Here is a 128,719-nt window from a genome sequence, read left to right on the forward strand (position 1 = left end):
GGTTGATTCCTTCCTAACCAGTAATACAGCACTAAAAAATCATTCCTTATTTTGCTATATAGTTGCTATCAATACTCATAGTGTGGCCACTGGACACTACCCTACATACCCAGAAAAAAAAAAAGGTGGAAAATATGTATATTGTTGCTTCACATGCAAAGCAAAATCAGGAAAAATTGAATTTTATGGGTATAAAATAGACAAATGCTGATTCATTGATAAGGTAATTAATAATAATTATTTATTATGTAGCAGTAAACTTGATAATTAAATTAAATATATTAATTAAGTGTGTCATATAAAGTGCCAACAGATGGAAAAAAACACAAGATTTAGGAAACTATTTATGAAGGCTACAATATATTACTTTAATCAAACCATTCTTGTTACCTATGTCATATGATTAGTCATACACAGAAACAAAAATTGTGGAAATATATGGAGAGATGACATCCCAACTACCACCTCTGTAGCTACCCATTCCACAAATTGGATTTTTTATTTTTTATTTTTACCCATTTTTATTTTTCATTTTTGCCATGCAGTAAATATTTAATTGGGTGTAGAGGAAGTATCATCATGATGCATTAAAGGGTTTGATGAGTGAAAAAATTATAAGGAACCATTCATTTTATCAGAAACATGTTCAAATGCAATGATTTATCATAGTATTTAACTAATCCTTAATTTTATATATCCAAAAAATAATAATTTTTGTTCTTTTTAATATAGTATAATATTGTAATAAAATTTATCATATCATAATAAAAATTAGGTAAAATCGTGTATTGCGTGGATTTACCAACTAGTTGAAATGTGCACACACAGCCATCAAATTTGAGAGGTTAAGTAACAAATGCAAGAAATTCTCAATCTCTGATCCACTTGAGTTGACTAGTCCTCTCTTGGTAATTACGACTTTAATATAAATAATAATTATTATTTACCATATCCTGCTTTGTGTTTCACGTAATTGACTTTCACTTTTTTGTAAAGGGTCAATTTATCTGGTACGATCAGTTGTTGATTAATTTCTCTACTTGTAGCAATGTATCTCAATTTTGCCGTCGTAATCTATTTGGCATATGTTACGTACATATAATTGCATTATATGCCTTTATATAGTCAACTACAACTATTTTTTCTCCAATAGATAATGTCTAATGAGTATAAGCAACGCAAACCTTTATAAAATAATAAAGGGTGTTTTGAAAAAATAAAATTTCAAAAAAATTGAATATGCATTTTTAGATAATCAATCCATTACGAAATGTTCTCCTTCCAAAATAAAACTTAGAAAATTTTTTTTCTGGAGAAATATTCTCGTTCTAAAATATTTTTCAAATGCAAGTCATTTTCTGAAAATAACGTAATCTTATTATAAATTTATAGTTCAAGAAATAAATTGTTTTATTATAAATTTAAATTATTTAAATATAAAAGCTTCTAAAATTTTTTCTTTTGTTAATTACCACGAAAAAAAAAAAGATTAAATGTATTGTCTCGACTTAATTTTGGATATATGAAACATAGCCAAATTCAATATTTTAACCTTGAAATCAAATGTATTTGATAATTATTACTTCTCCGCATAGCTATATTAGGCAAGAAGCGATTTCGTACTCATAAAAATCAAAGGTGGTCCTGAAGACTGAAGAGTTAGGCAGATATAGAGGAAACTGACATTAGTACTTGCTTTACAATGTTTTTCCCATTTTGTTATTTAAGTCCCACAAGTTTTGTCAGTCTCTGCATATAGAGAGCTCTTAAAGCTGCAACTTCTTTAAGATGATCTTGGAGATGACTGGGTCAAAGAAACATCCATCGCTCTTTGTGGGTCATACACGATCACCAACTTGTTATATCCGACAGCTGAATTAAGCACTCCCTACGGATAAATTTTTCCACGGAAATCATTTCCTTGTCACCCTTTCTTGCTGGGTGCTGCTAAGGCAATTTGGCCTCTTCTGTTCTTGGTGAAATGTAGGGTATGCTGCCATGCATATTAGTCGGTCATTTTTAACCCTAGCTAGCAGTACTAAATATATATATTATTCGATTTTAATCAAGTGAATAATACGAATATCGTTATGTTGAAATTATATGTTTTGTGAATTCTAATGAAATACAATCTAATGTAATATTCAAAAGCATTTCTAATATATTCAATTTTATTTTCCATTTTTTGAGGAGATCACTCTGTTTCTCATATTCTTAGAGAAATTAATTTTAGTGGAGATTGACTTACAAGTTTTGCTCATTTTTCTAGATTGTAGGTATAGCTTACTTTAGATGGTATGATTCTTAGTGTTTTTCCTCTTTTTTTATATATAAAAAAAAAAGACATTTTTAATATAATATTTAGAATAAAAATGCATTTATTACATTATATAACATTTAATTACAGCCACTTATAAGACCAAAGGAAAAAGGAAAAAGAAGAGAAGTGGTAAAAGTTATGGTTTTCAATTCCGTGACATTATCAAATACTTTGGTGTATACATATAATATATATAAACCACAGAAAAATCTCATTAGTCATACTATCCTCTGATCAAATTGTCTTATTACACCCACGAGGAAGTAAAATACAATATTTCTTCCATTAAAGCGTGTGGTCCAATACCATTTCTCCAACTTCTTCTTCTTCTTCTTCTTCTCCTTCTTCTTAAGTTGAACGTAGACAATGACCTTTACATTTTGTCTAAGTATCATAAAACAGGCATGCGCAATTATTTAGGCAAGTTTCAAACTAAGACATATAAATACACACGCTACTTATATATATATATATATATATATATATATATATATATATATATATATTAAAGTTATTCTTGAGTCAATTTACACGCATTAAAATTATATTTTTTTTGTCAAACAATTTTAGAATTTCAATACTCAGCTACTCGCAAAATCATATATATGGATTATATTTTTATCAACAACTTAAATATATTCATGATTGTTATTTCTCCAATAAAAGATTAATTAGTTGTTGATTGTTGAGTAATTAGGAACATAATCTATATTTCACATATTGTAAGTTTGAAAAAAAAAAAAAAAAAACGTACGTACAATGACATACAATTAACCATTAACTGTATGTATGATGTATCCGATACAATGTATTTGTGTTTACATTTGTTTTCTATCCTTAATTAACTGGCACGACATTGGATCTTGTCTTGGCTTAGGCATGCAACAATAGAGCCAAGATTGTAACAATCAAACATCATGTTTTGTTCTATTTATTACCAAATATAATCAAGCATATGTCTTTCCATAATCTTGAGCTACATCTATAAAAATGTTACCCTGTCTCTATGAATTAATCGAAAACTAAACACGATTAGTTCATTTTCAAAACGCAATTAAATTCATTAAATTTTATTATAGGACTAAGTACACAATTAGTTTCATTTTCAAAATGCAATTAAATTCATTAAATTGTATTACACGACTAAGTACAATTCATGTTAAGTTATTGGCAACAGTCATATTAGCATAATTTGTCATGAAATTTATTAAAATTTTATTTTCCGTGTTTTTGTTATTTGATATGATAATTAAATTGGGTTGGCATTCAAATTTGCAACGTCAACTTTCTGGCCGACAGTATGATTTCAGAATAAATCATGAAAATGTAGAATTATGTTATCTATATTGTTGACATATTAATAAATTGAGATCATAAAAAAAAAAAATTATGTTTCTTCCCCCTCTAAATCACATGGTCTATAATTTTGGTCTTGAGCTTCATGATTGGTCCAAGAAAATTTGGTAAGAATGATAATATTTTCCTGTATTTTTTCAAGATACAAATAGCTGAAACTAACCCTAATTTCTAAAATCTTATTTAAGTTCACATGCATACGTATGAGCTAGCTGCCAATATCATTAGCTTTTGAAATACGTAAACTTAGAATTGATCCTTTTTAGATAATCTATATTATGGGTTGTACATGAAGCCATGTGTATCCTCTCCAAAATTTTCTTGCAACCTATTTCTAGCCCTACCTAAAATGTATATTAACGACGAACAGGAAGAAAAAAATTTATAGGGAAAATAGAAATTAGCTAAAGGTGTAAGGCATGGACAGGCCAAAAAAAAAAAAAAATAATAAAGAGTTAAAAGAATGGTTCATGAACTTGTCAAACACGTTACACAGACAATGTAGTGTATGTGTACAATGGATCGCACAAAGTTGATAGAGACAAAATTGAGAATAACATTTAGGTATTTTCCTTGTTACCCTAAAAAAGGTAATATGGTGAATTGATCTTTAAAAAAAGAAAAACAATGAATTTTTTTGGCTCTTTCTTCTTTCACTAGAATTAGCATATGATGCTTGCAGTTGATCTCAATGAAATTTTCAAGATAAAAATTAATTATTAACTAATCATTAAGGATTTATTATCCATTTTACTGCAGGTCTGGTTCTAGTGATCATATCATAACTGATGATTTTTCCTTATTTACGAGTTTCCTACCTTCAAAATGAATGATCTATTCTTCATTAAGTTAGAGAGATAAATTAAGTATAATGCTCCAAAGTTAACTTGTAATGTCATCTCTTTGCTAAATTTGAAAATAATACACACATTTACGTAGTCTACAACAAACTTTTACTTGTATTGCTTCAAAATTGGATTTACGTGCTCTTTTATGGTACTGAAATGATTTGTCAATCTACACCATAACCATTTTTCTTTTGTTCACATTGGTTCTTCAAATATATTAATTACAATTTCTGCCTAGTTTATAAATATATTCTTTTTTTTTTTTTTTAACACGAGACTGATGCCAAACATCACATGGTTACGTGTTATATCTATATATATATATGTGTGTGTGTCTATGCATTTAGATTCTAAAATAGGTATATGAATTTGCTGTTTAGGCCGACCAATTACTATCTCCCCCATGTGTATACCCTAAAAGAATATCAGTAAAGCATCCTCTTTCTCTCTGTGCACCGTGTCTAGTGCACCTATACTAATTCTACAAGAAAAATGTGCATGGCTTATACTAATTATAGTTTATAACGTAATTAACTTTCTATAACCTAATAAACTAAACTAGAAGGGAAGATTAATTACATGGACTTCACAAATATAGCAGTGTTTGCAATTGTGTTACATCCTAGTTGCAAGATAAGGCACAAGACTTGTCTTGAATCGCATATGTAATTTCAATATGCGGTTTATATGAGTTTGGATTCTCTAATTTCAACAATTAGCTTTTGAGATGTGGTTCTCTAAATATCATAATAATTGGTATCAAAGCCAACTGCAATTTTTTTTATTTTTCATATTAAAAGTTGGGGGTTTATATAAATTTGGGCTTTCCAATCTTAATGGTCACCTTTTGAGGCGTAGTGTTTTGGTTAATAATTTTCAAATTGTTAATAGCTGAATTTTAAAACTTTGTTTTAACTATTTGATTTCCAATTAACAGATTTATACCTTTTCTATTGGGCTTCAATTGATTGGGCCTAAACGTTTGGGCCACGCTTAGAGAAGTTTAAGCCCTTATGATATTTTAGGCAATAGGTAGTTGCTTAGGTTGTAAAGTGATTGCGTTTGGCAACAAAAACAATCACAAAAAGGTTAGGTTAGGGGATGACATGACCACATCGTTTGGGGAAATTAGCTGTCTTCTCTTTCCATTCTTATTCATTTGAATTTTAAAATATAGAATAAAACAAGAAATCCCTAAGTGGGTACGAGCCTAATTCTTTTGGATTTTTCATAAATATCTTTATATTCTTTTCGTCTACAAAATTAATTTTGTTTCGAGATTTAGGACTATCTCTTTTTATAAGTGTTTTTTTTTTTACAAATTAAACCATTAACCTTATAAAAATCATCCACTAAACTATCACCGCTCGATTATGTTATGGGTTATTGAATTGTGAGTTTAATTACATAATTTTACTTTTTTCTATGGCCCAAGAAGGCCCATTAAAGAAATCTTATGTTTTGGGCTCTACTTATCCAGTGACTAACGAGAGAACCAAACCTGACCCTTGGAATTTCTTAAACCGCTTGCTTCCTCAGCCTTCAAATTTAATGGAGAAAAAAAAAAATTATATAAGAGTTTTCTGTTTCTTTATTCTGATTATTTGTACTGGACTTTTCAGATATCTACTATCTATAGGAATTTATTGATTTCTTAATTGCAATTAAAGATAGATGCAATTATTACCTTTATTTCATGAATGTGCACATAATAATATAAAATATTACATAAACAATTAAAAAAAAAAAAAAAAGAAAAAAAAGCAGCAGCTAAGGTGCTATGAATATTGATCACAACCTAAGATTTAAATCAAGTTTATGCAAATCAGAACTTTTTTCTCTATCCACACGAAAGCTTCCTGGCCAAACCAAATCCGTTGCTTCTTCAAGCATAAATGGTGTCCAAGCCAAGCCATACCCTGAATTTGCATCACTAAATCTTGCAACCAAACAAGAACCTTCTCTACTAGGCTTATGTACAAGTGAATGAGCTTGTACACCAAGTGATCTAACAGAAACAGGATTAAAAGGGTACCCTAATGTTGTTGTATTACTTGCCATAAGCATTTTATGAGACTGAAACCTCTTTGCAGCTCCTCTCTCTCTTTTATGTGCATTTTGGTGACCCCCTAAAGCTTGTGAGCTATAAAATTTTCTCATGCAAAAATTGCATGAAAAAACCTTATTAGTACTAACAGGTTTTGATGATGATGATGATGTTTCAATATTACAATTTTCAACTGTGAGAGATTTATTTCTGCTGAGGCCTAGACTCAACCATTCTTTGATATTATCTTCGCGAGCTTTTGAAGATATCCCAGTTGTTGCTTCTTCTTCTTCTTCTCCTTCTTCCAAGTTTTGAAAATTCATGGTAGATGAATTTTCAATTTAGAGGAAATTAAGTTTATGATTTATGGAGGTACAGGGTGTTTGCTAGTATTGTATAAATAAAGTGCTATAAAGATAGAGGAAGGTATTATATTTATACAAGTAAGAGGAAGTGGAGAAGGATATTATTAAATTTATCTTTTATGCCTTTAACATTTTCTTTAATAAGCAAGAGTGGGGACGAGAAATGCTTATGTCAAGTAATAGAGTTGGTTTGTGTCAAAGCTTAGGATTCCTGACTCATCGTTTTCAACTTTTTATTTTCTGTACATCAGAAGAAACATAACCCTCGTGGGACTGCTATAAAACAGAAGCTTAATTGTCTATAATATTATCACTCGTCAAATCAGGATTTAGGTTTCATGTCTATTTGTTCTGTTTTTGATTGAACTTGTTGGTTGATTGAGTTGTTAAGGAAAAAGAAAGATTACAAAAAAAAAAAAAAAAAAAAAAAAAACAACCACCAGTTGAATCGAGGGAAGTGAAATGTATTTCCAGGCAAATTTTACAGATTTGAACTTATATTTTCATAGTTTAAAGACATTTTTGATATTAATGAATATGAACTCACTGTTATAACGAGTTTCAATCTACATATCCAAAAAAGTTTCAGAGTTTTTAATTAGAAATGTTTCAGAACATGGTCCTGAGCAATTTGCCTCATCCGGCAGATTTCAGCCGCCCAAGCAGGACCCTCAAAACTTGGACCACAACTTTAGAAATAATCTTATTGGTCTTGAAAAAGAAAAGGGGAAATTATATTTAATAAAGAGACAGTAGTCAATCAAATACAATGGTAAGTACAGAAAGAAGAAGAATTGGACAATTTTTTGACAGAGAAATGGGTAGGCATAACTCTCATATCCTGTACTTTCCATCCACATTCTATGTTACTGGAAGTTGTAAGGGCATTATCAGTTTTCTATGAATCATATAATATAATATAATATAATAATATTATAAAAGGGAAACAGCAACTATTAGAAAAGAGAGAATTTTACATTAATTTTTTATTTTTGAAGAGAAAGCATCGAACAAGTTAGTGAATGTTAAGCTTCCATGGAAGATTCTTAAGTGGAGATGCCATTAATTTTTGTTTAACGTTTTATGAAATTATAAGACAATGCCATTTTAAGGGATGGAGGGACCCAGTTAAGTAATGATCATGGTTATTAATCATAAACAATAAAAAAAAGTAAAGAGAGAGAAATGTGGATTGTCCATTTCCAATTGGGTTTAGATCCTAAAATCAGAGAGGATCTATGTGGGTGTCTCCATGTAATGGGCAATGTATATGTACAGTAGGAGAAAAGCATTGGGAACCACTTGTGCTTATTCTCAGAATCATTGCTGTTCTAATAATAATATACGATAAATTATAAAAATCTCATCTTGGCCACAGTGTCTGTGTGTGTGTGTAATGAAAGCAGCTTTGGTGCTGAAGGTTCTTTAAGATAAAATAATTGTGGTGTTGGAATGCTGAGTCAGATCTTGAACACTAGACCTGTCTTATCAATCAAGTAGTTTCAAATATAAGCCAAATTTAGCAGGGACGCAAGTTAAAAAATTAAAAAAAAAAAATATTTCATTCAATAACCAATGATCAATAATCTGCAGAGATTATAAAATAACAAATTGGTGATTCACAGGATATTATAATTTTATGTTTCTTTTCATTTGCTGTTATCTTTTCTGGCCAAATGCAGATAAATCTTCAATTCTTTAGTTAAGTAGGTCGGAGATAAAGTTGTTCTCTTCTGCTAAGAGCTTTTAATCAATCAATGAATAATACAAGGAAGTAGAAACATCAGAAGCCAATCATCTTATTAAAGTATCAAAGTTATAGCATCTGTTGATAAAGATCAAAAAAAGAAGAGATTACGGATGTCATTAAAGTGCTAAGTCTAGCATGGCAAAGGGGTTATATGCCTTTACCCATCAAAAAGAGGCAAGAAAAGGATGAAAAGGGAATATGATAAGCTTCTCAACTTGCTATTTCATTATTCAATGAGCTAAGATGATGCAAACATATCATATACTGAACACTAATAATGGATCGCTTTTGAAAAAGCAGCTTAGCCTAAAAGTAGTTTTTAAGTTATATGCCTCTTGTTATGGCATTCGACCGCAAGAATTGGCTAATACAACCTCTGTAGAATTACTCTGATATATTCTTCAGGATGTTTCTGCTCTATGATGAATTGATTGTTAGTGTAAGAGAATATTGAGAGTTGCAAACAACTCCATCCTTATGAAAATGACTGAACACTAGATAGCCATTCATTCTTGTTTGTCCTCGTGGCCATGAATCTGGTTCCTTATACACACACAGAGAAAGAGAGAGAGCTAGACTTCCATACTATACTCTCCGTTTGCTGGTTTTCTGAAAACAATTAGCAAGCAATATGCAACATCGACGATGACAGACATCATTTAAAGAAAAATATCTCCCATCGAATTTTACTGACTCAAGAATGTAGAAGAGTCATTTATCAATTATTCTATAATTATATGTATATCTTTTGTTATTAAAATGCACATCTCAGATACAACTAAATAATAGAAGGCTGTATTTTCTATATGTACTTGAAGAGCACAACCCTTTTTATGTTAAAGCTAAGAACCTTAACCTAATAAGAATGATGTTAAGATTAATGAATCTCGAGAAGCAAAAACAGAATATGAAATTCTATACTTAACTCCCGACAACCATGCAGAACCGGATTCAGGGAGGGAAGACCACGTTTTCTTGCATTACGGGTACCTGTGGAGACAAGAAATTATCAACTAATCAAGGGTCAAGTAAGTGTGGGACATAGTGCCTGAAATAGTAACGGCACCAGCATGTGCTCAAGAATATAGAACATTTATATGCATTAGCATAAAGTTTGGAACCCATATTTGGCTCTTTCCACAATTTAATGCCACGTTTTACGATTGACTTGGCTGCACTGTATCCAGAAACAAAGTTCAGTCTGACTCTGACTCAAATTAGTTAGAATAATATTAAAAAAAAAAAATGCAACATGGAACTCTAACCAAGTAGCTGCAGCATAACCTAGAGAAACGAGCATAATTATGGACATAACAAGCAGTTTTAAAAAATACAAGACACCTTCATTTTAGATGAAGGTATGGTCAGAATATGGTTGGTTGGGAGTTAATATAGCTAGTCCTATAGAATCAAGGTCAAGCATCTTGCATTTTCAAGTGCTAGAATACAGATTCCATTAAGCAAATGAATTTCTTGTATGTAATGATGCCTTCCCAAAGACACTGTTTAACCATTAATTAAGGAGTTTTAGCCTAGAGAAGGGAAAACTATTAACAGGTTTCAATTCAATCCAACCCAAAGGTTAATGCCTATGTACATATATATTCTTTTTCAAATGTTGATTCCCATCAACAATCTGCATTACTAAAACTGAAGTCTGAAGTTCATAAATGGTAAATAGAAGGAAGAGTTACCCACATTTGTAACAGAGATCATATAAATTTATGCCAGTCAAATGCCTTGTAAAAGGGCCAGTAAAACCAGTTGTGAAATGTTCAATCTACATGAATTCAGTTCTTAGCTGCTAAGAAGAGAAGAATGAAGTAAACAACAAAATGTGATCGACAACAGAGACATGCCTCCTACATCAAAAGTAATCCTCACTGATATACTTAAACCAAACAAAGCATAACAGTTGGAGCACCAATCCAAAAGTTACTTCAGGTACCTATAGTACAAATAAATAACTACTCATTTCATCATAAAAACTCCTTACTCCATCCATGGCACATTTACAAAGAACAATCTAGTAAATGTTAAAAATTAGGGTCAATGAGCTCAAAGAAATAGTAAGAGAATAAAACATATGGAAAAAATGAGCAGAATTAAATATTTAAGAGCTCACTTCCAAGTGAGTTTCAGTGGTAACTGACAAAGGAAACAGGAAATCTTAACAAATTCTTACGCCGTGAAAACTAGTTCTAATATGGCACGAAGTTTGAGCTTGATTATCCCAGGATTAATTGAGTAGGACAAGTTTATTTTTCATGTCTATTCCGGGTAAGTTTTATGATTTTCTTGGCATTCATCTTGTAATTCACATTAAAGCATCCATTTGATTTGTTAACTAAGAGCACGTCCTTCTTAAATACATTTTTCGTAACTGCTTAGCCGGGGATTCACAACCATGTTGTCCATCAGTTTCCAACTCATGACTTGTTATACACACAAGACAAATTTCAATTTTTTTTTTCTTGAATTGAACAAGTTGACAGAAAGTCCAGTTTCTATGCTTAAGTGATTGTGCTGATACTATACATATGCCGCAGGCATATGATACAAGTGATTCCGAGGAAATTGTTGAAATTTCTCTATGTCTTATGCTCTATTTGTCAGTAATTGGTTCCTTAATACATTTGTCCTGCGACAGACAACAGCTGCAAAACAGTTTGTTTTATTTAGAATTCTAATTCATCCTGCCTAAAATGCTATTAGATGCTTTGGGTACAGGTTAAGTGGTGAAATGTTACTCTTCTCCCCCTTAAATGCGTAGATTACAGGAGGAGATTTGTTTCACCTCCTCTAAAGGGGCTTACAAGCTGGAGTGGAGAGGACAGAACCGCACAATATTCCATTCCCAAACTCCTTGGAAAGGAATGCAAGACAACAGCATGCTCTATATTCATCCATGCTCTTTCGATCTGTAAAATCCAGCTAATCTTGTGCTTGAGGGTCGCTTTAGCGTAATGGTAGAGTTACCATTAAGGTCATCATTCGAGCACATAAACAGCGGCCATTCTATAAAAGTAGAAGAAGACAGCACACATGTGGTATGCACTTGGTCCCCTAAGTTACTGTTGTGATTGGCCCTTCTCCTAGATCGCAAGTGCAATCAATAATACACAGGCCTTTTTGGTACCAAATTTGTTTTCTGTTTATGGTTGTTGTCCAACAGTAAAAAGATGTATTGTCATTAAAAAAATGAAGAAAAAACGCAAAATCCCATTTTTGTGGCTCTCAAATTGTCAGTAATAATGGAAGTAAACACAGAGTAGTGATAATTTTTTCTTTTGAACAAAAACCAAAACGTGGGTACAAAGCGGCTTGTCAAGCTGAAACATTTTATTGGTTAAAAAAAAAATCAAAGAAGAAAACTTTAAAATTTTGAATATTTAAATAGACTGTTAAAACTAAAATCTAGTTGTTCTAACAAAATTGACAGAAAGAGTGGGAAAAAATTCCTATTTCGAACGTAGCGAGTAATGATAGAAAGACAAATTGAGATAGAGAGAAAAGAAAAGGAGATAAAGTACTAGCGAGCTTGACAAGTCCGATTGAAGAAGAAGGTGGTCTCAGACAATTCGCAGCACGCGCGCGCATCAACTGAGATATTTTGCTGGTTATCACTCGGCAACCTTAGTAGTCATTTTTTGATAAAAAAAAAAAATCAATGAGATTGAATAACCTATACACACACACACACACACACACACACACACACTATATGCGTGAGCTGTGTCTTACCAGGAAATGTGAAGAGAGGACGCGAGAAGCTAAAAGAGATGTAGAAGGGCGTAGAGGAGGGAGAGTTGATGATCTAGCAGAAGATGTCAGTGAGCTCGATACAGATCCGCAAGCGCCGAGTTTCTTTTTTCCAAATCTGAAAGCGATGGCAATTGATTTTAGACAGAGGTTATACGACGCCGTTATAAGTTTTATTCCAATTTGCCTAAAGCAAGAAGTTTTTAAAATGAAAATTTGATCCAATTTACCTGGAACTAAAATTATAGTCTTAATTTGATCCAAAATTTACCATTTTATCTAATTAAAAAATATTAAAATAATTGGAAATCAATTGAGAGTAAAATTGTTTCAGATTTTGTTTTAAATATAATTAATCTCAAATCTGAAGACACAGGCATTTCCATTTCTGCCATTTTCAAGCGAAATTATCCTTATGTTAACCAATCGAAATCAAGTGACCAAAGACGATATCTAGAAAGCGAACTATTTATGTAACCAAATTTATCAGCAAAAGGCGTCCGCTACCATGTCCTCCGCCACCATCTTCACTGCTCCACCACCGCTGTTAGACGCCAACATAAGCCGCTCCTCCGCCAATTTCTCCCATCTACGGTCAGAAAAACTTGCAATACTAATAGACAAATCCAAATCCCTAAGTCATCTTCACCAAATCCATGCCTTTCTGTACCGCCACAATCTCCATAACCACCCAATTCTCACCTTCAAGCTTCAACGCTCCTATTCCTCTTTGGGTCACCTCAACCACTCGCTTACTCTTTTTAACCAAATCCAAAATCCTAATGTCTTCTTTTACACCTCAATTATACATGCCCATGTTTTGCTTAGCCTCCATGACCGAGCTCTTCTGTTCTATGTACAAATGCTAACGCAAGAAGTTATCCCAAATGCATTTACCTTTTCGACAATTTTAAAGTCCTGTCCTTTAGAACCCTCCAAATCAATTCATGCTCAAGCGATAAAATTTGGGTTTGATGCAGAATTGTATGTGAGAACTTGTCTTCTAGATGTTTATGCGAGAGGCGGCGATATTGAATCTGCATGTAAGTTATTTGATAAAATGCCGGAGAAGAGTTTGGTTTCGATGACCGCAATGATTACTTGCTATGCGAAGTACGGAATGGTAAAGGAAGCGAGAAAATTGTTTGATGGATTGCAGGAAAGGGATTTAGTTTGCTGGAATGTGATGATTGATGCTTATGTGCAACATGAACAGCCTAATAAAGGTTTAGTGCTATTTAGACAAATGATGAAGGCTAAAGTAAGACCTAATGAAGTGACTGTGTTAGCTGTTCTCTCTGCTTGTGGGCAAATTGGTGCTTTAGAATCGGGAAGGTGGGTTCATTCTTATATTCAGAATAATGGCATTGAGATTAATGCTCATGTGGGTACTGCCTTGATTGATATGTATAGCAAATGCGGGAATTTGGAGGATGCAAGGTTAGTCTTTGAAAGAATGAGATACAAGGATGTTGTTGTTTGGAATTCAATGATTGTTGGATATGCCACGCATGGATTCAGTGAAGATGCTTTGCAGTTGTTTGATGAAATGTGTAGGCTTGGATACCGACCTACAGATATAACCTTCATTGGCATTTTGAGTGCTTGTGGTCATGCTGGTTTGGTTAGTGAAGGATGGAGGTTTTTCCGTTCAATGAGAGATGAATATGGGATTAAACCAAAACTTGAGCATCATGGGTGTATGGTTAATCTTCTCGGTCGTGCCGGTCATTTGAAAGAAGCATATGAGCTTGTTAAGAAAATGGAGATTGAACCAGATCCCGTCTTATGGGGAACTTTGCTTGGGGCTTGTAGGCTCCATGGAAACCTAGTTTTAGGAGAGGAAATTGCAGAGTTTCTTATTAGTCGGAATCTTGCAAATTCAGGAACATACATTCTCCTTTCTAATTTATATGCAGCAGCTGGCAATTGGGAAGGTGTGGCAAGGATGAGGACTTTGCTAAAAGGAAGTGGGATAGAGAAGGAACCTGGTTGTAGTTCAATAGAATTGAGTAACAAGGTACATGAATTTCTTGCTGGAGATTCGAGACATCCAAAGACCAAAGAAATATATATGATGTTAGAGGAGATGGACAGTTGGCTCAAAGCTCATGGTTATACCCCGCAGATAGATATTGTTTTACATGATATTGGGGATGCACAAAAGGAGCAGCACCTGAAAGTTCATAGTGAGAAACTTGCCATTGCTTTTGGACTAATCAGTACTAAACCAGGAACTAGTATAAAAATTGTGAAGAACCTTAGAGTGTGTTCAGATTGCCATGCAGTGACTAAATTGATCTCAAAGATTACCGGCCGTAAAATTGTAATGAGAGATCGGAACCGATTCCATCATTTTGTTAATGGTTCATGCTCTTGTGGGGATTACTGGTGAACTGTAAGTTTATTGCTTCTCCATAATGCAATTTGTTCTCAAAAAACTTTGCTGCTGTTAAAGCATGCTCTGACACTTCAAGTATTGTTAAGATAATATTTCCTCGACTTGATTCTTTATGAGATAAGATTTAAAATAAATTATTGGTAATCAAGTTCCTGACAATCCAAGAGAACGATGTCATGTTGATAATTTTATCTAATACTATATGCTTGTATAAAAGTGTAAGCTCCGACACTGAATTAAAAGATCATAAGTAACGAATTCAATGAGAATAATTATGTACATAATTTGTCACTGATCCATATAATACAAAGCAGATTCCTGGCTGATGATTGAGTGAGCATTTCGTTTTCAATTTAAATGCAGATATTAGAATTAGTAACAACGCCTACACCTACGTAATGCTAACAAAAACTATCAAATCTACGGTACACTTGCCCTCTGCATCAAAGAAAAACGGTGACAGAAACTATGACCAACAAAACAGAATGCCCGCAATCTTTGAGGACAATCCTCAGATAATTGATGCCCTCCTGAGTACCCTACATTCTCAAGTCTAAAACGCACACTGTGTTGTTGGCAAAACAGGCTGCAATTTTATCACCTTCCTTGTTCCAACAAACCTCAAATATTCCCCCATTGCCACTGTATGTTTTCACAATTTTAACTTCCTTCAAAGACCATATGTTGATACATCTATCAAGAGATCCACTTGCCAGATACTCTCCATTTGGGCTAAATGCAACCGAGTACACAGGATCCCTGGAGATTCAGTCACATCAATGAAAAGATAATTTTTAATAAAAAGTATAAATCAGTTGCAGCAATTCAAGAATGGTCACTGCAAATGGGATCCTGGAAGAACATTGATAATTAAAACAAGCACTTTGACCATGCAAGGGAACAGTCATTCCCAATTTTGCCAGGCGGAAATGCCTCCTCAAAATTGCCTTGTTTAAGCCTTCCTGCTTCGATTCAAGAAAAAAATAAATGAGAAAGGAGATCAAGGGGTTACCTGTGTCCATTCAAACTGCAGATAAGTTTCCCATGTTCCACATCCCACAACTTCACAGTTGAGTCAAATGATGCACTGTGTAGAATAGCAGTCAAAGATCAGAAACAAACCCAGGAATAAAGGGGGAAAAAAAAAGGTTCCTCTGATCCTAATAAAACTTTAATTTAGGAACTACATGGACTTTAGTATTAGCAACTAATAACACTGAATGACGATGGCTAGACTCAGCCACTCAGGCAACTAGTTTTAACTTGTAACACATGCATATAACCAAGCAACACATACAAATTAAAATCTAAGTTCACTTAGGCATCACACCTTGCCAGCACTAATTGCTGGTTAGGATTGTTTGTACCAGGTCCAGTGGGGCTCCATCTAATGGTGTAAATCTCCTGCAAGAAGCAATGTCCAATTTTGTCATCGCAATCCAATGAACCTAAATATGTGCATAAAAGCCAAAACAAAGCCATGGCAAAGAAAAACCAAAATCCATCAGCACCTTAGAATGTTCCCTTAAATCATGGACATACTTGTCCTGCTTCATATTCCATATCTGCAGCAAGATATTCCAGGAGTTGTTAACCATTTAAATAACAAATGAACAAGTATTAACAGAAGAAACATATCAAATCATTTTTTTTGACTTTGAGTTTGAAAGGCCTCATGAAAAACTTAGAGACTAAGAATGTTAGGAATGAAGCAGGCCCAAGACCATTTATGGTTTATTCTAGAAGGGGGAAAAGTGCAATGATGCAAGGGAATAATCTGTTAGCAGGAAAAGACAAACAAGGGGTGCAGCCGAGAGAAGGGAACGTGGCATGAGTTAGTTAGAGGATCTGTATCCACCAACTGTATATAATGAGTAGTGAGATAGCGGGCGGGTATGCTATTTTGTTAGTTGTGTTTTTGGGGCAGACTTGCTCTGCACGGGATATTTATCCTGGGGACTATTCTTAGTCATTTTTGCTATTTCTGTTCTTGAGTTTGTGAAACAGATATCAGGTTGTTTGGAATCTAAATCCTCCTTGATTTCATTGCTGATTAATTCCAGTTTTGCTAAATTCACTTATTATTTGCTGTTCTTTCCTTACTCTACCAAAGACAGAGTACTAACAAGTAAAACACATATAGATGGAATAAAAGTGCAACATAAGTACATAAATGAAGAAAAGGCAATGTAAAACAACCTTGGCACTGATATCGTCAGAGCATGAAGCCAGTAATGAGCCTGTTGGATCCCACTTGACACAATTAACCTCACCCTGAAATTTTAAGCAAAAAATGATAACCACAAAAACGAAGTTTCATTTGTGACAGTTTTGCCTACAGAACTTATCAAAACTTGGACATCAAATAGAAATCATGTGCACTCATTAATTCACGGTTTTCTAATTTACACCGACACCACACAAGTATAATCTCATTGCACATGAGACCAGGCACGACCACGATTCATTTTCAAACCAAAACCAAACCAATCAAAACCAGCACCAGATCGAAGTCAAATGGTTCTCCGTTTCAATATTGTTTTTTGTTTTATTATAATTGTCCAAAATAAGTTTTTAACACTTTTTATAACATTAGTTTACTCTCTTTTAATAGTACTATTTATTGTTACTATTGTTATTATTATTATTATTCAATCTATAAAACCAAAAAAAAAATAAAAATAAAAAGCTTGAAAAGGATTGTCTAATTTCGGTTTGAAACCAGAACAGAAATGAAATCGGCAATTCCAAAACCGTCTTAAAAACCACCTAAAAACGGTATCCACCCTATAACCGGAACCTGCGATTCTGGAACCATGATCATGCCTCCATGAGAATATGTTCCATGCCCATCAATCTGAGATCAACCTGACTGGTGCTATCTCGATTCAATATTTAAAATCATAAAATTGTTTTGAGTATTTATTTTACCCGTTTGGATGCCTGTTGGGCTGACCAATCATACTAGAGGTCAGATTGCAGTATTTAGAATATCAAACACAGGCCAAGTTCAACTAGGCATTTACAACCCAGATACTACCTGACACATCACAAATTGCCACTTCTAAACGGTCATACTAAACCACTTCAAAAAAGACTTCAACTTCAAACATTATGACAAGGGGAAGAAGTAGTTCAACACGGTCACAAACCTGATGCCCAGCAAAAGTTTTAACAGGGCGGGGATCTCCAACTTTGCAAACATATATCATATTGTCTGTGGAGCTTGTTGCAAATGAAATATTATTACGCCAGTCAACATCAAGTATAGGACCTAAAAAAGATTGAAAAGTAGAAATACAACAATTGTGTGAATATTTCTCCTGTGAAGAAAAGACAAACAATTCCAAAGAGGTTTAGTTTAATTTTCAACCTGAATGAAATTCAAACTGTTGTCTCCACTCCTCAGTTTTCACATCCCATACTATTGCAGCTTTGTCACAGCTTCCAGTAAGAAGAAAATCCCCCTTTTTGTTCCACTTCAGAGAAAATATGGGCCCTTTGTGCTTACTCAGTGTAGTCTTTAGTTCACCTAGACAGGGGAAAAATGCAGTGAAATGCTGAAATAAAGCATCGCAAACAATAGATATTCAAACAAATTCCTTTAAAGTTCTGAAATAACTAAAACATTATATTGAAATGAGATGCCTAAACTAACTTTATGCTCCTTGAAAAGGCCAATCTTGAAACACATGGTTTACCAACCAGCTAGGCCTCAATACCAAACTGCCTTAGTTAACAGATTCATTCCGGTTGATGCGAGCATGCCAATATGGCTGAATAGTGTAGAAAACAAGAAAACAGACTCCAAAAAATTATGAAGCAACATGGTAGCATTCTACATATTATCTATTTTCATAAATTAAAATTACAGCAGGTATTTGAACAGGAAATAGAGGGCAATGAACCAAGCACTGATGACAATATCTTACCATTTGTGTTCCAGATTCTTGCTTGCCCATCATATGAGCCTGTTGCAAGTAAGGTCCCCTCACCCTGCACATTGAGTCAAATAAATGACATCAAGTATGAAAGGAACTAACAGAATTTAGTATCATAAAAAATTTTCCCTTCTGCCAGAATTTGAAATTCAATGTATGGAAAAAGAGACAGTAAAGCAACTGTATAGGTTTGAAGGACAGAAACCACAGAATTGTGTAGGGTTAGGAAACTCATTGTGTGCATAACCCCAAGGAAAAATTATGACGTATAAAAAGAACATATTGGATTCATAAAGATGATCATATGAACAGACATTAACATCTACTATCAACAACAATGGAGACCTGTAAGAAAACTCACATTCCAATCTAGTGTTGTAACATCTTTGCTCTTCTCATTTGTTCTTCCCTTTACGTGTTTCAGTACCAATACATTTAATGGACCATTCTGCATGCCTGATTTAGACGTCCCCTCCGCTATGGACCAAATACGTGCTGTGGAATCTCCAGACCTAGAAACCAAAGCACAAAGGGAAAATGTAAGAAATAATTAAAACAAAGAAGTCTACAGCATTGATGTGCTAGACACTGAGCATCTTACAGAAAATCTAGTCTTGAGGACATGCACATTTTATAAGCATGAAAATGCTATCATTGTTGACAATCCTTTATCACCAAATCCATAAAAATTAATTACAAAGAATAAAATTACCCAGTTTTAATCTAGTTAATGTAGAGTCACGGAACAGATAATCTATACATGGTCATAGCTTTAGCAGTGAAGTACTAATAATAATCTTAAATGGTGATACATGTAGCAAAATTGCAAATCAAAAAGGGATTAAGCAAGACAGAAAAGAAACCAAATACATCAGCCATAGAACTTACACACTCACTAAGGAGATGAGATTAAATTCAGCTCTTTATTCTCTAATTTCCATATCATACTACACTCAGAAGTAGAGGAATGGACTAACCATCTCATTAGGCCACCAAATTGTCTCAATCAACTTCAGTCCATTTCCTTCAGAAAATTGATTTAGGATATTATGTAAAAAAATACTAGCTTTGAGCTCACTTTAATATAGTTTAAATTTCCAGCAAGAAAAACAATCAGCTCCATTTTTGTAAAATAAAATTTCATTTTTTATTCAATGCTAGTAAAATGAACATAGTTGGCAAATACTTTAGACCAATAACTACAAAATATAAGGAAAATTGAAGATAAAAAGGCAAAGGGGATTAATCTATAATCATTAAATGCAAATAGACAAGACTAAGTGCTCATCAAGTTAGCTTATCTCAATCAAAAAAAGCACTCACCCAGATGCAAGAAGTGATCCTGTTGGACTCCATGCACAGGCACAAACCTGAAGGAAGAAAGAGAAGAAAATTGCTACATTATAGTATATGCATCTTGCTAAAAATTGCAGGAGGAAAGAACGACAGAGAACATTTTAAAACAAAGTGCATGAGGACATGAAAATGCTTGAACCTCAGATGTATGTCCCTCCAAAATCATCACATCTGAACCGGGGATCTCGCATGCCTGAGATGTTGATGTTGTAGAGACATCCATTGGTTCTGGTCCTATAAAGCAAAACACTTATTTTGTTATCACCAGATATTGAATTTGATGTGTCTTTTTACAGATTTTATCACAAGGACATTGAAAGACAACCGAAACAGGAAATTTATGTATCATTCTCCACAGCTTTATAGTGATAATTCAAAGTAAGACAGCCAAAATGTCAGCAGAAATGCAATATATTGCTTACTAGCATATCGGATGCACTAGAAACTTGCCAATGAAAACCTGAGATAACTCCTCGTTTTCTATTTCTTAACATGAACATGCCACCTGTGAATAATCTATAAACAACATATCACTACAAAATACGGAGAACCATAAACATCCCAATTACAACCAGCTGCCAAGTACCTCTAGGTCAACTATCTGACATAACTTCATTTCTGAGTAGGAATGCCTTCGACTCATTTCCATGCAAAACCATAGAGACCAGTCCATTCTGATTACATTACATGTTAAACCATTTAACATTACCATTTGATTCTTTGTTTAGTTTTTCCTCCCCAAAGCTATATTTACCAAATCTAAGTGTTATAATACAAGCAACGGAGCAAATAGTTGGGAAAATGTAACATTAGAAATGTTGCAGGCAATTTGCTCTTCCAGAGACATAATTCAACATTAAAATTATTTGACAATAAAAAGGATATTACTTCAGCAAAGTGGCGAACTGCCATTTATACAAGTTTCCATCTTCTAAAACAGCATGTAATTTTGAAACAATAATGTTCTGGAGTAATGAGTTGCATCTATCATTTGGCCTAATTATTGTGAAGCAACTATCAGGTTCCAGCAAATACAGGGCCCCTTTCCCTAGCTATTACTTGATTTTGACCACTTATATTTTGGCGACTGCAGTCATCTCACCATCCCAATATTACAAACACATATAACTCTAGATTACTGGAAAGCAGTAATGAAATCAGACTACCTATCTATATATGAAATAAGACAATAATGTTATAAATTTACACAACAACTGTAATCTAATTGAAATACTTAGGTTAATGTGAAGGCATTAGCAATATAAAAAAAAAAAACAAAATGAATAAACTACAAGAAATCAATTTTACCTCCAAAATTTCCATTTTCTTCATGCTTGGCATTATTCTTATCTACTTGATCAGCAACCATTTCTCTATCAGTATTATCCTCATGCTGCTTTTCTCGCTCTTTTTCCTTTTCCACCCTCTCTCTATCCTTTTCACTTTCCTTCTCCCTTTCATGCCTTTCCTTCTCTCTTACTCGAGCACGTTCTCTTTCATGCTCCTTGTCACACTCCTTGTCACACTCCTTATCTTTATCTTTATCTTTATCTTTATCTTTATCTTTATCTCTGTCTTTGTGCAGATTTTTTTTCTTATCTTTTATCATCTGCCGCAATTCATATACATCTTTTGTTATAAGATCCAAAGGTTGCAAGAATGAGAAATCTTCATCAACATCTGCATCACTCTGGCAAGCTTAAAACAAATCTTGATCAGCACAAACTCCATGAAATGCAAATTGGTAAAATATTTAAGAGGTAATATTTGAACATGAGAAATCAAAAAGGGAAACGTTTATGCATGCTAACATTACTCAAATTTGCTTCCATCTCCAAATACTGAATTCCCTTTTGCACAAATGTAATAAGAGCACCAGGTGGAACCATATTGCCATCAATGGTACATTTGTTAATACCTGCTTCATATCCTAAAGCGAAAGCTGAATGTGTAAAACCTGAAAGAATCCAATTGGCAACACATCAGAATCTCCTTGTCATGATTTACAAAGTCATTTAAGACCAGCCACCGAATGAAGATCTAAAGATTAGAACTTTCAGAGACTACTTTAAACTCAAATGACACGAGGAAAAAAAAAAGAACTTTCTCAGGAAATAGTTCATTGTTGGTGGATGGAGTGATTTGAACCATGTACCTACCACAAAAGAACGAGAGAAAAAAAAGTACACATTGAAAATTTCGTACCAAGTTTATCATTTTATGGTGACAAGTATAAGCCTATATTCCTTGAAAACCTAAATTCAAAGCCATATTATTTCCTGGTATGCCTACACTCAAAAATTGGACATTTCCGTCTTCTCATTCACAGGGAACATTTAGTAGAAAACAATTCAATGCCCTATAGCAATTCACAACTGTAAAATAAACTTAACTCTCACTACAAAAGAATGCCTAACAAGAAAAGAAGAATTCAAAGGTCCGCAGATCTACAAGCCCTAGCTCCTTTATGCGGCAACAACAACAAAGCTAGCTCATAAATTGCACTTAACAACATGTAAAACCAGAATATAAGATAAAACCCTAAACTTGTTTTTGGATAGAAAAAATAAATTGAGCAGCTCCAACAAAAAAAAAAAAAAATGAAAAGACAAATTTTAATGGTCTGACTACGAAAAAGAAAAATGAGAAGAAAGATATAAAATTAAAAGAACAGAAGTTTAGCTGACCTGACTCTTGAAGGTATCGGAAAACGAGGTAATTCAACTCGGCGGAAGTAATAGAGGTCATTCTCCCAAATTCGTGGACCGGAATTCGAATCTGTAGACAATATCACGGTCCAGCTACAGAAAGAGAGATAAAGAGGGGGGGAGAGAGAAATTATGTGAAGCAACCGGAGAAAGTGGAGGTTTTATGGTAGAGAAACGGGGTGGGCAGGCTCTGCAACTGAAAACCGTATCGGTAAGAGAGAGCATTTGGGTTTGTTCGATAATTTTATTGAGACAATACGAAACGTTTTTTGTCGGGGGAAACGTACGTTTTATCACCCTTTGAGAGAGGCTCTTCACTTGGCCAGGTGGTGGCCACAGAGATTGTGACATGTGGCAGATTCGTATCTCTATAGGTATAGATCCCGTTTAGTCAGTATCCCAGCGGAATGAATAGTGTAGGCCTGATTAAAAGTTGAATCAGGCCGGGCCGTCTTGGGCTGGAAGTTTAGACCTCAATTATAATATTATTTGAGCTGTTGAGAAAAAAATATATTTAAAAAAAAAATACTATTGTATATATTACCTAGAAATATTTAATTTCATTTTTTATGTTTGATTTTTACATGTTTAGATACAAAAATTTTAAAATAATTAAATAGTAATTACAAACTATTATTTCCTTTAAAATTGATTGAAAGTGTAAGTGAATTATAAAGTTGCGTAAATTTTCTTAAGATAAAAAATGCGTAAACTAGCGGGAGAGAGAATTATAAAGTTGCACATAAAACTTTAGAAAAAAATCCAACAATTTTCATTATGAGTTTTAATGTAAGCAATAAGGTAATCATATTTCCCATGTATATGTTGTTACAATTATAGGCAGATAAATTAAATTTGTTAAATTTCAGTTATTAAATAAAATTGTAATATTAATATAATTCTTCAAATAGTTTGTTTTTATGATTAGAATTATTCTTGAATATTAATTAATAATGGAATGGGCTTTTAGTGAAATTGCTCATGCTTTGATTTGTTAGTTTTTGATTTAAATAAATAATTAGACAATTTCAGCTAATTTTAAAAGGAAAAAAGAATAAAAAGTTGGTTTCTTGGCAAAAATATTTAATTCAAGTTTAGGGAATAAAATGAGCCTTTCTTTTTCTTTTTAAAAAAAAAATATAGAATTCAAATTTCAAAAACCCTACCCCATGTGTTAGAGTGAGGGGAGACATAGCTGCTAATTTTGGGGTTTCCACTGGATAATACCAAAGATTTTGTGTTTCTTGCAAATGGCATTTCCAGTTAGTTGCCCTGCCTTCTGCAATATGTATTTCAATTAGTTATTGCGCGATTTGTTTAGTTTTTCTGGGCCTAATGACCACTTCAGCCTAAAAAAAGCCCATTTCGATGCTGTCATGAGATTCAATTCCGACTTTCCGAGTCCAAATGCATGTGAAAGGTGCCATATAATATGACCAATAATAACTAAAACGTTTATTTTAAATATACTTTAATTTTGTATATGCTGAAATTCAAAAAATAATTAATTTATAATTTAAAATTTAATCATTCACTTATCTAATAAATTTAATAAAAATAATACAAAATCATGTTTTAATTCTAAAGTACCTAAAATATATTATATTATAATAAAAAGTAAATTGTATTCTTATTTAAATTTAATCAAGAAGTTTTGACTTTAAAATTTTAAGACATTACATCTTAATTAAGAAATTTATTTTTAATACATAATTTATGAGTATTAGTATATATTTATTAGTGTTAGTATAGTTAGTATTAAAATTACATGTGCACTGAATTCTCAATACACTAGCTCAAAAATATGGCCTCATTATGTTCTTTTTTATTTGCATGATTTGATAAAACACATAAATTTAGTCAATAAAAATTATTTTACTATTTTTTAACTCATTAAAATATTAATAAAAGTCATTCATTTAATGTACAATAGTAAAAGTTATTATAGGAAAAATAATTGTTACATATCTAAATTTAAAAACCTTACAAACGAACAACAAATAAATAAAATTGGACGAAATGAGTATTCTAAAACAATTAATGTAACTCCATCCATACAATTTTCTTACACTACTATAAATTATTGTAATAAAATTCAGCCACGATAATTAATTAAGAGGTTTCAAATAAAACAAATCCATTATCGCATCTAAATCCGGAAAATTTTATTACATTAATATAAATTTATTAACTAAGAAGTTTCAATTAGAACCTTATTCATTATATCACGAGATTTGCACATGACCTTCAATGGCTCTGCTTTGGGCATTGAAATCCCTATACCTTCAGTCATATCAACTAATTTCTCATCAATTCTTCTCCATTCAAAGCATTGAATCAAAGACCCCAATGTCAAGCCCACCACTCGTTGAGCCATGGTTGCACCAGGACAAGCTCTCCTTCCCAATCCAAATGGCAAATATTTGTACGCCTCAGTTTGTCCTTGCTCAAACCTCTCTGGTTTAAAACTTATCGGATCATCCCAAACTGACGAGTCCCTGTGAATAGCCCAAGCATTAACCAATACTATTGTTCCACGTGGCACATTGTAGCCACCAATAGTGCAATCATCAGAGGTGAAATGTGGGACCAAGAGTGGAGCTGAAGGGTATAATCGAAGAGTTTCTGATATGATATTATGGAGATAGGGTAATTTTGAAAGATCTGATTCTTCAAGCAAGTGTTCTTGTCCAATTATTGCATCCAATTCGATTTTAGCTTTATTTAAGGTATCTGGATGATTAACTAAATTGGACATTGCCCATTCTAAGGTCACGGACGAGGTGTCAGTCCCTGCTAATAACATGATCTGCAAGATGAGATCAGATAATCAAGATATAGATCCACATAGAAAATAAATAAAACAGGATTAGACGCCGTTATAACACTATTTGGATTTCATTAGTTTAAGTGGAAGGATAAAATTTATCTACATCCAACGTATAATGACCACTAAACCACGATTTAAAAAAAAATTACTATTTTATTGTTAGAAATATCTGTTCTGATAAAAAAAATTATTTTTAATTAATTTGGTATATAGCCAAACCGAGGTAAATATACTTTTAATTCTAAATCTAATAAAAAAAGTTAAAATGGATATTTTTTATAATATTTTTACCAAAAAAGGAAAAAAAAAGTCACTCATTTTATAAAAAAAAAGAAAACTAAAAAAAAAAAAACAAATTATGTAGTAAAAAAAATCATGGATCTTTACTTACCATGATAAGTCCCTTTATGACGTCATCTGTGTAAACATTTGGCTCAGACCCCTGCAACGAAAGTAAATGATCGATCATTGTATCTGTAATTTCTGATCCTTCCTTTCTATGTCGATGCTCATCGATTAGACCTTGCAGAAATTTATTCGATCTTTTAGCGAGTCCTTTGGCGGTCTTCTCAAGCTTACCGCCGTTGATCCAGCTCAAAATAGGCAAAAAATCCTCTGGATGTGATGCTCCGCCATTTCTAAAGATCTCTCCTATCAGTTCCCTAAATTCCTTTGCCTCCTCTTTATTATTCGCATCATCACCATAATATCGCTTCCCTGCAACCATTCTCAAAATAACGTTGAAAGTTAAATTTGAAAACCGTGATTTCAACTCTACCTCAGCAAAATCTTGTTTCGAATGGCGGGATAATTCGATTAATAACCGCTTAATTTCATCTTTTCGCGTACTAGTAAACTCATTAAGCCGATTCGTTGAGAAGATCTCAAGAGTTCCGATACGGCGGAGGTTGCGCCAATGATCGCCGTAAGGGACTGAGATTATGTCGTTGCAGTTGTAGTTAATGTGTTTGCTTAAGGTGAACTGGGGACGGTTTGCTAAGACGATGTCGTTTTTCGTAAAGCATTCCTCAACCGCCGATGGTGATGAGACTACGACGACAATGCGGTGACCGAATTTGAGGGAAATGATTGGGCCGTACTTTTGAGACAAGCTTTGAAGAAAGCGGTGAATGGGTGGTTTTAAGAGGTGGAGATGGCCGAGAATTGGAAGAGAAGACGGTGGGCTTGGAGGGAGGTTTTTGTAGGTTGTTTTTGAGAGGTAGAATTTATATGAGAGAAAAAGGAGGAGGAGAAGAGAAAGGGATGTGTAAAGGTAAGAGATAATGACTTCCATTTCCTTAATTGCTTGCTCGAGATTTTATTTGAGTTCTTTGTCAGAGGAAATTTAGTTATGCTATGGATGTAGTAATGAGAAGCCTGTAGAATGCTGTGAAGTGATATTAAGGATTTGGAGGAGTTTTCATTTGAATTCTTATCTCAAACATGGCCCTAAAAAAAGACATTGAATGGACTATCCTTTTCCTTAACTGTAACGACTGAAATTTCTTATATTTAAATAAAGAGGCTATCTTATAACCAAGAAAGTATTGGTGTTTTGCAATAGGCCCCTCACACACAATAAAGAGGCTATCTTGTAACCGACAGAGTGTTGGTTAGAACGACGCTGACTCATCTTAATTTTTGTAAAATTGTGAGGTTAAAATGGTCAAAATTTAAATATATCTTAATGGTAAAAAATTATTACGCTTTAGACCAAGAAAAGTTATTTTGAAAGAAATGATTAATATATTAATAAAATTTTTATATTATTAATTTGAGTGTAACAAATTTTTTCCCTGAAACTAAACCATAAAAATATAAGACAATGTAGAGAGCCACGTAGCCATGGCCACGGTTCTGGTTCCAGAAAAATTGGAATCGGAACCGAACCAAAAAGGTCCAATTTCGGTTCTAGTTTGGAACCGTCCGATTTCGGTTTCGGTCTGATTATAAAACCAACGGTTTCGATAGGGTTTTCCAACGAATTGCATAATTTTAAATTTTAAATTTTGAAGACCGGTTTAAAAAAAATTATTTGAACATAAAAAATTAAAAAATACACCTAAAAAATTAAAAAATACTTCAATTAAATTTATTTTTTTAAAGACTTGAACATAATTATTTTTTAAAAAAAGATTTTCAACTGAATTTATTTTTTGTTTAAAAAAGTTTGAACATAATTTTTAAAAAAAATGGGCTTGAACTTAATTTTTTTTTTGTTTTTCAAAAAAATTAAGTTGCATACGTATCCTCTTAAGGTTTAGAGGAATCAAAGCCCACGTAGTTCTTACTTACCTTATACCGATTTCACTCCTTTTACCTTAATCGCTATTTGCACCACCGGTTGATATTCCCGTTGAGGACCCATCGTATAAATCATATAAATCTTCATTTTCTTTTGAATTTTCTTGGGCTCTTAGTTCGGCCTTGCTCCAATCATTCACGCATGATTGTGCTTCTAATGAATCGGGTGTCATATGAGATCGTGTTTCATCAAGTATGTTTCCTTCTTGACTAAAAGCTTGTTCAATCGCAACAGTGGAGACCGGAGCTGCTAAAATTTATTTTGCAAGTAAAAAAAGAATTGGAAAAGTATTCTCGTGACGACTCCACCAATTTAAAATTGAAAAATCAGTATCTGCATAATCATCACCAAACTCAAAAGAAGTGGTTAGATAATTAATAAATTCAGAAAAAGAACTGGATTCCCTTGTTCTTTTTTGTCTTTGTAGTAAAACTTGTTGAGCAACACCAACACCACTTACCCTTTGCGTTGAAAATTGTTGAATATTAGATTGAGAAGAAATAGAAGTAGAAGTAGATGAACTAGAAACTTGAACAAATTCATTATATAATTGCATAATATTTTGTTTAACTTCATGCATTACTACATTTATATTAACATTATCTTCTACATCAAGAGTTAATACTTCATAATAAATAGTCAAATAATCACATAAAACATCCATTTTACAGCTAGGATAAAATACAATAGCAACAAGATAAAGGGGTGGTATATTTTTAAAATAAGATAACCATTTTTTTTCATTGAAAAAATACAATCTTTTAATAAATCACCATAAAAAATACAATCTTTTAATAAATCACCATTTTGAAATTCTTAGAGTGCAGTAACAATATTAATACACATAGGTAAAAATAAATGAGATGTGGGATAATAAACCCCACTAAATTTATAGGTAGCATCATTAAAAATTTTTAAAATATCTAAAATTTTTGCACAAATCTCTCAATTTTGTGGATATAAATTAATATCTTCAATATTATTAGTAACAAAAAAGCATAATAATTCTTTATAAGAAAAATACTCGTTTAGTAATTCATATGTTGAATTCCAACGAGTTGGGACATCCCTTGGAAAACGTTTTGGTCTTTTATTATTTTTTTTACAAAATTTAGCCCAACTTTTCATCACTTGGGGATGTCCCCGTAAATATGAAATAGCTTTTTTAATTGGAGAAATAAAAGATTCAAGAATTTTTAAATCATCTTGTACACATAAATTTAAAACATGGCATGCACATCTTATATGAAAAAATTTTCCACCAATATTTGGTTCACAAATTTTTTTAAGTTCAATAATTGATTTAGTATTTGCAGAAGCATTATCAAATGAAATTGAAAATTTTTTTTTTGTCAACTTATATTCATCTAAAATTGAAACAATTATTCTATAAATATTATTTGCATTATGTTTATCATCAAAAACACGAAAAACAATAATTTTTTTTGAATTTTCCAATCATCATCAATCCAATGACATGTAATACCCATATAAGAATGCATTTGCCAATGATCACTCCAAATATCACAACAAATTGAAACATGAATTTTCATTTGAGAAAATAAAAGCTCTAACTTTTTTTTCCTTTATTATATAAAGAAATAATAGTTCGTTTTACAGTATTTCTTGGTACTCTTTTAGCAGAAGGATTTAAAGCTTTTTGACAATAATTATTAAAACCTACTTTTTCACCAAAACTAAAAGATAAATGTTCCATAGAAATCATTTTTGCTAATTCTTCGTTTTGTATTTTTTCAGAATACTTAAATAAAGAAGGTTAGAAGCGTACCCGAAAATTTGTGTTTGAGACCGATCAACTCCTATTTTTGTTGGATATTTTGTCTCCAAATGCTTCCAAAATGATCCATAGCCGCCCGCTTGTTTAAATTTATAAGATTTTCCACAATAATTGTAAATTACATCGTACATTTTCTCACCTTTGAATTTTTTCGTGAAATGAATGGCGAATACGTCGGAACTTTTGTCTTGCTCTTGCAACAATTTGTGCTCGTTGCTCTTGGTCTTGCTCTTCATCTTCTTGTAATTGCTCATTAAATTCAGATTCTTGAGTTGGAATTTCCAAATTTTCATTTGGATAAACCTCAAAATTAAATTGGTTGGGAGTGATATCATAGATGTCGTTTGTAGGGATAGATGAATATTGTGTTTCTCCAATCTTTCCCTTGCTCTTATCCGAATTTGAGTTTCCCCCACTTGCCATTATATGATAATAAGATATAATTTGGAAAATTGAATAAAAAAAAATTAGAGAGAATAATAACTTAATAAGAGAGATTGTAGAGTAGACACTACAAAAAAATCGCCAAATTGCGACCGATTTTTGCGACCGACTCAAATCGGTCGCAAAATTGCGACCGACTTGCGACTTATGGACAAACAATCGGTAATTATAGCGCTAAAAATTCCCGCGAGTTTCTTTTTCAGTTTGCGACCGCCTTGCGACGGATTTGCGACTGATTTTGCGACCGATGTGCGACTACGTGTTATTCAGTCGCAACATTGCGCGCTTCAAAATTAGGAATAAGTTCTACGATCGATTTGCGACCGAAAGTTTGAGTCGCAAATCGGTCGCAATTTTATTGCAAAGTAAAACGACGTCGCAGACTTAAAATTTGCGACCGATATTAATGAAAGTTGCGACCGACAGATATTAGGGCTTTAAACGCCAGACGCCCTCCTTCTTTTTTCTTCTTCTTTCTTCTCCTCCTCCTCTCCTCTCCTCCGTTCGCAGCGCCGCTCCAGCCCTTCCTGACGCTGCTCCAGCTCGCCTGACGCCGCCAGCTCCGCTCTGTTGTAACTCCGGTCACTCCATTGCTGTTTGGACACAATTAAGTTGAGGTAAGTTTTGCGATTTTTTTTTCAAAATTTTTTTTTGCGATTTTATGTGTTTTTATTATAATAATTTTTGGTTAGTTTTGTGTTGCGATTACGAATTAGGTACTGTTATTATTATTATTAATTATTATTATTATTATTATTATTATTAAAATACAATATTGTTACTGTTATTATTATTATTATTATTATTATTATTATAAAAAGAATTGGAGAAATCTCCATTTCAGTAGTAGCTGCTTGAAACTGTAGTTGCAGAAACATAAGTGAAGAACAAATTCAAATTTCTTGGAAAAATTATTTTTTTTTTGCAGAAATGAGGTGCTTTTTTTGCATTAGTTCATCCCGTAAAGATACTAAGATCGACGTTGAAAATGGCCTTCGATCTACCTCACGCCATTCTTCTGATTCTTCTGGTTTGTCTCTGTTTCTCAATCTGGTTTGTTCTTATCACAACAGATTTTATACTGTTGAATTTCTTTTTCTTTTAGTTTATTTAGTTTATTTTGGTGAATGCTTGTTGATGTTTTGTTAAACAACATGTGGAATTGTAGGTAGCGGGAAGAGAAAGCCTTACTCTATTGATAATTCGACATTTTTGAATATAATTCCAGTTCCAGGTCAGTATTTTTTTTAGTTTAAAAATAATAAAGAAATATCATATATATACTTTGGTGCAGATAATGGTAATAAGGCTGCGGACACCAGTGGAGCTCGCAGTTTCACTTTTCGAGAGCTTGCATCGGCCACCAGCAATTTTAGAGAGATAAATTTGGTCGGAGAAGGAGGTTTTGGGAGGGTCTATAAAGGCCATCTAGAATGAGGGGAGGCAAGTGAATCGAATTATACAATTTGGCCTTCTTATGTTATGAAAAAGATATGTATGGTTTAGTTTGTTTCACAGTTCTAATAATTGCTTCTTTTTCTTTGATGATCAGATTGTTGCAGTGAAACAACTTAATCATGATGGTGTTCAAGGGTTTCAGGAATTTATTGTTGAGGTTCTGATGTTAAGCCTGTTACATCATCCCACTCTTGTCACCTTGATTGGCTATTGCACTGCTGGTGATCAAAGACTACTGGTTTATGAGTACATGCCAATTAATGGGTAGATTGGAAGATCATCTTTTTGGTAAATTTTTTGAACAAAGCAATCAATGCTGATATATGGTATTTAATTTCTTGGTAAACTATTTTCTTGGTTTGTATGCATTGTACAGGTATGACTAATTTTACTCTTAAATGCTTTGATTTGTTTGGCTTCTTTTCAAATATAATCAGTCAGAACTAGTTGCTCTGTTACGATTTTGTTATTTAGCAGATGAGGTAGTTTCTCTTCAACTTTGTTATTGCTTTTGCCTGTGTATAAATGAATTTAACTTATAAGCACTCCTCTAGGACGTATGATAAGAATATTGTACCTCACTTTTGATCCGAACATCATAATGCCTAGAATAATTCTTTATTTTGGAACAAATTCAATTTTCACAGGTGTGAAAAAATTATGGTTTTATAATAATATTTATTTTTTTTATTTTTCTAATTTTGCGATCGATTAGCGACCAAAAATGAAAATTTTAAATTTACAATTTGCGACCGACTTGCGACAGAATTTTCTGCGACCAATTTGCGACCGATTTATCGGTCGCTAATGTGCGACTAACAAAAAAATCGGTCGCAAAATATTTTGCGACGAGAATTTTTGCGACCGATAAATATCGGTCGCAAATCCGTTGCTAATTGAATTTAGCGACCGATTTTTTGGCATTTTGCGACCGATTGGTCGGTCGCAAAATGCCGTTTTTTTTGTAGTGAGAGAAGAATAAATGAATAATATAGAGTAGAGTGTAGTATATTGTAGAGAGAGTAAGTAGAGAGTGTAGTATATTGTAGAGAGAGTAAGTAGAGAGAGTTGAGATTTTTTTGTAATGAATTTATAAATAAAATGAGGTATTTATAATAAATTCAAAAATTCATTTTTCTAAAAATAGCCTTGAAACTAGCTGTTATGTAGCCGTTTATGGCTGTTGGGAAGGGTAATTAAGAGATTTCACAACAAAATTTTTTTTAAAAAAACAGGTCTGACAGTTTACAACTGCTAGAACCGCCGGTTCGAACAGACGGTTCCAGTCCGGTTCCGACCGGTTCTCTTGAACCGCTGATTTCGGTTTCAAAAAATTTGGAACTGGAACGGAACCAGAATTCTCCGATTTCGGTTCCGATTCTCACCGGTTCTGGTTACGGTTCCGGACCGATTCGAACTGACGGTTCTGGTTCTAAAACCGTAATATAGCCATGCCTAGAGCCACTACTGTGAGCGATAGGATTAGGATATGTCTTTGTCTTGTGCAAGAGAGACCCGTGCTAATGTGTGCGTATTCAATGACGTAACTAGACTAAAAACAAATAATTTGTCGAAGAGTGATTCATAAAAACACAGGTAAAACTGGTAGTTCACCTTTTTCCTTTCTGTAGATTTGTATATTGGAAGAAGGATTAAGAATTATTGTTGATCAAGGATTAAGGATTATAAATTTATGGTAGTCCAGCGACTTGAATGTTTGGGGAATTTGTTGTTAAATATTTTTTTAGGGATAAATTTCTACTGTCAGTTCAGTAGTATAAAAGATTTCTTGCTTTGGTATTAACAGCACTTAACAGAACCTGCTCTCAAAGTAACGGTATCCTATTATTATTAGAAAGAATATTTAAAGAATAAATACATTAAATAAATATAAGAAACGAGATTTAATTATTTAAAAGATTTAACTTTAGTACATATAAATTGTTCAATGAAACATATAATTATAAGCCAAAGCGTGCACACGCAAAAAAAAAAAAAAAAAAAAAAAAAAGTCAACTCATTTAAAGTTTGAATAGTATATTACTGAGTCATGTCAGCAGCGGCGCCCAGATATATAGTATAAACAGAAACAAATGAGCACAGTATACACCTGTACTTATAAAAATGATGACAATTTTGATAACTTCATTCAGAAGTTAATTAAAAAAACCGTTGAATTGTTGAACCGGAATCAACCCGATATCAGTTGATTCGAACCTTGTTCGTAATTGTAAATTTATGATTTGAGGTAAAATTAATTTCCATACGGTTTGATTTGTATCTCATGCATGGTTATCCTGAACTGGTATGTGGCCCGCCTTCAAATGCCATCAAATTCATTTGACAGTGACTTCATCAATTATTATCATTTTGGTTATAAATTGCCATCATTATCCGATGGACCGTAAAATAAAGGTTTGCTCGTCATCTTTACATCAAATGTCTCTTCAGCCACACAAATGGACACCTGGTGCATTCGATCTCGAGTTGAGTAAGAAGAAAGAATGACCAACCGCTCATTCAAGCACTATTAAAGTCCATATAACCCAATTGCGTTCTAGACATTTTCGCAGAAAATATCACTCCAAGCAAAACCAGAAACATGGAACACTACACAACCCTCTACTTCTTCTCCTCCTTTCTTCTCCTCTTTCTTACTTTAAAACTCTACCAATCAAAAAAACATGGTAAAAATCTTCCTCCTAGTCCACCTTCCTTTCCAATTATCGGCCATTTCCATCTTCTAAAAAACCCTGCACACCGCACTCTCCTCACTCTAGCTAAAAAATACGGGCCCGTCTTCTTGCTCCGATTCGGTTCCCGCCCTGTAATCATCGTCACTTCATTGTCCGCTGCCGAAGAATGCTTCACCAAAAACGACATCATTTTTGCTAACCGTCCAAGATTACTCGTGGGCAAACATTTTGGTTATGACAGCACTACCATGGTTCTAGCACCGTATGGTGACCACTGGCGTAACCTCCGCCGCATCGGCGCTATCGAAATTTTCTCAAATCATCGACTAAATATTCTTCTGAGCATTAGAAAAGACGAAATCAAGAGACTAATTATTAATTTATCTCATAATTGCATGCAGGATTTCTCTAAAGTGGAATTAAGATCGAGGTTTCTAGAACTAACGTTTAATATTATGATAAGAATGATTGCAGGGAAGAGATATTATGGCGATGATGTGAGTGACGAAGAAGAGGCGAGGGAGTTTAGGAAGATAATGAAGGAGGCATTTGCTTATGGTGACGTAACAAATCCAGGAGATTTTTTGCCTATCTATAATTGGATTGACGGTGGTGCTTTCGAGAAAGGAATGATCAGAATTGCTAAAAGATGCGATGAATTTTATGTAGGTTTGATTGATGAACACAGAAATAGCAAGGGCAATTTACAGAATACGAATACTATGATTAAGCATCTTCTTTCTCTGCAAGAGTCAGAGCCTGAGTATTACACAGATGAGGTTATTAAAGGGCTTATACAGGTTAGTCATTCTTCTTCCTTGTTATAATCCTCTAATAGTCCAATCTCTGTTTTCAAAGTTATTAACTTTATCTCTATTTTCAATTATTTGTGGAAAGGTTATATTATTTGCTGGAACACACACATCAGCAGTGACATTAGAATGGGCAATGGCTAATTTACTCAACCATCCAAACGCAGTGAGAAAGGCTAGAGATGAAATAGAGAATCTAATTGGGGAAAACAGCTTACTAGATGAACCTGATCTTCCCAAATTACCTTATCTTCAAAACATTGTATCTGAAACCCTCAGGCTATATCCAACTGTTCCACTTCTGGTTCCCCACATGTCATCCGAAGATTGCACAGTTGGAGGATATGAAGTGCCGCGTGGCACCATGCTATTGGTAAATGCATGGGCTATACAGAGAGATCCTACGTTGTGGGATGATGCAATGAGTTTCAAGCCTGAAAGATTTGATAAAGAAGGAGAGGCAAATAAGCTAATGCCATTTGGATTGGGCAGGAGAGCTTGTCCAGGAGCTGGGCTTGCTCAACGTGTGGTGGGATTGGCTTTAGGGTCACTTATCCAATGCTTTGAATGGGAAAGGGTTAGTGATAAGGAAGAAGACATGTTAGAAGGTGGAGGAGTTACAATGCAAAAGGCTGAACCTCTAGAGGCCATGTGTAAAGCACGCCCCCTTCTCAATAAGATTTTGGTTTAAATAACTTCATTGATGGAATAAAGTAGTACGTATTTTAATTTGATTTTCTAAGTAAGAAGTTGATTTTGGTTTCTTAGATCATAAATAAATTTCATTTCTTTTGTTGACGTTTCCCTTTATATTTGCAACTATATATTCCATTTTGAATAGTTCTTAATTCATTTTTCCACCATTTGAAATGGTAGGGCACTTCACTATGTATATTGAAAAGTAGGAAGGAGACCCATCTATTGGGAAATTAATTTTTAGGAGAATTTATAATTTTTATTTACAGCAACTAAATATAATTTTATTTTTCTAAATCATTTTTCCTCGAGATTATGACAACCATACTCTCTTAATATAGCAACAAGTCTTTGCAATCACTGTTTTGCTTTGTTGCCTTTTATATTTTCCACAACACATGTTCAAAGCCAAGACAAACCATACACATAATGTGTGCCGGCCAAATTAATTTAATTCAGCTTCAAAAGATTTGAAAACGACTTTGTAACCTCTTGAATTTATTATCCCTTAATATAATTTATTTTTCATATACTTAAAATCTCTTGAATCTGATTCGTTATTCAATCTATAGGGCGTGAATTAAAAAATAAAATGAATTACTTGCTAAGACATGGTCATGCTATCATATATACACTAGTTCGTATAGCCAAAAACACTAGTTCGCATTTTACTTAAAAATTTTTGTTGCAATTAAGATATTAATGTATTACACTTCTACCCACTAGCAATAATGACTTTTTTGAATATTAGTATTTATATGAAAATATTGACACTACTAAAGTAATAATTTTAATATTTTTTGAATTATATAAGTCAATATTTAATTAACCTAATTTTATAAGTTTAAATATTTAATGGGTTAAAGTAGAACAGTGTTGGTTTAACTGATTAGCAATCTCAATTCCCGTAAAAGTGAGAATACAAGATCAGTTTCCGGAAAGCGCATTTTGCAGGAAGAGCCAAAGATCTGGGTGAGAACACAATTTTAATTCTAGGGAAACGCATTTTATTGGAAAAGCTAAAGACATTTACGCTCTATGGCTCCAGGAAGATGAAACCTTGTAACGCTCCATTTATTACCGGTCTGTGAATAGTATCATCGGTCCAGGAATAAATATTATTTTGGTCCAAAAAAAATTATTAGATAGGATTAATATTTTATGTCACATTTTTGGAGCATGCATGCATGGTTTTTATGGGTAGAAAGTAAGTAATGAATATTTTTGGAGAATTTTAGAGAATTAGTGAGTAGTGACTTAAGGTGTGATATTAATTAAGGAAATTAGAGGCAATATTTGTATGGATTAAATTTGAAATGGTGTTATATTAATTAAGAAAATTAGAGAAATTATTTTTATGGAGTAAATTTGAGAATTTTGTTGTGTTATATAATATTTTGAAGGAATTTAATTTGGAGAATATTTGTAGCTATTAGATTAGATTTACATTCAATCCTAGCCATCCAATTTTGGTGAAAAGACCAAACTCCCCTTTTAGTCAACTCCATTATTTGAGCAATATTTTTCTTCCTCTTCCTCTCCAACTAACGTGAACTTCATCTTCTTCTCCTCCATTTCACCTTTAGCCTCTCTTTCTCTTCTCTTTGTTTTCTCCATTTTCTACTTGAATAATTCACCAAATTCACTCCATTTACCTTGAATAAAGTAAGAAAATCTAGAGATTAAAGCTTGAGAAGTGGTTTTGGGGATTAATTTCAAGGAATTTGGAGACTTCCTACTTAGGTGAAGTAAACTTCATTATTTTTGGATTTAGAGTTTTCTTTTAGCATATACATACTTAATCATGCTCCAACTTCTTCTTTTCTTTGTTTTCTTTGTTTTGATTTTGAGCTTATTACATGTAGAGGATGGAGAGCCTTCTAACAAAGATAAAGGCAAGACCAAAGTTTAAGGAACTTTGATTCAAGTTGTTTTGAAGGTTTGTGTTCATAAGCACACTTACCTTACTTCAATTTTTGATTTTGTGAAGTTTGTGCTACTTTGTGAAAATTTGGGGATTTGGTATGAAATGATTTGATTGTAGTAACTATTAATAGTCTATCGATATTCTTTTGCTATAAATGTACATGTATGCTGAAGCGTTAATGATTTTATGATTGTAAATCTTTTGCTGAAAATTTCTATTTTAAGTGTGTTGCCATCGCAACATTGGTTTGTTGTGTTTTATGAGCACCACTGAGTTTTATACTCAGCGCGTTGATTTTATCACGCGTAGGTTGAAGTCTGTATTTGCTGTTTGAAGACCAGAAGAGTAGCATCAGAGCTGAAGCGATATTTTAGTAGTTGATTAGTGTTTTATGTAATTAGGTATTATGGCATGTATAAGTAGTCCATTTTGGAGACTCTATTATGTAATTTATACTTTAAGTCTACTATTGTAAATTAATTGGGTGTAATTATTGGAAGATAAACTTGGACTTATTTATTGTGTAGAACATTCAAAGTAATATGTTTAACTAAATGTATCTAATTAATGCATACGAAAATGTTGTAGTTATGAAATTAGAAAAGTGTTATTGTGTTGTTTGGAATTTGAATTTAGGAGTGTTTTGTATTCACCTGTTTGGCGACTTCTATTTTTCGGGGGAAATTCTTGCAGTTTTTCTGTAGGATTCTCCCAAAGCATTTAAAACAAAAATGTAGATTACTACTTGCTAAACTTGTGAATACTAAATCACTTATAATTCATGATTTATAGGTTAAGACGGTGCCTCCGGCACCGAATGTGACATCCGCCGTCGGGTCTCTCGGGACTGGGCGGCGGGTGTTATATTCCTCCCGGTTATACTAAAAAAAAGTGAAATGGTATATTTATATATTTAGAAAATAATAACTTATTTCTTAAGGTTAAATATATAAATTCACCCATATACTTTTCACAAAGACCATATGGCAAAAATTATGAATTTTAGTAATATTTTGCACATTTCTACATTAGTGACAATAATTTTTAAGATTTTTGAGTTCTAATTTAATTTGTAGTTAATAAAAAATTTGACATAATAATTTTTATATTTTTCAACAACAAATAAATGATCAATTGATAAAATTTTTAGATCTGATAGTTAAATATATGATTTTACATGTTAAATATTTAATGTATACAATTTTATAAGTTGAAATTTTCACCAAATCAGTGAAAAGTAGGAGTATTGTAACACTTACTATAAAAATTAAATAAGCAATTTTATACATTTGACAATTTCTTAGGTGACTTTACATCATCCTAATTAATGTCATACTTATAATTATCAAATAATTATAATGCAATCGTCGAAGTAATACTATGTTTGGATTGGTGGAAAATATGGATGGAAAGTATTAGAAGTTGAAAGGGTAGAGATGGACTGAGTGAGAGGTTAAAATCTATGAGATGAAAATATATGATATGGGCTTACTTGGGTTTGGGCCAACCATTGTTAAAATATTAGTACTAACCGATTAGCTAGCTAACTTAGCACCCTTATATGTCTTTTGTCGATTTAGTATTTAGTTGATGTGAAATTCTTAACAGAAAGAAGATCGAGGAAAATACTTCGATCAATAGGTGTGCACTTAATGACTTGTAAACTCAAAATAATCTACTTTTTCATTTTTAGAAATGCTTAGCTTCATTCGTGTTTTCAAACATTTTTCATCAGGTTATGTTATTTGCTGGAACAGAAACACCAGCAGTTACAACAGAATGGCCAATGTCTAATCTGCTCAACCATCAAAACATACTGAGAAAATAGACAATCAATTCCAAAATTGTAGCTTGGGACCAACATTACTTTCGAAAATTGTTTTAAAATCTTGTCTCTTTCATAAATTGTTCTTCAAAAGAAATTATTTTAGTCAAGCAAAGAAAAAAAACCCTTAACGTGCGTATTGCAATGCGTTAAGCATAAACACGTAACTCTTTTCAGTCACTGTTTTGTATTATTGCCATTCACCATCTCTAATTTTCTACAGCACGTGTTCAAAGCCACTACAAACAGAGTGGCAGGAAAGATATGACTTTGCCTTACAAAAGAGACTAGTGCAATCGTTTGCGTAATCAATGACGTAATACGCCAAAATAAATAATTAATTATTAAAGCAACCCAACATGGAAATACTGTGCAGAGTTCATATCACAACTAAATTTAGCAGCTTTTCGATTAAAATATCTACATTTTATTCTCTAATTCTCAATTTAGAAATTAGAAAAAGAAAGAAGACAACGTTGGTGATAACAAAATGTAAGAAAATTCAATTTACCTCTTTTTATTATCAATACATTTTATTTCTCTTATAAATTATGATGCAATATTTCAAAAATAAAAACTATAAGTAATCACAAACCTTGAACGATATTAATTTTATTTCTTAAAAAATGTATGAAAATTCATTTTAAAAATTCCATATATATATAATATGAGGATCTGCATGACTAAATTGTTCTGGATTATTCTATATAAACCCATTTCATTCGGCACATTTGCATCGGGAAATAATAATCCAAGAAAAACCAAAAACATGGAACACAACACAGTCCTCTACTTCTTCTCCTCCTTTCTTCTCCTCTTTCTTGTTATAAAATTTTACCATTCAAAAGTACACCGTAAAAATCTTCCTCCTAGTCCACCTTCCCTTCCGATTATCGGCCACCTCTATTTTCTAAAGCCACCGATCCACCGCATTCTCTACTCTCTAGCTCAAAAGTATGGCCCCATCATCTCCCTTAGATTCGGTTCCCGACCTGTAATCGTCGTCTCGTCATCATCCATCGCCGAGGAATGCTTCACCAAAAATGACATCGTTTTTGCTAACCGTCCAAGATTTCTCTTGGGCAAACACATAGCTTATAACTACACCACCATATCTCAGGCACCGTATGGCGACCACTGGCGTAACCTCCGCCGTGTCGGGGCTATTGAAATTTTCTCAAACCATAGACTTAATATGTTTTTAAGCATTAGAAGAGACGAGATCAACAGACTGATTATGAAATTATCTCTTAATTCTATGCAGGATTTTTGTAAAGTAGAATTAAAATCAATGTTGCAAGAACTAACGTTCAATATTATGATGAGAATGGTTGCAGGGAAGAGATATTATGGTGATGATGTGAGTAATGAAGAAGAGGGGAAGGAATTCAGGAAGTTAATGAAGGAGGTTCTTGCTTATGCTGGAGCATCAAATCCAGCGGATTTCTTGCCCATCTTGCATTGGATTGACGGTGGTTATCTCAAGAAAAGAATTATAGGATTTGCTAACAGATTTGACAAATTTTTTCAAGGGTTGATTGATCAACATAGAAGTAAGAAGGGCAATTTAGAGAATAAGAATACTATGATTGATCATCTTCTTTCTTTGCAAGAGTCAGAGCCCGAGTATTATACAGATGAGATTATCAAAGGGCTCATACAGGTTAGTCATTCTTCTTTGTTATTAATTTATGCTGTGTCCCAATTAGGTTTACACTTAATAATTGTAAACTAAAGACCTTCTCTTTTATTTTGCAAAATTATTAACTTTATCTCTATTTTCAATTATTTTTCAACAGGTTATGTTATTTGCTGGAACAGACACATCAGCAGTGACATTAGAATGGGCAATGTCTAATCTACTCAACCATCCAAGCTCACTAAGAAAGGCTAGAGAAGAAATAGACATTCAAATGGGGACAGAAAGCTTAATAGATGAACCTGATCTTCCCACATTACTTTATCTTCAAAACATTATATCCGAGACCCTTAGGCTATATCCAGCAGCTCCACTTTTACTTCCCCACGTGTCGTCTGAAGATTGCAAAATTGAAGGATATGACGTGCCGCGTGGCACCATGCTATTGGTGAATGCATGGGCTATACATAGAGATCCTACATTGTGGGATGATGCAATGAGTTTCAAACCTGAAAGATTTGATAAAGGAGAAGAAGAGGCGAAGAAGCTAATGCCGTTTGGATTGGGAAGGAGAGCTTGTCCAGGAGCTGGTCTTGCTCAACGAGTGGTGGGATTGGCTTTAGGGTCACTTATCCAATGCTTTGAATGGGAAAGGGTTAGCGATAAGGAAGTAGATATGAAAGAAGGTAGAGGGTCAACTATGCCTAAGGCTGAACCACTAGAGGCCATGTGTAAAGCACGCCCAATCATCCATAAGTTGATTTAAATAACTTCATTGATGAAATGAAGTTGTACGTATATTTTTAGTCTGTAGACATAAGAATTTTATCAATGATAAAGAGTGAATAGTATTCTTCCCTTTTCACCCCATCTTTTCTTTCACCAAATGATAATATTGCAAATATACTAACAGGATAAGAATGAGGAACACTATCTATAATTTGGACTGATATAGCAGTTAAAAGGGTTCATGTGAGAGTTAAAATGGTTGTGAGGATAACTTTTACTGATAACTATTAACTACTGAAGGAAATATAGAGATAAATTTTTAGGGATAGTCCAAATATAGTTTCCCTAAGACACTTTATAATAATGGATACAAGAAGTCTCTCCCCATAAACGGAGATAAAATGCAGGTTGATTCTCCTGGGGTGGACGGGCTCACACATAAGCTCTCAACTATGGTCACCCCGGGCGATACATAGACCAAGAAACGACAGCTTAGTGATGCGTTCTTGGACGTCTAAACCGTGAGAAAAAATAAGAACGTCCACAGAAAATCTAGAACTGACAAGTAGAAGGTAACTTGTTACTTTTCTTTCTTTGTAAAATAATCGGAATCTTGAAATGAATTAAAGTCAAACTGAATGTTTGATGTTTCTTCCATAGAAACTGTTTATTCTTTTTTCTTTTTTGAGAATTATCATTATCTCTTTAATCATTACTTTAGTTATATGCATTATCCTAGCTTGTTAATCTTTAGTTTTTTTATTAATTGACAAACATAAATTCCAAGTTGGTCTATTGAGTTATGTTTAACAAGATGGTTTAAGGGCAAAAGTATCCACAATGTTATGTCTGAAACTGATTCTCTTGCACTATTCCAAGCTCTTGCACTATGCGAAAATTTTATTAGCTTGATTTGATGTATGGTTGGTTAAAAAAATAGTAAGTTCAAGGGAATGATGAATTTTTAGATAAAACTTTAAAGTTTAATGGAAAATTTTTGAATTAAGAAATAATAAAGTGAAAGTTTTATAATTAAACGTATCTTATAAAGCTTTATTATTTAATCAATTAAAAAAAATGGTTAAACAGTGGAGATTGCGATCGCTATTTTGTTATTCGAATATTGTAGCTTGGGACCAACCTTACCTTGGAAAATTATTTTAAAATCTTGTCTCTTTCGTAAGTTGTTCTTACAAAGAAATTATTTTAGTGGGAAAAAAAAAAAAAAAGAAAAGAAAAACAAAGGAAAAAGCCTTATGGTGCGTATGGCAATACGTTGTTCAAACCGTTTTATTATTGTCTTCCACTGTCTAGGAAATTATTGCCACAAGCATGGACCACATCACTCACAATATAAATTTTGTAAAAAGCATTTCAATTTTATTTTATTTTTTTAATATATAATAAAAAATATTTTCGTTTTAATAAAAAATTTTATTCTACCACGTGTTCAAAGCCGCTACAGACGCAACGACGACAGGATATGTCTTTGCCTTATACAGAGTTAATTTAATCGCTTGCGTACTCAATGACGTAATACACCAAAATAGATAAATATTAAACCTACCCGAAATGGATTTGTCTGCGGAGTTCATAAACGCTAGCTCATCATATCACAAATAAATAAATTTAACAACTGTTCGATTAAAATACTTTCGTTTTATTCTTTAACTCTCAATTTTTAGAAATTAGAAAAAAAAAAATGACTGGGGCTTAATAAATGTCGACCTTTTAATTTCCATTACCTCTTATTTACATTATAAGAAAACTTGCACGCAAAATTAATAGATTAACCTCCTTTTACTATATATATCTTTTAATTTTTTTTTTATAAATTACTCATTCTGTTCCATAATACTTATCGCATTTGAAATTTTAAATTCTTTTAAAAAAATTATTAAATTTGTCTAAATTACAATAAATTATTAAATAAATTCTATATTACCATTAATTTAATATTAATTCTCTAAAAAAACCATCAAATGGAATTAATAATTACTGATCATATACAAATGGTGAATATAAAAAAAAATATTTATTAGTTTTTAAAATTATAATTGTAACAAATATTTTTGAATAAATTATTTTTTCAAATGTGATAAGTATCATGGAACGGAAATAATATGATGCAATACCCAAGTGAATTCTGATTCTTCTACGTCAATCCATACTTTGGCATCATTTATTCAATAATTTTTCTCTAGATTGGACTATTTATTTTTCTCATATTTAATGCGAGACTAATTTTTATACATATTGATTACCTAATTTTACTTTTTAGTTTTCTTAAATGAGTTTGCACATGTTTAATAAGATCTCGTGCAATATTCGGCCATGGCTCTTTTGTAATATTAATGAAGTTGCTTATGCAAAATGATGTAATAGTTTATTTCTTTATTCTCTTTCCTTATTTTAACAAATATATATAGTCTGTCTATAGCTGTATTTAACGGCAACTTTAACGTTTTAACTAGTTAAAACGTTAAATTTTATTTTTTCTAGCATAGCATTTGAGGTAATTTTTAAAGATTAAAATAATATTTTATAAAAGTAACGTTTAGTTTTATCTTTTAACATTTTAAAAAGCTATTTCAATAATTAATAGTTAAGTCAACTAACACTTATTGGAATACCTAATTTTTCGTAAGAAATCCATGTCTAAATTATTTTTGGACTATTCTAATTAAAATCTATATAAACCCATTTCCTTTGGCACATTTTCATCAAGAAATAATACTCCAAGAAAACAACAAACATGGAACACTACACAGTGCTCTACTTCTCCTCCTCCTTTCTTCTCCTTTTTCTTGTTATAAAATTTTGCCAATCAAAAGTACACCGTAAAAATCTTCCTCCTAGTCCACCTTCCTTTCCGATTATCGGCCACCTCTATCTTCTAAAGCCACCGATGCACCGTATTCTCCACTCTCTAGCTCAAACTTATGGCCCCGTCATCTTCCTTCGATTCGGTTCCCGACCTCTAATCATCGTCTCTTCATTGTCCATCGCCGAGGAATGCTTCACCAAAAACGACATCGTTTTTGCTAACCGTCCAAGATTACTCATGGCCAAACACATATCTTATAACTACACCACCATGACTCAGGCACCGTACGGCGACCACTGGCGTAACCTCCGCCGCGTCGGGGCTATTGAAATTTTCTCAGCTCATCGTCTTAATACGCTTTTAAGCATTAGAAAAGACGAGATCAAGAGACTAATTATGAAATTATCTATTAATTCTATGCAGGATTTTTGTAAAGTAGAATTAAAGTCGATGTTCCAAGAACTAACGTTCAATATTATGATAAGAATGGTTGCAGGGAAGAGATATTATGGTGATGATGTGAGTAATGAAGAAGAGGCGAGGGAGTTCAGAAAGTTAATGAAGAAGGTTGTTGCTTATGCTGGAGCATCAAATCCAGCGGATTTCTTGCCCATCTTGAATTGGATTGACGGTGGTTATCTCAGGAAAAGAATTAAAGGATTTGCTAAAAGATTTGACAATTTTTTTCAAGGATTGATTGATGAACATAGAAGCAAGAAGGGCAACTTAGAGAATAAGAATACTATGATTGATCATCTTCTTTCTTTGCAAGAGTCGCAGCCTGAGTATTATACAGATGAGATTATTAAAGGGCTCATACAGGTTAGTCATTCTTCTTTGTTATTAATTTATGCTGTCTCCCGAATAGGTTTACACTTAATAATTGTAAACTAAAAACCTTTTCTTTTATTTTGCAAAATTATTAATCTTATCTCTATTTTCAATTATTTTTCAACAGGTTATGTTATTTGCTGGAACAGACACATCAGCAGTGACATTAGAATGGGCAATGTCTTATCTACTCAACCATCCAAGCTCACTAAGAAAGGCTAGAGAAGAAATAGACATTCAAATGGGGAAAGAAAGCTTAATAGATGAACCTGATCTTCCCAAATTACTTTATCTTCAAAACATTATATCTGAGACTCTTAGACTAAACCCAGCAGCTCCACTTTTGGTTCCCCATATGTCATCTGAAGATTGCAAAATTGGAGGATATGACGTGCCGCGTGGCACCATGCTATTGGTGAATGCATGGGCTATACATAGAGATCCTAAATTGTGGGATGATGCAATGAGTTTCAAACCTGAAAGATTTGATAAAGGAGAAGAAGAGGCGAAGAAGCTTGTGCCATTTGGATTGGGCAGAAGATCTTGTCCAGGAGCTGGTCTTGCTCAACGAGTGATGGGATTGACTTTAGGGTCACTTATCCAATGCTTTGACTGGGAAAGGGTTAGTGATAAGGAAATAGATATGGCAGAAGGTAGAGGGGTTACTATGCCTAAGGCTGAACCACTAGAGGCCATGTGTAAAGCACGCCCAATCATCCATAAGATTTTGGTTTAAATAATTCATTTGTACATATATTTTTAGTCTAATAATAATAATAATAAAACTAATAATAGTAATAGTAGTAGTAGTGAGAGTTTTGTGATTAATCCACACGCTTTATCTTTGGCAATATTTTATTTTTGATGGATTGACATTCAATTGATGGTAGTCACCTGATATTACCACTCCATGTCACGACCCGATTCCATGGGCCGGACCGGCACTAGGGCCCAGGTAAGCTTAAGGCCCCCGAGGCCCGTAGTAAGCCTAAAACACTAAAATTTTATTATCTCCATATTATTTTAAACATTCAGTCCAATTATCAATACATCACATTTTTAATATAGGCTCACAGAATCATTTCGTGCACGAGGATACACGACTAAATGTAAGTAAATTCTACAATTGCGGAGTCACTAACTATTTGGTATACATAGCTTTTTATACATATAGTTACATAGCAAAATATTTATGGAACTCAAAAAAAATTTCTCTATTGCCCTGCGCCGAACAAACATAGCCTAAATCGAATTAAAGGAAAAACTTACTTCCTGAAAAAAAAATCAAACAAGACATGTGAGTTTTCTAAGCAGTAGTAATTGTTGCACAACACACGCAGTCACACAAATGTGTAAAAATATCAATCTAGTCATCCGACTAGTTATATGCTCACGCAGTCAGTCACACAATAGCACATCACCAGCACTCACAACATTATCATCTTCATATAATCACATCACGTGGAAGTTGGTCTGTGGCGTCACCGAAACCCCCGATGAGCCGTCCTCCCACATGGCCCATCCTCTCATAACGTGTGCACCAGGGAGCCAATCCCCCATACTGGCCGACCGGTCTAATCCTCACTTGACCAGCCCTCTCATTGTTTTTCCATTCTCTCTTTTCTTTTCCCATACCAACAGGAGGCAACCCGGTCGTCTCCATCAAATCTAGATCATCAGGCGCTCACAACAGGAGGCCACCCTGCGGGCTGCGATCAAACCTAGATTATCAGGTGCGCCCAATAAAGAAGCCAACCTGTGGTTTTCCATATCATACAAATCACAACGGTAGGTACACACGGGGGCGCCGATCTCCCATTTACCCGGCCGACGGTCCAACCGTCCTCACAAACCCATGGTGACCCACTTCATCCCAACTCCACACAAACAAAGCATAGCATAAACACAGAACAATTAATCAAACATTGCAATTAAGTGCAAACATATTGATCAGTTGGACAACGTAATGCAATGCACAACTAGACAACCATTCTCAAGTGCAATTAAATAAATAAATAAATAATATTAAGAATAAACAAACAATAAAATAAATTATAATAATGGAAACAAGTAAATAATTGAATAATTCAATGAATAATAATGAAAATAATTAAATAATTAGAGCACTCTATTTAATATTTATTAAGTTATAGAATTAATCTAAATAAACTTATTAATTATGTCATTTCTTAAAACTAGTCTAAGTTCTATCAAAATTTCGGCAGCACCTCCCCTAAAAATTGGACTATCTACCTGTTCAAATATCGCAATATTATATATATTTATCAATCAATGTACACAGCCCATCCGTCGGGCAATCAACAATTTAAGTCCCATCCTCCTTTCAGTACAGGTATGTCAACGTTCACTAAATAAATCTACAAATTATAATAACCTCCAACATGTTCCAATGATTTTATTAATTGTCCTCTAACTAATTATCAATTAAATGTACACTTTATAAATAAAACTTGCATCGATAAGTTAATTTCTAAACTAGCCACTAAAAACCAATGCTAACCTAAATAAAAATTCAATATATATATGTATATTTCTACGTTAGTATATCTAAAAGGGCATCCGTTACCTGAAATAGTTGCTGCCCACCAAGAGAAATAGCTTCAACTTGACTTAAACTTATATACAATAAACAAACTAACTCATCTCCCATCAAAATTTAAACTTAACAACAACATATAATTCATATCAAAGCAAAACTCAAGGGAAAAGCTGAAATGGTCGCTGCCATCTAAAGTTTCTAACTTCTTTCGCCAAATCCTGCTGTAAACTAAATAATTGATTCATATAGGTAAGACTTCAGTTTATAGTTCAATTAAAGCTTCATTTTCCTCCATTTTGGTATACCTCTACCATTTCCATTTTAATTAAGGCAAATCCATGATCAAATTGTTTATCTAGCAAGAATAATATTATCGAGTACTAACCGTCCTTAGCTCAAGTATTAATAATATAATTGTTGTAAAATTTATGCTATGCTTATACTTAGGAATTATACTACATTTATACATTATATTATAGCTAGCAATGTCTCTTAAAAATTCTAAGCTAACATGTATAGATAATAGCTAGATTTCTCATTCCTAGACCAAAACTGTTAACCATAATAACCCACTCAACTTCATCAAGAAACTCAAATAATAATTCCTAAGTAGCTATGCTTATATAATTCCTGAGCAAAACACAGGCAGTAGCTAGAAATGTACATTCCTATACCCATATTATTTAATTCATGATACCCCTTAAATAAAATTTGAAGGGTCTATAAACATATTATAAATGGTTAGAAATTAATTACCTAGTTAAACAATTAGCGTCGGAAAAATGAATTTTCCGGTTAGGATGACCGGAAATAGCTCCAGCTATCTGCATTTGCCCCCTGCCGGAGTTGAGAAAGACGGTAGCCGGTGGAGTCGCCAAAGGTGTTAGAAGGTGTAAACAGCCAGCCCTTGACTGGTTTCGCCGGAAATTGAGCTGAAGACGCGATTTCATGTTCGAGCGAAATCGCGGCCTCCTGCAGCTGCTGCGCTCACCAGGAACGAAGGAGAGAGGGGAAGGGAGATCTGAGCAGCTACGGTGGTGACGTGACGGCGAGGAGATGAGGTCAATCGGCTCTGGTGGCCGGAAAAAGGGGGGGAAAGGAGGAGGAGGAGGTTGCGCGCTGGCACTAGCGCAAGGAAGGAGAAGGGAAAAGAAAAAGAAAAGAAAAAAAAGAAAAAGAAAAGAAAAGAAAGAAATATCTTGGCTTCTAGACCATTCCGGTTCGATTCGAACCGGTTTGGTCTAATTCAATAATTCGGCTCGATTTGCTTGGTTTTCTAATCCGATTTGATTTATTTTAATTCTTTTAGTTAGGTTCTAGAACATTTCCTCAATTTACTCAATAATAACAATAATAATAGTATTTGATTTTAGGATAATTAATTTTTATATATTCATAATAGGTTAAATTACGGGGTTTCTATTTGTTTATGATTCAAAATTTTCGACATTTTATTTGGGCTTGGGCCCAACTCGTAAAACTTTGGGCTCAAATTAGAATTGCTCGATCCTACCAACCCATACTATCAAAAATTCAGATTTTTGATTTAATAAAAATCCCAAAGTTTTGAAAATAAAAATTCGAGATATTTCAATCTCCCCCCCTTAAGACAATTCGTCCTCGAATTGAAATTTAACAGGGGTAATAAGAACAGAGGAATAGGTGATTCTAAAGTCATAAGAGATACTCCGGATACTAAAAAGTCGGCTCAAGAGTGAATAAGATAGATCGAGTAACAGGAATAGTTAGGGCGTTCTGATTGTACTTCCACCATCAATCATCCTACTTAGTACCACCTGGTGAAAACTTACAAGAAACTCGAGTTTATTACCTAGATCTCTAATTACTATCTTTAGACAGCTACTGAAATCTTTAGAAATCTTTATTGAATAAAAACTTACAATAAAACTGGGTTTAATAAGAAAACAAATATTTAACCTTTCACGAGACATTTCTTCATGAAAGCTTAACACATAGTTTTCAAACACAAAACAATTGAAATTTAATTTCATTTATAATAATAAGAAGTAACTCGTTTAATTTACATATGTTATTTAATAAAACTCTTATTAATCAAAACTTTAAGCAAAATCATCTGCAACTTCTGCTATCTATTATATCACAGGCCGCTTCGAAATAACTGCCTAAATCTCATTTGATAACCTTCCATTCTACTAATGTTGCCTATTAATTTGTTAAGGATAAGAGAGTATTCTTATTAATTATTTTGTCTACTAATTATCATTAATCGCGATCTATCTAATCACCAATAGTTCAACTTAGTATTTATTAACTATCTTAAATATTCACCTTTAACTAATACCTATCAACACTGATTTTTCAATTAAATTTCGTTAGTTCCCGACCTAATACTACCTTACGATCCAAATATTACATTAAGTTGATCTCAATAACTCCTCATTTTCCAGTTTATATTTACTATTAACCTCTCACTTCCTGTTCATAGCCTAAATTAGGATTTACAACCCACGGTTAAACAAAAGTTCAATTCTCTATATGGAATTATTAACTCAAGATTCGCATCTACTTATCACTACCTTACGTCAATTCCATATTCAACTTACCTATTTTATCTATCTTTAGTCAATCAATCTTCCCCTTATTCAAGTCTAGTAAGGTGTTTATAAATTCTCAAACTTTTATCTACCACTTACTCCTCATATATATATTACAACTCGTTATATATATCATTTCTATACCCTTAAATCATTCAAGTCCATTCCTAATGTTATGTCTTCCATGTATTACATTAAACAATCCTATACTCCACATCTAATCGCCACTTACCTTCTATACCAAAATCGGCTACCCGACATTTCCAGCGTTCATGTTCTAAACTTGACTACTAACTGTCTACTTACTTATTATTATCACCACCAGTCTCATTCTTCTTTTCCCAATCTTCTTTCAAAATTTTACTATCCTTGTAATCATTTCATTTCATGCTCTAATCCAATTGGCCCCGTGATATAAATAGACGGCTTTCAAAAAATAATTTTCTATATAAATAATCAATTTCAAATTATTTATCATAACACAATTTGAATTCAAAATTAAAATGGGGTTTTAAATTTAAAATGTCAGGTAAATAAAATGAAAACAAAAATAAAAGGTTTATATTTTTAAATAAACTCTAAAGATATTCAGTAGCTGTGTTGAAAACTAGACACAAATTTCTAATTACCTCAAAGTTATTATTTGTGTTCATGAATCTACCATACCAATGAAAATCCTATTTATTCTCTACACTATCCTACTCACTGACAGGAATAGAGTTCACATGAAAAGTAGTGTACTGGGTGATCAGGCCAATCCACTACCATCAGGTATTACTCTATTCCCTAGCTTAAGGGTTGATACCATTCTAGCCCCTATAGGTACTGCGATAGATGTATCTTATTGTCTAGTGCTTTCACTTCAAACCTTGAATTACTTCTTCTATAGCCTATTGATCTACACAATAGGTGTGGATTTTCCCACCTCATAGGGTCTAGTGCGTCCACCATCCCTGGAGGGGAAAATCACAAGTTTCCTTCCTTATGCTGGTTACGGCCGATCCCAACATAAAGAAATTTCCTATACTCCGCAGTTGTGTCCTAGAATCCCTAACCTAAGCTCTGATACCAACTTTGTCACGACTCGATTCCATGGGCCGGACCGGCACTAGGGCCCAGGTAAGCTTAAGGCCCCCGAGGCCCGTAGTAAGCCTAAAACACTAAAATTTTATTATCTCCATATTATTTTAAACATTCAGTCCAATTATCAATACATCACATTTTTAATATAGGCTCACAGAATCATTTCGTGCACGAGGATACACGACTAAATGTAAGTAAATTCTACAATTGCGGAGTCACTAACTATTTGGTATACATAGCTTTTTATACATATAGTTACATAGCAAAATATTTATGGAACTCAAAAAAAATTTCTCTATTGCCCTGCGCCGAACAAACATAGCCTAAATCGAATTAAAGGAAAAACTTACTTCTTGGAAAAAAAATCAAACAAGACATGTGAGTTTTCTAAGCAGTAGTAATTGTTGCACAACACACGCAGTCACACAAATGTGTAAAAATATCAATCTAGTCATCCGACTAGTTATATGCTCACGCAGTCAGTCACACAATAGCACATCACCAGCACTCACAACATTATCATCTTCATATAATCACACCACGTGGAAATTGGTCTGTGGCGTCACCGAAACCCCCGATGAGCCGTCCTCCCACATGGCCCATCCTCTCATAACGTGTGCACCAGGGAGCCAATCCCCCATACTGGCCGACCGGTCTAATCCTCACTTGACCAGCCCTCTCATTGTTTTTCCATTCTCTCTTTTCTTTTCCCATACCAACAGGAGGCAACCCGGTCGTCTCCATCAAATCTAGATCATCAGGCGCTCACAACAGGAGGCCACCCTGCGGGCTGCGATCAAACCTAGATTATCAGGTGCGCCCAATAAAGAAGCCAACCTGTGGTTTTCCATATCATACAAATCACAACGGTAGGTACACACGGGGGCGCCGATCTCCCATTTACCCGGCCGACGGTCCAACCGTCCTCACAAACCCATGGTGACCCACTTCATCCCAACTCCACACAAACAAAGCATAGCATAAACACAGAACAATTAATCAAACATTGCAATTAAGTGCAAACATATTGATCAGTTGGACAACGTAATGCAATGCACAACTAGACAACCATTCTCAAGTGCAATTAAATAAATAAATAAATAATATTAAGAATAAACAAACAATAAAATAAATTATAATAATGGAAACAAGTAAATAATTGAATAATTCAATGAATAATAATGAAAATAATTAAATAATTAGAGCACTCTATTTAATATTTATTAAGTTATAGAATTAATCTAAATAAACTTATTAATTATGTCATTTCTTAAAACTAGTCTAAGTTCTATCAAAATTTCGGCAGCACCTCCCCTAAAAATTGGACTATCTACCTGTTCAAATATCGCAATATTATATATATTTATCAATCAATGTACACAGCCCATCCGTCGGGCAATCAACAATTTAAGTCCCATCCTCCTTTCAGTACAGGTATGTCAACGTTCACTAAATAAATCTACAAATTATAATAACCTCCAACATGTTCCAATGATTTTATTAATTGTCCTCTAACTAATTATCAATTAAATGTACACTTTATAAATAAAACTTGCATCGATAAGTTAATTTCTAAACTAGCCACTAAAAACCAATGCTAACCTAAATAAAAATTCAATATATATATGTATATTTCTACGTTAGTATATCTAAAAGGGCATCCGTTACCTGAAATAGCTGCTGCCCACCAAGAGAAATAGCTTCAACTTGACTTAAACTTATATACAATAAACAAACTAACTCATCTCCCATCAAAATTTAAACTTAACAACAACATATAATTCATATCAAAGCAAAACTCAAGGGAAAAGCTGAAATGGTCGCTGCCATCTAAAGTTTCTAACTTCTTTCGCCAAATCCTGCTGTAAACTAAATAATTGATTCATATAGGTAAGACTTCAGTTTATAGTTCAATTAAAGCTTCATTTTCCTCCATTTTGGTATACCTCTACCATTTCCATTTTAATTAAGGCAAATCCATGATCAAATTGTTTATCTAGCAAGAATAATATTATCGAGTACTAACCGTCCTTAGCTCAAGTATTAATAATATAATTGTTGTAAAATTTATGCTATGCTTATACTTAGGAATTATACTACATTTATACATTATATTATAGCTAGCAATGTCTCTTAAAAATTCTAAGCTAACATGTATAGATAATAGCTAGATTTCTCATTCCTAGACCAAAACTGTTAACCATAATAACCCACTCAACTTCATCAAGAAACTCAAATAATAATTCCTAAGTAGCTATGCTTATATAATTCCTGAGCAAAACACAGGCAGTAGCTAGAAATGTACATTCCTATACCCATATTATTTAATTCATGATACCCCTTAAATAAAATTTGAAGGGTCTATAAACATATTATAAATGGTTAGAAATTAATTACCTAGTTAAACAATTAGCGTCGGAAAAATGAATTTTCCGGTTAGGATGACCGGAAATAGCTCCAGCTATCTGCATTTGCCCCCTGCCGGAGTTGAGAAAGACGGTAGCCGGTGGAGTCGCCAAAGGTGTTAGAAGGTGTAAACAGCCAGCCCTTGACTGGTTTCGCCGGAAATTGAGCTGAAGACGCGATTTCATGTTCGAGCGAAATCGCGGCCTCCTGCAGCTGCTGCGCTCACCAGGAACGAAGGAGAGAGGGGAAGGGAGATCTGAGCAGCTACGGTGGTGACGTGACGGCGAGGAGATGAGGTCAATCGGCTCTGGTGGCCGGAAAAAGGGGGGGAAAGGAGGAGGAGGAGGTTGCGCGCTGGCACTAGCGCAAGGAAGGAGAAGGGAAAAGAAAAAGAAAAGAAAAAAAAGAAAAAGAAAAGAAAAGAAAGAAATATCTTGGCTTCTAGACCATTCCGGTTCGATTCGAACCGGTTTGGTCTAATTCAATAATTCGGCTCGATTTGCTTGGTTTTCTAATCCGATTTGATTTATTTTAATTCTTTTAGTTAGGTTCTAGAACATTTCCTCAATTTACTCAATAATAACAATAATAATAGTATTTGATTTTAGGATAATTAATTTTTATATATTCATAATAGGTTAAATTACGGGGTTTCTATTTGTTTATGATTCAAAATTTTCGACATTTTATTTGGGCTTGGGCCCAACTCGTAAAACTTTGGGCTCAAATTAGAATTGCTCGATCCTACCAACCCATACTATCAAAAATTCAGATTTTTGATTTAATAAAAATCCCAAAGTTTTGAAAATAAAAATTCGAGATATTTCACTCCATAATTGCATATTTATTTTTGTAGTTATTTTTTTATTTTTTAATAATGTTTATTTTTAATTTTTAATATTTTAAAGAGAACATCATGTTTTCAGATTTAAAAATATTAAAATTTTGTTTATTTTTATTTTTTCAACCTATGTTTCAATAAGGAATTTTAATAATATTACAAGTAAAAACTAAAAATAAAAACCACAATTGATTATATATAATTCTTTTAATTTATTTGTTAATTTCTAGAAAATATTTCTTTTAAATAACTTATTTATCCCCCTCTCCTCCACAAGTAACAAGTCCGTCTTTGCCAAAGATGACGTCAATTTTGTCCTCAGCTTATGGACTATATCGTTCAATACAATCCAGAAGGTCCATATTACTCATCACGACGTCGTAGGGGTAGACTTTCCAGTTACTCCAACTTCTTCAACCGTTCTTGAGTTGACTGCTTTACAGACTTATGACTGCAAATAAATACAAACCTGAACCCATTCGAGCAAAGCAAGAAACCATTAAGCATGGAAGACTCACTCCATTACTGCTTCCTCTCCCTTGTCTTCCTCATTTTTGCTTTTAAATTTTACCAGTCAAAAATATCCCACAAAAACCTCCCTCCAAGTCCACCTTCTCTTCCAATAATCGGCCACCTCCGTCTCCTAAAACCACCGGCTCCTATGCACCGTACTCTCCACCATCTATCTAAAAAATACGGCCCAATCATATTCCTCAGGTTCGGTAGCCGCCCGGTAGTTGTAGTCTCATCAACATCCGCCGTCGAAGAATGCTTCACCAAAAATGATATCGTTTTGGCCAATCGTCCAAATTTTTTTCTAATAGGGAAGCATATATCTTATAACAACTCCACTATTGGGCAGTCGCCTTACGGTGACCATTGGCGCAACCTCCGGCGTATTGGAACTATCGAGATTTTTTCAACGCATCGTCTAAACGCGTTTCTAAGCATTCGAAAAGAAGAAATCAAACGACTAGCCGTAAAGCTGTCTCATGAGTCGATTCAAGATTATGCTAAAGTAGAACTGAAATCAAAGTTCAAAGAGCTAACTTTTAATGTAATAATGAGAATGATTGCAGGGAAGAGATATTATGGAGAAGATGTTACTGATAAGGAAGAAGGAAAACGATTTAGGAAGATAATTGGTGAGATAATGTCTACCGGAGGTGTATCAAATCCGGGAGATTTTCTGCCAGTTCTTAATTGGATTGATGGTGGTAAATTTGAGAAGAAAGTGATAAGACTTGGAAAAGAGGTTGATAAGTTCTTGCAAGATTTAATTGATGAACATAGGAGTAAGAAGAAGAATTTAGAGAGTATGAACACGATGATTGATCATCTTCTTACTTCTCAAGAATCAGAACCTGAGTATTATACTGATGAAATTATCAAAGGCCTTCTGTTGGTTAGTGCTCTCTGTCTCTACATTTTGTTTTCGTGCTTGTAAAATTATTTCAAAAACATTTATTTTTCAGTTCTTCAATAGAAATATAATTCTTTTACAGTAAAATATACTTAAATCTTTAAATTATATTCAAATGAGCAACTTATTATTTAGACGGAAGGATAGGATGATGGATTTAAAGTAAAAAAATTAGAAACATTATAGTGATTTTTCGAAAATAAAAGAAAATTTTCAGATGTAGTTTTTTTTTTTTTAGTTATAAATATCATCAACGCGTGCAGATTGAAATTTCCCATCTGAATTTCAATCTTTTCTCTTAAAGTCTAATGGAAATTAATGAAATGAATTGTGTTCCAAATTCCATAAGATAACGACATTATGATTGACTAAGAACAGTCTTGGTCTTCTAGAAGAATTTTAACGGAGTAGGGTCTAGCTGCTCCACTCAATTTACGAACAATTACCATTGACTTAATAATAGGTAAAAAGACAGCAAGAGAACGGAAGTCTTTCTTAAAAGGCAATATATATAAATATAAATATATATATATTGAAGCTTTTTTTTATTATTATTTATAATACTTGCTTTATACATGTTTTTCACACTCATTTTACAAACGTACAGTTTACTCCTACCTATTTAATTACAATATGATAAAACTAAAGTATTTACAGTGTGAAAATTATATTCATACATGTTTCTCACACTCATTTTTTTGATTTATTTTTGTTCTATTGTCATGCAGAACATGATTTTTGCAGGAACTGACACATCAGCAGTGACATTAGAATGGGCGATGTCTAATCTACTCAACCATCCAAGCATACTAAACAAGGCAAGAGATGAAATAGAAACTCAAATTGGGGAAGATTGCTTATTGGATGAGTCTGATTTTTCCAAATTACCATACCTTAAAAACATCATATCTGAATCTCTTCGACTGTACCCAGCAGCTCCTCTTTTAGCTCCTCACATGTCCTCAGATGATTGCACAATTGGAGGGTACAACGTGCCGCGTGGCACCATGCTGTTGGTCAATGCATGGGCTATACATAGAGATCCTACGTTATGGGATGATCCATTAAGTTTTAAACCAGAGAGATTTGATAATGGAGAAGGAGAGAGTTTTAAGCTAATGCCATTTGGATTAGGGAGAAGGTCTTGTCCGGGAGCAGGACTAGCCAATCGTGTGGTGGGTTTAGCTTTGGGGACACTGATTCAATGCTTTGAGTGGAAAAGGGTAACTGAGGAAGAGGTAGACATGGTAGAAGGCAGAGGGCTTACTATGCCTATAGCTGAACCACTCGAGGCCATGTGCAAGGCACGCCCGATTATGAAACAGACATTGTCTCAGCCTGTTTGATGTAAGGCAACAAAGAAAAATCAGTAAATTTTAGTTGAATAATGCTATATTGTTGTTAAGTTTATAAGCTCAAAATATAGTTATAGTCTAATTAAATATACAAAATAAACCGTGGAAAATTTTGGTTTTTAAATTTTTACTTTCAATGTTTGAGTTGTTCAACTACTTTACTTTTTATAGTGAATTTCATATAAGGCAATTTTAATAGTAAAATATGCTTGAGTTGCATAATCTAATGCGGTAACTTTATATATAATTTGACAATCGATTCAAATTTGAATCTCCCTTCCTGAAACTCCTAAACCCAATATGTAAAAAAAAAAAAAAAAAAGAGTTTGAATTCAAAGGACCATCTTTGTGACTATGAGATCAAAAGTTTAATATAAACTTATATTCATATTTTAGAGTTGTAATATTTTAGAATTGTAAATTAGTTAAATTAAGTCAAGTACTATCAAGTTGGGGCTTGACTCAACAGAAAAACACTCATGCTCGAGCTAGATTCTAAATTTGAAAATAAAACTCTAATTCAAAGTAAAGAAAAATTACCTCTTTTTAGACTCAAAATCAATTAACTCGTTAAAATTGCCCAACGAGGAGTTTTTTTCAAGTCAGAGTCTAGAATTGTTAACAAGCAGTTTTTACGAGCTTAATCATTTTTGTTTTTAGTTTAGCATGGTTATATATTTATTTTATTTTTGTTAAAGTTTTAATCAATTCTTTGCACATGGAAAACTGAAAATGTCGAGGGTGTAGATAGAAATTTCCGTCGCCCTATTTAATTATAATTTCACCATCCTTGATATATGCTTCAACCCAGAAAGGATCAAACAAAGCAAAGAAAGCAAGGATAATTAAGCATGGAAATGGAAGACACAGTCACTTACTTGTTTCTTTCTGCTATCATTCTCATCTTTGCTTTTAGACTTCACCGATCGAGGATATGCCTGAAAAACCTGCCCCCTGGTCCACTTTCCCTTCCGATCATCGGCCACCTCCATCTCCTAAAACCGCCCATGCACCGGACTCTCCACAGTCTCGCTCAAAAATACGGTCCAATCATTTCTCTCCGGTTTGGTCTTCGCCTTGTAATCGTAGTCTCATCATCATCAGCTGTGGAAGAATGCTTCACCAAAAATGATATCGTTTTAGCCAACCGTCCAGAATTTCTAATAGGCAAGCACATAGCTTATAATAACACCACCATGGCTCAATCCTCTTACGGCAGCCACTGGCGAAACCTCCGCCGTATTGCGACCATTGACATCTTCTCAACGCATCGATTAAACAAGTTTCTAAGCGTAAGGAAAGATGAAATACAAAGACTAATTGTAAAGCTATCTCATGGGTCGGTTCAAAATTTTGCTGAAGTAGAATTGAAATCGATGTTTAAAGAGCTAACGTTTAATGTAATGGTGAGAATGATTGCCGGCAAGAGATATTATGGAGAAGATGTGAGCGATGAAGAAGAGGCGAGACAATTTAGAGAGATGATGTGTGAAATAATTTCTTATGCAGGGGCATCGAATCCAATAGATTTTTTGCCATTTCTGAATTGGATTGATGGTGGTAGGTTTGAGAAGAAGGTGAAGAGACTTGGAAAACAAATTGATAAATTCTTGCAAGATTTGATTGATGAACATAGAAGTAAGAAGGATCATTTAGAGAGTATCAATACGATGGTTGATCATCTTCTTTCTTTGCAAGAATCGGAGCCTGGGTATTACACTGATGAGATTATCAAAGGGCTTGTGCTGGTTGGTGCTCTGTTTCTCTCCTCTGTTTCTTTCTCTTCTCTGCAACCTTTTAATTTATATTTTCAATGTCCATTGTACAGAACATTCTGTTTGCAGGAACTGATACATCTTCAGTAACATTAGAATGGGCAATGTCTAATCTACTCAATCATCCAAGCAAACTAAGGCGGGCTAGAGATGAAATAGACAATCAAATTGGGCAAGATTGCTTAATAGATGAGTCTGATCTATCAAAATTACCATACCTTCAAAAGATTATCTTGGAGACGCTTAGGCTATACCCTGCAGCTCCGCTTTTAGTTCCTCACATGTCATCGGATGATTCCACCATTGGAGGATACGACGTGCCGCGTGGCACTATACTATTGGTAAATGCATGGGCTATACACAGAGATCCTACACAATGGGATGATCCATCAAGTTATAAACCAGAGAGATTTGGCAATGGAGAAGAAGAGAACTTTAAACTCATGCCATTTGGATTGGGAAGAAGATCTTGTCCAGGAGATGGATTAGCCCATCGTCTGATGGGTTTAACTTTGGGGTTATTGATTCAATGCTTTGAGTGGAAAAGGACCACTGAAGAAGAAGTTGACATGGTAGAAGGCAGAGGACTTATTATGCCTAAGGCTAAGCCATTAGAAGCCATGTGCAGAGCACGCCCAATCCTAAACAAGATAGTGTGAAATAAAAATAATGACTGCCAATCCCAGCAAAAACTGTTACTGTTATGTATTTTAAAGTGCAAATGACACAAAATAAGAAAAAAAAAAAAAATCCTTTTTAGAACATTTTCAATAACCAACCTAAAAGCAAATTCAAAATACCAATTCAAGGAAAGAGATCAATCGATAGCTATTAGTTACCAGGTATCATAAATAGCTAAACAAACAGGCCTTTGATATTTAGTATCAATCTATTTGGTTAAATAACTAAACTTTGTCCTTATGTTTAAATTTTGAAATAGCATTAACTGTCTTTGCAAAATTGGGATATATTTAAAATAGAAAATGTTACATTTTTTCGTTTGATTCAAAAATGAAATTGTTGGTTTTTTTAAATGGTAAATAAAATTAAAATTTAATTGTCAATATAGTTGGTAGATTTTCTTATTTATGTGGAGAGTTCGAGTCCCGGTGATTTCAAGAATTTTTACCATTTTGATACTCTAAAAAGAAAAATGCTTCTTATTATATAGCTCATTACACTATCTTGACTCATTGGACCTTTCTATAAAAAATTTAAAAAAAAAAAAAAATCTAAAATTTAATTGCTTCATTAATAAAAATTAAAAAAAAAAAAGAAGCTTATTGGTGGTTTAAGAGATAAATAAAGTTTTTTTTGTTATTTGAGGAATAAAAGATAAATAAAGTTAAATTTCACCACTTGAAGTATCAAATAAGTTGAATTTACTTAAAATGGTTTAGTACATTAAGGTTTATAAACTTTGTACTAATTTCAAAATTTTGAAAATTTATGGCTTAAACTTCAGATCTTAAATTTAGAGGTATAAGAGTTATCATTGGGATCCCTCTTAGTTTTTTCGACAGGAGGAATTCTCTCATGTGGAACTTTAATACGAAGGGAATTTACACCGTCAAGTCCGGCTATTATGTGATCCCTCTTGGTTCCAGTAAGATTTTGGTTCAAATCCAATTCGGTTCTTAAAAATAACCCGGAACAGGTATTAAATCATAAAGAAAAAGCCGATACTGAGTTTCTAGCGATTCTGGCCTGGAAGCTTTGGCCAACTAGAAACCAGCTACTGTGGGAACAAAAATGGTGCTCTTCTGCTGATGTCTTTGTTGGCTCAAGGGTCAAAATACTTATTTTGGATTTTGATGATTATTACAAAACAAATAAATTTAAATTATATTATTTGTGCTAATTTTATTTTATGCAGAATTTCTTTGGAAAGAAATTATACAAGGCAAGTCTACATTGAGAGTGAAGATTTCGAAGATCCTAGTAATCTAGGCATTTAGGAAACTTTGTAGGATAGAGAGAAAGGTTACATATGAGCACAAAAATTTTTTTCTCTCTCAAAAGTATTTTCGGAAATTAGATTTTTTCAAAATAAATTCTTTTATTTTATTTTTTCGAAAATATTCTTTTAAATCGAAAAGATTTATTTTTCCTAAAAACTAAAGAGATTTTCTTCTCTAATGTTTTTGGTAATAAAATCATTTACTCTTTCGGAAATATATTTTGAAAGATCTAAGGTGTTTCAAAGTTATTCGCTTACCTTAAAATGAAAGGGAAATCTCTTTCGGTTTTGGAAAGTGCATCTTTCCGCAAATAAATTCTTTCCAAAATAGATGCTGTCAAAAATCTTTTCTAAAGGAAAGTAAAAATCGGGTTTTATTCTCTTACCAAAAAGGATGAAATAATTTTTGGTAACAAAGATTCTCACATCTTCTAAAATAAGGAAAGAAGATATTCTGTTTTCAATCTCTTTCCAAAAGTGACAGCTTCCTTGTTTCCTATATATAAAGGAACACTCACGCCCTTTTGGTGAGTAAGAGTAATTGTTTTAAGAGCACTCTCTCTCATTGAACGAATCTTTTTCTCTCAAAACTTACTCTACCCCCATTTTTCTTTTCATCTCTATACCTTAACGTTTTCATATTTAAGGAAGAAAAGAATTTTTACAGTTACATTTTGAAAAACAGTTCTGTGTTCTAATCGACCTTCTAATCTGATAAAACTGTTTTTCCTGTGCTTATATAGGCATTTTTTTCTGTCTATTTAGAATCTGTATTCTACAGTAGACAGGCTCTTTATTTTGTTAAACTTTTGAGTGTAATAGCTTAGGTTAGAAGCTATTGAGATAGAGGTTATCAAGCGACCTTCTCCATGTGTGGGATAGCAATGTCTTGAATTGAGTTTTCTGTACTCTACCAAAAACAGAAAGGGTTGAGGTTAACTAGAACCTTTGGAAAATCTAGTGGGACAAAAGGGTAGATCTAGGTTGTTGATCTATTTGCCTTGTACTGTTGGTTTGTCTCTTACCCTTTAAAAGAGATAACTTAGTGGAGGATCTCAAGATGCGTCTTGGAGAGTTGATGTAGGCGAGTTAGTGCCGAACCACTATAACTCTCGGTGTTGATCTTTTTATTTCTGAAGTTTGGTTGATACTGTCTCTTTCACACTCTTATTTAATTTTTTTTTTGAAACGCTGAAATTGTTAATATTCAGATGTTCTAAAACGACAATAAGTTTCATCTATTCTAAACGTTAGAACTCTGGTATTCTAATATAGTGAATATACAATGTTCTAACTATTGTTCTATTTCCAGTATTATTCACTGTTTGGGTTTCTATTTTGTTTTCTAAACTTTATGAGGATGTTCTAATCCTGATAACTCTTCATCATAAAGTTACTTTAACATTTGATTAAGACTCTGTGAAGAAGTTCTAATAACTATCTTTCACATAGTGTTATATGGTCTTGCAAACTTTATGAGGAAGTTCTGAGTTCAATAACTTTCCTTCATAAAGAAGCTCTGATATTGTACAAGTCAGTGTGAAGCTGTTCTAATCAATAGCTGCACTTTGCACAGACTTTCTATATCTAAAAATAGAATATTGTGAGGAAATTCTAATCCATATTCTACTCTCACAAAGTTCTGCGTGTTTTTCCGCTGCACTTAGAATTCTAATTCTTGTTTAGAATTTCTAAAATTTATTTCAGTTTTTTAGAAAACCCAATTCACCCCCTCTTAGGTTGTGCCATATATATTCAGGACCCACAGTCTTCGTTGCAACTTCGAGATACACTAATGAGTGGAGGCATTTGGATCTATGTAGCAACTGTTTCATCTAGTTCCACGTCTACCATCATGCATCATTCTCACGCATGACTGTCTATTTTTAATTCAAATTATGAGTGGCTGTTGTTTGTCTATGGTGCATTATTTGCTGCTTCGGACATGATTGGCTATGGGTTCGCGACAGAGGACAGTGAATGAAACTTCCAACGAGCCATTTCAGGTTTCCAAGAAGGCAACAGTGATCCTGCTGTCGTGGAATCAATCGCGCTCAGGACTTGTTTACTCTATGAAAGAAATTATTTACCTTTCAAGGGGTGTGTTTTTTGGGATCTGTCAAAAACTTATCAATGCTCCTAGTTCTTTTTCTTTAGATAATTCTGAATTCAGATTCACGGGATTCTAAGAATATATTTTAGATTTCAGGCTTAATATTAAGGTCAAGTGGTTTAGAAGAAAAACAAATATGGATGTTCACTTATTAGCTAGAACATCTATTCTTCATGCTTGTTTTCAATTTTCGGATAATCTTTTTCGTCGTTGTGTTGGTAATTTCTATTGAATTAATGAAAGTCGCTCTCTCTTTAAAAAGAAATAGAAACAATTCAAGAATGGAAAAAACTGTCCATTAAATGAACGCTAAAATTTTCAGACATGGACCATCTTCAAACTGAATTTGCCTTTTATAGCACCTAAAATGCCACGAAAGTTCGACAATTTTTGTCCAACCTCACTCTACTGTCCAAAAATCAAATCCAACTTAGATTCTTTGGATTGCAAGCATTAATTGCAATTCAATTACTTATAATTCACAATTGAGACAAAATATTAAAATTTCCGTATTGGGCTTTTCTTCTTCTTGCTTTAATCAGATCAGAAGCAAACACAAAAAACTTCCGAGGATGATATTGGATTCTCTGGTTCTTAAGTTTGAGGTCTAATTTGGTTACTCACAAGTTATAAAACTCCTATTTTAATTAGTAATGCACTTCATGCTAGGGGCTATTCGGCAAAATTAACTGTTTTAGTAGCCGTTAGTTGTTTGAGTAGCGTTTAGTAGTTAATTGTTGGAGTAGCTTTTCATGAAACGCTAAAACTTTTTACAAAACACTACTTTAACCTCTAAAAACTAATCCAAACGTTATGTTACCGAACAGTATACAAAAAAGTAGCATTTAGTGTTTTGACTTAAAAAGTTATTACCGAGCATGAATTAAGTAAAGAAATTCCATTGTGTAATCAAAGAGATTGTAGTGTATTTTTTAAAATATAAAAACAAACTAATAATTAATAGCAAACTCTAGGGACAAAATTATAATTTTTCAAAAAATAACCCTACTTACAAACCAGAATAGTAAAGTGGGGTGTAAATGAGTCAAGCCGGCTCGAAAAAGTTCGGCTTGAATTCGAGCTTGAACTTAATGATGTTCATTTCAGAAGCTCGTTGTGTCTTATCGAGCTTTTATATATATATATATATCACATTATTAGGTAAACAGAACACAATTCTAAAATTTTTACACAATTTTAAAATTTTTAGACCGGTTAAATTTCAAACTGAATTAAATTCTATGAAGCTGAATTTTAAACTTGGTAGGTGAAGCGCGGCTCATTTACATCCGCACTTAAACCTATATATACTAGAAAAATCAGTAATAGAAACTTGCAAGACTTTTAGCATGGAAAATACGATGTTATTAGTTTGCTCTTTATCCTTCATTTTTCTTCTGCTAAGTTTGAAGCTTTGGTCATATACAACATCACATAACACGAAACTCCCTCCAAGTCACCTGCTCTACCGGTTATAGGTCATCTCTATCTTCTCAAGCAACCTCTTCATCGAACACTAGACAATCTTTCTAAAACATACGGTTCAATCTTCTCTCTCCAATGCGGTTCACGCTTTATGATCGTCGTCTCATCACCATCATTTGTCTAAGAATGCTTCACCAAAAAAGACATCATCTTTGCCAATCGCCCTTTTCTAACCATAGGGAAGAACGTAATCTACGATCAAAACTTAAACACCCTCATAACATCGCCGTACGGCGAACATTGGCGTCAGCTACGTCGCATAGGTACTCTTGAAATTTCTCAACGAATCGCCTTAATGGGTTTATAGGCATTCGAAGAGAAGAGATAAGAATTTTCCTTAAAAATATTTACAAAGTTTGTAACGATGGTTCTGATAAAGTAGAGATTAAACCTTTACTTTCAGAGCTAGTGTTTAATATAATGATGCGAATGATTACAGGAAAGAGGTATTGTGAAAGTAAGGTATTGGTAAATGAGATTTTTAGGTATACAGAGGTTTCATATTCAGGATTTTTCTTGCCAATTTTACAATGGGTTGATGCTAAAGGGAATTTAAAGAAAGTGAAACAACTTGCTAAGACAAGTTATGAGTTGATGCAACAACTTATTGATGAACAGAAAAATGATAAAAAAGGCAGCAATGACTCAGTGATCGGCCATCTGCTTTCTTTGCGACAATTGGAGCTGGAATATTATACTGATGAAATCATCAAGGCACTTATAATGGTCGGTACTGAAATATTAATAGTAAACATATTTTATAATAAAATTGTTTTATCTATATTTAACTTTTTAATAACATGTGCAGGATATTATATCAGCTGGCACAGAATCGTCAATTACTACAATGGAATGGACGATGTCTAAGTTGCTCAACAACCAACAAATGCTAGAGAAAGCTAAAAAAGAGTTGGATAGTAAAATTGGTCAAGAAAGATTGATAGAAGAATCTGATATTTCCAATTTACCCTATCTGCAAAATATTATATCAGAATGTCTTCGATTATACCCAACAGGTCCACTGCTTCTTCCATACATGTCGAACGAAGACTGCAGAGTTGGAGGATATTATGTGCCAAAAAATACAGTTCTTGCTGTTAATGCATGGGCTTTACACAGAACCCCTAAATTATGGGATGATGCATCGACATTTTAGCCTGAGAGATTTGAAGGAGATAAAGATGAGGCTTACAAGACAAGTTCCTGCCATTCGGACTTGGCAGGAGGGCCTGCCTTGGAATGGGGCTTGCAAATAGGGCTACGGCCTTTGCTTTAGGGTCAATGATCCAATGCTTTGAATGGAAAAGAATGGAAGGTGAGGAGATTGACATGAGTGAAGCGATAGGATTCACCGTGTCAAAGTGTAAGCCACTGGTGGCCATATGCAAAGCACGTGATGTCATCCATAAAGAACTCAGCATGCTTGACCTTAGTAAGTTGTGGCCATAAATAAGACTCGTATTGTATGTGTCGTCCGTCACGTTAGTTCCATTTTACGTTTGCGGAGTCCCATTGCTAAAAATCTAAAGTCAATGTTAGTCTTTTTATCACAAGTTTTTTTTTTTTAAAGGAAAATTAAGCTTTATTAATAAGATGATAACAAGAGATAAGCTTTAATATAATACTATCTCAATATTGATGGTTAAAGTAAATATAACGATTAATTAATAAAATAGCAGTACGTATATATATATACATTTCAGTTCAATATATATATATATATACGATGAAGAGTTAAAGTGAATATAACGATTAATTAATAAAATAACAGCACGTGTATATATATATATATATATATATATATATATATATATATATATATATATATATATATATATATATATCATTTATTTAAAATTCTTTATAATTGTTCTATAATATCACATGTTTCAATATATATAGATATAATAATAAAATATTATATATATTCTTAAAATTAAAATTTTCAACTCTTCATCACTCATACACATGTTTATTTTATTTAAAAATAAATTTTAAAAGTTAAATTTAAAATTTTTGAAATATTTAATTATGCATATTCTATTTGAAAATTTATTTTAAAAATATATATCCAATCAAATTATATAAACATAAAGAAAAAAAATAAAAAATATACTTTTTTTCTATTCTTTTTTATCTCTATCCTAAATAAAATATTCTAAATTATAATAAAAACATTATCAAATATTTTAAAAAATAAATATTTAAAAGATAAAACATAAAATTGCTTAATTATCTCTATCTATTTATTCAAAAAATAATTTTAATAAATTGTATCTCATTAACTAATAAAATATAATTTTATTAATTAATCATGATTAGATATATTTAAATTTTATTAATACGCGGTTAAAAAATTCATTATGCTCCCTATTTTCATATTTATATACAATAGAGAGTAATTTAACTTATCGAGATAGCTGTTGAATGAACCGAGCCGCCCACCATAGCCATAAACTAGAAATATCCGCCGCCGGTAAATCACTAAAGTCAACTTTTACATTTTCATTGTTTAAACTCCAAACAAATACAATATCTACTCATAGATATGCAAACCCTTTCTTCTTTTATATATACATAATCAGCACATAAAATTACAACACACTACAACTGAATTGAACCATGGAAGGTTTCTTACCTATAGTTTCTGTTTTATCTTTTCTATTTCTATTGTTCAAGCTCTGGTCACATAATAAAAGAACACAACTAAAACTCCCACCAACTCCTCCTGCTCTTCCAGTTATAGGTCATCTTCATCTTTTTAAACAACCCATTCATAGAAATCTCCAAAATCTTTCTCAAAAGTACGGTTCAATTTTCTCTCTCCGTTGTGGATCTTACCCTATGATCATCATCTCATCACCATCAGCTGTAGAAGAATGCTTCACTAAGAACGACATCGTTCTAGCTAATCGCCCTCCTTTACTAATGGGAAAGTACTTAAATTACAATCATACCACTCTAGTAACCGCCCCATACGGGGATCATTGGCGTAACCTCCGCCGTATAAGTGCTCTTGAAATTTTCTCAGCGAAACGCCTAGATACGTTTCTTGGCATTAGAAGAGAAGAGATAAGAATTTTCCTTCAAAAGCTAAATCAAGCTTGCTGTGATGGTTTTAGTAAAGTAGAGATGAGACCTTTGCTTTCAGAGCTAACGTTCAATATAATTATGCGAATGGTTACAGGAAAGAGGTATGGTAATTATGACGTTGAAGAGGCAAGAAAATTTAGAGAAATGATAAGGGAGATCTTTGCATATGCAGAGGCTTCATATCCTGGGGATTTCTTGCCATTTTTACAATGGATTGATTTTCAAGGTTATGTGAAGAAAGTGAAAGCACTTGCTAGGAGAACTGATGAGTTATTGCAAGGTCTTATTGATAGACAAAGAAATGATCAAAATAGCAGTAATAAATCAATGATCAGTCATCTTCTTTCTTTGCAAGAATCGCAACCTGAATATTATACTGATGAGATCGTCAAGGGCTTTATATTGGTGAGTGAAATTAATCTTTTAATTTCTACATTTTTACAGTTAATTCAATTTTTTTTTTTTTAACACTCTATTGAGATTAGTACTCAGAAAATTCCTTTCCAAAATGGTAACTCCATATGATATCACCATTTGCAGATCCAACCCAGTTTTAAATTAGAAATTCCTCCACTTTATTTTTCCATGAAATAGAGCATGAGAAAACATATTTTTATTTTTCTATTAAAAATTGGATTAATTATCTCCATTAAGTTAATTATATGTCTAATTGCAAATAAAAAATTAAAAAAAAAAAAAAGTCAAACAATTATACATGAGTTGGTGGAAATTGGCTGTTGCTGTATTGGCTGTAATATGTATAAATGACAAACAACAAGTTGCATATGTTTTTATTATAAAAAATGGTCAAAATAATATTTTCTTTATGAATTATGATAGAAATAATTACACGGCCTTTATTATATTAATCACTTAATTGTAGATGGATTAAAAAGATTAGTCATCATTATACAGCTTTCGGATTAAGCTTTATCCATTCACACTTGTTGGGTAAGAAAGTAGAACTTTACTTTTATTGGTTAATAGTATTTTTTATATATGGGAGGCCAAATGAACCAAGAAAACATTTATGTCTGTTTGTTTCTATAATATAACTCGCAGAAAAATAAGTAATTTAAAAAATATTTTGCATGAAAAATATTTTTTTTTGAATAATATTTTCTAAATTACTTATTTTGCGTTGTTTGATTATAATATTGAAAATTAGCTAAAAATATTAAAGTTTTTATCTCATATGACCATAAAAAAATATTAATAATTATAGAAATTTTAAAATTTTATTGTTAAATATAAGAAGAATGAAAAAATGTAAATTATAAAAGTCAGCGGTGGCCGCGGTGGTGGCCGGTGGTAAATGGTGACTAGTAATAGTGACTATGATGATTAATAAATTATTACTCTGTTGAAAATGGAAAGTTGTTTTTTTTTTTTTTTTTTAAATGATTTAATTTTTCTTTGTTCAGGAAAATATTTTCAGTTGACTTATTTTTTTAAATGTCCCAAACAACGGAAAATTGTGGTAAATATTTTCCTGTAAGTTACTTTACAGAAATAAACGGAGCCTAAAGTCCTCCTTCTTGAATAACATTCAAATATTTTTAGTTGAGAAGACTCGAACTCCAATCGTAGAAAAAACAATCATTGATGCTGCTATAGTATTTTTAGATACAATTTTTTTTAATATTATTAATCAAGATGATTTGTTTTGATACATACGTCAGTTAATATATGAATTATAATGACATTTTCTATAATAGAACTTATGGTAAGATTTTCAAATGTACAGGATATCATATTTGGTGGGACAGAATCGTCAGCTCTTACAATAGAATGGGCATTATCAAGCCTGCTCAAAAACCCACAAGTGCTAGAGAAAGCTAAAGATGAGCTAGACATTAAAATTGGGCAAGAAAGTTTAATGGATGAGTTAGATATTTCAAAATTATTTTATCTTCAAAATATTATATCTGAGACTCTTAGATTATATCCAGCAGGCCCATTGCTTCTTCCTCATTTATCAAGCAAGGATTGCACTATTGAAGGATATAATGTATCAAAGAATACAATTGTATTGGTTAATGCATGGGCTATACATAGAAACCCTAATTTATGGAATGATGCAGAGAAATTCAAGCCTGAGAGATTCGAAGAAGGTGAAAGTGATGCATATTGCTACAAGTTCATGCCATTTGGTCATGGCAGAAGGACATGTCCTGGAATGGGCCTTGCCAATAAGGTTGTGGGCTTTGCTTTGGGTTGTATGATCCAATGTTTTGAATGGGAAAGAGTAGATGGTAAAGAAATTGATATGACTGAAGGGATTGGGCTCTCCATGCCAAAGGCTATTCCACTAGAAGTCATGTGCAAAGCACGTGAAATAATGAAAGTGTACTCTTCTTTGTGAAGCAAACAATGAAAAAAAAAAAAAAAAAAATCCAAAATAGAACACAGTTGAATTATCCTCCTAACTTTGATTTTGGGTCATTAAAAAGGGTCTTCTTTTTTAAGTGATTTGTTAATATTCACAATCAAAATAAAGTCATATATATATAATAGTTTACCATATGAAAATTCATTAATTACTAAAAATATCCATTTTTTTACACGTATTTTCACGTTTAGACCAAGAGTAATATTCTTGTAATAATGTCAATTTTTCAAGTAATATTCGTCGGGAGATGCAATTCGCTCCCACTTATCCCACCAAATATTGATATCAGTATTCTTTAGTTAATTATTATAAATTAATTAATTATCATTAAGTTATTCAAATCTAAAAATTAAGTAATTGAATTGATGAACCACACATTGTTATAGTTACATATGAGATCATGAGTCGTGAATCATTACTTACTAGTTATGGGCCACGGGCCCATGGATAAGTCCAGCTTTCCACAAACCTAAATATAATAATACATGTAGTAATAGTGCATTATACAAATTCCACTCCAACAGACTCTGCGAGGTCCACCAGAACAGAGAAAATGGCAGAAACTGAAAAGCACCAACTACAAGACCATCCTCAATCACCAGAAATGCCAAGTTTCTCTCTCCGCATTTGGCCACCGTCGCAGAAAACACGCGACGTCGTCATTAAACACCTCACCGATACCCTCTCTTCTCCATCATCCTTCACTAACCGCTACGGTACGTTTCCGTTGGAAGAGGCCGTCGCAACAGCCAAAGTCATCGAGGAAGATTCTTTTCGCGCCGCCGCCGTTTCCGGCGTTGAGGATGATGCCTGTCGTGGAATCGAGATCCTTCAAGTTTATTCTAAGGAGATCAGCAAGAGATTGCTCGAAATGGTCAAGAATCAGGCAAGAAAACAGCAAGACGGTTCTGTTTCTAGTGAGGAAAATATTCCATCTTAGAAATGTGATTGCTTGCTTGATTAATTGTTATTATTAATGGATGAATTTTCGGTTATAGAGTTTGATAGATTGCAATGCGGTTGCCATAGATTTGTTTCTGCCTTTTGGGCTGCGATTTGTGAATTTGAGATTTGATTTATTGGGATTTCTTTTGATTTTGCATTCCTGTGCGAATAAATGTAAATGAGGTGGTTTTCAATTGATTTTGAATAGAAACACAAATGAATGCGTTGATTAGGCAAATGGAACGAGTCTTTCTCTTTTATTTTGCATTTCAGTCAACTGAGTTCTAATCAAAATTTTCAGCTACATTTGAATATTTGGTATGTGGACATATTCTCTTGATTCTACTTTTCCACCCTAGCAAGGGCATCTAGGAAACCAGTTCCTCCTTCATATGGCTTTTCTTTTAGTATTGGAGATATTGCGGGAATTGTAAAAATTATTGAAAATTAAGAAATGTCAAATTTTTTTTGTCTATTTATTGGACTATTCTGATATTTTGATTTTTATTATAGAAAATCATGACTCTGCATTAAAAAAAATGTAGGAGGTAGCAGAAGTTGTATAGTTGGTATGAAGTCACTTCAGAATAAGAATAATTTAAGCAAAATCCACCAAACCTATCCTTATCCAAACTTACTATTACAGATACAATAATAATATTTTAAATCAAAAGTCTATGCAGTTTGTCTCTCTGTGTGTTGCTGTTCTAGATGCCCTCACTCCGATTTGGCTTGCAAGAAACAAAGCCCTGCAAATCAAAGATGAAGATTGAAGAATAAGAGGAAGAAATTATTGTTTTAGCATTCAGTTATATCGAATCTCAATAACTTCTGGGTTAATTTCTAAGAATAGACACCTAACCTGACTGTCGTGTGGGCTAGGAGTCCAGTCGTTTGTTGCGGGATTGCTTCTGCAACCTGAGACCAGAGTAGCAGCATCCCCATGACCTCTTGGCAATTGAATATAATATCCATTTTCATTTTCTTCTTTCGCAGCCCTTATGAATCCACTCCCTGTCTGTTCAATCACAAAAACCAATCATAAGGCATTCAAAAACACACAAACACATAAAAAATAATAATAATAATAATAAATAAATAAATAAAAGGGAAAGGAAATAATTGAAACAGAACCGTGTAGTGCTGCTTGTCAATAGAATCCAACTCTTTATAGTACTGCGTCTCCACAAACTCATCTTGCTCAATGTTGACCCCTTCTTTAGAGAATACGATCTGGAAAATATATAAGATCATTCATAGTATTGTATATGAGCAAAATGTCAAAGAAAAGGGAGTGAAAGTATAGGTACAGGAGATATAGATTGGGATTGAAGAGATCGAAGCCTCTCAAGCTCGGGAATATCGCGTTGGTCAGCGTCAGAAAGAGGAGGGGTTCGTGTTGTTATGTCTGATTCACTTCTATTTGGTTTTGCAGGTCGTTTTGGAGCAATAGAATCGAATTGAGCTCTCACTTTTTTGGCGATTTCGAGCTGATCATTGGCATCCAAAATCTCGTCGCTTCTGCTTGGCTTTGTCACAGTCCATTGATCCACCATCTTCCGAGTTTCTTTGTTAGTGCTTCTCTTCTCTCTGTCTTGCCTATGCTAATGTCCCTTGGAGACGCTACCAGCTATAAATCTTTCCCGATTTTATATTGGCAGTTTTGTTTCATATACCTGGATGATGTAAAAAACTAGGGGCTGTGTCAAAAACCGCTTGCTCGGTTTCCTTTGGTTTTCGGTTTTGGTGGATTTCCATTCTGGGCTTTGCAAGGTTAAGGTGGGCTTTGCGCTCCTTTCACTCTTAAATGTTGGGCTTTGAAATCCACGTGCACTCAAGGGTCTTAAGAGAAATGGTTCTGAACTTCATTAATTATGCATATGATTTGCAAACAAATTAAACGGCAATGACATTTACTTAATTATAGTTATTTATTTGTAATAGCTATCACTACAAATAATTGGTTTCTACTTTCCTAAAAGCAAGCCTCTGACTTTTCTCAGTGCGCAAATAAAAAAAGGAAGATTAATTTCATTAATCTAATAATCTAACTGGAAAGGAGCCCGGTAGTGGTGTATGGGCCCAAAACTTTAGAATATGTTTTCTTTGACGCTTCATTTTTCTTTCCATGGTGACATCTGTTCATACTGCTTTTTTGCTGAAGTGACCCTGTTAAGTATATTTCAATTTCAGTAATGTCTTAACTAAAGCTGAAATAGACTTACATCAATTTAAGTAAATTAATTATGCATCATATATTACTTAATAATGTTAATTAATCATTTTAATCAAGAAGTAACAGGCCACTGAATAGCCATCATAAACAGTGAACATGTGAAAGCAGGTTGATTATTTCAACCATAATGTATAATTTACGACTCAAACTCCGGTCTTGTCCTTTCTTTAACAACTTTAATTTTGTAAGGATATGCACGATTGTTCATCACTACACCTTTCTTTTTTCCCCTCTCATGGACACCCATTAGCTTCACTTCTCGACAATTCCCACCAATTTCGATGGAAAAGTTTCAGTCTTGCAAGTTTCATATCATTCTGTTCCTTATCATATTAATTCAATTACATTCACTTGTTTTTCCCTCCTCAGGTTACACTCTTCCTGATAAGTACTTCATCAATTGTGGATCAGACTCCCCAGCCAGCCTCGGACCTGGGCGGTCTTTTATTGGTGATGCCCCTTACTTACTTGGTTCAAGGAAAGCTGTAAAGGACAGCAACCAATCTACAACCACATCATTATATCAAACTGCAAGAGTTTTCCAAGGACACTCTTCTTCATATCAGTTTGATATTGATGAACAAGGAATATACATAATAAGACTTCATTTCTTTGCTTTTTCATCCTCAGATGCTAACCTGACCAGTGCTTTATTCAATGTCAGGGCTTCTGAATTTCTATTATTATCAAATTTTAGTATCTCGAGGAGTAATTCACTTATGATTAAGGAATTCTTGTTCACAATTGATGCAAGAAAATTAATGATCCACTTCATACCATACAATAAGTCATCTTTAGCTTTTATAAATGCTATAGAAGTCTTTCTTGCACCAGAAAGCTTCATTCCTGATAATACAACTTATATCACTCCTTCAGGAATGAGAGGCAATTATAGTGGGTTGCTCCAACAAGGCTTGCATACTATCCACAGAATCAATGTTGGAGGCGACAAAGTCACAGAAAATAATGATAGCCTGTGGAGAAATTGGATACCTGATGATGATTTCTTGTCTTATCCTGAAACTGCAAAGAATCATTTACTCTTTGAAGGCAAATTACTTTCTGGTCCACAGGAAACTGAATATTCTGCTCCAGACCATGTATATAGGACTGCTAAAGAATTGAAGAGCTCAAATATTTCCAATATAACGTGGGGATTCCATGTCAGCAAGAATTCGAGGCACCTTGTCCGGGTACATTTCTGTGATATTATTAGTACAGGACTTGCTGTTCTTGTGTTCAAATTTAATATCTATAGCAACTTTAGTAAGAATATCAGCTCTTACGAAGCCACCCAGTCAGTTGCAGCTCCATTTTACTTTGACTTTGTTGTTGACTCTGATAATTCTGGATTCATGAATATAAGCGTGCACCAAAGAAAGGATTCTGAAACTAAAAATGCATTCTTGAATGGGCTGGAGATTATGGAAATGATGGAAAAATCGCACGAACCCACGAAGAATAGTAGGATGCCTTTTATGGTTGGTTCAATTGGTTCTGTGCTATTTCTTGTGGTTTTAATAGTAGGTTTGTTGGTGATTGTGAAATACAGGAGAGCAAAGGCTTCTAGAACTTCAGGAGTGCCATTTTCTGTGCCTCTTTATGGAGGAAGCTCCCACAACTGGTTGGCTGAAAGAACTGCTAATATTTCTCTGGCTCCTGACTTGAAACTAGCACTAAAAATACCATATGCTGAAATACAGCGTGGAACGAGGAACTTCAATACAAAATTCTTGATTGGTGAGGGTGGATTTGGAAAAGTCTACAAAGGAACTCTCCGTGACGGTGTAAATGTTGCAGTTAAAAGAAGTGAACCAGGTCATGGTCAAGGTATTTTGGAATTCCAAACAGAAATCATGGTCTTATCCCAAATTCGCCATCGCCATCTTGTTTCCTTAATTGGATACTGTGATGAAAGAAATGAAATGATATTGGTTTATGAATTTATGGAGAAGGGGACTCTAAGAGACCATCTTTACAGTTCAGTAGAAAACTCTGAAAAATATTCTTCGCAATCCAAACTGTCTTGGGAGCAAAGACTTAAAATTTGCATTGATGCTGCAAAAGGACTTCATTATTTGCATACCGGCTTGTCAAGCAGAATAATTCACCGTGATGTTAAGTCAACAAACATTTTGCTTAATGAAGAGTACATTGCTAAAGTTGCTGATTTTGGTCTTTCCAAGTCAGGTCCCCTTGATCCTGATGAAAATACTGGTGTAAAAGGCAGTTTTGGCTATCTTGATCCAGAATATTTTATGTCATTACAGTTGACAGAAAAATCTGATGTATATTCTTTTGGAGTAGTACTTCTTGAAGTACTTTGTGCTAGACCAGTAATTATGACATCCGATAGGAGGGAGGAGGTGAACTTAGCAGAGTGGGGAATGCTTTGGCAGAGGAAAGGTCAGCTTGAGAAAATCATTGATCCTTCTCTGATGGGGACCATTAACTCGAGTTCATTACGAAAATTTGGCGAAACAGCAGAGAAATGTTTGAGGGCAAGTGGTGCAGAAAGGCCTATGATGCATGATGTGATGTGGGATTTGGAATTTGCATTGAGGCTTCAACAAAACTCAATGCAAAGAGAGTTAGATGAGGACAGCATGAATACTGCTTCTCTGGAGTTGGCATTGCAAGCTGTTAACCACCTACCATCTCATAGAGTTCCAGGCGAAGAAGACAATTCATTTGCAGTATTAGGAGGTCCTGATGCTTCTGTTACAATGGCTAGTGGGGTTTTCTCACAACTAAGGATTGATTGTGGTAGATAAATCTTCACAGCTCAGTTTCAGGATAGCTAGTGGGTATATTTTTTATTTTTTTTCCTTTTTCCTGATGAGTCCAAATTAATTCCTTCTGCCTTGAATGTAATTTTTTAACTTTATTGAGCAGATGGTAAGCTTTTATTGATGTTTCAATTGGTGAACTAATTAATGTTTAATTATCAGCTGAAAGAGCTTATTAGATAAAGAACTGAATGTTAAACTGTTTCAAATTAGAGCTTTGTTTTTTCTGCAGAGTGATAATCAGCAGAATTTAGCAAAAATTTTGTTGGTAACTGGAATGATGCCACATCATGTGGAATAAATAATTTGCTAATAAAGTAGAGTAAAATATAAATTCTTGCTAAAAAAACCAATTTTTACCCTATATTTTTAAAAATACACATATACATTTATGTAATCTTCTACTGTCAACTTATTGGTGATTCCGTCCAAATTGTATACTTTTTGTATCGTACGCAGAATTGGACTTGTAACCTTCCCTAAGAAAACAACTTACAGCCCAAATGGGGTTGGGGCAGAGTCCAAATAGCCCATCATGTATTGCGCTGCTCAAGGCAAATCCGTGTCGCCTATCTCTTCCTGTTTTGCTTTGAATTTTCAATTTTCTTAGTTTTATATTTGCATGGTTGATGATTAAGTCTACGCTACCTGTCACGAAGTCTTCTCTCTTTCCCAAAAAGCAGTTACTGATCAGACTTCTACCGTGTCTGTCCACTCCCAATTCCACAATTCTCAGTTTGCATTACAATTTACAACAATACGAGAAATTAATTCCTACCATTCTCATGGAAAAAATCCTTTCTTCTTTCTCTCTTCTTCTGTTTTTCCTCCTCTTCTTTTCACTTCACCTTTCCGCCTCAGCTTACACTCTTCCGGATGAGTATTTCATCAACTGTGGTTCAGATGTCAGCATCTCCGCCACTGGCCGGAACTTCATCGGAGACTTGAATTCTGCTTCTCTCGCAGTCAAAGGGCAGAGCAGTCCTGTTAAAGAAAATAACAACTCAACAGAAACACCACCCCTGTATCAAACAGCTAGAGTTTTTAGGCAAGAATCTTCTTACGAATTCAAAATTAGTAGCTTTGGTACTTATGTGGTACGTTTCCACTTCTTTACTTTCTCTTCCCTATCAGCTAATCTCTCCACGGCTATTTTTGATGTTTCGGCATCTGGGTTTTCCTTGTTGAGCAATTTCACTATTGAAAATAGTAGAAATACTCCTCTAATAGAGGAATTCCTTCTTAGTATCAGTACAGACAAATTCATTATACAATTCTTGCCTAAAGATTCATCTTTTGCATTTATTAATGCAATAGAAGTGTTCATTTCTCCTGAGAATTTCATTCCTGAGAGTGCTGCATGTGTTAGTGTTGAGGGTATTAGAAGTACTTATAAAGGTATACTCTCTCAGGCTTTACGAACAGTTTATAGAATCAATGTTGGTGGCCCTACACTTACACCAGATAATGACACTCTATGGAGATATTGGGTTCCTGATGATAATTACCTCTATCTGCCAGAGACTGCAAAGAATAGTAATTTTCATGGAGATAAGCCTAATTATATGGCAGGAGAAAGCGAATATATTGCTCCAGATCTTGTGTATCAGACTGCTAAGGAGATGAATATAAATAGCAGTAGGGATCCATATAACTTCAATGTAACATGGTCTTTCAATGTAAGCAAGAATGCTAGATATTTTGTTAGGGTTCACTTTTGCAACATAATTAGCCCATCTCTTGGGGTTTTAGTGTTTAATTTGTATATCTATGGCAACTTTAGTAAAGAAATTGATGCCGATTTAAAAACTTACCAGTTGGCAGCTCCTTTTTATGTTGATTTTGTTGTGGATTCTGGTGGTTCTGGACTTATGAATATAAGCATAGGCAGTAGCAGAGTTTCTGAAGAGAAAACTGCCTTTTTGAATGGGTTGGAGATAATGAAGATTTTGGGTGAGTCTGGTTCAGTATCAAGAACACATAAGCCTAATAAAACTCGTACCTTGGTTGTCGTTGGTTCAATTCTTGGTGGTTTAGCTCTTTTTTGCATTTTGTCAGTTGTTTTATGCTTGTGTTTAAGATGGAGGAAACCAAAATCAGTTGAAAGTTGGGACTGGTCATCAGTGCCTGTACATAGAGGGGGACGTTCTCACAGTAGGACGCCTGAGGGAACTGCCAATGGCTCACGTGGAGCTGACTTTAAACTTGGCTTAAAGATATCTATTGCTGAAATTCTGTATGCAACAAACAACTTTGATGCGAAATTGATAGTTGGTAAGGGTGGATTCGGTCATGTCTTTAGAGGAACTCTAAGGAATGGCTTGAAAGTTGCTGTAAAAAGAAGTGACCCTGGATCAGGCCAAGGCCTACCAGAATTCCAAACAGAAATTATGGTTCTATCCAAGATTCGCCATCGCCATCTTGTATCTTTGATTGGATACTGTGATGAAATGTCAGAAATGATACTTGTTTATGAATTCATGGAAAAGGGAACATTGAAGGATCACTTGTATAATTCAAATTTTCCTTCCTTATCTTGGAGGCAAAGGCTTGAAATCTGCATTGGCGCAGCTAACGGTCTTCATTATCTCCATAGAGGTTCAGCTGGGGGATTTATTCATCGAGATGTTAAGTCTACTAACATCTTACTGGATGAAGAACTTATTGCAAAAGTTGCTGATTTTGGACTTTCAAGATTGGGTCCTCCTGATCAAACTCACGTCAGTACAGGTGTTAAAGGAACTTTTGGTTATCTTGATCCTGATTACTTCAGGACTCAACAATTGACTGAAAAATCGGATGTCTACTCCTTTGGTGTAATTCTTCTTGAGGTTCTTTGTGCAAGACCAGCAATTAATATCTTGCTTCCAAGGGAGCAAGTAAATCTAGCTGAGTGGGGGATGATTTGCAAAAACCAAGGAACACTTGAAGAGATTGTGGATCCCTTAATAAAGGATCAGATTAATCCTAACTCTCTAAGAAAATTTGCTGAAATAGCAGAAAAATGTTTGCAGGAATATGGAACTGATAGGCCTGCTATGGGAGATGTGCTGTGGGACTTGGAGTATTCATTGCAACTACAACAAACAGCGATTCGGAGAGAGCCCCACGAGGACAGCACAACTGATGCTTCAGCTATGTTAGCTTTGCCTAATATTCAATCTTTTCAGTCCCTCAGCATATCAGTTGATAAGGATGATATGCCCATATTAAGGGAGGATAGTGCAAATATGTGGGCAACTGAAGTTTTCTCCCAATTGAGAATTGATGATGCGAGATAATGGATATAGATATTGATGTAAACAGACTTAAAAAGCTTATTTAACTTCTCAATACTCTGTACAATTTTCCTCTAAATTATGTTGTTCTCTTTTTGTTAATTTATGTTGGCTTACCACTGCTCTTAAATTGTATATTAGTGTTTGTAATAGCAGAACTGTCTTTTTCTGCAAAATGTTCTTGTTTTGCTTACTACAGAAAACAATTTCTGCTTGGAAAAGAATCACAACACACTTTTAATGAAAGTCTGAATGTTCTTTCTTGATCAAAAATGGATTATTATGAAAGGTTCTTTCTTGGCCAAACATGGATTATCGTGAAAGTAACAAAGAACATATTCAAGATAGATAAAAGCCTATTGATAGCATTGAGTCTTGTTTTGAAGGAATATGACTTCCACAAACTGGCATTTCACTATCAGTCAAAAACAAAGGCTCTTTCCCAGCTAACTACTTCAAAAGTTATACGCTGTAGATAGCATGTTAAGTGCACACTTCTTCACCAATAGCCTCGAGACAAGTTGATCAAGATATACTCATCTACAAAAATCACTTTTATATGCCATAAATTAAAGAGCAGGAGAAGATAAATCTCTCTGTCAATCTTTCCTTTTCCATCATTGATAACTTACTCATGTCTCATGCCTCTCCAGTAGCTAGACTTACGAAGCATTATCTACCCATATTTAAGTTGTGCAAAGAAAAAATATCACAATCAAGTTGAGAGGCTATTTGCAATTAAACTTTATTGAAAAGAACAAATTCATCTACTGCAGGAGATGCAGAAAGGAACGGCTACTGATTTGTGGCTCATGACTATGCTTTCCTTTTACAGCAGCTGATAGCTTTGATTAGTGGTTAAACTGTTAAAGTGAGATTATGTGTCTGAAAGTTTCTTAAGTGCCAAGAAGGGAAGGGAAAAGGCATATATCTAAAGTTGTTCACCAGCATAAACAAAGCCCATGGCTGGAGCTAATTCTGGGCCTTTTTTGCGTTAGCCTGGTCTCAACTCTGAGTTAGCTTCAGCCTAGAATCGTTCTAACCCAGATTGCCAGCTTTTCCTGATAATTATTTTCATTATTTTACCATCTTTTGTATTAGAATAGGAGAATTACTACTGTTTGAGATTAGAAAACCTGACGCCTACTGTAAGATTCTCTCTACCTTTACCATATGGCTAAAACACCAATTCGTGACATTAACCTGGAAACTGCTTTTGGGAAAATGGAATGAACCAAACAATCAAAACCACGGTCTTGCTAATTTGTGCATAATAGAATGTAGAAGTTACAAATATATATACACACACAAACACAAACTTCTGTCAGCCCTGAAGTAGCTAAACATACGTTCTGAGATTTTCTCTTTCTAAATGAAAGACGATCAAGTTTTCTTCTATAGGCTCTGACAATAACTTTGGAACACATAATATTATTTATGTATTTTGTTGAAGAACATCCATAGCTGTTATGTGCATCACCTAACAAAATCAAAGAATTTCCCTGAAACATGCACTTTGCCTAAACCTCTGATCTGTATAGCTACTACATACACAGCTTACTTACTTACATGTGACATTTCAGAATAAATATCAAACCAGTGAAAGTTGATTAATGGCCAGAGCCTTTTCTGCTTGGTCCAGAAGCCATAGGGAACTCTACATCCGATTCCAAAACTTGATCATTACCCATCATCACTTCCTCCGCAGACTTGGAAACTGAAGTTGCATCCATTGATACAGATGGAGTTTCTTGCTGGTTTGTATTTGAAAGGGGTCTGCCATTAGCAAGAATTGGCTTTGAAAACAGAAACATCACCAAAACCACCAATAGAGCCAAACTGAAGCGGCTCATTGTTGGAATTGGAGGGATGTCTGTGCTTGCTTGACTCGATATGGTGGTGTTAAATGTTAATTATACATTCAAATATTCTTTTGTAGCAAAAAGAATGGAGGGCTTTTTTTCTTCTTTTTTTTCTTTCTTCTTATTTTTTCTTTTTTCCTTTCCTTTTGTAAGCTCAAAGAATGGAGCAGAAAGAATTGATATGGAATCTCCAATTCATAAGGCACCGGCCTCCATCGAAAGGGATATATTATTATAATATAGTTTTGGTGGCAAAGAGAAAGAGGTCGGAGAAGGGCTTTTAGGAAGTGGGACCTTTCAAATGGAACATTTGACTGAATGACTTTTTTCCCTCTCTATTTGTTACGAGGTGGCTTCAGTTCACAGCAAGTTTCACTTTCACATTTTATTCCATGTATTTCTCGTCTGTGGAAGTGGTTTTGCCCATTTTGGTAACCCCTACTGTATCTTCAACAACAAAGCAATTGCTTGTTCTAGCCATTTCATTAATATAAATATCTCAAACCCTTTTCGGTACGAGACTATTCATGTTTTGGCACTCATAATTGTCACCCTGTATAAATAAATAATTTTTTATGCATTAAGCTCTTGCAATATTTACATAAGTATTTTAATTGGCTAATAATAAGCAATTAAATAATAAACTTCTCAGAAAAATTGATCTCAATAAATAAAAAAATTGATCTGGTGACATATTAAATTATTTAGATATTGTAAATTATTCATAATAGGTTATTGTTTAAGTTGCAATATTATTTCTTTATTTTGTCAAAAAGAGTAAATTATTGGTCAAAACGTTGGTTTAATTAGAGCTTCCAACATTTTATTCTTGATACCAATTTAGCGGTAGCAACTAGGAAGGAGAATAAAATCAACGGTGATGGGAGATACCTGAAGGACCCAACAACCAATCGAAGCCTCTCTTTAGTTTTACAGCATCTGTGTTCCAAATTATTTGGTGTTTTGCGTAGCCATCCATTGTTCTTTTAACATTGTTTTACCAAAATTAGATCCTCAAAGTCAACATTGTAAATATTTATAAATTAAATTGTGGGAACGAGCTTTTTTTCTTGGGAAAATCAGGAATCTCCAGTTTCTTGAATAAAAGAAAGAAAAAAAAAAAAAAGATATATTCTTTTGTGAATGGAAGAGCCGGAAGGAGTTGCTTGCAACATAAATATAACTTGAATAAAGAAATAAACAATGTATCTCAGCAAAAATAGAAAATGAATAAAAGAGTCTGCGAGAGACACATGGCTTGTTGACATGCTGGATTCTTCATTTCTTCTTCTTCTTTAGTTTTGATATATTAATCATAAACTGGAATCAACTTGTCCACTCCTATACTACAAACGGAAAAAAAATTCAAGATTACCTAGATAAAATTTTATAGATAAATTCTGACATTCTGTGCAATTAACTGCAGCAATAGAGTCCTTATTGCTAATTATTTCCGTCAAAATAGCGATAGAATAGCTAATCTTACATCTTGAGATAAATAAATAAATAAATAAAAATATATCAAACTCTCTATGGCTTGCGAGGGGACAGAAATTAGAAATGGCTCTCTTGTCTTGCTGACTTATAGCCATATCGTTAGAATGAAAAGAGTTGTTCGCTAAAGACAAAAAAAAAAAAAAAAAAAAAAAAAAAAAAAAAAAAAAAAGAAAAAATCTTTGGCATGAGAAGCACATTGATATGCGATTGTTATAATAATAATTAATATGGGTGGCTAAAGATGAGCTTTCAAACCCTAATTTTTTGTAAGCATTCACCTGCCTGATCTGACTTCATCTTTGCATTAAATTTCTAATAAGATTTTTCTGCTTCCTCCGTGAGTGGCGACCGCAACTCATCCCTTCATGCTTTCTTGTCAACTCTTCAAGTCTCACGTGCTTTGAAAATTAACTAATTGATTACGACTCCAACCTTAATAAATTATTAATGTTCAATACAACAAAAAACAATAACTAATAAGCATATCAGATTTTGTGCATAAAATAGTTGTACCCAATAATTACATCTATTAAATTTTTAGTTTTTCGAATTAAAAAAAATAAATAGTACAAGATATGAATGGATTTTGTCATTCTGCCTGACTTTTTTTATTATTGTCTTCTTTAAATTTGTTTTTAGGTAAAAAAATTATTGAACTTTTTGCTGTGACACTTTCGGAAAGTTGATCCTTTTTTAATAAAATCAAAAGGAAATGATTACTAATTCATAAACAATATAATGTAAAATGTATGATTGTGGATGGTTGTTAATTACTCGATATATTTCCGAAAAATAACTCAAAAACAAAATTAAGTTGTTCCTTTTAAAAATAATGACATAAAAATTAGGGTTTTGCATGGTTCTTGAATTTTGAGGACTCAAATTGAATTAAAAATTTGTACCTGAAAAACAGAATTAAGCTATTTCTTTTAAAATAAAATTAAAAGAAAATGAATACTGATTCATAAACATGTGATGTAAAAAATAAGATTGTGCATGATTCTTAAGGGTTCAAATTGAATTGAAGAAGTGCATCCGAAGTATAACTAAAAAACAAATTAAGTTATTTCTTTTAAAAAAATGAAAAGAAAATGAATACTGACTTACAAAACCTGTGATTTAAAAATTACAATTCAAGAAAGTACTACTAATTCAAAACTTCCGATGTAAAATATGAATAGTTATAGTAATGGTTAATTTCAGTCCAAGACATAACCCAATGGATGCTAATCAATTTAACAATTGGCGACATTGCCGATCATCATGTAGCAATTCATCGATTTTTTATTTGAGCCCAAAAGACGAATTAATTATTACTTCTTCGGGTCCTTAGGGATATGTGGCCCAAAATAACCCAATTAAGTGGGCTTTAGTGACTCACGGGCGGGTCCAACATTTACAACCCACGATCATTTAGGTAATGGGTTAGGTAACAAACAATTAGTAGGGACGTCAAAATTTGAAAATTTTATTTTAGATATGAGTAAAGTACTAATATCTGAACTCGAATCCATATAATCCAAATCAAAACTTCGAGAGGCTCAAAAATTTATTATTCTTTAAAATTATAATATGGAATTTTTAATAAATTTGGATATTTTTAGTAAATTATTTATTTAAACTTCAACTTTATTTTATTGTGATATAGTGTAGTATAAAATGACTTCACTCTAGTTTTCATATATTAATTTGAATCGGTCAAATTTTTAAAATTTTAGATTTTAAAATTTCACTCTAATTTACAATAATAGGATATCAGATTGGATATGGAAATTGAGGATGGGCTAGGGTTTAGGTAATGTATTGCATTAACTAACTACAACCCTATTATTATCATCCCTAAATACGATGATATCCTTAGTTATAAGCTACATTAATTCAACATATTGAAAATGAGTGGTCACAACATTCAATTTTCTTTGTTCAACTTATTCAGTAAATTATTCATTTAATTCAAACGTGTTTTGAGAATGATTTACTTAAATGAGTTTATGAGTCTATCCATAGATCTAATGAATGAAAAATACTTTTCTTTAGACACGAAGGTATTTATGATTTTTAGCTATAAAAAAAATGATAAAGTGAAAAGAATTTTTTTAAAATACTCAGTTGTAATTGGTCTGAATCTATAAATAGAATTGGACATATATTTTACATTGCAATTCTTATTAGCATTAGGATACAACTTGTCTCTTTATTCTATAGGCCAACAAAACCAATAAAAATAAACATTTCACTTTATTTTTTTTAATTGTAAGAAATACTCTTGTTTAAAAAATATTGTTCATTGATTTGATTAATGAATTAAGCCATAAATTACATCTAGACAATCTTAAAATTATTATATCATGGTGGCGGTACGTGAATAAAGCCATAAAGCGTATTTAGGCGGGTCATTCTCTCAGAATTATTACATCATGGTGGCAAATTTGTTAACATAAAGACGCTGCAACTACAATCTTATTATCAAACAAGTACCCATTACAGTTCAGTTGGAGGAACTTTCAGCCTTTTTCCACCATAATGACTACCCTTATTCATTCATGATCTAGATATTAAATGCATTGAATAAACCTATTACATTAGAAATTGATTTCATATAAAATCATGCTGGCAGCTTATTTGACATTAATATATGCTACTAAGATTTCAAGAAGCACGAAGAGTTCAAAATAATCTTTTTAATAAAAAGATCAAGATTCTTATTAGAAGAACCATCGTCCGCCATCGCTTTTTTAGCTACCTCACTCAACTTCACAGCATTTCTCTTAATCTCTTCCGCTTTTTTTCCATTAGTAATTTCCAGAATACATCTTTTTATTTCATCTGCGCTTGCTACCACCTCACCATCTTCTTCTTCAATCTTAATCTTAACTCCAATCTTGAGAACATCAACCAACATCTTAGCAACTGTTGGCTGATCAGTCCATCCCGGATAAGAAATAACTGGCACTCCGGCCGTCACAGCCTCCAATGACGAATTCCACCCACAATGCGTAATGAAGCAAGCAATAGCTTTGTGCATTAAAACCTTATCTTGAGGACACCAAGTAACCACCATGCCCCTATCTTTTGTTTCCTCTAAGAACCTAACAAACAATTCACTTCTATTTTCATGATCAAAATGATTTTCTTTTACCTTAATAACCCAGAGGAATGGTTTCTCACTATTCTTTAATGCAATCGCCAAGTTATCCATTTGCTTCTGAGACAACAAAGTAATGGTTCCAAATGAAATATAGATGACAGAAGAAGGTGATTTTTTGTCAAGCCATTCTATGCATGCATTTTCATTAGAATTTCGCATACCAATATTGCAAATAGCAGTTTCTTCCTTTTTTTGAAATAAAAATGGTGAAACCAATGGACCAATAGGAAAAATATGATGGGGATGGTAATTCGTGGACTTAACTACCTCTTCTTCGAGTTCAGTAAAAGAATTTGCCAAAACCCATTTCACTTTATCCAATTTTTGAAAAAACTCTGACAAAATTTTTTTGAATGTTTCAGGACTTGATGGCAATATAAACGAAGGAAGATCTTTTACTTGTAAAACAGGCAATCCTGGCAATTTTATGGACTCGTTAGGGTTTTCTATTGAAGGAAAAGAATTAGGATACTTAAAAAAATGATAGTAAATAGAATACACAGTACAAGCTTGAATCCAAAGCACTGCACAAGGGATACCATGTTTTTCAGCGATATCAGGTACCCATGGCATAAATGGGTTGCAAATAATGCAAGAAAATTTCTTATCCGAATTGGATATCATATTTGACAAGTTTTCGGATCCTACTGTACGTAAGGACTTTATCATCAAATCGACATCATTGTCGCGATCGAATTCTGGGCTAAGCCCATCGGAGTAGAAAACAATATCAATTCCAGGAGGTTTGGGAGTGGTGTTTGGGGCAGTGGTAGACAAAGAAGTTGAGACTTTTGACTGTAGCATCCGGTGGCGAGCGACATCGTTAATGGCAATAGTGATGTGAATAGCTTTTGGAACAAGGCATTTTGCTAGGCTCAACATAGGGTTAATATGGCCATGAAAGGCCACTGTTACCATTAGAATATTTACTTGTTCAGCTTGAGCAGCCATTTTGGTTTTTGATTCTAAAGCTATAAGAAAAGAAAAAGAAAGAGAAGAATGCTATATGAAAGTTTTCTTATCTTGTCACCTGCTAAGTTCAATTTTGAAATTTATAAGATTTTTTCTATTAATTAATTGGAAGTAGCATAAATGGACAAAATATTTTGAGTTGTCTTCAGATTTTTTATGCTATAAAGGGCTAATTCAATTTAACTGCGATCATATTTCCATATCTGCAGAATTTAATGTGGAGAAACATAATGGACAATTTTCAATTATTGGATCTTTTCTTTCAACAATAAAAATATAAATCATTCTAAAGAATTGATTTGTCGAAACTGGCCTTTGACTCTATCTATGGACCAAATTAATAAAAATAAAAATTTTTGTTAAAATAAAAATATTTCTAACCATATAATAAAAAAAAATATGAACAATTTTTTTAAAAATGAAATATCTTTTCCTCGTCAACCCGAATTTGACTTTAACATCATTGGTGGCACCCCTCAATTTAATATTTCTTGAATACATAAATCTTTAAAATTGTTTGGAAAAAAAAATTACATAAATCTTAGTATACATATATATAAGTCGATCCGTTATATGTCTAACCATTAATATTAAAAAAAGTATAAATAATTTTATATATCCAGTTTGGCTTAATAGTATTAGAGTTATCTTAAAAATTGTAAAGTTGCAATTTGGCATAATATTTTTTAAGAGCATTTTTATATTACTAAAAATTTAAGAGCATTCACAAAATTCCAAAAAGAATATTTTATGAAATAATAAAATAAAATAAAATATGTTTTGAATTTATATTATAGATATTATATATTATAAGTAAATATCTGTTATAATGATTAATAATCATCGTTTTAGAGAATTTTTATAATTTTGATATCTTTTATTTTTATTTTTTTTTAATCTTTAAAGATATTAGATTCTTAATTACCATATTTAATATATGCCTTATTTAGTATCCATCAAATTGAATTATCATATTATATTATATTACCATATAGTATACATACATTACCATATGTTATATATATATTATCATATATAGTATCGCGATATTATATTATATTACCATATAATATATATATATATATATATATATATATATATATATATATATATATTACCATATTTAATATATACATATACATACCTTACTTAATATTATATTATATGATTTTAGTTTCAAAACTAATGGCTTCAATTAGAAAAAAAGTTTCAATTGGAAAAAAGCTTCAATTAGAAAAAAGCTGGAACCCAATAATATTACCATTTTAATATATACCATATATAGTTTATAATATAATTTATTATCTTATCGAATATAATTTAAATTTAAATGATCTTATTATAATATAATTTCTTGTTTTATTGGATATTATAAAAAAATCATTCAAAATCATCGGAAAAACAAAACTCATGTGAGACTAAAATTAATAATAATGTAATAAATGATCTAATTACAATATCCAAATGATTCCATTTTCTTATATTTATGGATACCAATTTTTCTAAAATAACACCATCTAATCTGTTTAGTTTTCACTCAGGAACCATGTAATCAAACCAAATTTGAATTTTATTATTATTTTTAAATCTTAGAATAAAATCGATGGAAATTGCTTGAATAAAATGAATGGAAATATTAATCAATTGTTTACAACTAATGGAAAAATAAATAACTAACAAACAAATATAAAAAGCAAGCAACAAAAATATAAATGGTGATGATTGGATCGGTCAATAACTATCATACACTAACCCAATTGAGGAAGAGTGTTTTCGATGAATTAATTTTAATTTAAGTTTTCAAAAGGACTTGCAATTATCTATAAAAATATATAGATAAAATTAATTAAAAAATTTAAAAATTTGTATATAGATATATTTAGAATTCAATATGAACAGTAGAGTATAGTATATTAAACATCTAAGAATAATAGAGGCATTCAATTAAAGTCTAAATTGTGATGTCAAACATATAAAATTCATCAGAAATTAATATAATATATAATTAAAATAAAATTGAAAAATAAATAAAAAATTATTTTTACATTTTAAAACAGAAAATTAAGCATTGGCCAATGGTAAATAGAAACAAAAAACAAACCGGTATGTAAAATATATATATATATATATATTGAAACACCCTGAATTTTTATTTTCGAAACCTTTGCATTTTTTTATTAAATCAAAAATCGCAAATTTTGGCCGCGTGGGTTGCAATTGTAACATAGTCCCAATTCGAGCCCAAATTTTCGAATTGGGCCTAAGCCCAAAACAGTTCATTCGGGAATTTTCGATTTGAGGACAGTTAAAAATTTTCGAGAATAACGTGAAACACCAGGATTAATCTATTATATATATATATATATATGAATTAATTATTCTAAATTAAAAAATCATTACTATTAATACTTGTATTATTAAGTAAGTGGAGGAAAGGTTGCAAAACATAATAAAAATAATTAAAATAAATCAAACCGGACCTGGAAATTTAATCGATTTATCGAAAACCACACGAATAATAGGAAAAACTCGAAAACCGAACAAATGAGATCAGATCACTAATCGGACCGAACCGGTTCGAATCGAACCGGAATGGCCCAGCCCACTTTCCTTCCTTCCTTTTCTTTTTCCTTTCTTTTCTCTCCTTCTTTTGCCCTTCTTCTTCCTCGCGCGCGCGACAGTCTCTCCTCTCCCTCTCCTTCGCGTTTCCGGCCACCGCTCAACAAGATGAAGGCGGCGATCGGTTCTTCTGGCGATGCTGGTCACGTTTCCAACTTCCCCTCGCTCCGATTGGACCTCCAGCGGCGCGAATCGAGACCATCTCCTCCGACAGTCATACTCTTCGATCTCCGGCGACTTCTCGCCATTTCCGACGGGCTCAAGGTGAACTGAAGGTCTCGATTGACTCCTCTCCTCCACGTGAACAATTCCCCTCCATTGGTACGTGATTTTGCTTGAGTTTTGATGAACCACCATGGATGGCGGCTTGAAGGTGGCTGTGGAGGTCGATCCGGCCAAACGAGCCACTGCCTCATCAAACCGATGGTAGATTTGGACTCCTCGCGAAAATTGGAGTCAGGTGGTGGTGACCTTGCAATTTTCTGGGCGGTTTAGCTTTTCCGGCCACCGTGCACGGCGGCCGGCCGGCGGCGGTCCGGTGACCGGCCGACGGCACTCCGGCGAGGCCCCGAGAGACAGAATCCTCTTCCCTTCGCGCTGATCATGGAATCGTCGCCCGATTCCCAATGGGTACGTTCTAAAACTCAGTTCTCAATTTTTATATATAAAGAATTAATTGAATTATTTAATAGACTAAATTGAATAACAAGAGATTAACTTATTGGATTAACTTGAAAATATATGAACATTTATAGTCTTTTGTAAATAAATTCTCAACCTTTTCTAGTATATTTCATGAATTTTGTGATTTAGTGGGTGATTTGGTGTTATTGAGGTAATTTTTATTTATAGGCTAAGAATTGGATAGATGGCAACAACTTGTGATTAGAGAAATTGTAGTTTTCGGTTTAATTAAGTTCATATATATGAATTTTTAATTACTGTTGAGGCAGCAGCTAGTTTAGTTATTTTGGTTAAATTTTGCTTAATGAGTAGCAAAGGCTATAGTGTATTGAGTTACAAATTCAATTCGTGCTAAGACTTGATTAGCTAGAGTATACCTATTTAGTTATGCTTAATAGATAATTTAAATAGGACGTTTCCTATAATCTTGCTTGGTGAGGATAGTGATTCACGGATTATTAAGTTGTTACATAAGATTCTAGTTAATGTTGGTCAAAGAAATATGAATCATAACTTGTATGATTATTGAAGGTATATATGATTGGATAGTTTAAAGAAGTAGAATGTGGAGATTAAACAAATAACCATTTTCATTTAATTGCGTATTTATTTACTTATTTGTTTAATCTTAGTAAAGCTATGAATATTTTTGTATTAGTAGTAAACTAATTTGTATCAATGTTGAAATCATGTATTAAGTAAAGCTAAGGTTTTGTATAGATGGTTAAATAATAATTATTTTGTTACTTAGTTGGAGGAAGGGAGAATAAATTGATTGCTTGCCCGACGGATGGGCTGTGTGCTTTGATTGATAAAGATATAATGATATTGTGATATGTGAGCAGGTAGATAGTCCAATTTTTAGGGGAGGTGCTGCCGAAATTTTGACAGAAATTAAACTAAATTTTAATTAACAACATAATAAATAAGTTTATTTAGATTAGTTCTATAATTTGGTACATAATAAATCCGGTGCTCTAATTATTTATTATCTTTATTATTCATTTCATTATTTATATATTTATTTATTTATTTGCATTATTATTGTTATTATTGTTATTTATTTTATTATCGTTGTTTATTGTCAATTCTATTATTTATTTATTTATTTATTTGCATTGATTTTGGATGTTTAATTGTGCATTGCATTACGATGTCCAATTGAATAATATGTCTGCATTTGTTTGCAATGTTTGATTAATTGTGTTGTGATATTGCTGTGCTTTGCTTGTGTGGAATTGGGATGAAGTGGGTCACCATGGGTTTGTGAGGACGGTCGATAAAGCATGGATCCTGATTATGATGAATTGTGAAATTGGACCGTCGGCCGGGTAAATGGGAGATCGGCGCCCCCGTGTGCACCTGATGAATTGATGAAATGATGTTGATGAGATGGAAAAGAAAAGAGAGAATGTAAAATAAAATATTGAGAGGACTGGTCAAGTGAGGATTAGACCGGTCGGCCAGATATGGGGGATTGGCTCCCCGGGTGCACATGTTTGAGAGGATGGGCTGTTTGAGAGGACGGCTCGTCGGGGGTTTAGGTGACGCTACTGACTAATTTCCACGTGATGTGATTATTTGAAGGTGATATTGTTTGTGAGTGCTGGTGAGATGCCATCTGTGTGACTGGCTGCGTGAGCATATAACTAGTCGGATGACTAGATTGATATGTTTACACATCTGTGTGACTGTATGTGTTGTGCAATAATTATCATTTTAGGAAAAACTCACATGTCTTGTTTAATTTTTCAGGAAGTAAGTTCCTCTTTAGTTCGATTTAGGTTATGTTTCTTCGACGCAAGGCTTCAAAGAAATTTTCCTTAATTCCATAATTATTTCAGTATGTAACTGTATGTATAAAAGGCTATGTATATCAAACAGTTAGTGACTCCGCAGTTGTAGAATTTACTTACATTTAGTCGTGTATTATCGTAGACGAGATGATTCTGTGAGCCTATATTAGAAATGAGATGAAATAAAATCTTGAGGCTCATTTTTTTTTGTAATATGGGCTAAATATTTGACATTTATATTAAGATAGCAAATTTTAGGGTTTCAGGCTTACTACGGGCCTCGGGGGCCTTAAGCTTACCTGGGCCCTAGTGCCGGTCCGGCCCGTGGAATCGGGTCGTGACATATATATATATATATATATATATATATATATGGTTTCATTTGTTTTATTAACCATCACAACTTCATCTTTTTTTTCCTTTTTATTTAATTTTAAAAATTATAATTTTCACGTACTAAATATATGCTAGTGGTAAATTGCAATAGATTCATATTTGAATCTCTTTCAATATTCAAAAATATACATATATAATTTCTATTGTTACAATTTGTTGACTAAATAAATATTTCCTATTAGTGGTAAGCAATTAAGCATATTGTTCCATTTAATGATTGCATTTAGTCATAAAACGACATCAAATTATCTATTTTATCCTAAAATTTACAATAAATTTTTAACATAGATTTAAAAAAATTTTAAAACATGAGATTTTTATTATTATAAATATTTTTATGGTTTTATAAATTAAACATTTTTATATTTTTTAACTAATTTTTTAATATTATAATCAAATAAAAAATAAATTATTTGTAAAATAATTTTCAAAAGAAATAATTTTTAAAAGTAAATTATTTTTCGAACAAAAATTGAACCTCGTTGTCAAAAATTCCTGCCGAGACTTTAGAGCTCTTCCCTGGACCCAAAAAGTACTCTTGGACTTTTGTTCTGAAAAACGAGTCAAGTCAAAGATTCGTAGCAGTTGTTAACTAAATGGGAATGTTTTTATAATTTTTTTTTCCATTCATATTAAAATTTATTCGTTTTGAAATTTAATCCTAAAATGTTTGAATTTAATCACTACGTTGAGCTAAATAAATAGGTGAATATTTAATGAATAATTTTAAATATTGACTGGAATATAAATTAAATTTATAAGTTTAGAAATTCTACAATGAATTTATTACAATTAAATAAACTAAGCTTTATTGTAAAATGTTGATGGAGTCTAGCAATTAACCAATTCATCTATTGGTTACAGATTTTTGAAGATAATATCAAATTAAAGTTAACAAAGGGTCAAACCTTTGTTTATGTTATGCCAAATACAAATCTGCATTTGATATATACACAATGTGATTACTGATTAGTAACTTTTATCAATTGTAAATGTTGACTTTGTTTTTAATTATATTCGAAGTATTGTATTATTAAGTAATTAACTATCTGGCCCAATTAATCTGTTTGTAGAATAATAATAAATTATAATATGTTTATAAAAATTATTACTCTTTATTACTTTTTTTTTCTCAAATACAATATAAATATTGTGGTTTAAATAAAAAATTATTCTTGCCCCGGTGGAATTATACGCCCAGTGCAGTAAATTTTTCCCATATATATAGCTTACTAGTCACGCTAGCTCTTAAATATACCTAACTACTCTTTCCCTATATAGCCCCAACCGGTTGGAATTCAAACTGTATTTTCCTAGTCTTTGTTCTCTGGTCTCCAACTCTTACTAAGAGAGGAAAGAAATGTCTCATTACCTCCAGACCAAGAAATAAAATATCAATATATGAATTAATACCATGGTTTTGAGAATAATTTTATTAATTAATTATTAATTTCCTAACACCTTCCAACTTGGAATACTGTCAAATTCCTTTTCTTTTTTTTAATTTTCCTCCGTTCTTGATTTTTCTTTTTCTTTTTCTTCAACAAGAACCTCCCTGGTTGGTTCGTGGGATTCATACATCACCACGTTCGTTTGAAATAAAGAACACTGGAAAATCTCACGTTTGTTTTGAAAGCCCAAAACGACTTCATTTAGTCAAAGAAAGATTATCTCATCAACAATATAAATACTATACTCCAACATCTCCATTTCTTGCTACAATATCACATCTCCATTTCTTGCTACAATATCAAAAATACACAAGCAAACTAAACCCAGCTCCCTCTGTTTTCAATTCCCCACGTTCTTCAATGGCGATTCTTGTAAAATCTTCAAGTTTCTTTCTTATCCTCATAGTGATAATTAACTTCGGTTTCATTGAGACTGAAGGGCGTCCTTTGAAAACAAGAAATTACTCTGCTACGAGAGTAATTGAAGGTTTCTTGGATGGATTCTCACTTGGAGCAATTAAGGAATCTGGCCCAAGTCCTGGGGCAGGACACAAGTATGCCAATGCCCAAACGCTTGGGGGAATTAAGGACTCTGGCCCCAGCCCTCCCGGTGAAGGACACAAGTATACCAATGCTCAGACGCTTGGAGGGATTAAGGATGGTCCTAGCCCTGGAGAAGGACACAAGTATACCAATGCTCAGACGCTTGGAGGGATTAAGGATGGTCCTAGCCCTGGAGAAGGACACAAGTATACCAATGCTCAGACGCTTGGAGGGATTAAGGATGGTCCTAGCCCTGGAGAAGGACACAAGTATACCAATGCTCAGACGCTTGGAGGGATTAAGGATGGTCCTAGCCCTGGAGAAGGACACAAGTATACCAATGCTCAGACGCTTGGAGGAATTAAGGATGGTCCTAGCCCTGGTGAAGGACACAAGTACACCAATGTCCAGACACTTGGAGGCATTAAGGACTCTGGTCCAAGCAATGGTGGTGAAGGACATGAGTATACCGATGCCCAAACACTTGGAGGGATTAAGGACTCCGGTCCAAGCGCCGGAGGTAAAGGGCATTAATACAACAATGTCTGTACACTTGGAGGGATTAAGGATTCAGGTCCCTGTCCAGGTCAAGAACTCACCGGGAATCAGCACTAGCCCCTGTTTCATTTTACAACTCAAACAGTTCTTTTATTTTTTATCCAATACATACATTCATACTTTAAATTCATTGACATTGAATAAAAATTTATGAAAAATTATTCTTTGACATTGTTTATTCAAATTATATATATATATATATATATATAATGTAGTGTAAGGGAATATTCTTTTCTCTTGAAATTTTCTTGTATGTAATACAGTTAGAAAGAGGAAAAGAAAACAGATCAAATAATGTAATTTGAAAAGTAATACATTATATAATAACATACACTTGTTTTTCATTATTTTGATGTATGAGATGTGGTTTTCAGCTTTGAAGATTTTATTATTAATTTTGATGTTCGTAGTCCTCAACTGGAAATTTTTATTGGTAATAAATTCAGATCCATTCTTGATAGGCCCAGCTTCCGCAACTAACTTTTAGGTAAACAAGATAAACTAATGTCAGCATTTTTTTTTTTAAATAAAATGATCCTGTACAGGATTTAAATATTATTTACTGGCTTTTTTTTAATTGATAACAAAGATGAGCATGGAAAATCCGCGAGTATGATTATATTATATTTTATTATATAATTTAATGTTATGATGAAAATTTTACTATTTAATTAATGATTAACTAATGTTAATCTTTTAATATCATACATATATATATATATATATATATATATATATATATATATATATATATATATATATATATATTAATCTGTACTAAACAGATGAAATGAATATAATATTTATTAAACTAAGCTAACAGATAATCAGGTTTACTTATAACTCGAAGATTCTAATTTTATTTAATCAATATTTTAATTAAAATTAATTATCAAATTGGAAGTATATCACTCCTATTATTAAATTAGATGAGAATCAATTATGGTGATCATCTCGTATCTATCCAAGAATAAAATAATAAAAATAATAATTTATTCCCATAATATATTACTATAGCTCTATTTTTAATTATCTTTTTATATTAAATATTAAAGGTATAATCTAACCGCTAGACACTAGATTTAGTCAAATAATTATTTTAGACACACTAAATTATTCTCTTATTTATTTATTTGAGCCCAGTAATTTCCACGATATAATTAATTATGAGAAAATCTTATCTAAATTTGTGCCACAACAATTTCAACTCACTATCTCCAATAATTTTTTTTTTCTTTCCAAAAAAAAAAAAAAAAAAAGAGCATTTGTGTCCACACCAGATATAATAGAGCATTTTGAGCTAAGCTAGCAATTTTAATAATTATTAACTGTTAATAGTTGTCATGTGCTTAACTAGTGATTCATCGATCGTTAAATTTAGCAACGTTTCATGATCTGTTTTTTCAAATAAGAAATAATATAAATATTATGTTATCGAGATTTTAAATTTAGTCAAAATAATATACGCAGTATGAAAAGTCATTACCAAATGTACATAGCCATTAAATAAAAATATGTTTTTATTTATTAATTGGGTGTATAAAATAATTGCTTGCAATTTACGTTTGAAATAATTTTCCCTTCTTACAAGTGACACGTGCTTTAATGTGTTTTCGCAATTGGACTTTGTAGTGGTCCTAAATTCTTAATTCTGAAACGACAATTCAAAATCAAAGGTGGCCGAGCAGGAGGCAGGCAGCCTGCTAATTCGAGACTGAAATTTTATGGTAAATTTGGACTCTATTTCTTCCCCCCCTTCAAAAGTTGGACCATTCAGATTCCAAAATCTGCTTTGTTTCGTTATTTTAATGATGTCATCTTTGATTCAATGTTCTATTTTCTCATTTTGACTCATCACATCAGCAATGACAAAATCTCAAACATTTATATCCACCAATGTGTGTACATGTGAATGAAGACACAGCGTAAGTGATTTTGTTTCCTTTTTTTTCTTGCAAGAAAATTCATATGCCCTTCGTTTACTGGAAATAACTTTTAGAGAATATATATATATATATTTTTTTACAATTTTTTTATGTTTAGGATGTTGATGAACGGGGAAAAACTAAGTTTTTTTAAAAAATTAAATATTTATAATTATTAATCTATTAATCGTTGATGACCAACGCCACTAGTTACTGATCATAGCCAACTACCACAATGAGTCACTAGTTACTATTAATCAGAATCACTAGTCACGATGACTCCCACAACTTACTATTTTTTTTCATATTTAGTAATAAATTTAAATATTACATTTATGTCATTTTACATATTTTTATAGTTTCATAAATTATAAATTTCAATATTTTTCAATTAATTTCCGTCAAACAACAGAAAAATGATGGTTTAGTCTTTACATACACGTGTATGGATGTGCATAAATATACTGCTAATTTTTCATCAAGAAAATATGAAATTTTGAAACGCAATTCCGTCCATTTTCTTGAAATAGCTAAATACTTCCATTTTCTTCAACGTGGAAACTTGATGTGGACATATATTATATTCTATGCAAAAGCAAGACACGTAATTGAATAGATGAGGAGTTAGGTGGTTTATGAAATTTACGTTGGGTTTCAAAGATGTTTACGAATTAAATTTATAATAGCGATTTATAAAAAACTATAAACTCAATCAAACTAACTATTATAAAATTTATGAATGCAGTTTGATTCTATTTAGACAGTTTATGTAATCTATGAACATGTTTTATATATGTGAAAAAAAGAATTTGCATCCTTTTTTCCTCGAGAATGAAGTTAAAAATTATATTTATTTAATTATTTAATATTACTTTAATTTTCATATTTTAACTCTTGAGCAAATCATTAAATTAAGCAATTTATATAGTTTGAATTCAAACGTTAACACTACTAATCACGTTTTTTTATATTTATACTAAAATAATTATCAAGCCTATGTTTTTTTTAAAGGAATTATCAAGCATACGTATAATTTGCAATTAAGGTGTACTAATGCATTTTCCATTAATAACTTTAAATTTGTATTTGTTTTATTTTATTTTAGTTACTATAATTTAATAGATATAATTATTAAAATATAATTAATATATTAATTAAAAATCAAAAATAATTCTAAGTCTAAGCCTTTTTTTTTTCTTCTCGAAAGAATGTCACATAATTATAAGCTGCAGGTTAGGTCAGGCTTCTTTGATTTAGTGGACCAAGGAAGCCGCCCAATGTGAACCTCACTTGATGTTTCCTCTTCACATGAATAAACAGGAACTTTGAACATTGGGCTAGGTTGCTAACACTATATATATACAAGTAAGATATCATAAGCTCAGCAGCAACGTTTTTTTAAACTAGTTTCTTTAAAGTAATATTGACAGAATGGCTAGAGATTTTCTGAACTACCTTGTCCGCTGCTTCTTGTTTGTTCTTTTATTTCTTGGCTCAAAAACACAAGCTCGACCATTGAATACCTTGGAGTCTCATGGTCCTAGGGTTCGGGACAAAGGTTTCTTTGATGGATTGTTTCTTGGTGCCATTAAGCAATCAGGACCAAGCCCAGGACAAGGGAATAGGTTAACTGATTCTCGGAGTTTTGGAGGCATTAATAAGGATGGTCCTAGCCCTGGACAGGGACACTAGCGGGTTAATTATGAATTACTAGTTAGTTGTATTTCTTAATTAATTATTACATTGAAATTTGGAATTGCTATATAGAATTTACTATGAAACCCGTTTTGAGTAGGACTAATAATATCCTTTTTTTTTTTTTTTGAAAAGATATATTGTGTAATATCATGGTAGCAATCTCGCATATTAATGTGTAATTAATATCAATATGGTAATTAAGTATATATGTATTCAGTACTTACTGGGTGTGAGTTTTAGTAGTTAGAAGACAGTATATGCTTATCCTTTGTTTGGAAGGGAGTTTTTTTTTTTGAAGCAAGAAAATTAACTATGAAAAATATATAGAAAAAGATATTTTTCCTTGTTTCGGAAATTGAAGGAATATATTTGAAGAAAGTATTTCATTTATTTTCCACTATTCACTCAATAATAAATATAATAAAAACAACTATTTTCTTATAAAAAATAATGCTTTTTTAGCAAAAAATAACCTATGTTAGTGAGGGCAAATTAAAAGTTGAATGTAATAGCCCAGACCTATTAAGATATTGTCAGCTTTGGTCCCATGAGCCCGCACGGTTTTGTTCCTGGGCCAGCGAAATCACGCCTGATAGCCGAAAACACGTCTTGGCATCCTAAGGCCTATCACCTTATATTTACATCACTTCCACCTAGTGCGTAGTCGATGTGAAATTTACCTAAGGTGTTTGTGCCCCAAACCTAGGATGTCACGTTGAATACATGAAATGATAATTGACTTAAAATTATCATATTTTTATGGATAAATAAAAAGCAAAATTTTGGGACCTTTCAAATAATAATATATAAAATAATATTGATATTAAATTAAAATCAATAAAAATTTAAATTAACACATCAACTATCGATAATAATAAGTTAACCGATGGGTGTTCGATGTATTTTTAGTTGTGAAATCTAGTTGTGAAATCCTTGATAACAAAAATAAAAGAGCCTTTGATAGCAAAAATAAATAAAACTTATATAGATAAAATAATCATATATATAGTGGTGATATATAATATATAATTTATAATTAACATAGGACAAAACTTCTGCAATATGATTATAATTCCTAATTAGATATGATAAAAGTATAAATTAAAAATTTTAATTAGCATAAAATTTCTCAATTAGGGATTTTATTAAATTTACATCTATTAAATTTAGAGTTATTTTGTACATAAAGATTTTTTTATTTTTTTAATAGTTTTTTATTTTACTTTGACCTAATAAAATTTAATTTTAAATATGCAAATAATCATTTATATTTTTTCAACTAACAAAATTAAATTCCTTAAAAATATTTTTATCAATTCATAAACTTAATAGAGTTATCTTTGGCAATTTCAATATTCCTTATTTCAACTTCAATATATATTATAGATTATGGATAGACATAGAGATAGATTAGTCAAGATTGAAAAAAAAAAAAAAATGCAAAAGCTTAAGGACCCATTTGGTTTAGGGGTTCATATTAACTTATATACGATAATGATTAACATTGATGAATCTTGATATTTAGTAAAACATTGGTAGCGGACCAATTGATGTTATAATATAAAATGACCATTAAAAATATAATTTTTTAATATATTATGGTGTATAATGTATTTTTTTTAATTTTAAGGTGAATATTATTTTTTATTTTATTATATTATATAAATAAAAATATTAATTAAATTTTTTAAAAATTAAATTTGAATAAATTTTATTATATTTAAATAATTGTAAATAGAATGATGATAAAAATATTAATTAGTAGTTATCTTATTCATGTCAAAAAAAAAAAAATACTAGTAGTTATTTTATGAACTTAATGCCTCAGTGAAGTCTAAATATAATATAAATATAAATTAATTGCCAATTAACATAAAAAAGCTCCATATTAATTAAAAATTTTACCGAACACATACAATTTAATTTTGATTATGAATATTCTAAACAAAATTGTTGGTTATTGATCACCAAGGTTTTTATTGATGATATTGAATGTATTTATCAAATAAATATGAAAACTTAAAAAATATAAAACAACTGAATATTGGAGTAGATTATTTTTCCAGTATAACCGAATTATGCTTGGTCCTTCGAAAGGTGAAAAAACCTCGGTCCCCTTTCGTTTCAAACTCGAAAGCAGAAAATAGAAATCCCGCAGGGAACATAGTCCACAGCGGGAATTTAAGAAATTAAATCAGCAACAGATCTCCCGCTCTTCCTTCCTCTCTCTTTCGGTGTCGGTAAAAGAAAATGGGGAGCTCATCGAAGGACGACGCTGGCAGCGATGGCGAGACCTCAAGTGGAGACGCTCCTCCTTCCAATTCTGGAGTCTTCTCCGAGGGCGAGCGCGTCTTGGCCTATCACGGTCCTCGCATCTATGAGGCTAAGGCATTATTCTCTCTCTGCGCTTATCTTGAGTTCTTATCTGCGCTTATTCAGTTAATAACTAAGTTAAATTGGACTTGTTCATTGCCTACCGCTTCTATAAATTTGAAGTTTACTGTTTAATTTTGATTCATGATGTTATGATCTGTTTATTTGCTGAGAATCCTGATATATGGAATGGAACTGAGGTCGATAGATCGAGTTCAGTGGCTTGTCACTCAAGGTCGTGAAAAGCTGGTTGTGTAAATTAGGGTTTATAGTGTTTGAAATGTTAGTGTTGGAAAAATGCAGTGGTGTGCTTTCTTTTAAGTCGAGACAGCGTAATTATATGTGACATCGTGTATTTGTATTTGTGAATACAGCCTTGTAATTCATGAAAAGGTCGTAGCATCGTTGATTGTTCTATGGTTGTGCTATTGCTTGTATAGTGTCCTTGATTTTGAAGTTGCTGAAGAAGTCATTTGGATTCACTTAGATGCAATAAATAATATCTGCCTTAAAATTCAATTTCTATTTTATTCTCTGAGATATTTTCTTTTACAGTTGTACCAAAAAGTGTATATCCTAGGATTTCCTTTGTTTTATCGTTTTAACTTTCTGTTTTTATCCTATATGCTTTTGAATTTAGGTTCAAAAAGCTGAGCTTCGAAAGAAGGAATGGAGATATTTTGTTCATTACCTTGTAAGCTATTCTCTTATTTTACCCTTCTTGAGCGTTGCTTATTTTTATAAGGTGCTTTGTTTGGAAGCATCTTCCTATTATAGCTGCTAACAGTATTCTGTCTGGCCTAACAGTTTTTTGCATGCCTAAATCACTAAATTCACAATTATAGTATGACCTTGTTATTATATTGAGTAATGTGCTATTTTCTGTTTTACAGGGTTGGAATAAAAAGTGAGTATGCCTTCTGCTCTATTTTCCTACTATACTTTTGAGCTGAGATTTTGGAACTTAATGAGGGACAGAGTGCATGATTTGAAAGGTTATTTCTAAATCTTTTTCTTAGTTTCATCTAAATCAGTATGAGTTGTCTTAAGAGATCCTCTGACATGATTTGCCATCATCTGGAAGTTTTCACCCTAATTCTACAGTGTTTGGTAAACTCACAACTACTCCCTTCTGAAGGGGTAACAGAATATCAGAAAGTTTTAACACGTGGTGCAACAGCTGCTATGTATTGCTCAGCCCGCATGACATAAAGAGAAAAGGAGAGAGGGGAAGAAAAAGAAAAAGATAAAAGGGGGGGGGGGGGGGGGGTTGAACATTAAAAAAATACCTTGTTTTCATGAAAATTGCAAGTCTCATCTGCAAAATGGTTTTTATTCCACAGGTCATGCTATTTCTTGCATTTATTCTGAGGGTTGGCCAAAAGAGGTCTTATTATAAGTTCTGTGTTTTGTCTTTAGGTTAGCTTTCACAATTTTTATTGTCAAAAAGAAACTTTTGAGATTGCAAACCAATATATTAAAGTTCTCATTTGCATATGCTAGCTGTATATGCCACATGTTATGCTTGCATTAGTGCCAAATAGTATTTATTAGAACTGCATATAAAGTTGCTATGTTTTTGGAGAAGAAAGAATTAAGGAAAATGGTTCAAATTGGATAATTCTGGAGATAGGATACATAGGCAGCTTTTGAGATAATTGAATGAAATCATGGTATTTAAAATCTTTAAAAAGTTGCATATTGACAATTCTGTGTCATATATTGCTGCCTTCAGTAAATCACCAAATATAACAATACATGGAAAGAAAAAGTACTATGTTCTATTTTTGTACTATCAATGTTTTTTTTATTTTTTATTTTTTTTATTTATAAATTTTTTCTTATTTTTATATATGGTTGTCAGAGTTCTTTACGATCAACAAAGAAACAGTTGTCCCCTTACTTTGATTATATATGGCTTATGAATAAGACTAACCATCTGTTGTCGGACACACACATTTGGATATCTGAGAATCCATGTTGAATGGGATAATCTCCTGTTGTATTTGAAAATTATAACGCTTAAATGAAATTAGGTAGTTAAATGCAAAAGAAATGGCAAAGAAGTTTATGTTGCCTACTACAACTAAGAAACTTCAGAAAAAAAAAAAAAAGTTCAAGTAGATGAGGACTACCACCAAAGAATGTTTCCGATGCTCCTCTTGTATGTCAGTTGGTTGACCAGCTGTTAAGGATTGAATGAGATTTCTGATTTGAAGCCTTCTTCTATTTATTTATTTATTTATTTATGTACAGTATTCACAGTCTCGTTCTTTAGAAGCAACTAAACTATTTTAAAAGTTCAATTTTACTATAATCAAAGGGTGGCCCAAAACTTCTATATTTTGTTTGGGGAAGTTTTCTTTAATTAATAAGCATGCCCTTTTCTGGAAAGGTATACAATAATCATGTCTGTGGCTTGCACATATTGCCAACAGTTGGGATGAATGGATAGGCCCAGATCGATTATTGAAGCATACTGAAGAGAATGTGATGAAACAGCAGGCTCTCGAGAATAAACAGGGTGTTGATAAGACATCAAAGCTTGGACGCTCAGCACAGACTAAGCCAAAAAGCTCTACTGGTTAGCTTCACTTTATATTTATCTATTTAATAGTTGAGTTGAGTGTGATGCGAAAATTGCTAATTATGTATTTCAACCTCAAATGGCAGTCTCTGCTTGATCCCATTCATTTTGCATTACCGTGTCTTTGTTACTTGCTTAATGAGAAACTTTTCTTCCTCCGGTGTTATCTGGGAGAATAAATTTACTGATTCTCAGGTCAATGAGTGTACATGTTCGCTCTCTCCTTGCCTCTCCCAATTTCTCCATTGCAGTGATTCTTGTCTCCTTTTTTTTATATGAGAATGTACATAGGTTGCAGACTTTTTTGGCTGTACTTGCAAAAAATCGGAGATGTAATTTTCCTTATCCTTAATATATCAAAGTGTTCATAGTTATAGATGTATTCACTTTCAGAATGTTTAACATGGTCATTATAGTAAACACATCTGCTTTGGTTGATGATCTTGTGGAGTCTCCCTCTAGAGATATTCACTCAAAGTCCAGTAATTTGTGGAAGACAGGAATATTACCATTGATATGCTTGTCAATCATGCTAGTGAATTGGAGATTTGCATATTCTGATTGCCTAACCTTTGATGATTTTTAACTATGTTTTCTATCTTTTTCAGAGTTTAACTGCCTTTATTATTACAAGTTGCTAGCATTTTTAACTGTTTTAACTTATAATTTCCCAGTTTAATTTTATTATTTGTCAATTGAAATAATCTATTTTGCATTATAAAGCTCTTGGTGCTTTTTCTTGATTTTGGATCATGGTTATTTAGTTGTGTTCAATTAGAAATGTTTTCTTTGTCAAGTTTGCTGAACTGTGGAAGTACTTGGTGTTAGTTGAGATGGTAAATAATTCTGTCTTATTAACGTTACTCATTTTGATTTTCCAGATGCAAAAGCAGATAAAGAAGACCAGAAAAACAATGGTCTGTCATTTTCAAAAAGTTCTGTTTTTTCATTTTCCCTTATTTTCTTTCTTGAGTTTAGTTGCTATTCTTTATCATCTTTATTTTCTATATGAGGTCCTATTATATTTAAGTGGTCCTTGTAATTCTTATTGTTAGTAATTCTAGTTTTGTTTTGGTCATTAATTTGTATAGTGAAGGTCCCATGAGAATCTTAGCACCATCGATTCCTAACTTATACTGTATTGTTTAACATGCAATTCTCTTAAATCGACCATGTGGCACTTTTAGGTCATTTTGATTTCCCAACTTATGGGGGCATACATGAGTATCTCACAGGGAACAACAAATATGAGTTATTTAGGATTTTATACATTAAAATCTTTCCTGGTTAACATACTTTGCAGGCATCTTTAATATTTATGATTTCCTAGTGTTTATTATCAATCCTTTCTAAAATTATAATGACAAAGAATTTTGTTTATAAAGCATAAATTTTTTGTTTTTTGCAGTGGGAAAAGGGAAGAAGCGGAAGAGTGACTCCGGGATTGAGGTGTGTTTTCCAGCATACTGCTTTTTCTGTTTTGAACTATTTGGAGGATGCAATGGTGTTCTCATGCTATTATGTTGCATACCTCATTTTTCCTGTATTGTACTTCTTTCAGATAGACCTATCTGAAATATTTATGCAACTAGGGATGCTCGTGGCTAGTTTTCTAATAGCTGTACTCACCCTGCCAACTTAAATATATACTTGTCGGATTTACCTACTTTTGTTTCTATTTTTATTTTCATTATGCCAACAAAACAAAAAAATACATTCATAATTCAAAGTAACTATAAAATTTGAGATTCACCACCATAAATGGAAACAAAATAAGAAGAAACATCAATTCAATATTTTCTTGATCTTAAACATTGCACGCATGCTTACCTTGTGGCTTATACACCTTTCATTTCGGAATTTCAAATGTTTTTTCGTGTTCTTCTAAATCTAATGAAGATTATTTTGTATTGTTAATTTTAGAAGGATAATTTATCTGCTGAAAAGCTTGTCAAGATCCAAATTCCATCAACACTAAAGAAGCAACTTGTTGATGATTGGGAATTTGTCACCCAACAGGATAAGGTATATATCAATGACATCAGGGACTTTTAGAATCTCTTTTATTCAATACTGCTATTGCACTCATATCATGACATAAGATGCATGACTGCATTCATACAACTTAATACCTTTTTCTTATTCCTACGATTACATCTCTGCATACAACCTGAAAGGAGAATACTATCGTATACTTAACCTGTAAGTAAACAACTCTTTTCCTGCTGTTTCTGCTTTATATATTTAAACCTTGTGAAACCCTTTGGTCATCTCTCCTTCTCCGAGAAAATTTCAGCCCCATTCTTTATGACTCTTCCATTGCCTTTCTACTTGAGTTATTTCATGCTTATTAAAGTAATTAAGTCATAAATATGTGCGAAACAACATTCATGAAATCAATGACTTGATGCTTGTTACAGAATTAACTTTATTGAATTTCTGTCTTGGTGATATGAATTATTTCTTTACTTGATATTAACAACCAGACAGCACATCTGTAACTCTCAACCCTTAGTCCCAGCTAATTTGTTGTTTCTTGATAATCCTTGCTGTTTGGTTCTATATCTCTATGATAATGCTCTTTTGATTACTGAGAATGGGACACTGGCACTGGGAATAAATCCTTCATTCCCTCTCCTCTAGTATTTGGAAACTTGGTATGAAAAGTCAATGAGAAATCAAGATTGACATTGTGTTTGTACCCTAATTTTCATTAAAAAATTGGTGTGACAAGTGATAGAAACCAAAAATGGAAACTGTGTAGGATGTTATGGCTAAGGTTTGGAATTTGTCATTGAAATGTTCCAGATATGTTTTGAGAGAGTTCTGCCTATGACCTACACAAAAACTCATAAACCTTAGCCTAAGTAGTGCCAATCCTGAAGAAAACAGAAGGGTTGTGATATGTCGTGGTCAGCATAAAACTGCATTCAGATCCTTTCGACTTGAGATTTTTGCCAGAAAACAGTTTGTTATTTCACAAAGAAAGGTTTTGATTTTGATTTTTTTGGTTAAGTATCACAATCTGCAAGCGAAAATTGAGCAACTTACTTCCCTCTTATCAAATTTTTTTTTTATTCATGTTTAAATTAATTTCTGTTGCCCTCCAGGAGCATGATTGTATTCAATAGATCTTCTTCAACACATTATTATTGTGCACGTATTTTTCTGTAAGTTAGAATCTGAATTGTCCCCACTTTATGCCGTTTCTTTTTCCTGCAAGTGTATGGAATTATATAAATTGGAAGCTATATGCTACAAATCTGTATAATGTTTCCTTTTTCAGGATAAAGTGCAATAATGATTTGCAAAAATGATAACTTGAGTTTTTGTGAGTATATATTCTTATAATAATATAGTCTATTTGATGGGATTTGTTTTTTGGTTGCAGCTTGTTAAACTTCCACGATCACCGAATGTGGATGAAATATTGACAAAGTACCTGGAATACAGGTCTAAAAAGGATGGCATGTAAGTTCTATTTTAGTTCCTGTTGAAATTGCATGAATCAACTGTAATTGAATTCATGTCCTGGCACTTGTGCTTCTGAGCCTATGCAACTATTTTTATAAATTTACATCTGAATATGCCAAAATCCTGGTGTGACCCATTCTTGAATATATGGTTTTTTTGACTTCCCCACGTTTCAATTCAATTGTCGGATAGTTCATTTATTTTGAATATAAAATTTCCTATGAATACTTCGATAGAATATTCCCCACATTTCAATGCAATGGTTGTTTTAGATTGATGATAAGATTAGCATGTATTGGACTTTTAAATTCTAAATTTTGTCCATATTTGGAATTTTGCACATGTAAATGGATGTAAAAACATGCTTCTAAAAGAAAAGTATAAAAGGCTTTCTTATATTCTTGGTTTGCACATGCATATTGGCCAGTTTTAATTTCTCTCTCTCTCTCTCTCTCTCTCTCTCTCTCTCTCTCTCTTTTTTTTATTTTTATTTTTATTTTTATTTTTTATGTTTGCAACTAATTCACTTAGAGCTATTTCTCATGCTTGTTTAAGATGTGGGTTTGGAAATGCCTTAGTTTGCACTGATAATTGTGGTGTGGACTATTCTTTTCTTGACACAGGATGACTGATTCGATAGGAGAAATTTTGAAAGGGATACGTTGTTACTTTGACAAGGCATTACCAGTAATGCTTCTATACAAGAAAGAGCGGCAACAATATTACAGTTCTGTTGAAAATGACACGTCTCCATCAACTATATACGGTGCTGAACATTTGCTGCGTCTCTTTGGTATTCTCATAACTCTGATGTTATGCTTTTGTTTTTTTGAACAAGGGAGAGTAACAGTTCAATCAAGTTTCTTAAGAATTCTTTTGGCTGGTTTTGTTTGATGAAAATTAAACTGGTCAATTGTTAAATTTATCACAATGATGTATTTTGCTATTTCTGGAGTCAACTTCTATCATTTCTGGCTTTTGAGAAGCATTAGTATCTACCTCAAACCTTTCAGTTTTGTGCAACAGTTGATATCCATTTTTATTGCCTTTTGCAATGCAATCATATTATCAGTCTTTTCCTTCTTGAAACACAATTTGAATGCTCCTTTTTACTAGAAAATCCATTTTGGAAAAGGGTTTTTCTTAGGTGTGTAAGAAAATCCTTCCTGGCTTGAACTACAGATTTGACAGTCTCACATTGGTAGATGATTATTCTAATGTTGAACAATGTTAAAGAAATTGATTTTCCATTTTAATGAAGTTGCATGTGGGTAGTAGAACTCAGGTAGCAATTAACTTATTTGTTGATTGTGGAATCTCTCTCCTCATAACTGCCTCCTCTGACTCGCTCCCTCTCTTTATTATTAGAATTGTTATTTGTTTTTGGTTTTTAAAAGATGGGGATGCAGAATTTTGGAAGCCTAACTAAATACACTACAAGCCAAGAATCCAACCATGGGGTCAGTAGTAATAGCCTTCATGAGTTGGTGTGTTGTATTCCACAATTTCCTGTGGGTACATGAGCAGTCTTCCATATTTTTATTCGTATCGTTGACAGTAGATGATCTGCTTCTTTTAGTAATAAATTTTAGATTCAATATATTGTATAGAATTAGTTACATGCAGAAAATATATAGTTGTCCTTAAAGAGGAGTGTTCAACTTGTTCGCCACATTTTATACCAATTTTTTGTATTGCTTGATGTGATGCTAAAATAGTGTTGTGTTTACCCTCGGCACTAACAATTCATGGATGTGTAAGGAGTATGAATAACAAAATGATGCATTTTCAAATGAGAAAATTGAGATGGTATAAAATGTTTCTCAATAAAGATTTTCCTGATTATAGTTAGCTCAGAAATATTATCTTCACATACTTTTGCAAATTGTGTAGTGTTTCTCATATTTATTTAGCTTCTTTTTTTTCCCCTGCAGTCAAGTTACCTGAGCTATTGGCATATGTTAACATTGAAGAGGAGACATTAACGCGCATGCAGCAGAAATTGCTCGACTTTCTCAAGTATAGGCTCATTGCTTACACATTCAGTTAGCTTTTAATTTTTTTTTTAGATAAAACTCAATGCTAAGAAGTTCTGATTATATGCATGTTCACCCACTCATCTCTATATTGACTTGAATGCCTGAAACTGAAAGTTTGTCAAACTAAAAGAATATATTGGTTATGTAATGGTTTACATGGCTGACATCTTAGATCGGTCTCCTCGAGCTCATGAAATCACGAGTGCTATAAACTGAAAGTGAGTTTTAGTTTTAAAAAGCTGAGGTGATTCTTCCATGGAATGAGTTAATATAGATGTGTTCTACACTCTAGTAATCATCAAGTGGTAGTCTGTTTATTAAACATCCTCTCACAAAAATCTCTTAGAAATTTCCATCATGGCAATAATCTACAAAACAAAATTCTGGGACAAATAAGTTGTTTTTCTTCTAAATAGATGCTTCTGTTGTCCAATCTAAATTGGTAATCTCTTTGATGCCTTGCAGATTTCTGCAGAAAAATCAAAGTACTTTCTTCCTTTCAGCATATGATGGATCTAAAGGTTCTGAAGGCAAAGGCAAAGGAAAAGATGAGTGAGCAGTTGCCCAAGTGCTCTACCTTATCTGTTATTCCTCCTATCATCAGTAGGTGAAAAATGCTGTGGCAGATCATTTGCCTTGTCATCTGCTGATTTAACTCAACAGGGAGGTAAAACATCTAATTGTTGTTGTAACAATAGCATTGGTTATTCTTTTCAACTTCAGGGAAGGGATTTTTAGCAATTTTAATGAGGGTATGTGCAGTTATGAGGGATCTTATTCTTATTTAAAATAACTTGTAAGGCTTAACTTCATTTAGCTGATTGAAATGTGCACGAAACGATATACTTAACACTGATGTAAAATGCGCTACATAATTCGAAAAAATGTATTCTACGCATCTGCAAAGTTGAAGAATTGATAGTATCATTAGACATTAGTATCTGCTTATATTTCAGCTGATTAACTTGGGTAGTTGGTTTGCATGAATAAATCGGAAATCAATATTGTTGATATTGTATTTAATGCTATTCATTTCATAGAGAGGAGAAAATACATTCAGCTTTTGCCCCGCAGGCGTTTGATGATATTATTATCAGGATTCTGATTTCTGAGGGTAAAACCTTTATTTCAGTTTTAGAGCTTAAGAAGGGATGACATTATTATCATCCTTATTGCTGTTATCAATATCTGCTTCATTCGAGCTTGCTTCCTGCCACATCAAGCACGAACCTATACCTCACGTCATTCCTTTCCATTCTCTCAAATGCCTTGTTCACATAATCCACCTTTACTAACTCAATCATTGATGACAAACTGTTCTCTACCCAAAATTCCAGTAGTTCCTGCATATCTTCTATGCTTCCAACGAAGCTCCCTGATATATTTTTCTTCCCTAGATGGTGACACAAAAATGAAGACTTAGTTACAAGCATTTCAGTGTTAAAAAACAGGTACGAATGAGAGTGACATACCTGTACTTAAGTTAGTAGCAACAAACTGCAGTGGTTTTGGAGCAGCCCCTACTATAATAAGCTTCCCGTCAAACTTGAGAAGTGAAATGTAGAAGTCCAAAGGATGCACAGCAGGTACAGTATCAAGGATGTAATCAAGGCTGTTCGCAGCCTTCTCCATTTCGCCTGCCTCGGAGCTCACCAGAAAAGCATCAGCACCTAAATGCTCTAAAGCCTCTTCCTTCTTTTTCTCTGAAGAGCTTATCACAGTCACATGATGCCCCATTGCCTTGGCAATAAGCACACCTAAATGACCAACACCACCTAGACCCAGAACACCTGCATTCAAAGCCTTATTAGACCCTTTGAACTGTTTCAAGGGACTATAGGCTGTCACTCCAGCACACAATAGTGGGGCTGCTTGCTCTGGTGCAAGCTTGTCTGGTATTCTAACGACAAACCTGCATTATTTGTCCCCAAATTAGGTTTAAACTTAATAAAAGCTTTAAACCTTTGTTTGGTTAGGAAAATTATTTTAAATTTCATATTTTCCATTTAGTATGAATGGAACTGTTTATTTTACTTCCAGAAATTCAATTTTGTAGAGGCGATGAACAAATCAACTCGTTTGCTGGACTTACTCACCTCTGATTGACAACCATAGCAGAAGAGTAGCCCCCCTGAGTGATTCTCCCATCTTTGTCTATGGCATTGTAAGTAAAAATCCTTTCGTTGCAATATTGCTCCATCTTGGACTTGCAGGTCAAGCATTCCCCACAAGACCAAATTATGCACCCAACTCCTACAATATCTCCGACTTTCAATTTCCTTACTTCTGGTCCTAGTTCTACAACTTCTCCTACCACTTCATGCCTTCAAATAAATCAAACAAGCAACAAAAAGTTCAATAGAATTTTAAAATATACACCTACGTATTTTTAATATTTAAGATATATACCCTGGGACTAAAGGGTAGCTTGTTTGGTAAAGCTCGCCCCTTGCCTGATGAAGATCAGTATGGTCTACCCCAGAATACAAAACCTTCAACACCACATCTTCTGCCCCTGTTTTCCTGTTCATGGGGAAAATTAATTAAGAGATAGATCATCAGTAGAAAAGCAGACGAAGAGAGAGATAGAGAGATCATAACTTCATAAAACTGACCTAAGAGTGAATGAGTAAGGTGAAAGATATCCTGATGAATCTCTTGCCGCCCAACCAATGACTCTTCTCCCCTCCATTTCTGTTTTCTTCACTTAAATGGACTGCAATGATGAGAAAGTACCATCTAATATACTTATGGATGCTTCTTTTTGGGGTATTTATATCCGAAACAGAGTTCATGATCATGGCCTTTTTACTATGCTATTCTTATTTAATATTCATATATGTTTTCTGTTAAAAGTGTATAATACTATGTTTCGGTACAGAGCATAAAACAGACAAAGGCTGCTGTGGATAAGCCAAATTATTAAAATAGTCCTGGCTGCGTTGGATAATCGAACATTTACATTAATCGGACGAAAGCAGAAATTTAAAAATATTACATAATAAATGGCGGTGAAAATAAGAATTAAACTCATGACATTTAGTGATGAAGACTTCCGTCTTAACCATTAGGTTAAGAATTTATTCACTGTCACCAAATATTTTAATTTTTATTCTTTTGCTTTCATTATTTGCCCTCTTAATTAAAACCTTTAAATTATCATTGATTTTTAGTTTGAACTTTATTTGTCTATTTTTTTTTTATCAAATCAAATGATTTCACCAGTCCGCATGGCGAATACTATTCCATTTTAAAAGCACTGAAAATACTTCTTCTTTTATTGAGAAAAAGCAAGGTGTATAAAATAATTATACATATAAGATAAGAAATATCATATAAAAAGATTATTTACTTACTAAAATCTAAAACCATCAAATTTTCAATTGTTCAACCAGTACAGTCCTCATGCATTTTTTTGTCATCGCACACGTCATGGTTCTTCAACCTTTTTAGTCTGATTTCGCCGGCTACTTCAGGTTTTACTAATAGTAATAGTCAAACTAGTAAAATAGTAATTTTTTCCCAAAAAAAGAATATTATTTTTTTGAACAATAAAAAAAGAAAGAATATTAATAGTAATAGTTCAACTTAAATTAAAACTTGACTTGTTTACAGTAGTCGAGTTTACTGCCACTGGGCTTATCTACTGGCTGTAACTTAAAAAATGTTTGAAATGCCGTTGCAGTTAGATGGGCCCAAAACTTCTAATTTCGCGTGGCTGATGATGGTGCGGGTCAATTACAAGCCTCGGGTCATGAGCACATGGTGTTGGTTCTATTGCCACACTCTCAGTTCACTCTCTCTCGACATTTTTGATTTAGTCTCTATAATTGAATAAAAACCAAAGAATATTTTGCTCAAAAGTTTCTCAGTTGATTATGGTGATGATGATAATCAGCTGAAATTCCAAATTTAACATGGAAACCGCCGCTCTCCGTCACGCAATCGCAATCGGCGTGACCGACTTCCCCTTGAGTCGCTCCAGACGGAGGCGAGTCAACTCGGTCAATCTTATCTTTCACCGAACTTCTCTTTCTTCCCGTTTTCACCTCAAATCCATATATCCTCCTCGCAAATCCTTCAATCCCCGTTACCAAACGCTCCGTTGTTTGGCGGAAGCTAAAAATCACCGAGATCATGACCTCCACCAGCACGACGATCACCCCCACCACCACGACGACGACCATGACCTACATCACCATTCCCATCATCATCATCATCATCATCATCATCATCATCGAGATGGCGTCGAGCTGAGTGGAGCTCAGAGAAGTTTTATTAGCTTCGCAAAAGCGGTGGGGTGGATGGACCTGGCCAACTTGTTGAGGGAGCATTTGCAGCTCACTTGTTGCTCCGCGGCCTTATTTGTGGCAGCTGCTGTTTGTCCTTACTTAATACCCAAGCCAATAGTCAAGCCTCTTCAAAATACCTTCATGATTATCGCTTTCCCTCTAGTTGGGGTAAATTTTTCAGTACTAAGTCATATATTTATCTATTCATCTTGTGTAATTTCAGTCGATTTTGATTTCTCTCGTTTTCTTTTTAAGTGATCAGAATTAGGATTCAAAGTCTCAGGGTCTATTTGGTTGGCTATTCTATAAATAGAAATCGAACGCAAATACTGAAGTAGAATTTCATTGCCATTTGAATTAAAATGTGTATAATAACCTTGAATATGAATTGGAATCAAAACCTCGGAATGGGATGTTTGTGATATCAGATTGTTCCTATTCCATTGCAAACAGAACTGATCCTTATTTGTTTTACTATTTGGACATTATGGGGTGTATATATGTGCCTATTGCTGATATCCCTTTGCCATCATTTTCAGATACAGCAATTTAGGTAGGGGAAAATAACTGTTTATTTTTTTTGTGAACCTAGTTTCTTCGACCCTTAACCACTGCACAAGGATGGGCTTTTTATCATTTCATAAAAATTATTTCAAACTTTTTGCTAACTAATATGTAAAACCATATGCCACTCTGCATGTCAGGTCTCAGCATCTTTTGATGCTCTTATTGATGTTACTGGTGGGAAGGTAAATATTCACGTGTTGATGGCCCTTGCAGCATTTGCATCATTATTTATGGGCAATGCCTTGGAAGGAGGATTACTTCTCGCAATGTTCAATCTGGCTCATATAGGTGAATATTTGAAGCTAGTGTATCAGCAACAGTTACTTTTATTGCCGCACTAAATTACATAATCACACTCTTTTTATTGCAGCTGAAGAGTTTTTCACAAGCCGCTCAATGGTGGATGTTAAGGAGTTGAAGGAAAATCATCCAGCTTCTGCTCTTGTGCTGGATGTTAATGATGAGAAACAACTGGACCTCTCTGATTTGTCGTACAAAAGTGTCCCGGTGCATGATGTAAAAGTGGGCTCATATATTTTGGTCGGAACTGGTGAGGTCTGTGATGTCAAAGTTGTAATCTTATTTTTAAGAGAATGCTTGATTTTAGTTGCAACATTCCTGATATTATTGAGATTTCAGCGAGATAAAGAGATAATGAATCATCACTGTTGACTGTACTTGTCCTTGATTATCAAGCTATTGAGACTGCATTGTCACTTCTATACTGCAGGCCTGTGCCTGAGTATTCATGAAGCTGTGACTTCTTAGAGCAAGTCACTAGATTTTATTAGTTCTAGTAACTGAGTTCTTTAGCATCACCATACTTCCAACTAGGATATATTCCATTGCCTTCACAGGTTAATTCATGGTATGACAGTAAAAAATGTGAAATCGCTGAACCACTAGTTTCATAACTGGGGCTATTATCATGTTTAGGCCGTGCCTGTCGATTGTGAAGTTTTCCAAGGCAGTGCAACAATTACTATTGAGCATTTGACTGGTGAAATCAAACCTATGGAGGCAAAAGTTGGAGACAGAGTACCTGGTGGTGCAAGGAATGTGGATGGTAGAATGATTGTAAAGGTGTGTTATCAATTTTCTTGTGATTAAATTATTTTAGAAGTTTGTGACAAAAGGAAGTTGGCATTCCTTTTCTTGTTTTCTCGGCATTGTTCTATTCTGAAAAAAACTTTCTATATTCAGTGTAGAGTTCTGAATGAAGTTTTAATTACTTGTTTCAATATACTTTTATTTTTCACATATGACTTATGTTCTCTATTGTGCTGCTTTATTGACTATTATTATTTTTTTTATTTCTTCTGAATTTGATTCAGGCCACCAAGATGTGGAAAGAGTCAACATTGAACAGGATAGTAGAATTAACAGAAGAAGCACAACTAAATAAACCAAAGCTTCAAAGGTGGCTGGATGAATTTGGCGAGCGTTATAGCAAAGTGGTTGTGGGCTTGTCCGTTGCTGTTGCTCTGCTTGGGCCATTTATTTTTAAGTGGCCATTCATTAGCACATCAGGTAACTTGGATGATGATTTAATAGTTTTAGTAATGCTCTTTGATAATCAATCTTACTGCTTCTCTTGAAGTTCCTTATGCTCTTGATGATGTTCTCAAATGCATAATTCTTATGATAGCAACTGATTGTTATGTATGCTTTGCACATACTACTACTGATCTTTATGGGGCCTTGATGTACTTATGGTAGTTTGTCTACTCGTGAGATGATACGTAGATGTGAATAGATGATTCTTTGTAGTTACTTGTTCTATCTTTTTCCATATAAAATCTGTTGAGTTTTACTTCCTGAGTATTCCAAATTTGCTAGAGGATAACTTATTGAATATAGAGACATGATCTTGCAGTTTAAGTTTCTCAATATATATAGCTAAGACAAAGGAAATCTTGTTTTCCTGCCAAACGAAGAAAATGCAACATGGTTAGCAGAGCCCCTTTTGGCCATTCTGCTTTATCTAAAAGCATTCTGCTTTATAATCCAAAAAAGATTGCTGATTCAAACGTTTGCGGGGTGGGCAAAATTCTTCTGATTTTCTCTATGTCTAGTTTGAAACTGCCAAGTCGTTCCTTTTTGGCACTGCTTTTTTTATTTATCAGTTGTGTATTTCTGGCTTGATCCTTGCATATATAGTTCTCTCTCTCTCTCTCTAGATTGAATTCTTCAATGAATATCTAATGCAATGTTCAATATGAAAATATTCTTACTTCTGTCTTTTCTGGTGCTTGGATAACGATGCAGTCTGCAGAGGATCAATATACAGAGCGCTAGGACTGATGGTGGCGGCATCACCATGTGCCTTGGCTGTAGCTCCATTGGCATATGCCACTGCTATTAGTTCTTGTGCTAGAAAGGTACTTATCCTTAAGTACTTAAATCACATATTGAAATTTAAAAAAATATGAAGAAAGACTATCTTCAAAAGCTGAATCTGTACAAGTATTATTCTCCTGATACTGTTAACTATGTAACCATTTGGTAACTAAGTTGGAGTTTCTTATTCTATGTTATTCTGTTTGTGTTTTTAAATTTTTGTGTCGGTTTACTGGAATAAGACCATGCTAGGACTCATTCTTCATGAATCATCAGTATCTTATATAAAGATAAAACTAGGTTCTATGCATTTATTTTATGAAATAACCAAAGCACAAAGGACTACCTTATCTGAAAAGTGGAAGAAAAGAAATTGTCTTTTAAAAAAATAAAATGGTAGCAAAGACTTTTTTTTTCTTGTTTTGAAGCTAAAGTAGAACTGAAAACCTCTTGTATGGTAATCTTTGTCTAAAGGGAATATTGCTTAAAGGAGGCCAAGTTTTAGATGCTCTAGCTTCCTGCCACACGATTGCATTTGACAAAACTGGGACCTTGACAACTGGAGGGCTTATGTTTAAAGCAATTGAACCAATTTATGGACATAAGGTTGGAAAAAAGCATGCAGATGTCACTTCTTGTTGTACTCCCAACTGTGAAAAAGAAGCTCTTGCTGTAGCAGCTGCCATGGAAAAGGGTACCACTCATCCTATTGGAAGGTAAACTTGTTGAATATGTACATTACTGGTTCATTGCTTTTCGATGTGATCAATTAGGATTATTTTTCTGACATTGGATTCTAAGTTGAGCTTTTACAACTTGGGCCACAGCAGCTTTTAGCTGCAATTCATCTATCTATTGGGCTCACACATCTAGGCACAACAAAGGGGAAACATTGTTAGGTATCTTTACCCTATCCATCTCACGTGCCAGCTTATTGTATTTTGCCCTCTAAGAAGTTGGTGATTTTTGTACAATTGGGTGTTCATGAGCGAAGTTCTTTTTGTATTTCAGTATGTAATGAATTAAAGAGGTTCTTATTTAGTCAAGGCTACTCCGGTGTGGGGTATATACTTCTTAGAGATCATATAGTTTCATTCAGAATGCAATTCAGATATTACAGTGCTTGCAATTGATTCAACAAGCCCTCTTGTCTATAGAACCTCGAGAGGCAAAGGTTTTAATTTCAGTCTCTAATTGATGCGAGACATGACTGTGTTGGCTGTATTTGGAATTAGTTATATTTTCGTAATTTATCACTGAAGTTTTATTTGTTAACCATCTAAAATGTTTGATTCTCTTAAATGTCAACTATTTGTCGTTTACTTACAGTCATTCTTCTGCTTTTTGCAGAGCTGTTGTGGATCATAGTATAGGCAAAGACCTACCTTGTGTTTCTGTAGAAAATTTTGAGTACTTTCCCGGCAGAGGTCTTACTGCAACTCTGAACAACATGGAGGTACTTTGTTTCAAAAAATAATTTTAATGAGAAAGTAAAGGATTCATCTGTTTTTCTGGATTTAAATGTTTCTGAAGAAGCTTCTTGTCCATTATTCATTCTGTAATTTGCTAGAAGGTTGATCTTTATCACTTGCAGCATTAGCTCAAGTTTTTTATTTTTATAGTCAGGAGCTGGGAGCATCAAGTTGTTGAAGGCATCACTTGGATCTGTAGAGTTCATCACTTCACGTTGCAAATCTGAAGCTGAGTCAAGAAAGATCAAGGAAGCAGTTAATGCATCTTCTTATGGAAGTGACTTGGTTCATGCTGCCCTTTCTGTAGATGAAAAGGTAAGCTGTCATCCAATAGATTTAGTTATGCACATGATTTTTAGTGAGAATGGAATTGGAAATGAGGTCAATTTCATGCTGAATGTCCATATTAGTTGCAACTTAAATTCTAACCTGAACTTTTCCCGCCGGCAAATCAAACGGGAGCTCAGTTTGGGTCATTTATCATTATCATCCTAACCATTAGCTGAAATTACTGTTAACAGTTCTAAGGGCATGATATTGCCGCACTTCAAGTTCTGTTAGTGCTAATTCCAGTTGTTCCCATAACCAATAACCAAGGACAAACACCTAGGTGTATGTGAGATAAAGAAGGCATCGTTACCAATTGTTGGTTTGTCTTTGTACTTATTCAGCTCTTAAACCATAAACTTGAAGCAATCTCTTGATCTGCAAAACAGAAATTGGAATATTAGAATATCCAACATGCATTCTCTCTGCACTCTTTAATTGTTTTTATTTCCTCACAGTCCAAAGGATTCCTTGCATTTCCTGTAGTAGTTGATCACTTCGTCTGCTAATTCCTGTGGCCCCATGCAGAAACTTATTCCTGATATATTGAGGGAGCGGCCTACTATAGTGCACTCTGGTCAACTATTCCTTTCTTTATTTTTTTTTGTCACAGACGCAGAAAACAAATAGGAATTAGTTGAAGCTATTTCCTCCTTTAACCACACCCCCCCCCCCCCCCCCCCCCAAAAAAAAAAAAAAAAAAAAAAAAATTCACGAGTCATATATACATGATCATAGTTTTATGCCATAACCCATAAGGTTGTAATATATATGATTTATCAATCACAGTGTACATCATTCTTTTCCATCTCTTGATTTTCTTTGCCTCTATAAAACAGTAGCACCAAAAAGGGCAGTGGGCTGACTGTGGTTCAGCCATGATTTCGTGTTTTTACATAATAACTCCCTATGCAGGTAACATTGATTCACCTAGAGGATAGACCTCGACCAGGGGTTTCAGATGTCATTGCAGAATTACAGGATCAAGCAAGGCTCCGTGTTATGATGCTAACTGGTGATCATGAATCAAGTGCATGGAGAGTTGCAAAAGCTGTGGGTATCACTGAAGTTCACTGCAGCCTGAAGCCTGAGGACAAGCTCAATCATGTGAAGGGTATCTCGAGGGATATGGGTGAGCTCCACAATAAATTTTTTCATTATCACATTAATACATATGTCTTAGATTTTGGTAGCACAAGGACTAGTTGTCAATTTGATTAGGTTGATCTCCTTCAGTAGATTTGTTCCAGTATATTGACATCCATGCTTAGCTAGCTTGTATTTTACATGATAACCTAACCTAGAAATGAAGATATTACTAGTACTTGGCTCCCCCCATTCATCATGAAATTCTTATACAATGCCTAAATGCTATTATAAAAATATACAGGATATGTATAATCACACACATTATTTGCCACTGTTTTTTTTTTGACAAGTACTTTAAATATCTCCTTGTCTACACTCTTCCTGAGGTAGAGTGACAAAAAGCTCAAAAAATTTTGCATCGGTATTTGAATCAACAATATTTTCTTGTTCGTTTTTCCTTCATAGATATGATGTCAAGCAACATCTTTCCTGGAATGATCTGCAGTTGCAAGCTGCTCAAGTTATTCTTGTGAAATTTTGTGTCTTACTTTCTGACCTACTATGGTGAGATGAACAGATTTGGGGATTTGTTACAGGGGGAGGTCTGATTATGGTAGGTGAAGGTATCAATGATGCACCAGCACTCGCTGCTGCAACTGTAGGGATTGTTCTTGCACAACGCGCAAGTGCAACTGCAATTGCTGTTGCAGATGTCCTGTTGCTGCGGGACACAATATCCAGTGTTCCATTCTGTATTGCCAAGTCCCGCCAAACAACTTCACTGGTACTTTTTAGATTTTTTCTGACATACACTGGATTCTCGAGATCAAGTTGATGATTCTTTCTGACATACACTGTATTAATGATGCAGGTCAAGCAAAATGTGGCCCTTGCCTTGACTTGTATAGTTCTGGCCTCTTTTCCATCTGTTTTGGGCTTTCTTCCCCTGTGGTTGACGGTATAAATCCAGTTTTTATAACTTCTTCACTTCCCATTACTTTATCGTAGAGGGTTGATATTCTTAAGCCTTTTCGATATCAAAGATGTGTTAATAGACATCGAGCAACATTAGCTAACCAGATACTACTTGAAAATATTTTAATAGATATTAGTTAATAGAAGATTTCTTGGTAAATTGATTTCTTTTGTTTCAGTTTCAAATTTGTAGCTCATGATCAATTTTCATTTGTAAATGAATAGGTTCTTTTGCACGAAGGTGGTACGCTTCTCGTTTGCCTCAATTCTATACGAGCTCTAAATGACCCCAAGTGGTCATGGAGGGAGGACTTATGGCATTCTGTAAAAGAACTCAAATCTAAACAGATATCGTTGGAGAAAGAAGGCACAAGCTCAAGCAACATGCAGGCTGCATCTTTATAGCCCTCGCTCTGTTGTATATTTTGGTCTTTTCTTCCCCACTTAGAAACAGGAAATATCCTTCCAAAGTTAAATTTTGTGCAGCTCATTTCTGATTTTTAGATCTTTGTGTAAAGAGAAAGATTAAGAAATGGTGAATACACGACAACTGACAAGTCTTTTTTTCTCCAAAATTTCCCCCAAAATTGTAAAGAGCTCTCCTAACAACCGAATAAAAGTTTTTTTTTTTATTTATTTTAATGAAGAACACATTTTTTTGAACCTCTGAGGTACTTGGAGCGGGAAATACTCATGAAATATTTTTTCACAGTAATTTTTAATGCAATGTTTTAACTTCCACTGTGGCTGTTATTTGGCACCTTATTTGATGCTTTTACCCCCTTTCGTATGTCCAGAGGTGTTAGGAGGGTCCAAAAAAAGAAAGAAAAAAGACAAGGAAGCCATAAGAGTTTCTAATGGCTTCTTAGAAATAGTAAAGAAGACAGGATTTTTACCTGGACGAATGGATAAGCCTCGAAGGTTATGTTTCTCTTAACCCACCCCTACCTTGCCTAGGTTTTGCCGTGATTCTAACTACACATTCGTATTACAATTTTGAGTTGTATAAATCTAAAAAAATTAATCTTTGAAATTATACTATTTATTATTGCGTTTTATTTTTCCTTTCTCATATAATAATAATGAAAATTTTAATACTAACCGTTTTGAAATTTATATTTTTTTCCTTAAAAAGTCTCCCTATCTATCATAACAGGAACATTCCGCTCTATTGCAATTCGCTCCAAAAATTCAACCCATAAAAAAAAAAAAAAAGCCCGAGAGAATTGGATTTTTATATTTGGTTTATATGTCCAAGAGCCCAATTATGTGAAAGGATTGCTGCGGTTCTAAGAACCGCCGGTTGCGGTTCGGTTTCGATTTTAAAATCGAACTGAAAATTGATTTTTTCAATTACAGTTTAGAACCGAACGATTACGAATCTGATTTCAGTTTCTTAACAGTTCTAAAATCGATGGTTCCAATCGATTTTTTGGTGAATCGCATAATTGTAAAATAAAAAATTAGTGAACATTATTTTTTTAAAATTTAAATTTTAAAAATTTGTGAAATGATTTCTAAAGAAAAAAATACCCTTAAAAAAATTTAAAACACTTGAGCTTAATTTTTTTAAAAAAAGGCTTGAATTTAATTTATTTTTTTAAAAAAAAAGTCTTCAACTTAATTTATTTTTTGTTTGAAAAAATTGGATAATTTGAAGAATTAATTGACTATAATTTGAATAGATAATTGGAGACTGGACTTTGAAGAAATTAAAGAGAATAATTACAATTGGAATTTGAAGAAATTAATTGACAATAATTTATACAAAAAATTAAATATTGGACTTTGAAGAAATTATTTTGTAATATTTTAAACAATAATTTGTAAATGAAAATTGAAGAGATTGTAAAGTAGAAAATAATAAAGAGTAGAGATAATTTTGTGTAGCGGAATTATAAATGAAAATAAGCATTTATAATAAATTCAAAAATCATATTTTCACAAACACTCTTAAAACTAACCGTTATATAGTCGTTTATAATTATTAAGATAGGTAATTCCGAAATTTCACAAAACTATTTGAAAATTTATAAAAAAGGAAAAAAAAAAAAAGCTCTATTAGAATTGACTGAAACCGCTAATTCTAACCGCTGGTTCTAACCAGCTAAAAAAAAAGTCAATTCTAATAGATTCTTAAAACCGTTGGTAACACAGTTCCAAAATTGATGAAATCGGTTCTGATTCCCGCCGGATCAACTCGAAAGCTCAAGAAGAATAATCCCACTAATAACACAGTTAGCCAGTCAGAACAGGTTGATAAGAAAAAGCATAACAGAACAAAGTTGACTCCTTTTATTAATTATTAATGTCCGGCAGCCATAAGCAGCGAGATTTGCAGTTATGCTGCTTTTGAACTTGCACCCTCATAAGTCATATTAATTACCACAAAAATCCTAACATCAATATTACTGTTTGTAGATCAACTATAATTTGGTGTTTGCTCTGTAAGCGTGAAAACCATGTTTAACGTGAATAACATAGCCCCTCCTTGTTTTTTAACTCAAAAAGGAAAACGACACAACCATTACCATTTTACAATTACCAGTTCATAGTGCCAAAAAGTTCCCAGAAAAACAGAAGCCCAAAACACATTTCATAATGAGAATTAAGAAATAAGGAACTACTACTAAAATTTCAAGACTTCATTTTTTTTTTTTTTTTTTTTTTTTACAATTTTCCTTTTTGATTCATATTCTTTTGTTCCAAGTTTTAGTTGCCTGAGAAGAGCCAGGGCCAGAAATGGGTAAAGTTCCAAACTTTCTCATTCTCGTCTTCATCAAAATCAAACTTCCATATCCATGTTTTTTTTCCGTCTGTCAAAACATTCTTCATTTTTACCCATTTCTCTCTTTTTCTCTGTACAATGCCCAAAATTATTCCCTAAACAAAGAGAAAAAAAACAAAGCCCAGTTCTCTCTCTCTCTCTCTCTCTCTCTCTCTCTCTCTCTCTCTACTCTGTTCAATTTTCACCGACTCATTCTCACTTACTACTCGCAGTAACTAGTAACTACTCGATCTTACTAACCCCAACCCTATTCATTGCCACATTTCTAAAACCTTCTCCGCCCGCCGCCTGAAAACACATTCCAACATTAGCGCCACCGCTTCCTCCGCCTGCCTTCTCAATCATATAATTCCTTACCTCCATCCTAATCATCTCTTGCATCACCGCCATAAACTCTGCAGTAAACCCTACAAACCCTGTTCCTAAGCCACCATTCACCGCCCCCTGCTGTGGTTGCACAGATGCAGCCGGTGGCGGCCGTGCAGGTGGAGGAGATGAAACGTTATTCATTGGCGGCATCAAGGATATTGTGTTTGTCGCTTGAGTTGACTCAGCTACTCGGTTTGACACCTCAGAAGAGTCAACGCCGGGAAGCGATAAACAGAGCGAGGTGGGTGGGTCGTTGTTATTAGAAGACGATGTCGTTTCCACAGGAGGAATAACAGCTCCAGTTCTAGCTACAGGTCTATACACATGCGAGGAAGATAAAACAGGAACACTTGAATCGCTTACGTCAGATCCAGATGGACTACCAGGGCTCATATAAAGCCCTGTAGACACAGCCATACCAGAACCCGCACTCACCGATCTCTTTAACGGCTGACAATTGCCATCAAACGCACCACCATCTTCCGCCATAGACGAGCACTTTCTCTTCAGCGTCGAGTTCCAGTGGTTCTTAATAGCGTTATCGGTCCGGCCGTTAAGAAGCCGTGCTATGGTGGCCCACTTGTTACCAAAGCGAGCATGAGCACGAATTATAGTCTCATCCTCTTCCGGCGTAAACGCCCGGTGCTCAACCTGCGGCGAGAGCTGGTTGCACCACCGCAGCCGACAGGACTTACCGGACCTACCGGGAATAGATTTACTGATCAAAGACCAGTTTCTCGGTCCATGCTTTTGAACAAGCTTTTGTAAAGCATCGTCTTCCTCGGGGCTCCATGGGCCTTTGATCCGATCGACATCTTTATTAGTAACCGCCATAGAATTAGATAGAGAGACGGTCCTTAAGATCATAAAAATGGAGGTTCTGTGGAGAGAGAGAAGGCGTGACGAGAGGGAGAGAGGGGAATGGAGAAGATTTATAAGAGAGAGAGACATATATAAGGGAAGGAGATGGGGAACCGAAAGAGCCGGTGAAGAGGAGTTATGGAGCACCGATGTTTCGAGGGAAGCGGTTGGGTTAAGGAATACAGCTGGCAAACGGACACGCGTCACATCTTATTAGCACTGATTTACATAAGTCGCTCTCTTAACATCTCCGATTTGCTTTTCTTTCTGTGGACTTTTTTTTTTTAATTTTAAGCAGTGGACTCTCTCTCTCTCTCTCTCTCTCTCTCTCTCTCTCTCTCTCGTTGAGGAGCGTCTCTCCCACTCTCTATCTCTCTCTCTCTCTCTCTCTCTCTAATGATATTAAAGCGGTGGTTTTTTGCCTTAATTTTTTTTTGGTTGGGAGCGGTTTTTTCTTTGTTCTTTTTATTATTGGTTGCTCATATTAAATCAACGAAATTTTATTTCATCACAGTTCAAATTTTGAAATTACCATTATTAAAAATGCTTCTAAAATTTTATGCAGTGAAATTAAAATAGACTGTATCATCGAGTTAATTTTATTAATAAAAATTAAAATTTTTCAAATCTAAATAATCATTGTTAGAAATGTTTTATCTGAATACTATTGAGTCTAAATATGTAATACATGTACCGAAAATTAAAATTTAAACTTGCTAAGAATGAATAAAAATTGCTCTTGTATTAAAATCGTAAATTAACTTTCATTTTCTATTTATTGAATTGCATAAAATATAATGTGATATAATGCAATTATATACATTTTAATAATGATATAATATTTAAAATATATTTAATTGCGATAGATTACACTATTATTCATTAGCTAATTTTATAGTGCAATTTTGAACTACTTTTTTTTTTGTGAATTTTACCGCAGAATATAATTATGCTATTGGATATAAATAAAATAACAGAAAATAATGATTTTTTTATTTTTATCAATATTAGTTAACAGGAAAGTGAAAGTTAGTTAGTGAATTAGTCAATTAATAGCAGCTACTGCTTATTTTTCCTTGCAAGGGAAGTTGGAACTTATTAGTTTAGTTAATTAATTAATTAATTAGGCAACTGAAAGTTTATAGTATTATTAATATTGAGATAGACGAGGAAAAGGAGAGGGAGAGTGAGAACACGCACCTTAAAACAGAGTAAGAAATAGGAACTAGAATTTGAATACTAGCAGTAGAAGATAAAATTTCCATAATTGTTCCTTACTGTTTTGGAAGTTATAGAGACAAACAGAACCCTGATAACCATAATTATATCACGATAAAATTTGGACAGCAATCTTAATAATATCTTTGGATAAAGATCGTAACGGTTGGTTGGGTAAGGTTTTATGGACTTTCAACTTTGACTGAGCCATGCCAGCCTGTACACCATCTTCTTATGCCATTTTTATTACTAATTAATAATTTCTTTTCTTTTAACCAAAAAAAAAAAAAAAAGAACGGCCGCACGGAACTGCTGAGCTGGCGCAAAACGACAAGATTGATCGCCGAATCGGAAGGAGAATCATTACTGCATTTTTTTTTTCCCCTGTCAAGGCCAGCCTGTAAACCTGCCACCACCACCACTGCCACTCCCTTAACGGCCTCTTTCCCACCTTCCTACCGGCAACTGGCGGTCTCTTCTCCTTTCTGCTTCCTGTTCAGAACCCTTCACCTGTACGGAACCGGTGGCTTTGTTATCCTCCCAAAATTAAAAATAGTGCACACGCCCCCATGGCCATGAGCACGGACTTTCTCTTCAGCTTCCTTAATACTATAAAATACAATAACCCTTTATTTTTTTCAGAGAGAAATTATTAAGGGAGGAGGGGAATTATTTTATAATTTATTTTGTTAATAATAATAAAAAGAAAACAAATAAAGGTAAACATGGATTTAATGGAGGAGATATGGAAATAGAGATCCGTATCCGTTTCTGTTACTCGTACATCGTACCTACTACCTGATACTGGTGCCGTTTGGCGTGTGAGATTTTTTTTTATATTTTGTTTATTAGTATTATTAGCAGATTCTTTTTACAATTATTTTGTGTTTATCTGTCGTTTTGAGGTCGGTGTTAGACAATGTTGCGAGATTTTCTGCCCATTTATTTCGCTTCCTCTCAAATTCCTTTACCAACATCAATTGCTTAAATATCTTATCTTATAGTAGTTTTATTTTATATTATTATGTACTGCAGCAATAATGCTGTGCCTTTCTTTAAAAAATAAATGTTAAGACTATTATCACCTTTGTTCAGTACTAAGACTATTATTTTTCTAACATAATATTATAATTTTAGACGTTGCTAAAAAGAAAAAAATATTAAAAATATCATATAAAAATAATATTATATAGATGAAATATATAAAATTCATCATATATACATACATTGAGTAATGCTACACGCTACGAAAGATTTAAGACCCATGTTTGTGGTGCAAATATAGAAAAAATAGATATTTAACCTACCACTTGGAGAATTAAAATTTTGTAACTAATTGAATGACTTTTAAAATAAAACAATTATACAAATTTAAGTTTCTTCTTTTTTTTAGTAAATTTCACTTAAATTAGAATTTACATTCACCGATTTAAAAATAAATTTAGTATAAGTGAGTAAATGTGTACATGAGATGAAGAATGAAAAATTTCAAAATGTCAAGACATGAAAATGGAGTTTCAGTTTTATTCTAATGGTTATATACTTCTATCAAGATGAGAATTTAGGCATATGAGATGGAACGGCTGTGATCACACGCTGGGCACAAATCCGAGAACCATAGAAGAAGTGAAATTGAAATTTATTGATTTTTTTAATATTTTTATAAAAATTAATTTTTTGACTAGAAAAAAATAAATTGCTATGCTTATTAATTGCAATGAAACAAAATTTATCAACGGAAGTTTAAATTTTAAGAAAAGAACAAATAATTTCAAATATTAATTTAATTTATGGTTAAATTCAAAATAGAAGGAAACTCTACATTGATGTGGATAGATTTTAATTAAAGAAACATTTAAATTTTAATAAAAAATTATTATCTTCTCAAAATTATTTTCCAAATTGGATTTATGACGAATTTATTAAATTATATATTATATTTCTTACGAAATTAGACATTTGGCACTGTTTAGTTAATAATTTAACCGAATTGCTCTTTTTTTTTTTTTCATTTTTTTCTCTCTTGTTTTCAAGAGTGACGCTAGAAAATGTATAAGCCCACCTTCCAAGCTTACACAACTCATTGAAACTTGCAACTGGCAATGATGGATGCCCAAGATTGGAGTATTTGAGAAAGTTATAATTAATGAGGCTATAAATATAGTATCCAACGAAATCCAACTGTATTTTACCATTTATAACTTGTAACAACTTCCACAGACAGCTCTATTGCAAAAGGTCAACATAATGAAATTAATTCTAGCACCCAAGTCAATGAAATTGGTACGGTTATTTATCTTGGTAATACCTGTATTCAACCTAGCTCTCTCAATATCTACTTGCTTGGACTCCATTTATGTTTTCGTTAGCTTGGCTGTTGTACTACTTGAGCTCTAACTCATATATAAATAAATAATCATAGGATAATAATATTCCGTTCTTTTAAACCATACATGTAATTTATTACTCTTCCCGTTTTATATATTTATGTAGAGAAAACTATCTTTGTACTTGAATTAATGAGGTAATTAAACTAAAATATATGAGCAGTTCCCATATTTAAAATAGAGCATATTTGTTTAAATATTTTTGCAAACTATTTATTGCTTCATTTAAATGTGATTGAAAGTGAAAATTTTGTAGTCATTTTCAATAGAAACAGTATGTGTTATCACTTATATGTTGTCATTTTTAATTGAATTCAAGATTTAATCGATATGCGGTTTGTTGTCGCAATTTGACTCACATTTTTGGACACATGAGAGGCCCGACGAACCGGAATAACATTATGGGCTGCACAATAAAAGACAACTCTCTT

At 33.2% G+C, this 128,719-nt stretch overlaps 21 protein-coding genes, 2 long non-coding RNA genes and 1 pseudogene across 30 annotated transcripts; 16 read left to right on the plus strand and 8 right to left on the minus strand.

Annotated features, from left to right (window-relative positions):
- Nucleotides 1-6,195: 6,195 nt before the first annotated feature.
- On the minus strand, nt 6,196-7,140 carry LOC105639791 (zinc finger protein 4). Its single transcript, XM_012223944.4, has one exon. It carries the CDS (start codon nt 6,892-6,894, stop codon nt 6,316-6,318), a length of 579 nt encoding a protein of 192 aa, XP_012079334.1. The 5' UTR covers nt 6,895-7,140; the 3' UTR covers nt 6,196-6,315.
- A 5,654-nt stretch (nt 7,141-12,794) lies between these two features.
- LOC105639790 (Tetratricopeptide repeat (TPR)-like superfamily protein) lies at nt 12,795-14,983 on the plus strand. The gene has a single exon (XM_012223943.4). The coding sequence runs from the start codon at nt 12,957-12,959 to the stop codon at nt 14,841-14,843; it is 1,887 nt and encodes a 628-aa protein (XP_012079333.1). The 5' UTR covers nt 12,795-12,956; the 3' UTR covers nt 14,844-14,983.
- Nucleotides 14,984-15,085: 102 nt separating this feature from the next.
- HOS15 (WD-40 repeat family protein) lies at nt 15,086-23,110 on the minus strand. 3 transcript variants are annotated; one of them, XM_012223940.4, is made up of 14 exons: nt 22,834-23,110; nt 21,963-22,103; nt 21,455-21,844; nt 20,286-20,380; nt 20,114-20,160; nt 19,152-19,302; nt 18,782-18,845; nt 18,223-18,381; nt 18,002-18,123; nt 17,049-17,123; nt 16,361-16,414; nt 16,180-16,253; nt 15,862-15,936; nt 15,086-15,608 (listed from the first exon to the last, which is right to left on the minus strand). In XM_012223940.4, the coding sequence occupies exons 1-14, from the start codon at nt 22,892-22,894 to the stop codon at nt 15,389-15,391; spliced, it is 1,728 nt and encodes a 575-aa protein (XP_012079330.3). In that variant the 5' UTR covers nt 22,895-23,110; the 3' UTR covers nt 15,086-15,388. The 3 variants fall into 3 exon arrangements, with proteins under 3 accessions (XP_012079330.3, XP_012079331.3, XP_020537179.3); XM_012223941.4 differs by having other exon boundaries at nt 21,455-21,836; nt 21,958-22,103; XM_020681520.3 differs by lacking the exon at nt 22,834-23,110 and having other exon boundaries at nt 21,958-22,099.
- Nucleotides 23,111-24,974: 1,864 nt separating this feature from the next.
- Nucleotides 24,975-27,207, minus strand: LOC105639788 (cytochrome P450 81Q32). The gene is made up of 2 exons (XM_012223939.4): nt 26,076-27,207; nt 24,975-25,663 (listed from the first exon to the last, which is right to left on the minus strand). The coding sequence occupies exons 1-2, from the start codon at nt 26,976-26,978 to the stop codon at nt 25,046-25,048; spliced, it is 1,521 nt and encodes a 506-aa protein (XP_012079329.1). The 5' UTR covers nt 26,979-27,207; the 3' UTR covers nt 24,975-25,045.
- A 3,902-nt stretch (nt 27,208-31,109) lies between these two features.
- On the plus strand, nt 31,110-31,668 carry LOC119371551 (putative serine/threonine-protein kinase PBL21). Its single transcript, XM_089718915.1, has 3 exons — nt 31,110-31,261; nt 31,400-31,465; nt 31,526-31,668. Exons 1-3 carry the CDS (start codon nt 31,162-31,164, stop codon nt 31,666-31,668), a joined length of 309 nt encoding a protein of 102 aa, XP_089575041.1. The 5' UTR covers nt 31,110-31,161.
- Nucleotides 31,669-34,145: 2,477 nt separating this feature from the next.
- Nucleotides 34,146-35,995, plus strand: LOC105639786 (ecgonone synthase). The gene is made up of 2 exons (XM_012223938.4): nt 34,146-35,185; nt 35,283-35,995. The coding sequence occupies exons 1-2, from the start codon at nt 34,292-34,294 to the stop codon at nt 35,886-35,888; spliced, it is 1,500 nt and encodes a 499-aa protein (XP_012079328.1). The 5' UTR covers nt 34,146-34,291; the 3' UTR covers nt 35,889-35,995.
- A 1,426-nt stretch (nt 35,996-37,421) lies between these two features.
- On the plus strand, nt 37,422-38,349 carry LOC149497896 (uncharacterized). Its single transcript, XR_016319985.1, has 3 exons — nt 37,422-37,636; nt 37,759-37,832; nt 38,130-38,349. It is a non-coding gene; the product is annotated as an uncharacterized LOC149497896 (long non-coding RNA).
- Nucleotides 38,350-40,354: 2,005 nt separating this feature from the next.
- Nucleotides 40,355-42,149, plus strand: LOC105639783 (cytochrome P450 81Q32). The gene is made up of 2 exons (XM_012223935.4): nt 40,355-41,308; nt 41,445-42,149. Exons 1-2 carry the CDS (start codon nt 40,415-40,417, stop codon nt 42,048-42,050), a joined length of 1,500 nt encoding a protein of 499 aa, XP_012079325.1. The 5' UTR covers nt 40,355-40,414; the 3' UTR covers nt 42,051-42,149.
- A 2,578-nt stretch (nt 42,150-44,727) lies between these two features.
- On the plus strand, nt 44,728-46,499 carry LOC149497897 (ecgonone synthase-like). Its single transcript, XM_089719854.1, has 2 exons — nt 44,728-45,662; nt 45,799-46,499. Exons 1-2 carry the CDS (start codon nt 44,769-44,771, stop codon nt 46,405-46,407), a joined length of 1,503 nt encoding a protein of 500 aa, XP_089575980.1. The 5' UTR covers nt 44,728-44,768; the 3' UTR covers nt 46,408-46,499.
- A 9,105-nt stretch (nt 46,500-55,604) lies between these two features.
- On the plus strand, nt 55,605-58,068 carry LOC105639785 (cytochrome P450 81Q32). The gene is made up of 2 exons (XM_012223937.4): nt 55,605-56,542; nt 57,289-58,068. Exons 1-2 carry the CDS (start codon nt 55,643-55,645, stop codon nt 57,904-57,906), a joined length of 1,518 nt encoding a protein of 505 aa, XP_012079327.3. The 5' UTR covers nt 55,605-55,642; the 3' UTR covers nt 57,907-58,068.
- LOC149497898 (uncharacterized) lies at nt 57,413-59,157 on the minus strand. The gene is made up of 2 exons (XR_016320111.1): nt 58,794-59,157; nt 57,413-57,898 (listed from the first exon to the last, which is right to left on the minus strand). It is a non-coding gene; the product is annotated as an uncharacterized LOC149497898 (long non-coding RNA).
- Nucleotides 58,767-60,377, plus strand: LOC105639782 (ecgonone synthase). Its single transcript, XM_012223934.4, has 2 exons — nt 58,767-59,663; nt 59,744-60,377. Exons 1-2 carry the CDS (start codon nt 58,767-58,769, stop codon nt 60,347-60,349), a joined length of 1,503 nt encoding a protein of 500 aa, XP_012079324.1. The 3' UTR covers nt 60,350-60,377.
- A 4,735-nt stretch (nt 60,378-65,112) lies between these two features.
- On the plus strand, nt 65,113-66,697 carry LOC105639988 (cytochrome P450 81Q32 pseudogene; annotated as a pseudogene).
- Nucleotides 66,698-67,730: 1,033 nt separating this feature from the next.
- LOC105639781 (cytochrome P450 81Q32) lies at nt 67,731-70,770 on the plus strand. Its single transcript, XM_012223933.4, has 2 exons — nt 67,731-68,746; nt 70,089-70,770. Exons 1-2 carry the CDS (start codon nt 67,871-67,873, stop codon nt 70,704-70,706), a joined length of 1,494 nt encoding a protein of 497 aa, XP_012079323.1. The 5' UTR covers nt 67,731-67,870; the 3' UTR covers nt 70,707-70,770.
- A 452-nt stretch (nt 70,771-71,222) lies between these two features.
- Nucleotides 71,223-71,835, plus strand: LOC105639780 (MFP1 attachment factor 1). The gene has a single exon (XM_012223932.4). The coding sequence runs from the start codon at nt 71,287-71,289 to the stop codon at nt 71,671-71,673; it is 387 nt and encodes a 128-aa protein (XP_012079322.1). The 5' UTR covers nt 71,223-71,286; the 3' UTR covers nt 71,674-71,835.
- A 401-nt stretch (nt 71,836-72,236) lies between these two features.
- On the minus strand, nt 72,237-73,324 carry MEE59 (maternal effect embryo arrest 59). The gene is made up of 4 exons (XM_012223930.4): nt 72,989-73,324; nt 72,813-72,911; nt 72,541-72,696; nt 72,237-72,427 (listed from the first exon to the last, which is right to left on the minus strand). Exons 1-4 carry the CDS (start codon nt 73,232-73,234, stop codon nt 72,386-72,388), a joined length of 543 nt encoding a protein of 180 aa, XP_012079320.1. The 5' UTR covers nt 73,235-73,324; the 3' UTR covers nt 72,237-72,385.
- A 710-nt stretch (nt 73,325-74,034) lies between these two features.
- Nucleotides 74,035-76,835, plus strand: LOC105639778 (putative receptor-like protein kinase At5g24010). The gene has a single exon (XM_012223929.4). It carries the CDS (start codon nt 74,196-74,198, stop codon nt 76,686-76,688), a length of 2,493 nt encoding a protein of 830 aa, XP_012079319.1. The 5' UTR covers nt 74,035-74,195; the 3' UTR covers nt 76,689-76,835.
- Nucleotides 76,836-77,302: 467 nt separating this feature from the next.
- Nucleotides 77,303-80,157, plus strand: LOC105639777 (putative receptor-like protein kinase At5g24010). The gene has a single exon (XM_012223928.4). The coding sequence runs from the start codon at nt 77,333-77,335 to the stop codon at nt 79,982-79,984; it is 2,652 nt and encodes an 883-aa protein (XP_012079318.2). The 5' UTR covers nt 77,303-77,332; the 3' UTR covers nt 79,985-80,157.
- A 5,634-nt stretch (nt 80,158-85,791) lies between these two features.
- Nucleotides 85,792-87,494, minus strand: LOC105639775 (UDP-glycosyltransferase 84B1). The gene has a single exon (XM_012223927.3). The coding sequence runs from the start codon at nt 87,437-87,439 to the stop codon at nt 85,982-85,984; it is 1,458 nt and encodes a 485-aa protein (XP_012079317.1). The 5' UTR covers nt 87,440-87,494; the 3' UTR covers nt 85,792-85,981.
- Nucleotides 87,495-94,656: 7,162 nt separating this feature from the next.
- Nucleotides 94,657-95,676, plus strand: LOC110010106 (uncharacterized). Its single transcript, XM_089718795.1, has one exon. It carries the CDS (start codon nt 94,767-94,769, stop codon nt 95,481-95,483), a length of 717 nt encoding a protein of 238 aa, XP_089574921.1. The 5' UTR covers nt 94,657-94,766; the 3' UTR covers nt 95,484-95,676.
- Nucleotides 95,677-101,191: 5,515 nt separating this feature from the next.
- On the plus strand, nt 101,192-110,501 carry LOC105639774 (MRG family protein). 4 transcript variants are annotated; one of them, XM_012223926.4, is made up of 11 exons: nt 101,193-101,518; nt 102,144-102,197; nt 102,397-102,410; nt 103,942-104,087; nt 104,972-105,007; nt 105,499-105,539; nt 106,017-106,115; nt 107,482-107,561; nt 108,188-108,357; nt 109,499-109,583; nt 110,069-110,501. In XM_012223926.4, exons 1-11 carry the CDS (start codon nt 101,381-101,383, stop codon nt 110,157-110,159), a joined length of 954 nt encoding a protein of 317 aa, XP_012079316.1. In that variant the 5' UTR covers nt 101,193-101,380; the 3' UTR covers nt 110,160-110,501. The 4 variants fall into 4 exon arrangements, with proteins under 4 accessions (XP_037497105.1, XP_012079316.1, XP_037497104.1 ...); XM_012223925.3 differs by having other exon boundaries at nt 101,195-101,518; nt 106,014-106,115; XM_037641177.2 differs by lacking the exon at nt 104,972-105,007 and having other exon boundaries at nt 101,192-101,518.
- Nucleotides 110,502-110,607: 106 nt separating this feature from the next.
- LOC105639773 (putative cinnamyl alcohol dehydrogenase) lies at nt 110,608-112,370 on the minus strand. The gene is made up of 5 exons (XM_012223924.4): nt 112,219-112,370; nt 112,013-112,126; nt 111,700-111,927; nt 111,076-111,515; nt 110,608-110,996 (listed from the first exon to the last, which is right to left on the minus strand). Exons 1-5 carry the CDS (start codon nt 112,293-112,295, stop codon nt 110,797-110,799), a joined length of 1,059 nt encoding a protein of 352 aa, XP_012079314.1. The 5' UTR covers nt 112,296-112,370; the 3' UTR covers nt 110,608-110,796.
- A 970-nt stretch (nt 112,371-113,340) lies between these two features.
- On the plus strand, nt 113,341-121,328 carry HMA1 (heavy metal atpase 1). Of its 3 annotated transcripts, XM_012223923.4 has the most exons (13): nt 113,344-114,063; nt 114,600-114,750; nt 114,833-115,017; nt 115,399-115,545; nt 115,797-115,992; nt 116,731-116,843; nt 117,277-117,518; nt 118,153-118,258; nt 118,425-118,589; nt 119,517-119,733; nt 120,287-120,474; nt 120,562-120,648; nt 120,891-121,328. In XM_012223923.4, the coding sequence occupies exons 1-13, from the start codon at nt 113,521-113,523 to the stop codon at nt 121,068-121,070; spliced, it is 2,520 nt and encodes an 839-aa protein (XP_012079313.1). In that variant the 5' UTR covers nt 113,344-113,520; the 3' UTR covers nt 121,071-121,328. The 3 variants fall into 3 exon arrangements, with proteins under 3 accessions (XP_037497093.1, XP_037497092.1, XP_012079313.1); XM_037641164.2 differs by lacking the exon at nt 115,399-115,545 and having other exon boundaries at nt 113,342-114,063; XM_037641165.2 differs by lacking the exons at nt 120,287-120,474; nt 120,562-120,648; nt 120,891-121,328 and adding an exon at nt 120,156-120,281 and having other exon boundaries at nt 113,341-114,063.
- Nucleotides 121,329-123,130: 1,802 nt separating this feature from the next.
- LOC105639771 (transcription factor MYB44) lies at nt 123,131-124,755 on the minus strand. The gene has a single exon (XM_012223922.4). The coding sequence runs from the start codon at nt 124,687-124,689 to the stop codon at nt 123,676-123,678; it is 1,014 nt and encodes a 337-aa protein (XP_012079312.1). The 5' UTR covers nt 124,690-124,755; the 3' UTR covers nt 123,131-123,675.
- Between the last annotated feature and the right edge of the window lie 3,964 nt (nt 124,756-128,719).

The sequence above is a fragment of the Jatropha curcas genome, chromosome 3 (assembly GCF_041381405.1).
Source record: "Jatropha curcas cultivar XTBG-Jc1 chromosome 3, XTBG_Jcur_1.0, whole genome shotgun sequence".
In the NCBI taxonomy this organism is placed as follows: domain Eukaryota; kingdom Viridiplantae; phylum Streptophyta; class Magnoliopsida; order Malpighiales; family Euphorbiaceae; genus Jatropha; species Jatropha curcas.

Bases quoted from the DNA above. Each gene is read 5' to 3' on its own strand.
- LOC105639791 (XM_012223944.4), bottom strand. From the start codon at position 6,894: ATGAATTTTCAAAACTTGGAAGAAGGAGAAGAAGAAGAAGAAGCAACA.
- LOC105639790 (XM_012223943.4), top strand. From the start codon at position 12,957: ATGTCCTCCGCCACCATCTTCACTGCTCCACCACCGCTGTTAGACGCC.
- HOS15 (XM_012223940.4), bottom strand. From the start codon at position 22,894: ATGACCTCTATTACTTCCGCCGAGTTGAATTACCTCGTTTTCCGATAC. The intron at 17,124-18,001 runs GTTTGTGACCGT...TTAAAATTTCAG, and splicing joins AAACTTTTGCTGGGCATCAG to GGTGAGGTTAATTGTGTCAA. The intron at 16,415-17,048 runs GTTGTTTTACAT...ATCTTGCTGCAG, and splicing joins CTGACGATATCAGTGCCAAG to ATATGGAATATGAAGCAGGA.
- LOC105639788 (XM_012223939.4), bottom strand. From the start codon at position 26,978: ATGGAAGTCATTATCTCTTACCTTTACACATCCCTTTCTCTTCTCCTC. The intron at 25,664-26,075 runs GTAAGTAAAGAT...CTCATCTTGCAG, and splicing joins TCATAAAGGGACTTATCATG to ATCATGTTATTAGCAGGGAC.
- LOC119371551 (XM_089718915.1), top strand. From the start codon at position 31,162: ATGAGGTGCTTTTTTTGCATTAGTTCATCCCGTAAAGATACTAAGATC. The intron at 31,262-31,399 runs GTTTGTCTCTGT...GTGGAATTGTAG, and splicing joins CCATTCTTCTGATTCTTCTG to GTAGCGGGAAGAGAAAGCCT. The intron at 31,466-31,525 runs GTCAGTATTTTT...ACTTTGGTGCAG, and splicing joins GAATATAATTCCAGTTCCAG to ATAATGGTAATAAGGCTGCG.
- LOC105639786 (XM_012223938.4), top strand. From the start codon at position 34,292: ATGGAACACTACACAACCCTCTACTTCTTCTCCTCCTTTCTTCTCCTC. The intron at 35,186-35,282 runs GTTAGTCATTCT...ATTTGTGGAAAG, and splicing joins TTATTAAAGGGCTTATACAG to GTTATATTATTTGCTGGAAC.
- LOC105639783 (XM_012223935.4), top strand. From the start codon at position 40,415: ATGGAACACAACACAGTCCTCTACTTCTTCTCCTCCTTTCTTCTCCTC. The intron at 41,309-41,444 runs GTTAGTCATTCT...ATTTTTCAACAG, and splicing joins TTATCAAAGGGCTCATACAG to GTTATGTTATTTGCTGGAAC.
- LOC149497897 (XM_089719854.1), top strand. From the start codon at position 44,769: ATGGAACACTACACAGTGCTCTACTTCTCCTCCTCCTTTCTTCTCCTT. The intron at 45,663-45,798 runs GTTAGTCATTCT...ATTTTTCAACAG, and splicing joins TTATTAAAGGGCTCATACAG to GTTATGTTATTTGCTGGAAC.
- LOC105639785 (XM_012223937.4), top strand. From the start codon at position 55,643: ATGGAAGACTCACTCCATTACTGCTTCCTCTCCCTTGTCTTCCTCATT. The intron at 56,543-57,288 runs GTTAGTGCTCTC...ATTGTCATGCAG, and splicing joins TTATCAAAGGCCTTCTGTTG to AACATGATTTTTGCAGGAAC.
- LOC105639782 (XM_012223934.4), top strand. From the start codon at position 58,767: ATGGAAATGGAAGACACAGTCACTTACTTGTTTCTTTCTGCTATCATT. The intron at 59,664-59,743 runs GTTGGTGCTCTG...TCCATTGTACAG, and splicing joins TTATCAAAGGGCTTGTGCTG to AACATTCTGTTTGCAGGAAC.
- LOC105639781 (XM_012223933.4), top strand. From the start codon at position 67,871: ATGGAAGGTTTCTTACCTATAGTTTCTGTTTTATCTTTTCTATTTCTA. The intron at 68,747-70,088 runs GTGAGTGAAATT...TCAAATGTACAG, and splicing joins TCGTCAAGGGCTTTATATTG to GATATCATATTTGGTGGGAC.
- LOC105639780 (XM_012223932.4), top strand. From the start codon at position 71,287: ATGGCAGAAACTGAAAAGCACCAACTACAAGACCATCCTCAATCACCA.
- MEE59 (XM_012223930.4), bottom strand. From the start codon at position 73,234: ATGGTGGATCAATGGACTGTGACAAAGCCAAGCAGAAGCGACGAGATT. The intron at 72,912-72,988 runs GTACCTATACTT...TATATTTTCCAG, and splicing joins AATCCCAATCTATATCTCCT to ATCGTATTCTCTAAAGAAGG. The intron at 72,697-72,812 runs GTTCTGTTTCAA...GTGATTGAACAG, and splicing joins TTGACAAGCAGCACTACACG to ACAGGGAGTGGATTCATAAG.
- LOC105639778 (XM_012223929.4), top strand. From the start codon at position 74,196: ATGGAAAAGTTTCAGTCTTGCAAGTTTCATATCATTCTGTTCCTTATC.
- LOC105639777 (XM_012223928.4), top strand. From the start codon at position 77,333: ATGATTAAGTCTACGCTACCTGTCACGAAGTCTTCTCTCTTTCCCAAA.
- LOC105639775 (XM_012223927.3), bottom strand. From the start codon at position 87,439: ATGGCTGCTCAAGCTGAACAAGTAAATATTCTAATGGTAACAGTGGCC.
- LOC110010106 (XM_089718795.1), top strand. From the start codon at position 94,767: ATGGCGATTCTTGTAAAATCTTCAAGTTTCTTTCTTATCCTCATAGTG.
- LOC105639774 (XM_012223925.3), top strand. From the start codon at position 101,381: ATGGGGAGCTCATCGAAGGACGACGCTGGCAGCGATGGCGAGACCTCA. The intron at 105,008-105,498 runs GTCTGTCATTTT...TGTTTTTTGCAG, and splicing joins AGAAGACCAGAAAAACAATG to TGGGAAAAGGGAAGAAGCGG. The intron at 109,584-110,068 runs GTATAGGCTCAT...GATGCCTTGCAG, and splicing joins AAATTGCTCGACTTTCTCAA to ATTTCTGCAGAAAAATCAAA.
- LOC105639773 (XM_012223924.4), bottom strand. From the start codon at position 112,295: ATGGAGGGGAGAAGAGTCATTGGTTGGGCGGCAAGAGATTCATCAGGA. The intron at 112,127-112,218 runs GTCAGTTTTATG...CCCCATGAACAG, and splicing joins CCTTACTCATTCACTCTTAG to GAAAACAGGGGCAGAAGATG. The intron at 111,928-112,012 runs GTATATATCTTA...ATTTATTTGAAG, and splicing joins AGCTACCCTTTAGTCCCAGG to GCATGAAGTGGTAGGAGAAG.
- HMA1 (XM_012223923.4), top strand. From the start codon at position 113,521: ATGGAAACCGCCGCTCTCCGTCACGCAATCGCAATCGGCGTGACCGAC. The intron at 118,259-118,424 runs GTACTTTGTTTC...TTATTTTTATAG, and splicing joins CAACTCTGAACAACATGGAG to TCAGGAGCTGGGAGCATCAA. The intron at 120,649-120,890 runs GTATAAATCCAG...GTAAATGAATAG, and splicing joins TTCTTCCCCTGTGGTTGACG to GTTCTTTTGCACGAAGGTGG.
- LOC105639771 (XM_012223922.4), bottom strand. From the start codon at position 124,689: ATGATCTTAAGGACCGTCTCTCTATCTAATTCTATGGCGGTTACTAAT.